Here is a 144,179-nt window from a genome sequence, read left to right as displayed (position 1 = left end):
AATCAAAATACATCGACCAATTTTTAACGACTTTTCCACTCGAAAAATGTCTTTGTTATTCCCCAATAGTATTCATATAATTATGAATACTGTATACTAAAGTATCATTTTGACTCTTTAAGTATATATTATTATATTACTTGCAAAATAAGTCAAATTTGTGTAAGTAAGAGTATTCCGACTCTGACTTAAAAAAACCTTTCCTTTTTTTCACACTAGCGGCCCGTCCCAGCTTCGCACGGATGGAAATTTATTTTTTTAACATATTTTGTTAATATTGATACATTCTTAAAATTATTGTCGAACATTTTTTTTCTATCATCAATAGTTTTCGCAACGCGTGCGATAAAAAGTATTTTATAGGCATTTTTTTACACCTTGGGTAACATTCTTATAGTTTTAATAGGGATTCTTATTTTTCTTGAAATTAAAATAAATTCAATTGTGATAATCTATCATTCAAATGGCGAAAGTATTTTTAAAATCGGTCTAGTACTTTTTGAGCCATTTCGTTTCAAATATACTTACATACAAATATTTCCTCCTTATAATATTAGTATAGATTGTTTGATTTTAATATAATACTACTCTCTGTAACTCTTCATAGTCCTTTGGTACTTAAGTGTTAAATAAGCATTCTAACGATTTTACAAGCATCAGAGCTCTGTGGCGTTCAGCGTACTTTCCTAAAAGGGTGTATCCGCACTGGTTTTCCGCCACGATTTTAACGCCAACATTTATTTGACTTTAAAAGGATTTCTAATGGAATGTGGAAAAGAAAAGACAATTCGCTAAATAATTCATGCAAGAATTTCGCTTAAAAGTAATACAACTCTCGGGTATCTAGAACATTTTTCGTACAGTGAAATGTTCATTTATAGAAAAAACTTTAGGGAAATATATTTTTTGTTTCTTTATTACTTTGTAATAAACCTACCAATACACACACCTACACTTTTTAAGAAAATAAGCGCAAGATATTTGAAATGAATCTTCGTAGTAATTTTGTAAAATGGAGAAAAATATAAATAATTGTATCGAATTAGTGATTGAGTTTTATTGATGGTATATGTTGTTAGCGTTTAAACTCAAGTCGAGGGTTCTGTTACCCAACATTGGGTGTGACGTCGCATATGTGTGTGTCGGAAGAGGCTCGATCAACAAGCCTTATCAGCGAGATGTGCCCGTTATCGCTCGCGAGCAAACAGTATCCCGACCCCACATCACATACCTCACCAAAATTAGCTCAATAAAATATTGAAATAGCTGGATGCTCTAAATCATTTAAATTTCCGTAGTTATATTCCGTACCTATATTTAACGAGATATTTTTTGTAGTTTTGTTAACTGAGTAGGAGTAGGTTTCATATTATATTTTTATTTATTACTTTAATTAAAAACTCGTTTTATTACTGTGCGAAAATGTTTACGTAGAAATCTTATTAGTTTTGTATTAACTCGATTAATGTAATATAGCTTATAAGTTTTGCACATTACCACACAAGACACCACAACTCTGGCATAATATGTTTTCCTTTCATTCGGGTATTACATTAAGACCTGCTGTTGTAATAGAAGCTATTTTCACTTTGTTACTTGCAATAAAGGTTTAATACAAAGAGTGTTCATTTTATAATACTTGTGTAAATTGCAAAGATGACATTAGTGGAATGACTCCGATAGTTGACCCTAGTTATCCTTATCTAGAATTAAAAAACAAAACTAGAGGCCGTAGTTGTCGCGTGCGGCGCCGGCGCCGACTGTGTTCCCTATTTGTAGTTCCGAGACGAGTCGCGCCTTCCGGTCAAATGTCGCGTGTTGACACGGCCGCGAGCAAACACGCCGTCTATACCGAGTTCAAAGAACTCACCTTCCTCAACTCTAACGCAAATCAACCTTTCAGTTAAACTCGAATTATGAAGAGCATGCAGTTGTCACGTGGGGAGGACCCACAGGCCGATAGCGGCGGTGAGGCGTTGCAGCTTGTTAAGAACGAGGAGCGGGTCGAAGGCACAGCCGGTGCTAATGAAGGGGAACCGATGCCCGAGGGGGAGCAGCAATCAGTAATCACATCGCGCCGAGCGTTGCGAACTATCACTGCAGCTGGTCACATCACCGAGACTCCCGAAGGCATAGATGATGTTAAAGACGAGCCACCTGAGCCTCAAATGGAACCCTACCGTACGGCCGCTGAATCCGAACGACCATACGATGAAGAACGGCTGCGCGCCGCTGAGCAAGACGCCGCACGCTACCTCGCTTTTAAGCAGGAGCCGTACCGTACGCAACAGCCACCTTCACCGTCTTCTCAGATGGATAAACGCGCCATCCCGTCTTACCGCGCACCTGCAGGGCGTCCGCAATACGGACGTAGTCTGGCGCTGCGCTATGGAGCACCGTACCACGTTATAGTATCGCAGGATGGCGAAGAAGCGCCGCCCGATGGGACCGAGACGTACGGAGGAGAGACTGATGCACGTCACTATGCTGTAGCCGCCTCTTTGCAAACTGATCATGGGCCTACTTTAGAAATGATCCAGACAACAGCTCTAAACAATCAGCAAGCAGTCGGCGTCGCTTACCAACAGGTTTGTAATAATTCTGTCTTTGACCTATTCATCGCAGTATAGCAGAGGCATAGTTATTTTTTATCACAAAAACAGTTAATTTTAAAAAGATCAGGGTAGCCAAAAAATGTGTTTTTAGATAAAATAAACATAGGTGCAGTATTAACACACAGTGACGTAGGCTAAATCGAAATACGCCAATAGATAAGCATCTGTGATTCATGGTGGAATTTTTCAGTTTTAAAAATAAATTTTCTGTTAGGTGAAGTACGAAGGGCGTGGATCGGGAATCGCGGGAGGGGCGGGGAGTTCCGGCGGGGCAGGGAGCGCAAGCGAAGCGGAAGCGCGGGCAAGCACGTATGCAAGCCTGCAACCTGTGACGTCAGTCCAAGGCGGATATACTTACGCACAAAGCCCACAGTATGCCACTGGAGGTTATGGTGCCTACCCGCCTGCCGCACCCACTAAAGAGCTGGTGACGCTGTATGGAGGTGGCGGCGGACGCGGAGAGGATAGCCCGCCGCAATTGCTATACCGCGCTGACCCCACTCTGGCGTCATCAGGATTAGGCACTCGGGTAGTATACGGCCAAGCACCATACGAGCCGTCTGCTAGCCCTGCTCCGCAGCAGGTCACGCTTTACTCGCACGGCAGCGCGGTGCAGTACAAGGTGGGCGGTGAATACCTCGCGCAGAGTGGAGTTGAATACGTGCCTGTCTCTGGATACGAAACTGGTTTGCTTGTTGAGAGCTACGCACCACCCTCGCAGCCATGGCCATCGCATAACTTGTTACCTATGGATGAGCAGTTTGACCCTGGTTAGTAGGAAACTATGTCAGAAAACAGGATATTTAGAACCCAGTTAACGCATAGTTTAATTTTAATATTATTTAATATAGGAATGGCTGGCATGGGTGAAGTCAAAGAGTGCGTAAACTGTGCGGCCGCAACTACCCCGCTTTGGCGCCGCGACGGCACCGGTCATTATCTGTGCAATGCCTGCGGTCTATACACGCGCATAAACGGGGTCAACCGACCTCCACTCAAAGGACAGAAGGCAAAGCCACAGCAAGCGCTGGTAAGTACTTCGATACTCTGGACAACCAGCGTATGCATATTACGAACGTTAATGCATGCATCGGTCAGGAACTTACGTTTTATTTTGTTTCAGCCGACAAACGGTAACCGACGTGTAGGTGTGACCTGTGCAAATTGTCGCACATCCAACACGACGCTTTGGAGGCGCAACAACAACGGTGAACCAGTCTGCAACGCCTGCGGCCTCTATTACAAGCTGCATAATGTAAGTCACGTTTGGCAGATAGCACGCGATTGCACCGATTACAAGTGATTAGAGCGGTAGCAAGCAGCAGGTATCTAATCGAGCGCCGCAGTTATCAGGGAACTCCTCGGCAAATATTGGGCCTGTATAAAAAAATCAAAACACAGGGTCTCATCTAATCTCTCGAGATAAACGCGGGGCTACCGACTGATAGAGAATTATCATTGCGACCACGAATATTCATAATGAGATAAATAATCTTTTATCAATTATCTCCGCGTGAGTAGATACGCTTGTTTAAAGGATGATAGGACTGCGTGGCGCTAGATTACGAGGAGTTTCCCCGTCGGCCGGTGTCTCTGCTAACCGGACGCCGGATCAGCTCGGTGACATCACCGTGTTGCTTAATACCCTTACAGCATCAGGCATTAGTTAATACCTTCGTAATGACATTCACATTCCGATACTTTCAGCAACAAAAAATTTAAATACCGAATATTAGACGCTTTCATATGTTTTTTTCTTTAGGTAAACCGACCATTGAGTATGAAAAAAGACGGAATCCAGACCAGGAAACGAAAACCAAAGAGTATGGGTGGTGGACATAGCGGACACGGCGGACACGGTGGCGTATCCCGCGGCGGCGGTTTAACAGGTATGTGTGGGGAGTTAGTGGGGGTATGAATGCTGCAGGCAAATACTGACAGTGGTGTGGTCCGCAGTGGAGGCACACTCGCACAAGGTGCTGCCTCCGCTGTACGCAGCTGTGGAGGGTGCCGCGCCAATGCTGCTACTACCTGCAACGCATCACGAAGGCGCGTGAGTACCAACTCCTACGCCTCTTCTCTCTCTCTCTTTTTTGTTCTTCTTTGCTCACACGCCTTCTAGGAATGCCGACGCGACCCTACGGAATACAATCAGACAGTCAACTAACGCAGTGTTGTAAATAAAATTGTGGCAACTTTATTTGAAATTATCGTTTCCAGGGTCCCGCTAGCATTCTACATATATCGTGTACAATGCATGAGCACTAGTGAAACTAATGGCTTACCTAATTGAAGCGTAGTATTTACACAGCACTATCTGGAGGTTGACGGGCTTAGCGCACTTAAGGCATACAGAGAGGCCTTATATGAGTGTGTCGTTTGATAAATAACATTTAACGTACTTACTTGTATTGCTATATAATATATTATATATCGTATATATATAACAGTAATTTATTTTTATATATGTATAGAGATTGTAATCTTGGGCAAACAATGTATAAAATAAATAGCAGTAAAACATATAGCTGCAATTGGATGCAAAGTCTATATTTGTGGAGATAAAAAAAAAACAGTGTTGCTACCTTTTTACGTGTGGGATAGAACCTACGACCTCAAGGATGAGAGTCGCACGCTGAAGCCACTAGCCAACACTGCTCTTGTGTTTGTGGAGATCAGGACTCAGAAATATAAATTCAAAGGCGTTGTTATGTACTATGAACTAATATCAGTCTATTGCTGCAGGTTATCAGCATTAGATCGAGGAAGTTCCACACCGACATCGCACTACAGGCCTCCCTAGTTCCAAGGTCACATAGCACATTGGTCAATTCCTCGCTTAACATTAATCAGTACAATGCAATGAAATTCTGCTCTCAATAGATGAGTATAATTATTACTCAGTAAGGTGGACACAATAGGAAAGATTAATTGATATTAACTAACGAATCAGGTTTTAATATGAAGTTATTTAGTCATTTATGTTATGATAAACTTTGGTTAGGAAGAGTAGCTATTCAAGCCATTGAGAAAAGATTATACAAACAGATGAAATAAGTTACTTCACTGAGTTAAAGTCACTCACTGTATTCGTAGCACTTTTTTATATATCCAACTATTAATCCCCAATGAGAGTAATTCCTTTAAATAAATTTTCTTCTCTCGGAAAAGGTTTGTTAGAGAAAATACCACTAAAATTGTATTTTCCGTAGAAATGAACAAATTATTATTAACATTTTTTTATTAGAGGCTCTCAGTTATGTATTTCGATTACTTAATAGTGGAATAGGTGTAACAGAGATGTAAATAAAATCTTTATAGTACCAAATGTGGACGAATAATGTATGTACTTAGATTATATTATCTTTTAAGCCAAAGATAAAGTCAAGCCAAAAAGCGCAATGCGAATGCGGTAATTAATAATTATTATTAAAGATCAGACGACATGGGGAATTTAAATCTTTATTATCTACGAGATATGAGCCCTTAGTTCACCTGTTCTATTTAAGAACAATTTAGTATGCAAATACGATAATTAGCCAAATAAAATGTACTTTATATTAATTGTATTGTAATTGCAACCTTAATGGTTGATGATATATTGTACATTTCTGTATCAGTCTTTCTTTGGCAGTCATGGTGACTCTCAAACTTCTTTTTTTTAAGCAGTAGGACAATTAAGCAACAATAATTACTCTTCTAAGGCTACTTAAGGTATAAAATACCAGTAGCCTTCCAAGTAGCTCCAATAGCGATCCCAAATTCAACAACGAGTTTGCGTACTACGTAATTCCAGCGCGATATCAACGAACGAATATTGAGACGAAATAGAAAAAAATAACTTGTCATTGAAATCGTTATTGAAGTTACAGACGTTCTAGCGTTTTAATGGCAATGGGTGTCGCCATCTAGCGGACTACCACGAATTTATAGTATATAACGTGCCAGTGAACAATTAATATATAAAATAGATAATATTGTACAGGCATTTATTTATGTTTAGTAATTTTAAGTAGACGTTTTTGTAACATATGTAGTTTTAAGTGTATGTTTTGTAATAAATCTCTTGCCATACTTTGTGTTTTATTTTAAAAAACCCCGAGGGTTTTTTTGCATGTGCTGCGTACATCTAAAACTTGGCTGATTTTTCATGACTTTGTATGTAACGAAAAAGTATAATTAACATTAATTAATTTTATTCTTTAAAATATTAATGTATATAAAAGCAAATATTTATATTCTTCAAGATGGTACAAGGCAATTCTTTGAAAGTCAGACACAAAAATCCTGTATCTAAGTTCATTTGCTTTAAATTACTAAGTTTTAAAATGCCCTATTATATTTAAAAAAGAGTTTATAAATTATACCTAACGCATAGCTTACACATAATCTCTTTAGGTGCTTCAGCGACATCTATGTTAATTTACTGGAACTAGAACGCCACATTCATTGGAACCTACTAGATGGCGCACAAGACTAGCTGAATTTTAAACAAGCAATGCTGTGATATATGAACAAAATAAAATTTAATAAATTGGTCTATACCTATATGTGTAACTATTTTACACGTATGTATTAAAAATACTATTAATTATTAATTTTTCTCTTGTATTTCATAGTTCTTTTCTCTCTTTAATAGATGGCGCTAAAAGTTTGTAAGAAATTTATAAGAAGATTTTTATGCCACTACAATTAAATATTGGATGATGTTAATGATTATGATTTTGATTTTATTCCACACATTATTCATGGAGGCTTAAATTATTTTTCACTTTAATATGAAACATCATATCATAGGATATAAAGATTTTTTTTAAGTACAGGTCTATTATAGAGCAGTTATTATATACCAAGATCTTTGGAATTACAAATTCTAACACTTGTTCCAATAAATGATATTAAAACAAATAATAGAAGAGGAACTTGTTATAATTATTTATTTTACACTTCTTTGCAATATACAGTACAATTTAACAATAAGGAGGTCAAGGTCTTAATTTATTTCTTAACTAATTTGACTTAGGGCCCTTCAAGAAAAGCGTACTAATTTTTAAAAGGCCGGCAACGCACTCGCGATTTTCTGGCATTGTGAGGACACACGAGCGGCCGTATCCTTTCAGCTTTAAATTACGTCTAGTTTAGGCGGCCGTCAACTTACTGGATAATTGGGTACCTACCTTATTATTGTCAGTACAAAAAAAAATCATAATTATTTCAATTCGGAAAAGAAATTCTGTCTTGTTTCTTACATTTTAATATACGATATTACCCTTATTATAATAATAATGCCTCTACTTATGACAAGTTTAACATTGAGAAAGAAACTTTTAGAAAATCCCTTTATAGAATAACTTGGATAGCCTATGCCCAACATAGGTCTCCCACAGCTCTCTCTGTTGAGTTATATTATTGGTAACAATAAAATCGGTCAAGCTGATGTCATCTCACCAAGCTTTGGGCGAGAAGACAGGGACTTCTGGTCCTATTTCTTGGACACCGTACGTTATAAGTTTGCCCATTTATCAAATTTGCATCTCAACATGACCTGCCCATCTCCATTTCAAGTGGTCTAATCGAGTTAGTATATCCGTAACATTTATTTTCATTATATATCCGAGTTGATTTTGTGCCTCAACCTTATTTGTTATTTTATTTGTAGCTTTAATCAGGTTTAATTCGAGATTACTGCCGTGGCCGTAAAAAAGAAAAATTTATAGTCTGTTAAATTTCGCTATGACGTTAAACTAATATTATACTGGTTCGCTGTTATTTTTTAAAACTTGCGTTAATTATGAATTAATTTCAATTGTAGTTTCGTTGAGTGAATTTTTTGTACAACAAATATTTTACGCAAACATTATTTAAGTAAATTATCCATTAATTTATTTAAGTATACCACGTCATACATATACATATATATGTTACAAACCGTTATATAAAAAATGTATGACAATTTAGGGAAACATATTACATGTTACAAAAACAGAATAAAAAATTAAAATTTTATTCAATCAATCTTACTCAGTCGCTATAAGCGTCGATTAAATAGAGTTACAATTGTTACAATTTCCTTGTAAGAAGAATACTAACTAGAACAATAAATACGGTACGTATCTTCGTACATCTACTTCGTCCACGTTAGAAAAAAACAAATTAATATATGATTTTGTATTCACAAATTGTTCATCTCAGTATTCCTGTGAAAATAATGATATTAAGGCAATTCCGATATTCCTTCTTAGTCACATAGGTATAAACTTTCCTTTACAATGCATGTATTAAATTTTTTTTATAATAAAACTAAAAACACAATAACAGGATGGTTAGGTAAAATAGCACTAGTCCCCACACAAGAATTATCTGTGTTGTAGGTATGCAGCCAGTCTCTTCATTTTGGCTAATAATTTTGCTTGACAGTTATTTCTACATAACACAATTTATAAACTACTTGTGTTGTATAGGTTGACAAGATGTTGTTTAAGTTGAATTTAATTTTTAGTGAATGTATGTAATGTGAGTTCTGAAATTGTAGTGAAAATTTTGTTTTTTAAGAAAGTGAAGATGGAAGAGTCTAGAGGAGAAGACAAGGAGAGAAGGCTTCGGGCAAAGAAGTTGCGTTTTCGGGTCGCTTTTATATAAGTTTGCGTTGGGTTTAATGTGGTTTGGTCGGTGTTTGTTTCCAAAAAAGTCTGCATATTGCTATAAAGTATTATTGTCTAACAGTTAAAACTGTTGTTTCATTGTACATGTATTGTATTGTATAATAGAAAAAAAAAATCATCTTCTCATTAGTTAATTATAAATTATGTTCATTTAGTTTCAAATTATTTACATTGTATACTTAAAGTTATATATTAAATAGGTTATACCTATGTTTCATTTTCTGAGGTTGTTACTCATCGTATTTTCTTCATACTATTTATATTTAACATACATATTTTATGCCAAACTTTACGAATGTGAATAATTTATTCTGTGTTATTCTGCACAATATTTACTGTGTATTTAATCTGTAAATTTTAGACAATTTACTGAATAATTTTGTCAAATAGTATATGAATCATTAGTAAACGAATTAATAGGGATTAAAATCAATAACAATGTCCGACGGTGTCGGTATGTCGCGGTCATCGATTCAACATTTAGTCCAGCAGGGCTCGTAATAAATGTGCTCGCGATAAGCGCGGCTGCTTTGTACCTATTCTATTATTCGAGATAAAAAACGAATAAAGCGAACTAAACGCAGGAATGTCGTGGAGTTCGTTTTAGGCAGGCGCCGGCGCCGGGCGCATTAGCGCTGCGCCGCGACAACACTTGCGCATTAACGCGAGCGTTCGCATCGCCACGCCGAACCCGACTCTCAAACCGTAGAGGTAAGACTCACTTCCCAACAACCACCAATTTTATCCCGGACTGAAGCCCCAATGCGTTTCGACGTAACTGCGACTAGATGCGAACAGATATAATCGCTAATCGTATCACGATTGAATCGATTTTCCCGACCATCTGCCCGCTTTGGACGATGGCCCGCCCACTTATCGAGGGGACAATTTAGTCGATACGCGTGTACATATAATATATGACGTTTGCAGTTAACAAAGGGTCCGAGAAGTCCGCATTCCGTAGACTCCCTGCTACTTATGACATCTTTATCAGATGCACTAAGGATTATTATGAATGTCGTCGACTTATTTTCAATTTATTCAAAGTAAATGTAGAATATTATACTGAGATTAACACTATAGGATACTTAACTTATCAAAAACGTTTTAAAATGTATAAGGAGGATTTATTTAAAATATCGTTGCTATTCTTAAATGTGATAGGTTTTTTTGTGTAATTTAAAAAAATGTATACTAGCTTAAAGTTGGCCGCAAATAATCAGTCCATACTAAACTTATTAATATTGGACTGAATTTTGACCATTAAAAAACACTTACACAATTTTTGTAAGTCAGCTAAGTTTACATCTGTCTACCAATAATATAAATTAATTTTAAAAATTAAACTGAAGTACAGGCTCTTATATTTTATATTTCTTATATTATACAACAATAATTTCATTGGCTCCAGACTCAAACTTAATCCCAATTATTATTATTTTTTCTTCTTTCTTTATTACTTTATTATATGTTACTGAATTGAAACGAAGATGGGTTCATAATATTGTTTAATTAAGAACCTATTAAAGTTGATTAGTAAAGTTCAATAAATCAAAAATACGGCAAGCCACTAGTGTTTTTAGGAAGCAGTTTGAACCCAAAGATATAATACTATTAGAATTATTATATTATCGCATACGGTCAGTCTTTTTTAACATCACTATTTTATTGAATCTTAGCAAAATAATAATAATATACACGGAACTTCTAAAGGGCATAGAAAATTTTATAAAAAGAGAAAAGAAATGCATCTCTTATTTAACGCCAAATTACACCTTGAAATGATAATTAATAACCGGCAACGCACTCGCGAGCCCTCTGGCATTGAGGGTGTCCATGGGCGGCGGTATCACTTAACATCAGGTGAGCCTCCTGCCCGTTTGCCCCCTGTTCTATAAAAAAAAAAAAAAAAAAAAAATCATTTCTGAAAAATTATTCTTTGCTATTTGAAACTTGCAATGTTTTTTTTAATAAAAAAATTTTAATAATCAAATTTCAATGAAATATATGTGGATTCGGAGCAATTACTAAGAAATATTTAATTAAGATTTCAGTACTTTTATAATTATATTAAGCATTGTATCGATGTAAAGATTTTCCAATACAAACAAAGTACTTACTTACAGTCTCTACTTAGAGGAAAACACTGTTTTGTGTACTATTTCTTCACCTACCAATATTTAACACGTAAGACTAAGGTGATTTACATATTCAAATGGTTTTGACATTTTCAATCCTTAAAGTTACTTTTTAATCCTTTTTAATCGATATGCAAACACTGTCTTAAGCATTAGAATTAGCTAATGTAATAATTATATAACATAAAGTAAATTAAAAGGTAATACACTCAAATTTACCTCAAGAATTTCGTCTGTCCTCATAAAGTACAAATATATATATATATGTATATATATATTTTTTTTTATAGAAAAGGGGGATAACGGGCAGGAGGCTCACCTGATGTTAAGTGAAACCGCCGCCCATGGACACTCGACACTAGAGGGCTCGCTAGTGCGTTGCCGGCCTTTAGTTATAATTATTATTAGATTATCAAAAAATACATCAAAATAAAATATAGAGTAATGATCAGTCATTAAATGTAACCTACCTGTAAATACAGCTTAAGTTTCGATCTAAGCGAAATTAAAAAAATGTTTACAAGTGAACAACGTTCAAATACTATACACTTATCTTAATTCTGTCCTTAACAACATTCTAAATTGAAAGTGCAGTTTTATTTTGACGACAAGGTCTGATTTGAAATGAAATGGTTGTAACATCAGACAATAATAACATATTACCAGAGATATACAATATTATGGTTACTTTTTTGTTTATTTATTCACACTTGCGCACGGGTAAAGAGATTAAGAAGAGCAAGAGTTCAAAACCTAATTTTTAATTCAAAGTATAATACATAATATAAAAAGGATTGTTATTATTAATAAAGGCAACTAATAACTTATAAACTGGTTCGGCTCCATTTCGATTTTGTTTCCTTTGGAGTAGAGACCCTTGGGCTGTGGGTTTCAAGTGCACAGGGGCTTATGATTTAAGTTGGCGACTGGTAGCTAGTAACGGCGACTCCATAGTTGGTGCTTTCCCCGCTCAACGAATACGCGATACAGCGAGCAAATGCTGCAATCGTTAAAGGTACACATATGTGTACACGTACACAGGATACATAATTTTTTTTTAAATGTGTTTTGTTTTTTTTTTATTAATTATTATTATTTTTATGGTTACTATGTAGGTTAAGAAAATCGTAAATGCTGTATATTAGATTGTTATGATTACTAATATACATTTTACAAACATTTTCTTTTTACAAATAAGCAAATGTACCTAAAGACGAATTACAATAATTATTAATAATCATCACAGTGCCACCACGAGACAGACAGTGAGTGCTATATATGAGAGTCTTGAGAGATGATAGTGATAGTTAAAAAATATTAATGTGTTTATTGTATTTCAAAAAAAAAACGATACACTACAACCGGGCTTGAGATTTGTGCAACTATTGCGTGTTCATTTGTTTTTTCTATTAGGCAGATAGGTGATCATCCATCTGTGCCTGACATACTCAGTGTTATCGTACGAGTGTTATTTACGCTCATACACAGAAAGTCGATTGATGCATTGTCGGGGTTTGAACCACTTCATAGATGACAACACTGCTTACATACATCGCATATAGAATTGTTAGGATAGTGGTTTTCATAACTAAGATTCCTGGAAACAAACAATATTACCTTTAGCCGACGCAATAAATAATTTCTTTCTTTCTTCAGAAAAAACTGAAATAATATAATAAGATAATTTAAGAATTAATTAATTTGAAGTAATTTTAAACCAATTGGACTTTCAGGAAAAGCATATCAATTCTTAAAAGGGATTTCAATTGTATTCTACCCTTGAGCATGGGCGGTATATTGATACCATCCAATGAGCCGTCTCCGTGTGGGACACACGCGCTGTTCAATAAATTAAGTACATATAGGGAAGAAAAAACTGATTGAGAAAATCGGCATCTCTTAGACACGCGTCTTAACTTTTGCTCCGCAACAAGACTGACTTGTTTATGTGAAACACTTAATAAATATATACTCATTATATTTATACATGTATGTTGCATCCGAACGGAACAACAATAAAAATAATGGCTGAACAAAATTATTATTTACAAACATCTTATTTTTCGTTTTACATATAATTAAATTTAGTTTTCTTAAGTAAAGGTTTTGGAGTCTGATATATTTTGTTTTTATTATATGTCTTTCAAGAGTAACATTAATTGGTAATTTAAACAATTCCATTCCAATTCATAGATAATAAATGACCTTGTAAATTCTGTCTATACGTTAGGCCATTAGTAAAATTGTGCATTATATTGGTTAGATTGAGGGAAGCTTTCAGTAAAATTCTTAAGTATTTAACACTTGAGACGAGAAATTTTATGGAAATTTTATGATTTTTATGAACTTTGTACAAAAATTATACAAGTTATATATAATAATTTTAAAAGCTACCTCGGACAAAGAATTAGTCTAGCTATTCAAAGGGGGAACGCTGCCAGTATCTTCGAAACCTTGCCTAAAGGGACTCCTTTTAATAATATATTTTAGTTATTACATTTTAAGGTTACTTCTTGTATTAGAAGTACAGATTAACATTAACATTTTAAAAGACAACCATCTTATACCGTTATTTATATACATATGTAAATACAAAAACCAAAACACCTTACTGGGTGCTCGGAATAGATTACTTTGAGAATTGGAATACAGTTTCTCCAGCCTATTTCTGTATTGACCATTAGTAGATTAATGCTATTAATTGGCTAGATCATTACAGGACGTTATCGGAGAGCGATAAATCACTCAGTGGCACCCCGCACCGCGCACCCCTCACCCCGCCCTTCGTTTGGCCTTACTACGAACGAAATACAATTGTGCTTTTTGAACGTGCATTTTTTACTTACGTTGTTGTGTTCTATATAGAATAATATTTGTGACAGGCTTGAAGATGTTATGAAATTGTCTTGCGGTGTTGCAGGTGTATGGTCATTGCGCCAAAGACATCATCCATACTAAGACAACTGCAAGACGACCCACCTTCCGCTGGTATGTTGTTAAAGGATCCTTAGTTTTTACTGGACAGAGAAACACAGATGGTTGATCCCCTATTGATTATTAGAAAAAAACAAATGAAGGAACAGACACAGTAATTTGATGCTCAGTGGGGCTGATGTTTGAATTTGAAATTCGTTGGTATATTTCAAATTTAATCAAATCGTTTATTTGCTAGCATATTGGTTTACATACATAACAGAAATCCACCACCACATTTAATAGGCATGCAAATGTCATCTTATTATATAATACAAACAATAATGGGCAAGTTAAGTTAGGTATTAAAATTTGTGTCAAATACAATATAATCTAGATATTCGTTCACGCTAACACTTTGCCTTTAAAATTTAATTACCTTCACCTTTATATAAGTGCACGTCAGTGACCTATTACCTCTAGGAAGGTAATTAAACACATTTTTGAGTTATAAAAGTCTTTTAATAACCAAAAGAATGTTGCAAACTAATAAACTTAACATAAAAACACTCTCGTCTCATCCAACATGGCTGTGGGTACACCATGTTGGATCCCTCATACCACCATAAAGTACATGCTGCACTACGATGTATGCAAAAAATTGTAACGCCATGACTGTAAAAGTATTTAATCACCTTAAACTACTTTAAATTACTATGACATATAAATAAGCATGCAAATGCATGCCTATTTATATGTGGCGGATTGTGCGGATTTTTGTTATCTAATATATTAATGTATGATTTTTGTTATGTAATATGTTTCTGGTTAAACTCCTCCGAAACGGCTTGACCGATTCTCATGAAATTTTGTGTGCATATTGGGTAGGTCTGAGAATTGGACAACACCTATTTTTCATCCCCGTAAATGTTATGGGTAATCCACCCCTAATTTTATTTTTTCAATTTTAGATAGAATTTTTTTAAAATTTTTTTATGATACAGTATAAAAAAAAACATACAACCCCTAATTTTCACCCCTCTAAGATCAACCCCTATTTTTTTATTAGAAATTATATACTTGGCATAACGACGTTTGCCGGGTCAGCTAGTTTAGGTATGTATATAATTGTATTACTATCATAGCAAATAAACGATATACCAGAGTGCAAACTTAAATGTTTTCTTTTACTTAAATTTATTTGTTTATGACCATGTCACTTTTAATTATTATTTTAATGTAATCAAGTAAAAACACAGTTAAAAGTAATTAATATTACACAATTAATGTAATAAGTTCTCATTACAAGTAAAATCCTTTTAAAATAATATACTTACTGCAAGGTTAGTAAGAAATATTTTTATTTAATGTATTAAATAACAATATTTCTTATCTTATAGTCTTGTAAATAGATAAGAAATATCGCGAAATTAATGTATTAAGTGATAACATGATCCAATTAGGCTATGGGCACAATTCTTACCTCAACAGGCTTTTCTTTCTTTAAAAAAAGTACTATACTATATATGTATTATACATTACCGGAAAAACATCTAACTCGGTGACTTTGGTAATAGTTTAAATATCGTTATACTAAAAGCCGTTAGTACCACCATTTTTTTTTATAGAACAGGGGGCAAACGGGCAGGAGGCTCACCTGATGTTAAGTGATACCGCCGCCCATGGACACTCAATGGCAGAGGGCTCGCGAGTGCGTTGCCGGCCTTTTAAGAATTGGTACGCTCTTTTCTTGAAGGACCCTAAGTCGAATTGGTTCGGAAATACTTCAGTCGGCAGCTGGTTCCACAAAGTGGTGGTGCGCGGCATAAACTGCCTAGAAAAACGCGTAGTTGTGGAACGGTGGACGTCGAGGTGATACGGGTGGAATTTCGTATTCTGCCTCGACGTCCGATGATGAAACTCAGCTGCAGGTATTAATCCGAACAACTCCTCTGAATACTCTCCATGGTAAATGACGTAGAAGATGCAGAGAGACACCACATCTATAGCAACGCCAAAAGATCAAGCCGCTCGGAGAGAGTTTGGTCGTCAACCACCTTCTATAATTTTCCATTTTCCTTCGAAAAGGTCAAATGACATAATACCTAATTAATAAGTTAGTCACAAGCATTTGTTTTTGTTCGGCATTCTGTTTAACACGGTTGCATTTCGTCTGCCCAAGATACGCCGATAAACCCAGATGTCAAACATTTCCAGCCCAGAATTTTTAGCCCATGGACAATGTCAATGCTAGATTCCACATATAGTTTGTCCACATTAGTCCACACACCACACATTGCTAGAAATCGTTGACTGATTACAAAAAAAATTACTAAACAGCAAAAATTTGATTCCAAAACAAATTGAGTTACAGCTCTACTACATTATTTATTATGAACTTGAGATATTGGAATCTTACTTATCTTATCTTACAGAAGAGTCAAGGTATTAGCTGCCACGATGAGATCGCTGCTGGGGTCCATGGAAAACCTTAATGTCTATTTAGAAGTTTAGTAGAAGGTTTGTAGTATACAAAGCTAATATTTATACAGTAGAACTCCAATTATCCGAATTAATGGGGACCGGGACCCATTCGGATAATCAAATATTCGGATGATCGGATTTTTTTTTTAAATTGCCATTGGAGAGAATAAAAGCTACGTTTTGATATTGCACTATTTTTTTATTGAATTAAATGAAAGAAACATGAAATTTTCACATGTTTTAAATATAAATAAAATGTACTTATGTACAAGTTTAGAAATAAAAATCATTGTTTTTTTAAACATCTCCGTCAATGTAAGCTGTTTTGCGGTCTTTTTTGTGATTTCGGATAATCGGCGATTCGGATAGTCGGAGTGCGGATAATTGGAGTTCTACTGTATTTAAATGCGCGAACTATATTATATTATGTTATGATATAATATATCTATGTATAAATTTTATTACTCCTTCCATATTATAATGTAAATATCTTGATACGCCTAGAAGCCTACTTATCACGGCAGTTCGCTAATTCTTTCATAAATCAGACTAAGTAGGTAAAAATGGTAATTCATGTAATATAGTAACAAAACAATTTTTGTATTGTAATGAGGTGGGAGAGTCACGCGAGGCGGGGTGGATGCCATTTGCAAAGTAGGCCACCTGTTTCCTTAGCATTTATACTAACCTAAACGTATGAGTGAGTAAATAAAACCTTATTGGTACAAGTGTCAGTAATTCATAGAAGGTAGACTCGAGCAATAGCATTGACAATCAATTTTTGTATTCAATCAAAAATAATTCATTAATGTAGGTAATGTGCACTTATAAACGTCAAAAAAGAAATATACATCGAATGCTTCTAATTTTACATTTACTGCCTGTTCTCAAATCAAGGGCGAAGAACGCAAGAGAGGAACTGGCAATAAACTCTCCGCCACTCTTTAATCGCCTGTCTGTGTATTGTGGTATCTCAGCATCCTTCCAGATTAATAATGTTACGACCGATCGCTCTGTCTCTAACACCTTCAGTACACACTCCAGCTCGTCCTTTCTAGTGGGAGGCCTTTCAAAGCTTCGCCGACTGGTTCTCTATCTCCATTCCAGGACGTTTTGCCGAACCCATTGCCAAAAACTGCGTGCTTATTTTGTCTTTAGTTATCCCATCCTTCAATTAACGTTTAGTAACGTTCTCGCGAGCCCTCTGGCATTTAGAATGTTCTTGCGCGCCTCCTGCCCGATTGCCCCCTTTTGCACCAAAATTGTATCGCATGACTTCGAGGTGATTCTTTCACATCTTAGGGACGTAAGTTTTTAAATGTTGTGTTATTATTTATTTTTATAATTTAATATTACATTAATGTTAATTACAATCTATTTTAATGATTCAATCAAGTATACAGTATTTACAAGTACCTACCTACAAAGTAATAATAAAAATTATTAACGAGAAATTCAAAGCAAATTTAAAAAGTTTGGTACCTGTGGCATTGTACCTTTAACACTGCCAGGATTTCTTCGCTGTATTACGATAGTTATTCATTGAGCCAGGATTGCACCAGCTACCAGTTCTGGGGTCACCGATACTAACTACCAGACGCCAGACTTTAATATGTAATAAGCGCCTGTGCACTTGAACTCCACGGGAAAAATATATGGAAACCCTAGCTATATCCACCTTAAACTAATGAGTTGACTACAAGACAATGGACGTACATAAGCACTACTTAATCCCTTTAAATAAAATCAAAAGGAAACATTTGCTAATGTTCATGAAACAAAAGGAATTTTTGCAAAATTCGTCGAAACAGCAGTGTGGGAACGTAGGCGCTCTAGCAGGTTACGAGTTCTGATAAGCGACGATCCGTTATCGGTGAGACAGTTCGTCAGTTCCATTGTTCCGAAACGCCGACAAAGCGTTTTCATGTCTGCCTTTTGTTTACAAATAATACATATATTTTTGACTCCCGTAAGAGGATTATGTGAGTATGGTTATTGTCAGAAAGATTTCTATTCAATTACCTTTATGGTAATAAAATTTATGATACCTACATTTTTAATATGTGACCAAGTTTTGCACTGGTATAGAACTTAGTGCCATTAAGATAAGTCCATATTCTACTTTTCAGTATTAAAGCCATTTACAGATTACGGTGTTGTTCATAGTCATGAAACAATTAAGCGTGTGAAAACAACAAAAGTTAAATTTTGTTCCATATTCAAACATTATTCTTAATTATACATATTCAAAATATAGGGGTTGATCCCTTGGCGTTGCGAAGAGATGAGGGGTCTCTCTGTATATGTATCTACCGTATTTACCATGGATATTGTTCAGAGGAGTTGCTCGGACTTATTGACGTTAATGACCTGCAGCTTCATCACCGAACGTTAAGGCAGTTCACAAGAACGTTTCACAAGTATGCGTTTCTTAAGGCAGTTTGTCTTGTATCACCATTACTAGGAACCAGCTGCCTACTGATATATTTCCGAACCAGTTCGACGTATGGTCCTTTTTTTTATAGAACAGGGGGTAAACGGGCAGGAGGCTCACCTGATGTTCAAGTAAAGAGCGTACCATGTCTTAAAAGGCCGGTAACCAAGTGCGTTAACCAAGCTGTCCAAGTATCAAGTAATGAGTGTCCATGGGCGGCGATAGCACTTAACGTCAGGTGAGCCCATGAATATTACATAAAAAATATAAGTATGATTTGTCATACACACGCGTTTTATTACATTTGTAATACCATATTTCGATGATACCACATTTTTCATTTGTTAAAACAAAAGGACAACACAGATTTTGTTTCGTAAAGCACATTTATTTTTACACAATTTTATATTAATATGTATTTAGGTACGTTAAACGCAAATAATGAGGACAATAATTTTTCAAGGTTTTCAAAATTGAACACAACTTTCGACAGATTTTTAAGGCTTTAATGTATAAAAATCTGTTGCATATATTTTCTTCTTTATGTCACCGCTTTCGTCCCCATATGATATCATTTAAGAAAACGTAGTTTATCCAAAACTTTTAGCTTTTAAGGCTACAGATAATTATTTTTATCAGGGAACATGATGTCTGTTAGCAATGTTATGGGCGTCAAAGAAAAACATATTTAGTGCCAAATGCTTCTGACATTTAGGTACTGCCAGTCAAATCCAGGGCGTAGAATGGACGAGAACTGGCAATAAACTCCCTCATTTTAATCGCCAAGTTTTTTGTTGTACACAATGTTTGTAAGGAACTTTTACAGAGGCATTACACCATGTTCAACGTGACACCTTAACTAATAAATAGTTAATGCAATGTACAAAATGATCATCATTTAACTAAATTGCAGACATATTTCTATAGCATGCAGTAAAGGGTTATTTTAATACAAGAGGCAAGGGCGTCATCAAAAGTGTAGGGACAACTTCCTTGCTATGTACGAGTCATACTTTTCCCGATATCTGTATTGGCTTCACCTGAATGACATTCTTTAGGAAGTGCTTATATTCACCCATAGACACCTAGGTACGTCCATATACCGATGTTTTCTAAACTCAGCATTATAAGAAGCTACAAAAGTGGTGGTAGTCGTAGCTTAAAAATATGGGAAGAGAATTTCGATATTAATTTCTCATTTTACGAATATAATAAAAATGATGTTTTATATAGTTGGTATTTATTTTAAAATTAAACATTATTCTGAATTAAGCAAGATAACATCTCATTAAGTAGCGTATACTATGTAAGATAAGATTGAGATTGTCGAGTGGCTGATTGTAATATGATTATTACGGACTAACTGCGAACATCGTCTAATTAATAGGTATGGTTTTTGGCTTTTTAAAGTCATACAATATACCAAATATATAAAACCAATATATGGAAATTTTGCTATGCTTTGCTGTTCGCAATAATAACTTAAGTACTAAATAACTACATTTTTTTCATATCTTTATTACAATTTTTCTCTACATTAAATTCTTCCTGAGAATTCAAGGAATAAATTATGTAATAATTTAGTCTTCGAGTTGCACTTAGCAACATATTTTGCGTTTCAGTTTTATTTATTTAGAATAACACCAGTTCTGTCTTCGCTCAAATTACCTAATATTTCTATTATTTTCAAAATGTTACTGATGTTAATATTACCATGCATTAGGATGTTAAAACAATTTTAACTCAGCCCTGTAGTCAGTTTATTCGTAGCAAATATAGAAAAATATAAATCTTTCGTCTTATTAGTACATATTGAATTTTTTATGTGTTTAAATGGTTATCCACGCAAACGAATAAAGTTTGTTGAATAATGAGTTAATAAGACACATTTCTGCAGCTAGGGGAGGGTTTAGTTCCCGTCAAGAGGTCACAACTTTAGGTTTATTTATAATTTACGAGAAAATTTATAAATTTTGTATATATTAACCAACATTTATATAATATTTTGAAAATATAAATTAAAACTGACCTCCCCCTTCCGATTACATAGTATTTGAATGTCTTCATATTATCATTTTCTTGGAAACAAACACCGACCACACTAAATCAATCACATCCCAAATATACAAATAAACTATGAAAAAACGCTTTTTCTCCCTCAGTGACCCTTTCATATTTACCCACTATCTTACCTTTTCACAAACGATTCAAAACATAACACATTCACTAGCAATCTTTAACAACATCGTCTCAACCTTTAATATGCTGAAACGGAAAATATTCTGTGCAACAATAGTAAATTATAACATGTCAAATGGAAGGTACAAGCTGCCGACAAAGATAATTCTAGTCGGGGGGCTAGTGGACGTACTTTCTTTTTAACTAAATATCTTTTTTATATTCTGTCTAATGTATCTCTTTTCATTATACAAAATTGTCATTGATGTTCAGTCCTCGTTATTTATACATGTGTGCGATGCCTTTAAGGACGTGGGCCGGTCTTGTCCATTACTATTACTAGTATTTCGTTTATAATACACAATTACGCTTGTAGGCTGGCAAATGCCTGATGCATATTTCAGATGCCATGCCCTGCAATCTGAGTGGAGCTCACGAACTCCGTCAGCAGTCACCAATTCCGCGTATAATTACGATACTTAACCGTTTCCTGCAGTACCTAAGGAAAATCAGAACTAATATTTACGACAGATTCGGGAAGAGAGAAGATTTTTAAATGTTATTTGTTATTAGTATATGATATATAGAACGTAAATTGGCATTTCAACTATATGCTGTATGAAATTGAAGAAAACGAAAACTATCGTAATTAACGAAATTGTGGTTAATGTGTATACGTATATATGGTTTTATATACCTACAGCTATATGTTTTCCAAAATTTCATTTCTTTTATTTTTTTTGAGGATAGGATAGACTTTAGTATGTGGTACTCGTTTGGACACGATAACCATGTCTCAAATGACTCGAATGTAAGTTTTTCCTTCAACTTTTTGTAATAGGGACGCTTGGACCGTGAGATTCCAGTGCACCGCTTATTAAAGATTTAAGTTGGCGTCTGGTAGATACAACCGGTGACACCAGGGCTGACTATTATTTATTATTATATATATTTTTACTATTATTTTATTTTATAGAACAGGGGGCAAAACGGGCGGGAGGCTCACCTGACATTAGTAGATATTATTACTTTATTGGTAAAGAATATTGTAACTACTAAATTAAGAATGATTTTTCAATAAAATTAAAAAAAATTACTGAGCAAAATAAACTTTCCCACGCAAGTAGGTACGTAGAACACTTTTAATCCTAAGTACCCTTAAGCCAATTGCTAATTGCTTCCTGGAAATATTTCCGATTAGGTATTATATGTACATTGTCTTAGAAATTAATATAGGTAGCTAGTTATTTCGATAATTTAAATTTGTTTAACAGTCAAACCAACTTATTTACAGGGTCTTAATGAAAATAAAACATAAGAGAATCATGTGAAAGTGAGATACATGAGCAAGGTGGCTTAACAGAGGATGAGAACGAGATACGAAAGGTCATGTTAACGAAACGGTCAACAAATATGAGCGTTCTCTAAGGCAGTTCTTGCCGCACACCACATGAAACCAGTTGAGCACTGAAAAAATTAAACTTCCAAGAAAATTACCGTGTACCAATTTTTAAAAGGCCGATAAGGCACTCGCAACCCCTCTGGCATTGAGATTGTCTATGAGCCACTGTATCACTTCACATCTAGGGAGCCTCCTGACCGAATGCCACCTGTTCTATAAAATTAAATAAATCTAATAAATAAAATAAATACTAAACGATATAAATACAAAATTAATGAAATCTGTCAGTTTGATTAAGGAATTCAAATATGTATGGAAGTACCATAATTATTAATACGTACCATGTAGATATTTTTTTTGGGTAAAAGAGAAGATATATAAATCTCAAACTATGAAAAAAAAAGATGATTTTCAAAAATATTTTTTTATTAAGATTGGTAATAATTAAATATTTATATATAGGTATTAAATAATACAAACACTTTTCTTTTCCACATAGTATACCTATAAATTAAATAAATTCTTACGTTTTCAACGTGATCATGATTGACGTGCAAAGCTACTGAATTATTGGACATTAGTATACAAGGTGCAGCATAGGGGTATGGGGCCAAGTACGGCCGAGCACAATAATTAACGTCGCGATTGATTTAAGCCAAGTACCAATTAATTAGGGAAGGCCGCCATAAACAAAGCTCCATTAGGGCCGCGCGAGCCCCCTCGTAAATCTCCGCCCACCGCGCCCCGCCACCCGCGCACCCCTCACACGGAAAAGCCCGTTTTCCGCGACCCCGCCTTCGCCCAATGCGCGCGTTGGGCGGGGCTCCAGTATTCCGGCGCCGCTCGCCTTGTGCACACGTGTTTTGTCGCCCGTCTTTAGTGAACTGTTTAGTGGTGTGACTCTTGTTCAGTGAGTGATATCTGCGTTGTGCTGGTTGTTAAATGTAAGTTTTTTTTAGAATAACGAAATTATATATGACATAAAATTAATTATTATTAAGGCTATTATTTGGAGTGTAGTAAGCTGTTCATTAATAACTCTATCTGGGCTAAGTTTAATCTTCACAAGTGCATAATTTTGAGTAATGGAAAAACCTTGACGTTATTTCCGCTTTAAAATTAGTTACAACGGACGGCAGTTATACAAAAAAACATTGGTTTTCTGTGTTTTAGGTAAAACTCTTTAACGCCTAATGTCCACATACTACTATTTTATAATCACTAATGACAATAATCAAATTAGTGTAGGTTCTTTACCGTGTACCATAGGACTTCATTTATTTATTTATTCATAAGAAGATTCACAGCACAATACAAAAATAGATGAATATATACATAACAACATGGGCCAATTATAAATCTTCACAAATAGTTTAATTTAAATGAATATATATAACAAGAAGGTACCTAAACATTTCAAAAAATTTTAGTGTTAAACAAAACAATAACAATAAACAGAATTTAATTTGTTGACAATGAAAATGCTTGCTTGCTGAGTATTATAGTAGTATAGCTCCAACGCACGTTTATATTATGGGGGAGTTAAAAAAATATATACTTAGAGACTGTTCTTATATATAAGATAGAAATATTGATTCATTTTATGGAAATAAACAAATGAATGATATTGATACAGTTTATGCTCATTTAGTTTAAAAGAGTTAACCACAGATTAAATCTAAATTATTGCTGCTACAGATTTTAATAGATTTATTGTATAAAACTTTTTACTATGTGTAAGTTTTACTGTCACTAAAGGTATCAAAAACGTTAGTTAGCAAACGTCAGAGTTGCCTTTAAGATCGAGTTATTAAATGGCAGACACAATAAAATATCTACTAAAGATAATTGCGTGGCTGTTACCATTGTTTTAAGTGTCAAACAACAATCTTCACGTTAGGATTGAGGAAAGAGAACTGGAGTGGCAGCTATGGGAACAAATAAATACTCATTTGCTTGCGTCATTTGATTTATTCATAAAATACTTTATTTATTTTTTTCTAATTTGTATCAAGATATTGACGTAAGTGTTGTCAATATGATAAATGTATCCTATGCAGCGACCTCAAATTCCAATATCCCTTTCCGCAGACTACTAGAACTTATCTCAATTACATTTTGTAAGTCTTAATTTAAATAATTTAAAAATAAACTACTCGAGCACTAACAACAAGGCTAAATTGAAACTGTTGTCAAACTTTACACTGGCTAAGACGCTCATAAAGTGTACCTGGGTTAGATCTCCAGCAAAAACATACATGTGTTACAGGCAGAAGCCAAACTAAAACAGACGTGTAAATAGACCTTTGACTAGGTTAGGTTTGTTTACGACAACACGGTATAGTGGGCTCAGGAGGAAAGTCTAAGAGATAACCAGCCCTTTAGTCACCGCGATGGCCACTGCATACGCTTGTGGGACAATCAGTGCATTTAAAAAAGCTCTGTTTAAAAAAATCATCCATAAAAAAGTCTAAGACACTTTTCCAAGCCTACCTATATTATAATTAGAAATCGTCTTGCAAGTGGTAAGGTAATTCTGGTTATGAATAGTGTATATATATTTATATTAATATTTAAAATCACATGAGGAAATCGTTTCTCGCTTAATGTTATGGCTATTGTAATAAAAAAATAATAAGTGAATTCTCACATAAATTACTACTCAAATATATCTAATTATTTTAATATAGGTAATATCTGATGAAAACAAATGATGATATTTCGTTTATTGAATTTCACCATTAAAAATAATACTTGGGCACTCGTAGTTTTTTGATACTTACATTTTTTGTATCTAATTAATTTTTAGCAATGATACTAAGATGAAATCACCATATATAATTCTTAAGTAATATTTAAAAGTAATTAGTTAAATATGTTATGGCTTGATAGTGTAACTGGCATGGGCATCCTTTAATTATATTGCCAAGTTCTAGGCAGAAAAAACCATAACAGGTCAGAAAGTTAATAACATTTTTTTATTATTATTATACTTATTGTAATAACTTTCGCTGTAGTAGTAGTACAGTTAGTAAAACAGAAATTAAGTTTAATTACCTACTAGATATTCGGGAAACAAACATTGCTTGTGTTGCAATATGCAAGCAATGAAACTTAAAAAAGTATTTATTAATCTACTTGGACAAAGAACGTGGCCATGCCATATCTGTGTCTGAATTTCCTTTTTATCATAGATTATCCAAAGCGGTATCTAGGAGCGCTGACTTAATTCGAAAAATAATCTATTAGCTATTCTTATGAGTTCCACGCTTCGTGTGACGTAATATTAACACAAAAACTTGCAAATGTTTATAGAAGAAATCGTGAAGGTTAATGACAATAATTTTTTTCAAATCAACAAAAATATATACATTTTAATAGTATTTTAACATACAGTGATGTTATCTTATAAACTAAAAAACGTTGGCCAAACTATACCTAGGTATTTTGCCCAATAACCAGGTCTACGAGCTATTTATATTTTTTTATTTAAAGTCAAAAATCGTACCATGTAATCAAAGTAAATATTAAAATACAGTGAGGATGTTCGAGCCAGCCAAGCGAAGCAGACAAGCTCGGCTAATACTAATAATGTAATATAACATTTATACCATTCTGATAAGAGTCATATTTTAGTAACAACATATTGCCCCGCGCTCCCATTTGATCTCTGCCATAAGCGTAAAAGTTTTTTCTTGTTAATTTAATAAAATAGAAATGACATTTCGGATTAACTACCATCATATATTTACATACGATCTGCATATTGTTAGCGAGTTGCCCTCACTTGCGTAAATTGCCAACTATAAAGGCATAATTTTAATTATGTTGTAAGTAGTGGAAGTAGAAAGCAGGTGTGTAATTTTTGTTTTATTGTAAGTAAATAGATGCTTTACGAGCGTCTTATAGCGACTTGTAATGGCATTCTTAAAATATATTATTGGTATATTATGCGCATAATTTAATAATGTCGCAGGAAACTTAACGAAACCGTTCATTCAAGTGTGCTGTGAGGAATTGCAGTCTTATTGTCTGGAGCGCAAAGTCTGTATTCCCGTGACGCAGTGGCCCCCGCGCTCCGGACACATCATAACTGATTTTTAAATGTAGAAAAATATACTAATTAATAAAATTTATTGAAGAATTATACGCTCGCGTAATGGATTTATCTGATAGTACAACTTATAAATAATGGAGTGGCAGATTTTAATCTCGATCTGATATTGATTTAGAATGTGTAACGTGGATATATGTGTGCTGATGAGCTAGTGTGCGTGCGGCTAAACTCGCTTATCTATAAGAAAGCTAACTAGCTGAAACACAAAAGAGAGCTTTTGATGTTTAACAAATTATTAAAAAGATATTTCAAATGTTGCACAAAACCGCTTGTGAAAGATTCGATAGGTTATAGCCGGCCGACGGCGACGCGACTACATACGCCATACAAATCCTTATTCCTGGTTATGACGTCATTTTACTACCCTCAGACTACTAACGGAAGAGTGCATTGTGTAAAGACAGCAGGTAGCCACGGCGGTCGAAGGCGGCGCCAGTATACATAGTCTTTCCCTTACTCATCGCACCGCAAGACAAAAGGGTGCAGAAAGGACCAATATAAATCACCACATTGCCAATTGCCCTGTTGTTCAATTTGCACTTGACTGTGAATTATAGAGATATCGTTCTATTTTGATGTTCCTTCCTATCACCTAGACGACCGTTACGAAAAAACTGAGCAAGTTTTTTCCAGTTTTAGTTCCAATAATTGTATCTTGTCTCTCAACTCCTCAGTAATTTTTTTTCTGTAAGACATAGAGTACCAACCTTCTAGATGCAATTAATATAACAGAGTTTAGCGTATTATTTTATAATCTGTACTGTTTGTTATATGTGCATTGTCACCGGACTGAAATGTCATTTTAGATCCGTTTTTATATTTCCGTTTTTTAATATTTTTATAACGTCATATTTTAATTTGGGGATGACAAATTACGGGTTTATACGTGACTGTAGAACACATGTTTCATATGTTAATAAAAAACAATAAGTCAATATCGTGCGGTGTCATGTAAAGATGTAGGGATGCGCAGGAGCCGATCGCTTTACGAGGTCCATAAAGGTGTTGGACTTTGAGTTCTGAACACTTGACGATATAATTTCGTTAACGTATAGTTATTTCAACAATTTTCTATATTTCCAGCTAGGAAATTGTTGAAAAAATCAGAAGATTTAACATTTTCTTTATAAATATAACAAAAACAGTTAAAAATACATAAAAAACAACATAGTGTGGAGTGCGTTATGTTATCTTGGGTTACTAGAATAGCGGCCATCTTTGTTAGCAGTTATTACCATTGCAAAGTTTTTGGGCTCCACAACATACAGGATAATATATCTGTGCAGTACCCATTGCTTTAATTTAAGGCAAACGAGCCAACGCAACAGATTGACAGCTATTTTAGTGGATGCGACACCGGCCTTTATTGTAATTGTTTGTAGTCACAGTCTTATCATGAATTCATGTACACAGCACAGTTTGTTAGGTAGCGCAAATCTCAGAAAAGACCCGTTGAAATTAATTTATCAAGGCTTTATACATCGCTGATTAGCGATAACAGAAATATTTTGCCAACTAAGTTACAAACTTAAGAAACCTTCATAAAGAGTCTACGTTTAAAAATGTATATGATATAGTTAAAAAGATAGCTGTGAGTTGTGACCCTTTTAAGAGAGAATTAATGTCCCAAAAAAGCTTTCCGTTGGCAGGCGCTGGGGTGGCGCACCTTAATTAGCGATTAACGAGTTTTTGTGCAATTCGTCAGCTGTGGAATGTGGGATCACATCATAAATCAACACCGGTGTATCACGATATCAGATAAGTGGCGAGACGACCGGAACTCACTTCCTTTATTGATTCTATTCTATAGCCAACTTGTCCTTTCCCATATTTTACTCAATTTATAAAATAAATCTCAGTGCTGATTGTGACACTGATATTTCATCACAGAATGAATATGGAAAAGAAGAAAAAGTTCAATCTAACGTTCGGTAAGATAGCAACGACAATTTTAGACGTTAGACTATTTTCCTGAATTTTATAAATAGAAAACATTACCAGAAATATATATTAGAAAACAATGAATTGTATATTGAAATATGCGTATGTTACTTATTTAAAAGATTATTAAAAAATCTACTATTGCTACCTACTACTTACCTTTTAGATAAAAGCTTTAGATGTCTGTATCTGTTTCATGATCCGCCGTCTATATTTGACACTCCTTGAGTCAAAGCCAAGCCGGTTTCCTCATGATGACTTCCTTTAACTTTCCATCGAATGTTAATTGTGTGCCATAGAAGTCAATTGGTGCACAGCCGGGTATCAAACCTACAATCTCAGCGACGAGAGACTAAACCACTAAGCCAACAATGCCTACTTTATTAAAACTAAATTAAATATGGTCTGGATCCGCTCTTCAAAATTAAACTAGAATACCTCTACTTCTTAATGCCTGACATTGTTGACAGAAATGATACCTAAGGTAACTTGAGACATATTTTAGAATACAGCCTTATTTGTTGTTTAAATTAAAAAAAAACGCAACGTTAATCTCGGCATCACTATTAGTCGCCACTCGCTTGATGTTATCTTTTGTGTATTGTGTCCCATAGTTTTGCCTGGGACCAATTAATTACAAACTATTTAGCGACTGTGTCCGTGAAAAAATGTATGGGTTTAGTTCTAGGATTTACCTACTCATCTTGTTATATTAAGGGCCTGTTTCACAATGTCCGGATAAGTTCCAAATAAGCTATTTATTACTTATTGGTAGGATAAATAGTATTTTTGCGTTTCACGACTGTCAGATAGCGCAATACGCCATGAAATGCGAAGTATCTTATTTGGAACTTTTACCTTTCGAATAATTTATGTGTTGCATAGCTATTTGGCACTTTATCCATACATTGTGAAACAGGCCCTTTGTGTATGAAACAGTTTGGAACGAAATTTGACAATTGTAAATAAAGTTACAAATATGCAGGACTATTAAAACAGTTTTGTAACAGTTTAAAACCTATTCAAAACATAAAATTCAACAGCAGTGAAATCCTCCCCCCCCCCCCTAAACAATACACCTCCCCCCCACTGTGGGGCGCGGGCCCCACGTTGGTTAACACTGGTTTAAAGCGTTAGAGCAAGCTTTTCACATCAAAGTTCTTGTATAGTTCGTCTAATTGTCATGTCTAATGTCATTCTATCTAGTTTTGAATTAGGGTTTCGTATATTTAATTTTTTTTTCTAAACAATATTTGTGAATTCTGAGTATTATAAATGTAATGAATAAATTAAATTCCAATACAAATTCTAAATTTTACACACGTAAACTGAGACATAGTAAAAATGTGAGTAAATATATAAGCGGAAAATAATTAAAATTCCATTGAGATGTGATCTTCAGATAACTGATCTGATATCAGATTGAGATTAGCGCGACGATCAACGACGCGTGCGCAGCGCAATACCGCCTATGAGAAATTATATTTTAAATCGCTTTTTAATTTTAATTATTATAATTTAAGTTACAACATAGTAGTATGTACTTAGAACCTGTTTTGTATTGATCTTGATAATATTTGTATTAACAATAAAAAACAATATAATATAACAGGAGAGGTATACGGAATTAGAGATGAATTTTGAATCTATATTTTGTCTCTATATTTATCAAAAAGTGTCCTGTATGCGTCTATAGTAATCTATGGAATTATTTAAAATCATCTCTTTAGTGATACAGAATTCCTTATATTATATTGCATTTATTTGGATTAAATGTTTGAGGCTTTCATTTTCTAATCGTTCATACAACTAAAACATAGTCAAGAAACGGACGTGTGTATCAAATTATACAATTGTATTTAATTATTCATCGGACCAAACACCGTTCAAAGTGTTTAGTACTAAAAATCTTCTTATAAGTATCACATGACTAAGTGAGTCTATTAAATTGCTATCAATGAGAAGTCAGACAGTGGTAATATTTGTTCCTTGTGGTATTTTGGCTTGACCGAATGTTCCTATGCCAAACATCTCACCTTATGTATTTTAAATAATTTTATTCTTACAGTATTTACAATATTGTCAACCTAGAAAGTTATAATTAAAATTTTAACAAACGTAAAAAGTTTAGTTCCTGTGGCAGTTTACCTTTAATACTGGCAGCATTTCCTCGCTGTATTGCTCTATTGTTGAGCAAAGAAAGCACCAACTGGTACTAATACCTATGCACTTTAAACACACGGGCCAAGAGCCTCTACTCTAAGAGGACTTATATTTGAGCCGTTTATTATTTTCCGCCAGTTCTGCGGCCGCGCTAGTTCTTACCAAAGGGTAATGGATGCTACTTGATGTATACGTCCTTTGCGTTCCTTCCCCAAAGGGATCAAAGAGCATACATCTATGTATTCGCATACCTCCTATGCATTAGACCTCTTTTTAACCATATCTCGAACCTTTTAGCTAATCCTCTAAACACGCAAAAACTTTCGATAAATATCGCCTTAAGTTACAAATGCTACTACGATTATCTTACAAATCCTTTACAATGCAAAGATTCTATTGCTTTCTATCGACAATTTTTATTAAATTCCATTTCTTACTGTTCTTCTAAAACGTAATTATCTTATATCGTTCTATAATTAAATTATTGATAAAATTATTACCCAAGTCAAGTGTATATGTATCAATATTTGAGCCAAGTTTTCAGCTATTTCCAGCTTGTATAGCTCTTTTAAAAAGGGGTATTACTTCCAAAATATTAAGTCCAAATACAGGCTAAAGTGCAACGCTGTAACAAATTCGTCGAAAGAAAAGTATGTGAAATTTTACACCACAATTACTCACAAACCAAAATGTATTTATTTGTTTACCTGACATCGAGTGGAGTTAATAACACGAAAAAAAGTTGGCGCCTGCGCATTAGGGGCTGAGTTATTTATAGGGATTAGGGTTGGCTGTCTCGTTCGCTCCAGTTATGGAACGTATATTGCTCTCGCTCGCTCTAACAATTAGTCGGGACCCGTCAATAGCTCAATAAATGGAACAATGGATGAGGTTTGTGCAACGTGGCTCGTGCCGATCGCCCGTGACGTCACTATCGGCCCCCTGCCACTTATTGCGTAACCTATTGTTAGGAAGGTTTTGATATAGGTGGGATGAATTTGTCAGAAAGTATAATGATTAATGGTGCGTAGGCGTCGCGCGTTTGATGAAGGTATCTCTTATTTCATAGCTTTAATTAGCTGTTATGCAGGCTGTTATAATTCTATTAATTTTCTTTTTTTTGGGCTTGTGAATTGCACTGACGGCTAGGTGTTGAATTAATTATGTATTATGTTAGGTAGGTTATTTCATAAACATATTATGACAATGTCTTAGCTAAACAGTTTTCAGTCTTAAATCTTATATTTTTTTGTCTTTTTGCTGAGACATTATTAAACATAACGCATCTATTAAGCATCTAGCCTAAATTAAGCCTAATAAGTGATATATGTCTAACCTTTAATAAAAGGGATATTTAACATAAGAAAGTGCCAATAACACTACTTACTCTATTATGGGAAAGTCACAGTGTTTTGTTCTACTTTTTTCACTTACCACTGCTTAGCACTTAAGACTAGTGCACTGATTGATTAATTCAAATAGGTTTGAACTTTTCAATCTTCTCACGTGGTCAAGATACATTGCCATTCGCCCACAAACCAAGGTTCCACCATCATACCTATAAGTCCATCTATCTATATATTATATCTATATATAAAAATGAATTGCTGTTCGTTTGTCTTGCCAAAACTCGAAAACGGCTGGATCCGGCGGATCTTTTTATTTGTAGAGTCCAGAGAAGGTTGAAAAGAAAACATAAATAATAAGTAAAGAATATACTAAAGCAACGATTGAATTTTCCAATAAAATTCCTATTGGGTGTTCCTATGTCTTTTTAGAAATAAAGAAATGTCACTTAGTCATATACATAAATGTGTGTTTCATGGTTGATGTTTGAGGTTGTCTTTGGTATGTTTTAAACTTTTGTATTACGTTTGGACAAAAATATATGTACGTGAGACTAAGTTCACGAGTTCATCTAGTCTTTAACATAAATAATGTTAAAAATGCAAGGGACTCACGTTGTATCAAAGTTAATTTTGTATTTTTGTTGCTATGATCCAATCTGTAGCCCTTTAGTACCTACGTACCTACACTTTCCCATCATCAAACAACACAGCCGAATTAGATATTATTTAGTTAGTAGTAACAATTTTTCATTGATTTTTCCTTTCGTATATGATTGACATTTTCTGTATACATTATGTATTCCGTCTTTGAATAAATCTTTAGTATAATTATTTTTGGTTAAATATAATTAAGTTAGCTGTAGAAGTATGATATATACAAATAAAAGAGTTACACATGAAACTAAAACGATTATTATTCACCGAAAATTTCATATGCTACCTGTGATTTATCCAACTAATAATAATAACTAATAAACTACAATAAACTTTATAATAATTTTGTTTATATAAGTAGCGCAATTAGATATAAGTTTTTCCTGTGAAACAAATTTGAAATAAAATGTGATTTAGGGTTTTCACCAAAATATTCATTTAAAAAAATTAAAACAAATCGTTGCTCAATATTCCTAATTTTATTCTTCCTATTTACAATGACGTTGATCAAGTGTAAGACCTCGTCAGCCGCTAGTCACATTGACATTAAGTATTTGACAGTCCAAAGACGTTAATGTGAGGTAATGACGACAAGCGAGGTGTCGACAACACTACGTTCACACCTGCTCTGCAACGCGAAGCTAAAATACTAATTGAATGTAATAATAATATGTGCTGTTACCAGATACACCTGCGTATTATGAAATTAAGAAAATAACTCTCGTATAAATTGTACCATGGGCTAGTTAAATTAGGATAGAAGTATTACAAATATACTTCGAGTATAACATACGACGAAGAAATTCTACGCCAAATGGAAAAAAAAATTGTTATACTATTAATACCTGCAGCTGATTTTTAACATCGGAACACATCATCCAACATTATGTGGTAGCTTCCCATTGTATTTAAAAACCAATTCGACTAAATTTAAGGAAATTGCGTATCAATTCTTAAAAGGCCGGGAAAGCACTCACGATCTCTCTGGAATTGAGAGTGTCCATAGGAGTCGGTGACACTTAACATCAGATGAGACTTCAACCAGCAAATAATGATAAAATTTCTTGCCCGATTAAACCCGATGTTTAATCGGGTTTCTCTAAGAACATTTTTAAGGCACCTACCTTTTGTGGGAAACAAAGATTTCTAGTATGCTTACAGCTGGTACACACATATATATAGTAACGCAACGTATAAATTACAATTAATTAACTAATTACAATTTCAGATTTATTGATTAAAGCAATGTTTGATGTTACAAAAAGATAAATAAAAAACCTTTATATGCTGATGAAGAGATCTCGCATCATATAGTCCAAGAACGTGTCTTTGTAAACCTAGGTGTTAACCTGTTTAAAAATGTTTTTTTTTATATAGAACAAGGGGCAAGAGGGTCACCTCGCCCGTGGGCACTCTCATGCTCACGAGTGCGTAGCCGGCCTTTTAAAAATTGATACGCTCTTTTCTTAAAGGACCCCAAATATAATTGGTTGGGATATACTTCAGTGGTCAGATTTATTTGATACAAGCAGATACAATACAAGCCTACATACAAATTTATCCATATTGTACAAGGTTATATTATACTTAATTCTATGTATGTGGAGCGACACTTGTCAAGGTCTGTCATATGGGCTCCAGTTAAAGCCTCTAACTAGGGCAGTGAAAGTGATCTAATACATTTAGTGAGTTCAATTTGAACGTAAGCGTAATAAGTAAATATTAGTAACACATACCCTTGCTACAACCTCTTACGTTTCGGATTTCTGTCTTTGTTCCACGATTATTTCAAAAAGGCAAGTGTTCTGTGCATGACACAAACTGTCGACTTTTTGGGTCTAAGCATGCCGGTTTCCTCACGATGTTTTCTTTCAGTAAAGGACAGCACATATTATATGCGCACATCACGCACAATTCTTGGGACGAGAGTCGCACATTGAAACCATTCGGCAACTATCATCATCTAGCAACATTTAACGCATTTTGATTTAATGTGATAAGTCATCGTTCCCATTGATTAGGTCTTTTTCGATATTTGTTATGCCAACGTCCCCCGCATCAGTGAAAATTTTAAGAGTAAATTGGCTATAATAAAAAGCGCCAAACTGTGCTTGGAGTACCGAGCACTGTTTGCTTTCTACCCGACAGAATTGTTCTAATATGAGCTTCCTTTGGCGGAAAAGTTTGAGCTTCAGTCGGATCAGTTTTTGGTTTTTAAATCTAATTAGATTGAAATTATTTTAATTAACATACATCTTTACATAGTTTTGCACTTATAAGCATGAATATATTGCAATATTGTTCACTTGAGCAAGACTAAGCTGGCGCCACAAAACGAACAATTATGAAATTAAAAATACAGATAATTATTTATGTTATGTTTAACTCATTACACAAAAAATAAGTGTACAAACTATGCTATGGAAAAAACCGCACTTCTATTTCGTTGGATAAAATTGATTGTACAGTTCTACCACTTCATTTTTTCAGTTGTTTAAATAGCAAGGCTTAGATTGATGATGCGAGAATTATCACTAACTTCAATTATTGACAAGAACAATGTTTCTGTATACCATTTTGTAAACTTGGCTTAGCAACCATAGACTGTATAATCGTTCTAAATACCTGTTGATAAAACGATAGACTTTCCAAGTATACCATTTATGAAAACTGTCATTAACAAATATCATATAACACCGAAACAATTTTAGGTTTCATCTGCTCTATGGTTTTACAAACAAATTTCAAATTGTATTGAACATTCATGACCTATATAAAATAACGAATAAAAAAGTCGTCGGCATATCCGTTGAATTTGTATTTTAAAGGATGACACGTTATTCGTATTAGGTAAAGTGTTAATTGTCATTAAATGAGGCCGGATCGGCTGGCGCCAATTCGCCTCTCGTTACAAAATGACTTTATGGAGATTTTAACTGCCGAGTCCTTCACATTACCGAATAAAACCTTAGTACCATTAATTAAGAATTTTGTAGAAACGACCGGTATAAACGTCTGTATCTACATTTATCTTTGCACGGACGTTATATTGGTTTACTTGGCACAGATTATTATAATAAAGATGCTTCATAGTCAGAGATAGCATTCGATTAATTTAAAAAAATTTATTTAGCTACTTTGTTTGATATGAATTTTGATTCAAGAGTACTTTGGTACTTATGTAAATAATCTACTACCGTACACTAAATAATTCTAAAGTACATACTTTATAATAATGCTATAAGGATCTTATAATAGCAAAACTCAAACATTTTGAGGTTATATAATGTTCTTTTTCGTATAATATTTAAAACTTTAGGTAGGTATGTGTTATATACTACAAAACTAATTTATCATTTATATTCTTGTGAAACCAACTATTTTACAACTAACTAAGTCATCGAAGTACTTATTGATTAAGCTAATAACTATTAGTAACAGAGAGCTGGTTTAACAACAAAAATTATGTATTTCAGATATCTATTATACTAAATTATTTCGTGAACAGACCTGTATTTGCATATTGTTTTCTGAATCTGAAACTTAACTATGGAATAAGCTAAATGTTTTTCGTAAAATTTGCCCGACATTTTGTTTTCAGCGTTTCAATGTCAATTCATGAGAAGTCTATATTAACGTTCTACGTTCTTTTAAAAGTGAAGGCTTACTCTTTGTCGCATCATAATCCAATATAGGTGTCCGATTCAGTTAATGAGTGTGGTGTATGGAGCGGTGCCTATAATCCGCGGTGTCGCGGCGCCGGCGCGAGCTCAGAAGCGCCGCCTCGAAAGCCTTTCCGTGTTCCGGCGATCCAAAGCCCCCTCCCGCGCCGCACTGATCAATTCGAGCAGCGAGAGAGAGCACTTACCGGACACGATCGATATAACGAGTAATATGACGTGTCCTATACTCTATACTCTATACTCTATAGGTATTACATATACGATTGTTGTCCATGATTCTACAATCTTTGAATGTATTGATTAAAATATTTGCGAGCTGTGCCCGATGAGTTTGGATGCGATGATGTATGTTTGTTATTTATAGATATCGAGTATTTTGAATAGAGGTATTGGTCAAAGAAAGTTGTAATAATTCATTTGACTTTTTAATTTTCTTCCTGAAGCAGTGATAAGTTGAGGGCGAGACGCCAACGCAGTCACAGCACTCAGCCAGCGCATTATGTTATCGAAATAATGCTGCTCCAGGCATAAATTACCTGTGGTGGCGGCCGCTAATGTATTCCGATGTCCCCCCTCCCGCGGCCCCCTCTACTAATTGTGCCGCCGCCACTTGTCTCCGCTTACACCTTTGGGGAATTCTAGCTCGAGCGCCCAGCGGCACCTATGATGTCACAACGCTGAACGCCCGCACAATCCATACAATTCCAAATAGTTTATTATTCTAAATGCTTTGAATTAAATTTGCAGGTGGATTAAAAAAAAAAGATTTGCATTTCTTTGCTGTTCCTCAGTTATCCATGTTTTGGGATTAAACGGACTTATTTTAATTTCTGAAATACATGAGATTGTTTTTCTTGTATTTTATATTCAAGTATACTTTGACTTCACAAAGTTATGGTCTTAACTGAAAAAACTTGAATTAATGGTACGTAATCGGAAAGTCTCCTAACAGTCGTCTAGCAGTTACCTACTTTTAACATTAGTAGTAATTAGACTAGTAGAACTTTAGATAACCGAATCATGATAAATTCCATTGATGGTCAGAATCAATTAATTAAAAAAAACTTCTTTGAACGCCCCTTAGCCGCGCGTCGAAGTGGTATTTTTTCTCGCGACATACTTTGGGAATGCTCTTATGGCGGCGACACCGGACCTCTAATGTGTTAATCCATGGATCTTGTTTTTGTAAAATTAATAGCCAACAAACAAAGGGTTGCGTCTCGCTCACACTTACAAACCTACAGTTGTGTTGGACAGTGACAGGTAGCGCTTATGATATTGTCATGAAACCGAAGGGCTCGTGCTTGTCGGCCTGGAACTAACGAGCCGACGCTGCTTAGCTCTCTTGACTACAAACTCGATAATAATATACATAATAAATCGTTTATTTGCCAAGATAGTAGTACAATTAGATCGATCAACTACAAATCCGATTGTGCGGATGCCATATACTCCTATAAATAGGCATAATGTCATAACAATTTTTACAATGTCATATAAGTTATTTACAATTGTCAAACTTATGGTCTAAAATTAAAGATCTCATGTAACTGATGTTATCCTTTACTTCACACACAGCACGGAATTTTCTGCTGCTCATAGAACTCTATAACTTATTCTGGTAGCTCCGCAGGCATGAAAGCTTTTCACTTGTGAAAGCGCCTGGCGCAGAGGGTGATATGGTGCGGTCCCGGTGCGGCACAGAGCGCTCTAATTAATTACCTTCGACATCAAGCAAAAAAAAAACAGTGACCCTTGTCGCGTTAAGAGCCGCGGCGCCGGCGCAGCGAGCCACCGGCTGAGGGGGCAGGGGGGCACTAATGCCGGCGCCACGCGATAACGGCCGGCCGGCCCATGGGAAAGTGTCCCCGGCCTATATCCAACATTAATTACCCTCATAATCCGAGCCGGCTAATCTCTACAGCCGAAATTCGGCTGGAAAACGAATTTACATATGTCGGAGCTCGAACCTTCAGTTTCAGCTCTCGGTTATGTATAAAATGTATGGAGTCGATACATAAAACGTATAAGATTAAAGTCACTGCCTAATTGCGTATGTACCTAGATCAACGGCATATATAGGATTATGCGTAATGAATGGATAATATGGTACTTGCATGTAGAGAACGTTGTGGTGGTTCAATAAATATTTATGTTTGGCAAAAGTCTCTCGGTTTTCCAGATAATTCCATTTTCGAAAATTTTACAAACCCAGTAATTTTCATGCCAAGACACCAAATGCTTTCAGCCTGTCTTTTAAACAAAGATCAAACTCAAATTTCCTGTTTTGGTTCTTTCTTAAGTTTTAACTGACGTAGTCTACATCTATATCTATGTCTATGTTCTGAGTGCCAAATTAATAAAATTTCAGTTTCATTCACATACCCATTTCGACAAGCAACTTTAAATAAATACAAACAGCAAAACGCATATTTTTATAGATATTAATGGTGACACTTAAAAACTTTATAGGTTCATCTTAAAATTAATGTCTACCAATCGTTCCTTTACAATTCGGGAAATCAGTGCTTGTTTTGATGGCAAGTAAATCGCAGGCGATCCAATATATTTTTTGATTCAATTTCTGTGAGGCATATATAAAAATACTACATGGAATATATTTTCTAAACAAATTCGATATTATAATCAATCACAAAAGACTTTCGTGTTTCGTAACTCAATAAAGTTCGTTGAAGGTACAAGTTTTGTATGACACGTTTTAATGGTCTAAATAAAATTCTCAGTTAATGTAATGAACCTGATTCCATAACAATTTGCTAATTCACATCTAGGTAAAGATGTAAAGCTCATTTCGTATCATGTTGTTTTGTTATAACCATAACATCAGTTGATTATGACGAAGCGAAGACAATTACTTACAGGCATAATTGTCTTGATAATATGAGAGAATACTTGCTTCTTAGGTCAGGCCGTATCAAAAAGTGTTTTAAACATAAGAAACATATTAATTATTATGTTGATTTAAATTGTTAGTAATGTAATAGGAATATTGTGAAATTAGTTAAAGATGTAGAATGTCAAAAGTGATTATTATATAAAAACTAAATCTAAAGCAAACATTGAAACCAAATTAGCGATGGGCCGGTCATATACCACGATACCTGGACAAAAGATGGACATTTAAGTCATCACAATAGAAGAGACCATCCGGGAAAAGGTGGGCTGATGAGTTGATAGAGATAGCAGGAAAAGATTGGAATATCAAAGAAGTCACCTGAAAAGGGTTTAAGGAAGCCTCTACTGAAGAGATTCATATCCGCAGTCCACTATCATTTAGCTATTAGTAATACTGACAATATAAAAAAAATCAAGTATAAGAAAATAAAACAGGCTTTGTTATTATTATTATGATGAATTATTGTTATTATAGAAAGTAGTGTTAAAACAGTCGCGTAATATTTGGAACTTTAGAAGCTCCATATAAATAACATGATTGATGTAACTGATGGAAAAGTATTCGTTTGTATAGATCAGTTATAAGTGCAGAGAAAAAGTTTACGCGTGTTAAGCGTCGCGTATTGCTCTTTCTTTGTTATTAGGAAAATAAATTTGTAATGGCATTATCTATTAAGTTTGTTATGCAAGAGCTGGATATCCTGACAGAGCTATTTTATACTTAAAAGGGTTATGGGAACCTTCTCATCTTACACATTGTAATGCATCGTTCTAATAAACACATTTTATTTTATATCGCTTACAGTTTTACCATCAACCCATATATTGTTATAAATACCTCACTTTTAAACCGACATACAGATGATTATATAAATACATTTTGCATATATAAGGGATTGAGTGCGTTAATGCTTGTCGGAGGCCGGTTTGGACAAGTCCCGATAGCTTTTACAGTAATTATATAGAGAATATACAAGCCCTTCAATGTTCCTGAGCTGAATATTCATCGGCTGATGCGAAGCCGACATCTGTAATTAACAGTGTTCTAGCAACTTTGTCCAACTGGACTGGCAGCTTATACAGACTCCAATCGTTATTATAGATGGACGGCTTTGTGAATTATGATAAAAATATCGCCAGGATTATTTACTTTTCATTGTGACAAAAGAGGTTATAATAACATTTTATTTAATGTTCTATTAAATAAATGAATGGTAAAATAACTGTATTTTGGGTACATTGCATTTTTCTAACAAAAGTATCCAACTTCTTTGAAATGAAAAGAATACAACAATTATTTTCATTGTTTATTACCTATATACTAGATTATTATGTAGGTAACTAAGACCGGTCCCGAACAACGTCCTACGCTGTGAACATATTGTGTTGTTGTAATGTTAATACAATATCATCCAATGTAAATCTAATACATTTTCGAATTCACTTCATACTCAAAAAATTTCAACACCGTGTAAGCCGATTAGTATGTTAGGTGTAGAAGATATAAGCAATATACACTGTTACATATATAAAGCTTACACCGGAAATATCACAGTTTTAATTCTTATTAAACAATGTTTAATATCATATTTGCAATGATTAATTAACAAATCGTTTTTTATAAGGCAATTCCATATTTTTTATTATTAATGTGGGTAGTTTATTGTTACTAAAATACAGTAGTTAGTTATCGCTTCGATGTAAATACGTAGCCTTCTATTTAATTCACACATTTATTATAGCGAATTATCTAATTACATATCTACAAAACAACTTAAGTTTTTTATGTTTTAAGTAAAGCATTAATCGCTCACTTTGTATGAAAATTCTTGAATTGTAATAATTGTAAGAATATTTCTAAAGAATATATCTTATTTTGTGTAGATGGTATCTGTATCCGAGATGTAATTTGTTTGGTAGAGTTTAAACGAGAATTCGTAAGTTGCAGTTAGAAGTCTTTAAATTAATTTTCGCAAAATCACTAATCTCTCTTAGTTTTGTGAAATATAATAGAACAAACGGGCAGGAGGTTTACTTGATATAATACCACCGCCCATGGACACATTGCTAGAATTCTCGCAAAGGCTTTTAAGAATTGGCACGCATTTTTCTTGCATCACCCTAAGACGAATTTGTTTGGAAATACTTCAGTGGGCAGCTTGTAACACGTTTCCCAGGCAATTCTTAGGAGTGGTACTAACATCAAAAACAACATAACATTTAATAGTGCATCCTAGATCTATTACCCGCCAATGTAATGGATTATTTATGTAATTTGATTTTTTCTCTCTCAAACATTACACATGTTTTTGAGGACAATCAGATAATTATGAAAATATGTTAAAGAAAGCAAATATGTGAGTGAAAATAACATGACAACTTAATATCTACTCACGATATGACTCTTTGTATAAAAAGAATTGCTCGGGCCCGCCAAACTCTCTAAACATACTCGGCTATAGGTAGGTACACTGTAAATAGATATTACGTAGGAATAAAGAGAATAATAATAAATACAAAATAAAATTTCTGAAACGACTCGGGGAAAAATCTCCATGCAGTTGCTAAATTGTCCGAGGAGTCTTTTTTTTCACAGTTTTATTGTATTTAAACAAACATACGTCATTTTGCAGTAAACCTGATCATCAAGGCTTCGTATTTAATTTAACAACCAGCCGGATTGTAATTAATCGCCGATTTTACGATTCTGTGGAGACGTGGAGACTTTTATGAAGTAAGCCTTATTTTTCGAGTCAAAATCAGTGTATGTATAACCAGTTTTATGTACAAGCCGCAGAACTGATTTACAACTAATTCCCTCGGTATTATTTAGTGAAGGTGCTTTGTTCAATTATTTTTTATTGATTTCACATCTAGATTCACTTATTTGAGAGTATCATACAGATTAATTTAAAAGGTGTTTAATTGTCTGATAGTACATTTATGGAAAGTTGAAGTCTGAATCCCAACACTGTATTCAAGCCAGTTATTTATATGTCTCATTGATAAACTTTTATTCATTTTTAAATTTTTTTTATCGTGGCATTAAATTATACCCAGACTGCACTGAATAAAGGACTTTAGGTAAATATAACACCTATAACTTTTCTTTATAAATAAATATTGATCTCAAAATGTGTTGCTAAGCGCAAAATTGGACATTCGATTAAATTTATATTCCTTGAAATACGAGAAAGGGTTGTAAGAAGAGAATACTTGGAAAAATGTCACGGAAAACCCTATTTTTATTCTGGCGAATAGTTTATGGTATAGCCTAGCATAATGTTGGTATGTAGCTACTACGTAGGTTTAGTAAAATCTAGGCGAAACTACTCTCGCTAGGCTAGGTAATTGAAAAACTTGTATTTTTTTCAATTACCTTGCCTATAATATAATAATAACAAATTTGTATTAATTTTGAAATACGTAAGAAATATATACCTAAAGAAATTAATACATTAAATACATATTTCACTATTACCAACGGTATTGGGTTCATTTTAACCATTGTATACATACATTGTTATTCACTGTAATAAAATATTCCATTTCAACACGAATAAGAAACGCGAAGGCGCCATCGTTTCCTGTCTTCCGTTAAAAAAATTTAAGGTCAGTGAAACCAAAATTAAAAAATACTTTTTAGTAGCGAACTGATGTACAAATGTTATTTCTATATTTTATCTACGTACTACGTACAGAGATCTTTACTTAAATATACGCCTTAATAGATAATTTAACATAATCTATGAACAGCAGGAGGGATGTCACGCACAGTACACAATGTTTGCTGTGGCCAAACGACTATGGTATACCTATTCATAGACTAATACGCGCCCGACAAAATTATTTCAAATTGTAACGTCAACCTGTCAAATGTCACCTTTCACTCTCGAAAGGGTTTATAGCGATTATAAAGTTTCAAAATTGCCCATAATCCGATAAAAAAATGAGTTGCAAACGTCGTATTAATAGGTTCCGATTTTGGACATTCTGTCAGAAAACGAGGTTACTTTATCAATGATAAATGGTGATTTGCATAATTTATAATTGTAATTCGATTTAATTTGTTAAAGTGTATTGCCGGTTACATAATATTATTACGCGATGCAGGCATAGCTATTTACAAAATTGTCTTCTCAACGATCTTTAAAATCTGAATTACGACCTAAATTGTTCTAGCTGTATCTGTTTATAGCCTGGTTATCCGCGTGTTCGATTGACAATACCGGTCCCGCCATTGAGTAGCGAGGCGGGGACGGTGTTTTTTGGGGCGTGGCTGGAGGCTGTGGGGGCGTGACGTCATGATCTGACCGCAATCACTTTTTATTATAGGTTTTGTACAGCGCTACTTAAGTACTATACTCTGTAACTTCGCTGTCGATTACGCACAGATTATACAGCATACATTGTATGCCTTACAATTTTATTCAATCTGCATGAAGAAAATATAATTGAATTTCTTTACAACTTACTCCGGTCTGTACTATTTAGTTACTAATTATTAAGTCTGGTAACGAGTATAGGTGTGTTCAAGACTCAAGTACCTATTACGTTACGAAATTAGGGACAGGGGGAAAGTGTCTGAACTACGCGTATACATTGTTTTTTTGCCCTGTGGGGGAGAGATTCTTCACGAATTTTTTAAAACATCATTACTGGAACGACCACTTAAATTTAACAAAAATTGTGTAATACTTGAACCCTTAATTTTTTACTTTTTTTTATAAGTCTTAAGCTTGCAATCAGTCTGCTAGACTATGAGCAGATTTGTTGAGAGCTATTAGGCGTTCAGACCTAAATCTGCATCGAGACTGCTCCTATAGAAATTTTGGAACTGGAGAACCTATAAAAAATAAGTAGATTTTAAATACAACAATAGGCTACATTATACCTTATAGGTGTGGTTGTAACATAAAGTTTCGAGTAATTAATATACATTTCTGCTATTTATTTTGTTCTAAAACTTAACCATACTTAATAGAATTATAAAATTACTTACCATATCTCTTAAAACATATACAGTCTATGCGTTAAGTTAATGTCAAAGACATCCTACTTAATTGCTATGTTTTCGTAGTAAGTTACTTATTAATTTTGTAAGCAAAATAATTATTACAAATTTTACTTTGAAAAGATTTGCTCATTAACTTCACGAAGGCATTAATTTATCTTTTTTCAAAACTTACTAATAAATAATAACTAAGTAACTAATCTTTTACGTGCAAATGTAATATAAACATACATTATCAGCAGTTATATCTGTTTCATTTTTATCTGTTTCATTTCATTGTCTTTTGTATGGACGAGGACGCCTAATTGTTTTATTTCTCCGTCAATCTATGAGTCAAAAATTGATAAATAAAGCTATAAACCTAACCAGACAGTCAGTGACCGGTTAAACAATGCGATCCAATTTTTAACGAAGATTACTTTAATTACAATTTGATATGATACTAGACTTTCAGAAGTAACGCGGTTGCACAGAATAAACTTTATCGTTACTAATTGGGCAACATAATATTCTGATTCATTATCACTGTACATTGCTGGTTGGGTTAGCATCCGTCGGTGGAACGCTCTTTATTACACCGCAATGTATTTCAGTCCTAATTATTGCTTATAGTTTATAACACGCCTTCAAGTTGATTTATAACATGTTTACGACATAATTGTTTCTTTTATGAGTCAACGTTAAATGAGTAATTTACCGCTTCATATTTAACATACGTTTTGCGATTTTTAACTAATCATATATAATGAAATAATTATAATATAATTTGATACATTAGTACATAGTGGTTTACAATCGTGACGCCATATGGGTGCAATTAGTAGTAATTAGTACAGTGAATAACATTGAAATAAATTTAGGGTAAAAATACTTATATGCGCCATTAGTACTTGCTTCAAAGAAACAGATAGAAATAAGGTTACAGTATAAATACTTATCACATACATCACGAGCACACCCCACATACCCACCATCACGTACATACCCTCACTTTAACACAACAAATACAGCTAAATTACGCTTATTTAAATTAATTGAAGCACACTTAGTTAAATGTATTGTACACTTTTTGTTTGTATGTTCCCTTTTGTAAATCTTTTTGTAGTAAAAAGTATGATGTATTCCATCTTTGGATATATTTTTAGTGTAGTTGTTTGTAATTATATATAACTTATGTTAGCTATAACATTATAAAATAAATACTCATATTTGCTATTAATTCTTGCGACATAGATAACATAAGTAAGAAAATTATATAATAATTAATTATGGATTTTTTTTCACTTGGATACAGGCCATATCAAAACTGTTCTAAGCTGGGAACAATCAACTACATATCTTATTAATCATAGAACATTTTAGCGCCACCCTCAACGAATATAACGGTATTTTCAGACCGGGGGTTAGGACCCTCTCAAGCACTTGACTGCATATGTGTTACAGGTGCAACCTCTTGACTCTACATCTACTGTTTACAGATTTATAAGGAGTTTTAGAATATTTATTGAATTGCTTATAAATGTCTACAAAGATATATTTGTGTTCTATTTTAGCTCACCTTTAAAATTTGTCACTGATGAATTGCAAACAATGGTTGATTGATGGTTAAAACACAAGAAAAGGGAAAAACAAAGAAATATTCAATACAATTAACTAAGTATATCTAATTTGGCTGTAATGCGTAATGGTGTAAAATTGAGAGGTAAAATTAGACGCATTAAACATAATATTTCTTTGACGTTTATTGTGTTACCTATATGAATAAATGATTTTATGTTTGATACTACTAACAATTAGATAATATGATATATATATAATCTGTTGTTTTAAAGCGAAATTTTAGGTAACTTATTAGATTTTCTTTAATATAGCGTTTAACATACATAGTAGAATTTAATGCTTTCTAATTTATTTAGCTTTCTAGAAATACATTTAAAATGAAATATTACTTAATGAAGAACCTTGTGGGTAATTAGAATAAGGTTACAATTGTGATAAACTATGTAAAACAGTTGAACAATAATTTTCGTAAATTTTTCACGTGCGTTAACAATGTAAGCCGAAGCAATGTCAGATTGCAATCAACATATGAAAAAAATCATATTATGTATTCAACGTCGAGGTCTGGGAATAATTTTGAATTTATTGTCTAATATATGTCTACATGATTTCAACATACATGATATGTAAATTATGAGCAGAAAATTCATTTCATAATGTTTAATTAAAAAAGATAAAAAATATTTAAATATAACAAGATTTGAAATCTAAGTTAACCATAAGCCCGTGATTAAATCTAAGTACCTACATATAATTAAATAAACTGATTTTAAATGCTGATTACTTTCCGTTCCAACGTTACTCACCCTTTTGTGTAACACGTTGATTTCACTTGTGACATAATAATAAGAATAATAATAAATAAGTCTTTATTCATTTTAAGTTGGTACATCTTTCTTTTCATAGTGTAAGATTTGGGAACCCTTTTAAGTAAATATACCTGTGTTAGGGTTCCCAGCTCTTCCATAACAAAGTTAATTACTTAAAATAATTTAACCAATTCATTTCCTTTTTATTTTTACTTATTAAAAAAATATATACACAAAATAATATATACAGACATAGTATACTCTTTGTCTTCATCGTACGAGCATGTATTGAACATATTTTTTAAGTTTCATGGGATATATTATTTCCCTACTAGGGTTGTTATAGGAATCGCATGTTAGCGATAAGGCCTATATATAACTAGTGACCCGCCCCAGCTTCGCACGGGTGCAATGCTGATGAAAAGCAGGTTTTTATTATGTATTGTTATTTCCGTCGCTGGAAAGCTCCGATAATATACGCGACATATACCATATAGACATATACCATCACGAACTTTTCTGTAGACCTTTTCAATGTGTACAATACTTAGTACATTATTTTGATAAAACTCGTAGGGTTCAGCCTGCGTTTACAATGTAAGCGGAACAAATGTAATTATTTACGACATCACATTAGAAACCTCAAAAATAACAGTACTTCTCCACTATTTAATGGATGTTATTATACATATAAACCTTCCTCTTGAATCACTCTATCTATTATACCGCATCAAAATCCGTTGCGTAGTTTCAAAGATTTAAGCATACAAAGGGACATAGGGACAAAGAAAGCGACTTTGTTTTATACTATGTAGTGATATAGTCTAGTAACTTTGATTGTATTCTCTATGGAGTTTTTTTTTAATGGAGTAGTGACTCTTGGGTTGTGGGGTTCTAGTTCACAGGCGCGAAGTTTTAGGTGGAGCCTGTTACCGGTAACCAAAGAGCTGGTGCTCTCCGATACCATTAAAGGTACCCTGCCATGGATGGACATGGATCAAACTTTATATACCTATTTGTTTAAATTTTCCATTATTAGTATATTGTAAATGTGTGCTATGTATATTTTTAAAACACATATAATATGTAATAATAACAAGTAAAATGTACAAATAATTTTATATACAATTGAAACCGATTAACGTACACATACACACACAAAAACAAAAAAAAACTATTTACATAAAACACGGAAGAATCGCGTTAGTTATACATCGGCAGTGTATAAGCAGTAGAGGCCGCGTTGTCTGACCTAGGCCAACAGCGACTGCGCGGTCGGTTTTAGAAACACTTGAGATGTGCGCCGGCGCCGGCGGCACTTACGGGTGACGTGATCCCGTATCTGCCCGATATCACTCGATATTCCGATAATCAATCAGTGCGCAGACGCTGCATTAGCTCATAGACACATTTGTCTTTTATAGTAACACCCAATGTAGTTGTCAAATCTTTCGTTCGTTTAGACGCATTTTATAACCATCAAACATCTCTGACTTAGCGGTTAACAAAAATGGGAAATAATGTTCTGATTCCACCTGTGAAAAAATAATTTTCAACTACGCATCAATGAACATAAGACTTCACACAATTTAACTTTGTGTGAATACCAAAATCGATTTAAAAGAATGTTTAATATATAGCTTTTTATATAAAATATAATTGTATACAATGTAAGAAAACATAGAGTAGAGAGCTGTCTATGGCATAATAAAGCCTATAGAAGGCAATAATTTGTATATGATCGTAAACATGGCGTCGGGGCTAATGTATCGCATAAATCTGTGGAGGCCGGCGCACTCACGCCTCGCGTCCAGACACTTTTACCCGCGCAGAATATAAACCCAGCCTAGCCTTCTCCTTCATTTCTACTAATATGCATAAAGTCGTACATTACTGACCTCAAAAACCTATTGAAATTTGAATTATTTTGTGACGGTTTTTTTTTGTAAATTGTCTCTGCACAAACATCATTTAACATTACGATCTAGGCTAGCTTAAGCCATAAATAGGTAGGTAGTGTATTTTGTCACTGTTTAGCTCTTAATACTACCGTACACTATCATAAATTAAAATGGTTTTATCAATTTCAATCATGCACTAGGCCCGTAGAGTCAAGAAGTATTTATAGCCATTGTTTCAAGTATATGCGTGAAATATTTCCAGAATTCACAAACATGATTTATTTTATTTAAATAATTAAATGATATTTTAAACAAACAGGAACAATTATAATTATATGTACTTACTATTTATGGAGAAATATACATTTTACCATCATGCCTCAGTGGTTAATGCGTAGGGTGTACCTACTGATCGCAAAACAAGCTTTGTTTCGGCCAGTTAATCACAAGTGTCGACTAAGGGCCCGTCAAGAAATGAGGGTATCAATTTTTTAAAGGCCGGCAACGCACTCACTAGTCTGGCATACGAAGGTCGATAAGCCTATCATTTGCAGATTCTTTAACTTTTTAGAGACTGCCTCAATCAAACCCAATAAACTTCGCGCTGATTTCATAATTACGTGTAGAAACACAAATATCACCTGGATGTCATCCGCCTTAGTACTAAATCAGTGTGGGGTGTCATAGGGTCGCATAATGAGAGTGTTAGACGAGGTGTTAGCTACGCGGAATGCATGGAATGTGGGACGTAGGGGCTGATTTATAAGATCATTACCAGTATCAACAAACTTAAATAAATAAATATTTATTAATAAAAATCTTAACCAATTTGTAGATAAGTCACAGGCTTTCTTAAAAAAAAGAAAATATTTTTTTACGCAACACGGGCTGTCTCATCTGATGTTAATTGTTATGTAATACCACCGCCCATAGACTCTTATGCCAGAGGGCTCTAGGGCAGGGAGTCAGTGCGTTGCCGGTCGTTTAAAAAGTGATACGCTCTTTTCTTGAAGGTCCGTAAGTTGAATTGGTCTCTCATTGGTGAACCGTTGGTTCCATATAGTAGTGGTGCGTGTCTAACTGCCTAAAACTACGCTCAATTGTGGAACGACGGATTTCGAGGTGATATGGTTAGATTTTCGAATTTAGCCTCGACGTCCGATGATCAAACTCAGCTGCAGGTATTCTTATTAATTTTAGTGTAAACCGATTTCACTTCACACACTTTTTGGGAATGGCCAATAAGTGTTAGCCGTCAGCTGTGTATCGCATCGTTTTTTGCGTCATAAAATATGTCCTTTTAGCGACAACACTAATAGCGACTAATACATCTTCAACACATGCTACGCTTATGGGCGGAACAAAAAACTATCCCTAAAACGTAGTTTAAAAGTCGTAAAACGAAATAAAAACTTTCTGCTAATGCGTTATTGATAATATCAGCGCATAGCCTTGCTAGAATATGCAATGTGCATGTACTTTAGTAAAGTCTGTTAACGACTTCCACGAATTTAATGACATTGGCCATCTATGGGAAGTATCCTAATCTTATAATACGCATACTTGAGCCGATTAACGAAGAGAAAATGGTGAACATGGAATCATGAGCGTCTCTCTTATCCCAAAAGTGTCCCTAAAGCATAAGCCTTTTGTACTTAACCAAGTCCTTAAGATCATACAAATAATTTTCTCAAATTTTGGCTTCCAGAGAATTACACACCAAATTCGACATACACAATACATAAGTAAATGGAGTAGTCGTATTGCAACCGACGTGGGTTCTCACTGCCTACAAACTTCTGATGTGTTCTTCTATACATTGTTCGTTCTTGTTGCTAACATCATCACAAGCGTGTAAATCATTACTAAAGAAATATACGTAATACATTAAAAGTAAACGATAATAAACTATGCAATTTAGAAATTCAATAAATTATTGATGAGGGAAAAATGGCTGCAGCATCCGTCAGCTGTCATAAAATGGATCAGCCTCGCATGTCATCAAAGTGTTGTTTGAAATAAATGGAGTAGGAGCATTACAACCGACGTTGTTTCTCACTGCTCGAACGTAATAAGGCTGATGTGTTCTTCTATACATTGTTCGTTCTTGTGCTCTCGTATCTCTTCTTTCTTGAGGAAATTAACTTAATTTAAAAAAATTGTTTTTGATTTTGAGGCAGAATACGATCCACCCGTATCACCACAGACGTATTTCCGAACCAATTCCACTGAAATCCTTCGAGAGAGTACCAATTCTTCAAGTCCAACAATGTACTTGCAAGATCTCTGGGTGTCTATGAGCGTCCGTATCGCTTCACATCAGATGAGCCCTCAACCCGTAATCCCCTGTTACTTAAAAAAATATAAATGCAACAAATTCAACGATAATAAGTCTTTGACTTTGGTCTTTAACCTCGGGTAGACCGTTCGTTGACGTCACAAAGAAGTTTATTCGTAAAATCTGCTAATTAAAATAACGAATATAAAACGCGCTACCTTTTAATGATAACTTAATTTGACACTCCAATCCTAACGTATTTAAAAGTGTATATTTAGATAAAGTTCACAAATATGATAATTAGTACCTTTATGATACATGAGTAAGACAGATGTAGTGAGAAGGGCTTCATCACTCACTTGATATCAGGGAATTATGTACTTTATTTCTCAGGTAATTAGGCTTACATCTGCCTGGTAGCGAATGTGAACTTAATTTAAATATATACATTAGTCAACTCATTAAAAGTGCTTAAATCTAAAAGCTTCTTAAAGGCTTATCCCTGGTTTTAGTTCTTTATTATTAACAATAATTATTATATTTTGTATTTAGACTACGAGAATATTTACCAACGTTTTATTCATAACGCTGTTAAGTTTAAAACGGTGAACATCGTTTGTTATTTTTGGTATACTTACTGATAGTAAAAATACGGTCAAATGAGTCAACTAGAGATGTATATAAAAACAAGGAAGGGAGGTTGGCAGGACGACATAAAATTAGACGGGGTAGATTAGTATATAATAATAGCGCAATACCTACAGATCGAATTTGGACGCCATTGTCCAGAGACAAGATAATTCTAATTCATAAAAAAATTATGTATAAAATGAAAGCTTATTTTATTTATTTTACACAATCTTCTACCATATTAACTATTAAACTTAGGACTGAGATTCTTGATTACTACGATATATATTTAAAAGATACCCATTGGGCGTAAACTGTTAAGCAATTTTATATATTTTATTATGACTAAACCGTAAACTACATTATAATTACACAGGCTACGGGCATATAGATTATATACTCCTGTTACGTCTTATCAGTAAAGCAATGTAGTATATAAAGTTAATGAAGGCAAAGCGTACTTAATTCAATATAATTATTCGACCCAAAGAAATCATAATGTTCTCAGTATTTAAATGAGCCTCGATACACGCAAGGGCGTGTGAGCTTGCCACAATGCCTTATCCAACATATATAATATATTGAATATATATTATATATTACCTTGGATATTAGCAAGATATTTTGCGACCTATAACCATTAAGAAAAATAGATACACACCTTTCTCAGGATCCATATATACATGCTGTTATTGTAAACCGTTCAGTATCGCGTTCATACAGGGTTCATAATCGGCGCGAGAGATCATTTTATAATACGTAAGGAATTCACGAAACATTATCACATTTTAACGTTACACCACGTACTCATCTGTAATAATAAATAATTAATTATTAAGCCTCATTTATTCCTTCAAACATTCGACCGTATATAAGATATCCTCCAAATGTCTCTATCTCTCTCTATCTCTCTCTATCTTGATCATTTTCCTCTTAATTTTCCCCACCAACTTTAACTTCAATAACTACCGTGCATGCCCGCTTAAACCTATTTTTCTTTTCCATGTTGGATCTTTTCATCCTGCATATACATTTGTCATTGTTTATGACATCGTTGTAAACCGTCTAATAAGTAATAAAATATAAAGCCCGCGCAAAATATCGTATGAAATTTTTACTTCTGCGAGTTACTACGGGCGCTGTATAAACGTTAAAATATCATTAATATTTGCTATTAATTTATTTCGACAGTGAACAAATGATTAACAATCAACAGTGATATATGGCTACAAAGTACTCAATTTATTACTGATAAAATATAACGAAATTAAGATAAAATTACATAATAAGAAAATCAAGTTAACGTGTGAACTGGGTCCTTTATGAACAAATAACTTTAGGGATTGCGATTTTGATGACAATTTTTAGTTTACATTCCTTTATATAAAAAATATGGATTTCAATCTTCACTAATATTGCTTATGTACTTTTATTTAATGTTTACAGCTTTCATTTGGATTCAGTCAATATTCTGTCTGATCAGGGTATGCGGAATTTCTCACCTATATCTCATCACAATATTGTCTATCATTTACCGTTTAAGTATATCATATTTAAGCAGGAGTTAATTGGACTTTGTGATTTGTTTATTCCGATCTTAATTATGTTATCTAGTATAAACTGTTTTATCACAAAACGGGCGTGTGATTGTTAGCAACGATTATTTAAAATGGAACAAGTGTTTGTTAATTCAAACAGGAATTTGAATTCAATTGTTTTATCAAAATATGGCAACATGCAGCTAATCACGTTCCCTGGCTTACGGTTAGTGTTCTTAGTAAAATGCAACAATCAATTTGTTAATATTACCAGCGATTTCGTTATTTTGATATTGGGTAAGTGAGTCACTGTGGCAAGAGCGATTTCTGAACGTTTTTCATTTCTTATTACTTCACAATAAGGTCTATATTGCCGTGTCATTGTATATACGATTGGTGAGCGCAGGATATTCGTGCGCGTGTTCTATCACTCGCAAATGGCGCCCTTATCGATACGTTGTTTAATCCTACTCCAATAATTTGAACGCCACTCCATATCGTTGACTCAATATCACTCGTTATCAAAATTTGTCCATAATTATAACTAATTGATAGGTTGAAATGTTTTTTTATTAAATTATAATGTCTCATTTAAAATATTATTTTAATCAGTTTTTCTTTGGTTATATTTCCTATCATATTCGCATTGAATGTTAAAATGTTACTATTTATACATCAAAAACTATTTATTGATCTTGACCTCACGTCTTGCATATGTTTAATTAATCACGTTGATTAATGGATAAGTTGACAGGTGTTAAACCAATTAAGTTTCAATAAGTAATACACGCCGTAGTTTTTAGGTCTAATCCCAAGCAGCTCCCTCGCATTCTTACTTCTTTCCTTTCCCGTACGATAAAACGTTTATTGTTCATCAAAATCCAGTGGTACACAGCAGGATTTTCTCTTTCCTACCGTTCCTTCAGCTAAATTAACGTCTGGGCTAATAACACTCTTTTAATTAACTTATGAAATTAAAATCTTTACCTCACGTACATTTAACATTGAAATATATATATTTTAATGTTAAAGGTACAAAACAACTGAATGACTTATAGGTCTAGACATATATTATTAAATAAACATGTGCGACATACGATCATGAATGGCCGAAGTGATTCATTAAGTTAAAAATAAAGGACTAGCGTAAAACCTAAGGTTTATTCACTCATTTTCTGGTAAAAACCCATACTTGACTTGATTGACATGAAAATAACCTATAGAACTGGCATAGAAACGTCTGCTTCTTGCTTTGGAAGATAATAGGTACATAAATACAACCTACTAATTTAGTGTACATTTCCGATACATTATCGATAGGTCTTGAGAAAGTGAATGTGTTTTTGTTATAAACAAATATCGTATTATAGTCCTTCATCTGGAACAACGCGTCTGGTGTTTTGCAATCACATTCTTATACTTAATCATTCTCTTCCAGTCACTGATGCGACAGTGAGGCTGCCTGAAACAGAAGTCAAAAGACTGAGGATGTTTGGCGGCAGTGGTGGGGGCGGTGGAGGATCCTATGGTGGTGACTGCGCGGAGGGTTATGGACTGGGCTACAACGGACGTCTGCAACACTACGCTGCACACTTCGCGCCCCACCAGACCTGGCACCATCATGCGGCCCATCACGATACATACGGTACGATATTCGAGTAAAGAAGTTGGTTTAAAACTCTTAAATTGTTCTGCAAAATATAACACTTTTATACATTAACCAGTGATTATACTCAAAAGTCTAGTCTGTAGAGTTATTAATATATATTATTGTTAAAAGAGGTTTAGTGCTCTATTAGTTATATAAAATAATGTTCGACATTAGGATAAGACAACCAAGATAACCATTGCTGATTTAATGATAACCTTTCGACCTGAAATGTATTCAAGGCATCAATTTACAAAATAATATGACATAGAGAGAGCAGCCTTCCTAAATGCATATTGGACTGTATCCGATATTAATGTTATATTTAGTTGGTGACGTCAAATGGGTCCCGTTTGCGCAAATCTAACCGCATGTTGAATCAACTATGGTATCGGCACGGTCATTCCCAGAACGATAAAGTATTTTCCCTTCAGGATAAACACTTGTTATTGTACGATCTGTTATGATGAACAGCGAGGATAACTGATGGATGCCACAAGCTATTCGCTGTAGCGGGCGTAGGCCATCGATAATATTTTCCTCTTGTCGCTCATGCTAAACTATTGTAATCATATTAATAGTTTTCGCCTAATAGTTCAATGTGTGGATCTCAAGTCGGTTTTTTTATCATTGAACAAACTGTGATCAACATTACAACGCCTTTTAAACAACTTTCTTCCGCGCACAACGACTTTGTGGAACTGGCTCTAATTCTAAAGCTTCTTTTTTATCATTCTGCTTCGAACCGATACGGCTGAGCATTTAAGAAAAGAGAGTACAATTCCCTGAAAGACGAGATGGGACATTCACTAGTCCCCTGCGTTGCAGGTGTCCATGGGCGGCGTTTATCACTTTATTCAAAGTAACTGCTTGTTTGCCTGTCCTATAAAAAATACGTTAACACAACCCGCGATACTAGTGAAGTTCACGTCAAATTGTAGAATCTCGAGACAGGCGTGGCATAGACAAATGGGTCATTTGACGATAAAGGAAATCTATAAACCAGATGTAAAAATTTAAATAAATTTCTTGATTACGTTATTGATATTATAACACTATTTCTTTCACAGTAAAAATCAAATATAGATAGTACAAAATTAAACAAATTTGATTTGGTAATAATTAGACAATATTGCTTTGTTTTCGTATAAAATATGGGTACACGACCGTAGCGTTGTTGTTGATACAATGATATTAACGTCCATTTTGTTCATACGGCAACGCTTATTACTGACCCATATTAAAAGGTGAAAACTTACTAAAAGACTAACATTATAAGTCTATGACTTGACCCTTACTGAAGCTTAGTGTGTATGAATCAGTTTTGATAAGGCTAGCAGCCCGCGTCCCGGTCAGTTCGCGCTTTGACCTTTCGCAGTAGGGTCGCCTTGTGTCTAGTGCTGTGTTGCGATTCCTTATCTCTTGAACTAGATAGCAACGTCAATATGGAGTTACCTTTGGCGGGACGTTTGTTTCAGAATTTATTTCATCTCGCAGGTTTGTTCATCTAATTTGCAAGTAGTGTTCTATCAATTTGTATACCAACGAAATAGTGCTATTTAAGGATAATCAGTGAACTGTTAGTTTTTATCAGCAATTTATCATACTTAGATATTAGTAATATATTTTAAGGATTATCTTGGTTACTATCTAAAATGAAAGGAAAGTGTTTCTTCAGCTCAGCTCAGTTTTTTAGGCTTTGAGCATTTCTATAAAGTTTTAAATAAATGTTTAGGTGGAGGCAGTGTAAGTGGTGTTGGCAGCGTCGGCTCTGTGGGCGGTGTGGGAAGCGTGGGCGGTGGACTATATGGACAAAACATGGTGATGGGCGGCTGGTGTGCGCCCTACGACGCGCTTCAGAGACCACCGGCTTACGGTAACAATCTTCACTGATATAATATTAGGGTATAACATGAAACTTTTTCATGTACTAATATGATTATGAGGTCGCTTTATCTTTATTCGCTTTAGTAGCAATAACTTATCAATTATAAAAAATATGTTAAACGTGTATCGAATTTGACGATTTTTATTAAAACAGATGAGTGCTAATATGAACAAAATAAGCATTTAATTATGTTTTTATTTATATATTATATGATTAGAAGTAAATAAAACTATAAAATTGTGAATTCCACGTTTCGAATTAATATGTTATTTATTATCGTATGCACTCTACGTTATATTTTATCGAGACGAAACAAAATCCCATAAAATTTAATATGATACGTTTTATGATAGTGAGTGGTCGGGCGAGGTATCTCGTATGGAGATGAGATCTTGGAGACAATCGTAAAACACACTATCTCAGTTTTTCACTGTTTCTTAGGTATAGGAATAGTTATCGGAAAATACAAATATCTTATCGATTTTTAAAATCAATATTGAAGGAATCAAAACTCAAAGTAAAAGTTATTGTTGATATTGATTGGAGTTTATAAATAACCAGAAAGATGGGGCATTTTAATACGACATGTATTCTTCTCAATTTCTGATATAATAATAAACATTTATAGTAACTATTAATTATTAAGCCTAATTCATTCCTTAAAACAATATTTACAAAAGAGACACATAAGTACCTATTTTTATACGAAATACTTATTTGTTTCTCTCTTAAACTATTAGCCTCCTCCTTCTTCTACCACAAACTTCTTTTAGCTTGTCAGCCCTTCGTAAAAGAAGGCAACTTCTCTTTCTTTTTCCTGTTGGTCCTCTTTTCATTGTCTCTTGTCCTTTAGTTATTATAACTTTAATGAAACATATTTATTTCACAGCGAGTGCTTGTCTCAGAACAAAAAGAAATGTCAATAAAGTATTTTTGATTTAATTGAATTTGATGATAGATTGTATGGAACAACGTTATTATAAAATCTTGTCTTTCAATTTAGCAATAAATATATAGTTTACGTTTAAAACTTAATACACATGTCATGTATAAAATTATAGTCTAACACTTGTCGTGCGTTTATTGGTTGTGACTCAGATGATATTTGGGCTATGGTTCGATTCTCATTGTTTTATTGCTGACGTCAGGTTGATTAATTTACGACGAATAAAATGAGACTCTGTGGTTTCGAAGTGATGATACATCGCTTAATCCATAGATAATTGAAAAAATAAATTTAAATTAGGAATCTTTGCTTATGCTTATCACGTCAAGTATAAAGCGTTTTTGTTATAACCTAACTAGGTAAAGTGTATATTAGCTTTGGGGGGGTTCTCTCTTGTAATAATTATATAATTTTCGACTTTCCGGTACGTTACACCGCATGATGGTAACTTTTAGGTATAAAGTCACGATTTACTATTGGGTACAGGAAAACGTTACGGTACGTTACGGGTTTGGGGGGGGGTCGATGTCAAAAAATTGCGTAACGTAATAGTTGTATTCTATACTTGTAACGCTCCCACACATAGAACAACGGAAAATCGATCATTATATCATTAATATATAACAGAATTCTAGTGAATTAATACTGAGATAGTGTGCTGTATCTCACAGAGATAAGCCCGGACTACCTAAGTAGTTTAGTCGCATATTGTTATTGTTTCTACTTCTACGAATAGATAGGCAAACTTGTAAGTAACGGTGCTACGTCTGCGCAACCCGCCTCGCGCCGACATCGATACCTCTTTGTTCCGAGATATCGCCTCATTAATGCTCGTTAAGAAGCACTTGTTTTTATAAGCAATCATGGTTTTTGCGTGTCTAATGTGTAGTCTAGTGTGTAGGTGTTGTATACTGACTTCCTGACTAACTCTTTCATATATGTGTTACCAAAACGTTGAAGAATGTTTTATAAATAGCTATGCCATAGTTGGCCATAAGCTGTAGGTAGTAGGCAAGCGAAATGCTTAGGCAGTGTGTGCGACAGATGGTGCGGAGGCGTACGAAGAGGGCCGCGAGTGTGTCAACTGCGGCGCCAACAACACACCACTGTGGAGACGCGACGCGACCGGACATTACTTGTGCAACGCCTGCGGTCTCTACCACAAGATCAACGGCGTCAACCGGCCGCTGGTGAAGCCGAGCAAGCGGCTGGTGAGTGCCTATTATAATGCCCGCTCTCTGTGTAGGTGCGGACGCGGAGCTGCTCACACGCTTCTATAAGGACGGCTCCGTGCAGAGGTGGATGAGTGAGGGCATGGCGCGGGGCATGAAGAAGGTGAGTCGGTGGCGTGTAGACTAGTCGCCTCGCATGCCGCGACCACCCACTCCCCTGTTCCCTGCTGCCGGCCTACTAGTGTACACGCTGCCGCTCCCCTCCCGCCCCTTCCCGGCACTCTGCCCGTCCAGAGCTATGACGATAACACTCTGGGCTGCTCCAAACAATATCATAGTAAAGACGCTAGCTATAAAGCCGTATGAAAGTGTTATCGTCATGCCCTGGTTCCGCTAGTGGTGGTAGTCGTTGACAGTGAAGAAAATTATTTGTATTGCACTTGCAGAAGGAAACAATATAGTAAGCCTTCTTTCAATACCTAAACCTACCGATGATATAAATTTAAACATCAATTTACAAATAATTTTCTAATCGCCGTTGAAGTTAAATTAAGTTTAAGTAAGCTTTTAATTTCTTTATAGATATCCTTGCTAAAAAAAATTCTTGAGGAAACTGATTGAATATATATAATATTTAGGTAATATGATTTAAATTCACCAGTTTCCAATAGAAAATGTATATTATAATTGCATGAGTCCCAATCCTCACCAATCCTCTTCTCCTTGGTGATAGTTCCACCCTCGCACAATAATATATGAATAACTGTGCCATTTCATTGCGCATGCCACAATGTTAGCACGAGTAAATCATTTGATACGATAAGTAGAGATAATGTGTGCGTGTGTGTCAGTCATACAAAGGCCGAGAGGAGGAGCTGTGACGTCAGTTGGAGTCCCGCCCTCCTTTGGCATTGGACAATGCGGCGACTTTTAATAAATATCTTATAGGTACAATACCCCGCGGAGATGCCATTTACCCGAAGGGTTAACAAATAACCAGTAGGCACCCTAGTTTACCTTTAATTGACGGTAACTTACAAATAGTCCTGCCCGTTTGTTTGCCTCATATGGCAAAACTATAAAAAATTTCATTGTTTCCTTTTTACTTATTTCCGATAAATACTAAATATTCTTACTTGGTTTCACAAAAAATATTTTATTTTGAAAATAATTATGCTTAGTGCGGAACAAATAATTATATATAATTTATTCGTGCTTAGAATCTAAACTATTAGTATGGCTGCGTTGGAGTCATTACAAAATTAGGCTATCGATTTTCAAACAACTGTTGTGTTATCACAAGGCTAAACTTGTTATGAAAAGAATTGGTAATGGGCTTAATGCGAATTTTATCTTTTATTTACAACGTTGAAAATTGTATTTTCATACCAAAGTTTTCCGTTTTGATAATGGATTCGTTTTAATAATGTTAATAAAGTGTGTCAATATTAAATGCAAATGCAGAGTTAAATTATTTCATTAAAAAAAACGGAATAAATTTTTGGAAGCGACTCGTTTTTATTTATTGTAGATACTATAGTTGGACTGCTATTTACATTTTAATTATTAAATCTATTTAGTTAATAAATGTTCCTCAAGAATAATAAAACTTGTTTCATGACGTGATACATGGCAAAATTGATTTAGCGCAAGTCTCCATACTCCATAATTGTGGGTTGTGGGTATCTATTGTTCCGAGGTGGCGCATGTTTAAATTAAAAAAAAACAATCGTTGTACAGCTAATCTAACAACAGTCGTATAAGACCTTAAGTACGCTTGAATGTATGAGTATGTAAATAGATGTGTGTGTAGGCGCTGTCTGTGTTAGTTTTCAGAAATATGCAAATATACGTAAAAATAAAAACAAAATTTTACGTTATTATATTACTATACCAAAATACTTCAAGAAATTAAATAAAAATCCACACTAAAACATGATATTTTTAAATTCTATTATACTTCGTCCACATTTTAGCACCTGGCGCCATCTAGTTCCAAAGCATGCAATCATTGAAACTTGAATTACACACACTTTATCTCTATTTATTATATTATTAGATATTAATTCTGTCAACTGTATTAATCACAAGTTCTCATCCCCAGTCTGCTGCGCGTCGTCACGGGCAGTGCTGTACTAACTGCGGTTCTCGCAATACGACTTTGTGGAGGCGAAACAATGATGGTGAACCAGTCTGCAACGCTTGCGGCCTTTACTATAAGCTGCATGGAATCAATCGGTAAGCCTTCATAGTTGTTCATGATACGCTATACTATGGAAAACAAAAGTACACGTAAGAGTAGACATCGCATTTCATAATCATAAACGGCATTGCGTAAATAAAAAGTTCCAAATTTCACTACAATATGGTATTATTAATACTATGTTTAAAGTCAAATCGCAGTCATATTTAATAAATTTAATTTAAATTACAGACCGCTGGCAATGAGAAAAGACGGTATTCAGACGCGAAAGAGGAAGCCGAAAAAATCAGCGAGTGGAACGAAACCTGCTCACGAGGCACCCAAAAAGGACGGGCAGGGTTCACCAGGCATTGACGGTATTTATTTGTTTAGTTCCTTAAAATTATAATAAAAACACTGATTTAGAGACTTCAAAACCACGCACATTTTAAATGAGAGTAAGGAAGGAAGGAGGAAGTATATATTTAATAAGGCGTCTATATTTTATTATTTTTAGAATCCAATTAAGTTTATAGTGAATAAAATATACTTAAAAATAAATAATTATATATTATAAATGGCATTACAGACAGTAAATCAAGTATATCAGAAGTACCGCTGCCGCTGACGGCCTCACTGTCACCACATACGCATGGCCACGCTAGCAAGCAGGCAAACGGCGAGCAGAGCGGCCAAAGCGGGCAAGGTGTACAGGGAGTTCAGGGCGGGCAATACGGGCTGGCTAGCACAGCGTTCTTGTCTTCACCGTCCTTGTTCAATATCAAAAGCGAGCCGGCTGCGGCATATGACCCGCCAGGTTATCCGCCCAGCGGCAACCCACCACACCACTACCACTCCCACCACCATTATTTACACGCGCTGCAGGTAAATCACTTAACCTTTTGTTTATATTTCAAACTATATAAGTTTCTTGTTAAAATCTAATAGGTGCATTGATAAAACAATCTAAGTTTACCTACCAATAGAGAAAGCCTTGTTCAATTCTGCAGCTGTATTTTGTGCGAATGAATTTTTTATAATATTTATGTATTTAAGTGAACTAAATAGATTCTAAATTTGATTTTTAACTCTAACAGTACGGCTTGTCTAACGGTGAAGAGGAGGAAGGCAGCGGATTTCTTCACCAGCGCAATGTCACCGCACACGCCAAACTTATGGCCTCCACGTAGCCACGCGTACATAGACAACAGACGTCCATCAACACAGATAAAGATATCCTGTTGTGATGAACGGACGGAGAAATAGGACACACAATTATTATGTTTTATCTCCTATGTAGGTACATTGTTATATTTGAGAACGGAGTGGGCAACATTATTGTAAATAAATATCCGTTCTTAATGTACAAACTTATGCTGTAGCTTTTGTACTAAAATTATAGACTTAATATGTAAGTAGTTCATTTAAATAAAAAGGTCTTAAGTCTGAGGGTAAACACAAGGTCACAAAAGGTTCATTTTATCCTTTGAAAATTTTACAAATTTAGAAAGGCTTATCATTGATTTTAAATGATACACACAAGACACAGATTACTTAATTATCACCCTAATGCCGGAAAATAGGTTCGCCAGTATTTAGTATAAACACGCGCATACACGATATCTGGCCATATCTGGCATGTGCTGACAATTGACATTTCGAGCACCCTTACTCTAGATACAGATTAAATAGTTATGCAAGCTGTTGTGAATTCATAGACATCTGTATACGTAAGTAAGCAAGTGCTTGTTAATGTATGAAATAGCTAATCTCTAAAAGGAATTGTATGATATTATGTGACTATTTCGACTGAAAATTGTCGATTTTTTTATTTGTAAATTTAATAAGAATATTAAGTAGCATGCTGATATTATAAGTATTTCTTGTATGTATAATGACTATTGACTATGTTATTAAATACTTAAGAAACTAAAAAGGAGGTTTTCAGAATGTTTTTAAAGTTCCTTTAACTTTTTGTAACAATAAGTTTAAAACCTAAATAACGCCATCTATAAACTAAAAATACTAGAATAACGATATCGAGATAATTTAGACTGCAAACAACAGAGGGCGCCTATACAAATAAGAGTAAGGTTTTTTATTGTTACAAGATCACTAGTCTTAGATATTTGTATGTGAAATCGTTTAACTTACTAATGTTACAGTAAGTATGTATGAATTATTTATTTCATGTAACAACGTGATTGGACAATACAAGACGTCCTAAAAATCTTCCAATTCTTAGTGGCACAAGTTAAGATTAGTCATATTTATAGTTAAACAGTGGCATTTATAAGCTGTATATAGCAGACAAGATTGTTTTATTTCACTTATTTTAAGAATCGATATCTGTTGGTGACTGATAATATTCAAAAGATAAACCTTAAGTTCAGGGGGTCACCTTGCTATAAAAGCAAGACATAGCAATCATTGTAAAGTATACCTTAATAGAAATGAGAAAGGACACAATTTGAGTAACGACGCCATCTTGTTTCAAATATAATTATCAGTCACATTACAGGATGGCTACAGCGAAGCATGGCGGTGGAGATCTCTAATAAGTCAGTTGTACAATGTTTAAATAAAGTGTACAAAATTATATTAATTTGTTTTAATAATAATGCTATTTTATAATAATAATACAGCACCCAGTCTTGGTTTCGGATTACATCCGCTTAAAATAATTATGCATTTTTATTTCATAGACAAGTTGGTAGTAAGCATTCTTTGTGATATATTTTTTCCTTCACCGTACGAGCGTAGCGAGTGTGGACAGAAGACATAAAACTAAAAAAGTCTTGCAATCTATGGTGTAGTGGATTCAATATATTATGTCAGCTTCCCTAGCAGCTGCATGTAGTGCGTCATCATCAAGGCGGTAGTAACGCCAGGTCTCAGCAGCGGTCAGGTCCCTTGCGCCACGTGACTCGTAAAACGACCGAGCATCGTTCCATTCTAACACGTGGAACTCCAGACGGGAACAACCTGATGAAGACGCTACCTGAAATAATGTGACGTTCACGGTTGAGAAGCTGGTCGAGCTCCGTCATTTATTACCTCAAAATTTATTCAGCAATTTAAGCATGTATGTGAATAATCTTTTGAATTCGGCCGCAGATTCGAACATTTTTAAGACCTATAAGCCACTAAATTATTTATTAAGTATTCGATGTTCTAATAATTTTATCCAAGTTTAGCTTTCATTAGGACAACAAACAGAAACCTATTAGGCTTATAACTGTGCCATAGTATAATTTGTACCTACATTTGTGTACAAAAAAAATTAAGTTGTTTTTGTCTGATTTTTTTTCAAAGATTTTATGGTTGGTACTTACAACAATAAAAATTACAATTTGACCAGTCTTCGATTTACCGGTACCAACTATCGTAGTGTGTATGTGGGCGGTAGTTGACTTTGAGGCTTACAGCTAAGTAAAGATGCCTTAACAGTAGTTTATGTTCTGCATACACGTGGAAAACGAAATTTGTATAAAATATTCGAGTCGATAAAGCCCCAAGGACATTCAAAAAACAATGTATAGAAATGTTAGTACATGACCATACCTTAGCGACTGCGTTGAAGAGTTTCTTACCGACGCCCTGTTTCCTACATCGCTCTTTTATGAAGATGTCGCGCATCATCAATGCTCGACCCTGCCAAGTCGAGTACGACGAAAAGTACAGAGCGTATCCCACCAACTCCTTCTTAAGATCATTTATTTGTTCAGCAACAAGACAGCGGAATAAGGGTGGATCAGTTTCGAAACCGTCACGACGTAGATCTGGAAGTTGTAATATTTACGTAAAAATTGTCAAAAATTGTAAAAATCCGTGACCGCAAAAGCTACTGGGGCTCGGTATAATTTAAGCAAATGTGTCTTTTTCAAGGATATTAGGATTTAGGCACTCACTCGTTGTTTCGTATGTAAATATAATATCCAATAATGTAGAGGAATCGCAGGCGCAAGCTAATAATAAATTAGCAAAACAAAAAATAAGATACGAATATTTACCTATTCCCGATATATTTGGTCCTTTTTCCACTTTCTCGAATTCAGCTAGCTCCTAAAGGAACAAAGTGATAAAATAAATACTTTTAGCCTAGTTAAAATATAAACCATAAATCTGGATAATACTTGAATCATATCAGCCACAGAATCCATATCATCTTTCGTCGCATGTCGTATTATCGTACTGCCTTCCATAATAACTCGTACAAAAATACTTCACTTTTTCGCCACTAACAATAATTAGAACGTACTAGTATGGGCGCGCACACCGGGTTAATGGCATTTAACTTAATGAATATTATTGTCTCATCAGTAGGTACTCTACTGTTTTAGTTGACCGAACGAGTCATGTGATGACAATATCAGTATATTATCTTGTACTGTGACTTGTGAGTCTCCTTCATTTTTAAGGTCAGTTAAAAATGTAGGAGAAAAAAAAATTAATGTACTTGCATAGATATTAAAATAAAGTCAATTCATCTTTAAATAAAAAAATAAATATTATCTGTGTATTAATGTATTAACTTAAGTGATGTTCCATCTATTTCGCCTTCTGGGTACTTTCACAGGCGGCGACTAGCTATTTGGACTTAACTATTTGGCAATAGTTAAGGCTGGCGCTTGCTATATATATATAGCCAGCTTCAGCTTTTATGATTTTGTCAATGAAATAAAGATCACATACATTACAATTTATAATATTAATGACATACAATATACAATAAAAGTATGGCTGTTATTCAATATTTCTCATTTTCTCAGTGTTAATCATTTTTATGGAATGTAACCAGACTTGTATTGATATTCAGCCTCTAACGTTACTTACTTGTATGAACAAAATATGTATGATATTTATTAAATGGTGTTCATTTTAAATATTAAAAATTAAAAAAATCCTAGTATTTTTTAACATTGTTTTATTTTAAACAAACAAAACTTTATCACAGTAGGTTCAGCTTAGAAAAAAAATTAAATGCGGTTTGGTGATATCAGCCAGTAAGTCAGTTTGATCTTATGAGTCTGCTTCTTTAGCTGCCTGTTGCAAAGCATTCCCAGAAAGCCGGTAGTAACACCACTGTTCTGAACTGGTCAAATTAATAGCTCCTTTTCCTTCATAGAACGATCTAGCATCATTCCACTCCAGCACATGAAATTCCAGTCGTGAACATCCCGATGATGAAGCCTCCTAAAGACAGTTGTATTTTATACTATTTCCAACCAATATAAAATATTATTTTATAATATTAAAGTTTTGTAATATATTAATATTTTTTTTGGAATGTAATGACCATCTATGTATGGTAGAGGATAACATTATTATTTGTAACATTTCTGTATTGACTACTATATGTATTCTTTTAATTTTAGTAAGAAAAAGGGCACCTTAGCAACAGCATTGAAGAGTTTTTTGCCCACTCCACATCTTCTATCACTAGAGCGCACATATAAGTCTTCAAGCATCATAGCACGGCCTTGCCATGTTGAATATGTAGGGAAGTACAAGGCATATCCCACAATAGGATTCTTGGCACTTTCCTCTACCTCTGCTACTAGGCATTGAAAAGCTGGAGGCTTTGCTTCGAATCCATCACGCTGCAAATCTATTGTAATAAAAAGAACTTAGTCACTGTGTAAAAGAAATTTAAAATATTTTAGATACAATATTTTTTTAATTACCTTTAGCAGATATTTTGGGGCCATCTGGCATCTTCTCGAAATCAGCAAGTTCCTAAAAATAATTTTAAAAATTTTAATGATAGATTTATGCACTGCAACCTCAGGATAAATTAATGTGCACAAACTTGAATCATTTCAGCAACAGCATCCATGTCGTCACATTTCGCAGCACGAATTTTAATATCACTATATTTTTTATTTTCACCCATTTTGTCGCTTTTTGTAAATTCCTTAGGAACTTCGAGGTCTGTTTTTGTAGTTTGAATTTTTTATAGTCACATGTTACTGTTAGTGTAACTTGCACAGATTAAATAGATTTACATTTTACTGACACACTGCACAGCCGTTAGTGCAATACTCGTTGTATTAGCTTACAATATTTTTTATTGAAAGGGCAAACGGTCAGGAGGCTCATCTGATTTTAAATGATACCTTCGCCTATGAACAGTTGGACACTCCATACTTTGCCATACTCTTATTACTAAAATATGACGTCTGTTCTTAGTGCCTGATGCATACTGATCTCTCTCTCCTGGGTGATTAACGGGTTACACGTTTCAGCCAGCAATTCTGCTATTTTTAGAGAAGTTGTATTTATATTTACTCGTTCTCTAGCTTCATCTCGTGCGTCCTCATATCTCTTCACTATCTGCTAGTAGTCCCGAACAACTTCTGGTTTTCTGGCAACCCTACCACTGGCAAGTATTCTTCATTTCTTCTTCGCGGTATCGTTTTCGGCGCTTCCATGTGTAAGTTCCACCAGGGTATTCCTTTTCCAACATTTTACCGTCCCATCTCCTCCCAGAATTGCTCTGCTGCTCTATGCCATGTGTGATAATTTTTATAGTAATTAAGAATTAAAATTAACATTTATCCCTGAACCTTCTAACTTTGACCAATTTTGAGTATGTATGAAAAAGCACTTTTACGTAACACTATTTTTGTAAAAAAAAATTCAACCCTTGCCGGGGCTTCCATGCACCTTTGTATTTGTATAATTTATTATATTTTTTTTTGTATATAGTCAAAATCGACCCAAACGGCTTCGAGAAAAGGATAGTTCTGCCGTGCCGCTCTCATGCTTGACTTGCCTCCACTTGACTCCAGATAGAGCGGGGCGCGGGCATTTATAAAAATGTCCAACAAAAAATCTTTAATACCATGCGTGGATAGCGTAATCTGCAATAGGCGTATTGCAGTACCAACAATCAGACACTTAAATATAATAATTTTCTTCATTATTTTTTGAAATATTTTGATAACTGGTTTGTGTGTAATTCTCACTGTCATAAAAAAAAAATTCTTGGCTAATGGCACAACTATATAAGTTATTCAGGCTTAATATTATTAACAGCACAATTCATAGATAGGTTATATTATATATAAGTAAAATAAAAATATGGCGACAATAAAACACATCTTTTCAATAGAAATTTATTGCGAGTAAAGTAGGTATTTAATTCTTGAACTAGTATTATATTTTTACAAGTATTTGATAAGTTCTTAGTTCAATTAGAAAAAAAAGAAAATAACATAGTCTATCATCTGAATATAAAAATATTCTATAATAATGAATTAATCTACTTATATTTACAATTTTTAATATTAACTATTTAGTATAATGCAATAATTGTCTAAAACATAAATAAATCATTACCATCAGCCAGACGTCTGATGAACTTCTTTAATAAAATGTAAAAAGCAATAATTGTGATGAAAGTGTTATTTACATTACATACATATTCTGTGGCATCTATTAATTTGTCCTTATATACTATTTCAATAGTAAATAACTGATTATTTACAGAACACCTTAAGGGTGTTTGTTACATATACACGTTCAAATAACAGATAATGAACAATATTAAAAGAAAAGACTTTGACATTATAGTTTGACAAATTAAAACTAGAGATCGAAAATATAGACTTATCAGAAACTATAGAGTCAAACACATCGCAGACTGTCACTTTTAACAGCATAAGCGATTTAAATATACGACAAGCCTTTCATATCCTGTTTCTATATCCAAAATACGAGTCGTAACCACCACTGATTTCTATATCATCCGAAAACCATTATTTAATTCGCATAGAAATTCGTAATTTAAAATTGAAACCAATGGTAAGCAACCATATATTTAAACGGTCATTTTTAGGCAATAGGAAGACAAATATGACGAAATAGAACGAGGTATTGAAACGATTAGTGACGTCACAATTGGATTAGTGACGTCATTGCGCATAGTCTTGTCTCAAACCAAATTCCGCAGCGTACGCGTTTGTCCAGGCACTGATCGGGTCCGCTGAAGCTATAATTGTTAATTAATTTCAAATTAGTAATTGTATAGAGTGGAATGGTTTGAAGAGTTAAATAAAGAATATTGACTCAGTTCCCATCGGAACCAGAACTAGGAGGTAGTAAAAAGAAAGAAGATAAGACTACTTTCCAAGAAGACTGGTTGTACTTGTATAAATGAAATATTGTCTTACTGTTTTGCGTGAGTTTGTGCGCAGTGGCCGGCGAAGAACGCGCTTCAGGACTTTGCGACTCTTTTGTGTCCGAATCTGGAAATAAAAAAAAATACAAAACTGTGACAATAACACCACATGGCCGCAAATATCTGTATCCGTTCCGTGGTCATTCAGTTTTTCTCTAAGTCTAAGTGACGAAATTAAAAAAAAAAAAAAATTACATAATAAAAAATACAAGAAATTATCTAAGTATTACAACTACATACAACTCATACAACTCAGAGAAAATACAGTACTTGCGTAGAATTAGTGTTTATTATAGAAACAAATTATTGCGCATTGACAAACAAAAACACTCAAATAAAGACTAAACTCATAAGCACTCACTGTATGTATCATCCGTTAGTGGGGCCGCAGCCCGTCGCTGCGCCTGCGCCTTGAGCAACTTGCTCATTGTATTACGGGGAGTCGCTGGTGGGCGTTCCAACGATCGGCCGTGGGAGGTCGATACGTGGCGTTCCAGCAAATATCTCCTCTCGTACCGCTCTTGACAGTACGGACATCGGAACATCCGACGCCGTTCGTTCGCCGGCTGATGACTTGGATTAGCCGCGTGCGGATCGTGGGATTTTGCGTGCGCTAGTAAATTGTACCTATAAATTAAAGCAGGTTAAAATGGAGCATTGGAAAATCGCCTGTGAACATTCTATTCGTCAAATCCTGATCTACGGAGGAACTTTAATGTCACAGTATATGTCTTTATGGTCCATAGGAGTAGGGTATATAATACGAGTTGCGAGTGCCAAATAATCACACTTGGCGTGGTGTCGCAATTGCTAGCGATGCCGCGTACGCGTACACGTTTAGGGACGCACCATTTACGCACGCATTTGCGACTTATGCACCCTTAATACTATTGCATATCAGACTTATCTATTTAATAAATAATTTGTTACATAGGTGTTTTTAGGGCAGTATTGTTATATAAATGACTCGCACGCTCAATCCTGCTGACAGCTTTATATTTATTTATTAAAATTTACCATATCTAAATCTAAATCTACAGTATATGTTACAAATTCTTCTATCTATTTTATCTAAAATCGATGAGAATATAGGTAAACATATATGTTACAAATGAAAATGAATCTTACATATATGTTAAAAATACCATTTAAATGTTTACAAGTAAAATAAAAGTACTAAGTATATTCCTAGCAACGTATTATATAGATAACCACTTAATAATGATTTCTTTAAAACCGATCAGTTGATTACCGTATATATAAAATACATAACAAATTTCAATACAAATCAAGTCTCTGTTAAATAAACGTCTCACCGTTCCGAAAACCGCTTTCCGCAAAGTACGCACTCGTGTCGTTTCTCCCCGCTGTGAACGCGCTTGTGGCGTTTGAGGTGCGAACGCGTCATTAAGGCGAGGCCGCACACATCGCACGCGTGGGGTTTAACCCCCGAATGGGAGAGTTTGTGCATCTTGAAGGACGACGTGTGGATGAATGACTTGCCGCAGAGATCGCACTGCAATTTATAATCTTTGTGTAAATAACATAATTCCTTCGATCTAAATATATCCAGAAACGATGTCGTTTGATTGCTGTAACCGTAAGCTAAACTATAATAAATTTAACTTAAAACTATTTCCATAAAACAACTGTTGTAACTAGAGTTGCTGTTGATGTTGCAATCACAATCAAACGAAACGCGCTTTGAGTTTTGAATTGTTTCTATTGTAGCAATTATATTCATATGTTGAACAAAATTAAACAAAGTAATCTTTCACATTTTCAGTCAATTAAACCCCGCCATTTTGAATGCGCGCCAATTTCAAAATTTCTCTAGTCTGTGATATAAAAATCGTATGGGTATGGGTGGCGGCCGCACATGAAAAGTACTTATTTTCGTAATTTATTAATTTTTATATAATTATTAAAAAGCTACGGAATGGTTAAGGCTAATTTAATACTTTTTTTAATATTAACCTGATAGTTAAGTTTTCCGGTGTGAATATTATTGTGTCGCTGTAGCGCGCCTTTGGACGGGAACAACTTATTACATTCCTCACATTTCCAGTCACTTATACCTGAAAAAGAAAACAACATTGTCTATGGACCCGAATTTAATTAAAGAAACAAGTTTGTATATGGAGTAAGCAATGGTGGGTGAATTTATCCGTTAAATAAGTATTTGGCTAAATGTTTCGTGCCAAAGATTGTAGAATTTTGTAGATAAAACGGAAAATTTTAGCCTGGCAGTAAGTCAAATAACAGCAACTATTTGTATAATTCAGAAACGAAATTTAAAACTCAGTTTGTCTCAAAGACAAGTTTCTGACTCTCCATAAAGTTGTTAGGAAATCTAATAGAGAATACAGATATTAACTTATTTCCAACCAAATGAGAAATACAAATTAATAGTACAGTTCTAAATAAAGACGAGATAAGTACATTAAATTATTGTAATAATAAGATAATAGATTATTGGATACCTTTGTGTAGTGCTACGTGTATATCGCACGCCCTCTTATGCTTATAGTGGGCCCCACAGACTTCGCAAATAAAGGGCGGCTTTCCTTCTGCCTCGTGCCTTTTATTGTGCTGCTCTAGACGAACTACAACATACAATTAAGATATTACATATCCGTTTAAAGTCCCATATCCTCAAATAGAGCAAGGGCTACTATTAAACTCAAAATATTTATTGTTTCCTCAGTAATTACCAGTATTACGCTAAACTACTGATTAGACTAATACTTAAAAGGCCGGCTGACTAATTCTTAAAAGTGTTGTTGTTGAGATTAAGGATGTAGAATACCGATCTTATAATCTAGATTAAACAGCTCTCAAACCTATCTCTATGAATTTGACAAATTTCATAGCGAGAGATAAATATAATATATGAAAATATGTACCTAAAAGAAACAATATTATTATTGTGGTTTGTTAGAGTTGAAAAACAACAGAAATGATATTTAGAACTCAAAGTCTAATTACTTGGGCCCAGTCTCTGTCGAAAAGCTATGTAAAATAATTAAAAATAAGCTTACCAGGAGATGTGAACTTGGACGGACATTTATCGCAATAGAAGTGCTTCTTTGGTTTTGGTTTATTGCGCGCACCTTTCTTTCGACCTCTTCCCTTTGTGCGATCTGCATCATTTTTGTCTTCAACTTCCGGTTCAGGAATGTAGTCCTCATCGTCATTGTCTCCAAAGCCATCATCCTCAACTTTTAACATTTCTTCAAGCTCAATATCATGGCTTCTGAAATAAATTTAATAAAGGAATCTGTTAGGCTGGCATTAACTACCCACCAGTATCACCAGTATTTTTACTTCTACTAATTATAGTGCAGGTCAGCATCTATATAAGGTATTTCTAACAAATTATCCAATTTATAATTAAAGATCTCCTTTAATGAGATGTAAGTATGTATGTAGTGTAGACTTCACTTCCACATTTAGGGCCTGTTTCACAATGTCCGGATAAGTTCCGAATAAGCTATTTATTACTTATTGGTAGGATAAATAGTATTTTTGCGTTTCACGACTGTCAGATAGCGCCATACGTCATGAAATTCGAAGTATCTTATTTGGAATTTTTATCTTTCGAATAATTTATGTGTTGCATAGCTATTTGGCACTTTATCCATACATTGTGAAACAGGCACTTATACTCTTATTTGGTCCATTGTGTGTAAGGTCCTGTCTATCTCCTTCCAGAAGTATGTAAGGAATAGGTAAGTATAAAATTTCAGACACATTACTTAACATGAGCTTTGACTCTTGAATGTCCAAATTTGATCTTACACAGGATACATACTTAGCTTTTAGGTTGCCGTTCAGATGATATCAAACATAAGCAAGAGCCACAAAGTTATAATATATAAGAATATAGATCATCAACCATCTTTTAGCTATCAATTTAAATGAGTACTTGTAGGTTTTGGTTTAGCTGTATAGAAGTTACAATTTGAATTCCGATACTTAAGTAGTCAATCAAGTTCAATGTAAGATAGTATGTAGAAACCAACTTGTCATTGTTTTCTTTTTTTATGACTTCATCTTGTAGTGGACCCATATGTTTTAACAGCATGTGAGAAACCAGTCCGGCCTGACCTCCCTTATTGCCTTGTTCATCACACTCTTTACACTCCCAGCTGCAACAATATATAAATTAAATAAACTTAAGAAAACCTAACATAGTTTCATATTGACATGAAATCAATATAAATTTAGATTAGGAATATTTTATAACACAATTACATGTATAAAACATATACACATATATAAAACTACTTAATTGTATAAAATATAGCATACAAAAAGGTAAGGAAGGAAAGGCTAAGTCAAATTGATAAGACATTTGATTCTAAATATGTGTACAAAACTTGAGATATAGAGAGCAACTTTACAATTCTCTTAATAAATGCAATATTTCTTACCTGAATGCAAGAATGACTTTTTAATAATTAACATTATTGAAAATGAATTTTTTTAAATAATTATCAATGCAACAAAAAAAAAAACATTTTTATTCTAGTTAAACAAAACTCATTACCTTTCTTCAACTAATTTACGTCTTGTTTTAACAGTCTTCTTTTTATTAAGGTGGGTATCAGGGATTTTTCGTGTCCCAGATTTTGGTATTCTTTTCTTTTTTGTTAATGAAAGGGGTTCATCTTCTGAATCAGAAGAGTCTTGGTTTATTGCTTGTAGATTATTCTCACGCTTTACTAAGTCGACAGAAGACAGTTGAGCATCAAATAGTGGATTTTTACTAATAATACCTTCAAATGTAACTTTTAATTTTAGGTACTCAGCTTCTGTCTGCTCTAATAAATCTACAAGGTCAAAGCAATTCTTACATATTTGCTTAGAAGTATTTTCTGCTGTAATGTCTACTTGTGTGTACTTTGCGAGATACTCATGTAACGGAGTTCCAGCATGAGTCCGTGTATTAATATCAATAACTTCTCCACATCGCTCAACACACAGCATACATTCCACATCCTCTTTCTTAACAATTACTCCTTCTTCTTTAATGTTTATATTACCGCTACTCTTCTCTGCGCTCTTATTTTCTTCGATTGACTTAACAATATTAGCATCTTCAACGTCAGTCATCGTAACAGCGAAATGCTACGCTTAAATGTACTAATTCCTATTACACAGTGATTGTAATAACACTAAAAATAAAGTAGCAAATCATAACACCTAACATTTATCTTATTAATAATTATAAATAAAAACAAGTTAAAATCCAAATCACCCGAAATGCTTTCATTTTAATGACAATTGACAGTGTAATCAGACAGATCACAGAATTGACAAGAGTCAAATGACTTGCTGGCTATATAGTCTACGAGGCAACAGATGAAAAAATAAAGTGTTAATTATGGGAATAAGAAATCCTTTAAAAGCAATTTAATAGAAATTAAAACAAAATAAATGAATTAAATTATAATTTCCGTCATTTCCTTCATTAAAGATTTTAAACGAAATATAATATGTGTATGTCTAGAATTTTATGAAGTGAATAAAAATTGTATAACAAACTTCAAGTTATTTAAATATTTTTATTACAATACGTAATTACAGGCATACGTCATAGAGCCATCTAATCATGATCTTGCCTACATAATACATAAGGATTTTGGCGAGTTCTTGAAATTATAAAATTTTAATTTTATGTTCAGTTAACGAAATGTATTTTTGCTATATATTTGTAGAAATATCACAAATCAAATATAATACCCATCGTTTTTTCCTGAGGTCCACATCAAGATAAATAAGATAATTTACTGTTAAGCCATTATAGTCCGGGTATATAATTTGCGTAGGTATTTAGTATATTCCCTTGTAGTTATTTTATTTTCGAGTTAACTTACAGTTTTATACCTACTTATATCGTAGTCTTTCTCTGTAATGTACGTCTAGGCTGTTTTAATTTTTATTAGATTGTAAATATCATAAATATATTCAAAAAATGTTTATTTTTAATTTTAAGCATATTATAAAATAATATTTCATCTTTAATCACAGATCACGTACACGGTGGGTTCAGTCAGTCATATTTACTAATTTATAAAATAAGTAAGTATATTACTAAATTTATAAATACAAAAATATATATTTTACCTAACTTAACAGTAAGCATACAAATCTTTAATGATCTATATTAAATAATATATTATTAGTCAAAAATAAATAATAAATCTTAAAGTTCACGTATATACCAACCATTTCGTCTACAAGATAAAATAATTAGAATTCAACCAGCCAGGCCAAAAATTAATTGTCATTCCCATAGACCTTCATAATCCGGGACACATGTGATGGAATAAACTTTAGGGCTCCATGTCGCCTTCAACCCTTGTCCACAATCACCACGCGTGACGACGATCGTACAAGTGCAGTCTTTGACGATCGCTCCATGCGTAAAGTCCATTACGGTAGTTCCGTTGTGCGTCAAGCGTGTTCATAATTTTTCTTTATCTGACTTAAATTTTGGCGCCTTATTTGTGCTTGTGGCGATATATGGAAAATATTTTCGTGTAATAAGTCAAATAATATATACATTACAGGTTTTCGCAAAGTTGAAAGGTAAGTTGGATTTAGTATTTTTAATAAAAGTTACTTTTTTATTTAAATGTATTTTTCAGATAATCATTTTAATCCTGTCTGTGAACACGTAACATTTATCAACTATATTTAAAATTTACTTGATAGTAAAAATTTAACTCGATTGACAATGAAGTGAAGGAGGAGAGAGCTAGGGAGAAACCCATGCACTAATATTTATTTTTAATCACACCATAACACAAAAAATGTCAACTGTCATCTTATATACTCGAATTAAAAACCATCGACAAAGGTCTAAAAAGCGAGTAAAGGAAAGTCTCAATGATAGGTTGCAATTTGATACGTTTTGCATCACACTTGTTTTGCGGTGGTGCATTATGCCAGTACAATGCCCGACATTGTCTGTAATTAAGGTCATTGACCTCTTTAATCTTGATTCCTTGTTTCTACATAATATAGCCCGCCGTCACGTCATCCACAGGGTTGGAGAATTAATCATGTCTCTTATAGATTAACCATCCTGAGATATGTCTATGTATACCCAGTTTTCGTATGATTTTTGTTTTCCTATGGACGTTGATAATTGCACAGCAATGTTTATGTTTTACATCTTGAAACAGTGGAGTGTACAGTACGGCGCCGACCCTATTTAAAGTGAATTAATGATTTGCATGTTTCTTGGCGATTTTCCGTGCCACACATGTGCCATTTTTAATTTACTTAGAATATTTAATGTTTTATTCATTCGTTTTAATCGAGGCGGTTAATACTTTTAACCATATAAAACAAAGCGCCTAGTTTGTTGGTAATAAACTATAAAATAATAAATTCTATTCTCAAATATCATCTTATTTTAGCTGATTTATACAGGCTTGTTACACCCAAATATCAACGGCATATCAGACATCAAAGCAAAAGCAATAATCATCTTAATAAACACTTTGGTAGCCCCGTTGGATTTTTTAAAATTGAGCCCTAACCTGCTCAACAGATGAGGCAGAGAGAGCTGCCGTAGCGCGTCGTAGGCTCAGCCTGCGTGACGACACAACGGGGAGCTCTACATTCATAAATAGCGGTTCATAATGTCCTATACTTATATGTCAACAAGTATCGCACAATTTATCCAAGTTTAGACCATTCTTTTCGGCCAGGAACATAAAAGAAAAAAAGTTATCTAGAAAAAAGTTTATTTCGCTGGTTTCTTTAGAGTTAAGTGTTTCGGGAACGTATCTAGGACGTTAACTTGTGGTAGGTGATAGGGTGTAGTATCCGGTTTCCAGTTGAGTGCACCTGTACTGAGGGGTTCTCCAGTGACGCGGCCCCTTACGTTACGATCCACTGGCCTTCACGCTACAAGCATACTTGTAAAACATACTGACCATCGCTACGCGTCATGTGGGTGTCATATTTAAAAATTAAAAGAAGAAAATGTTAAAGCTATTTTTCTTAAAAGTATCTTATGGGCGCTTCAGGCGTTTAGTTTTTTTTCTAGTTTATATAAACGTTTTACATAAACTAGAAAAAAACTGCTGTGTAATTTTGACGTAAATGTATGACAAAAAGTTTTATTTATATGATAAGCTAGTGACCATTCGAACCAAAGAAATTGAAAAAATATTACCGTGACGCAAAGGGTTTGTATTCATTATTATATTAACAACTAGCTGACCTGGCAAACGTCGTCTTGCCAAACTACTACCTTTAACTCAGCGCCATCTGTTAGAATTGTATCAAATAATAAACAAATGTTAATGTTATCGTAATTTTAGTAAGGATGCCTATTTTTTTGAAAATGAAATATAGCCTATGTCACTCAGGAATGATGTAGCTTTCCAACAGTGAAAGAATTTTTCAAATCTGCCAAGTAGTTTCGGAGCCTATTCAATTCATACAAACAAACAAACAAAAAATCAAACCTTTCCTCTTTATAATATTAGTATAGACGAAGAACGAAAAGAACCGAAACTAAGAAATTACTTCCGCAATGATACATTGACATAGTAGAAGCAATATCGATAATTTCCATAGCATTACGTCTATTGTTTTCAAGAAATTAGCGCGGTACGGAAAGGTTAATCTTAATGCGATTGTCTTGAATTTCTAATAAGAAACTGAGTATAGAAACTCATATTACCATCTTTTTTCGTAAAAACTTCTTTGACAACTAATTATGTTTTTTAGTTTTAGTATGAGACCCGTTATTATCATAGGATTTTGAAGAAATCAAAATAGCGTAACAGTATTTGTTTTTTTTTTTCACATTCGCATAAATAAAAAGGGTTCTTTTCCCATAACATTAAAAAAACTATAATTGTTATAAAATATATAGGTATAACGATAGTTTCCTCTGGAGAGTTATTTAATACTTAGTTCATATTTAAAATGATAATAATTAATTAATTATCTATAGTATACCTAGTCCACTTATATGTAACAGACCCCGCTCTATAGTACAAGCCTGTGCGTGTTTGAATCTGGTTTTGGCGCGATTGTTGTGATTTTGATTTTTGACCAAAATATTTTCTGATGTGAAAATCTAAAGAACCTAATTATAATTATTAGTTTTTTAAGCTTTATAAATTATAATATAAAAATAGCAACGAACATTTAAATTAAGTAATACAAAAAATGTAAGTACATATATATAAATACCATTACCGTGTATATTATAGTATGGTAAGATTTTACAATGTAGATTTGATCAAAATATATATTAAATGCTTGTAACTAGTGTGAAATCCGAAATTGCTCTTAACCTGCCTTCTATTAATATTATGATGCTAGTTATTCCAAGTGTTAACCTATTAATAGTGATTGAATCCTTGGCCCAAGGGATTGTATAATCTTATCGATTACGAAATATTATACGAGCCGACACATGATACAGGTTGAGGCCTAGAGCTTTAACAAAGTGATGCTTCGATGATCAAGCAGCCAATTGGAACATACCTAGATTACGTATAGATTTTAATCGGTAAATCTTACAAAATATCAGTGAAGTTTGAATTTGCATAGTGTTTTCTAATTTGAGGCGTTATCCCATTAAGTACTTATAGTATCTTCGCATTAACACACATTTACTGAATACGCATAATAATAATACATTTTTAGACGTGTTTAATATCTCAATTTGTCACATTGATTTCAGTTCTGTGAATTACCAGTACCATAATACTTCTAATAATTTTTTTAAAGAGAAAATTAATTTATTTTTTGTGATTATCATTTATCGTTTGTGATTGTCATTTAACAGTTTAATGCATGGTCGAGTTTACAATAAATATTTTAAATTAAAAAATATATATCGTTTAGTTAATATTTTGTTTTTATAAATTGTTCAAGCTCACTAAATATATGCAAATCGCATCTTGAAAGAAAGTGAAACTAACGAATGAATCCGAAAAGATTTTGATATGTTTTCCGCTTTCTAACTCTTGTGGAGGGAGTTACATTAGTCCCATATTTATATAAAGTAATGAATTACTTTCAATTTCATAAAATTCAAGAAGAAAAACTTTATTTGTTTGTAAAGCAAATATAGGTAAATGACCGAATTTTTACAAATTCTTTCGCCACCAAAATGGTTTTATTTGGCCTAGATTTTTTATTATACAGTAATAATGTACTGAGCAGTGTTGGCCCTAGCGTGCGACTCTCATGTCCCTGAGGTCGTAGGTTCGAACCCCGGATGTGCAACAGTGGACTTTCTAGGTGCGCATTTAATTTTCGCTCGAACGTTGAAGAAGAACATAGTGAAGAAATGCAACCGCCATTTTTTTAAACATTGTAAATAATACAGAGGTTTTTTTTTAAAATATATCTCATTAACATGAGATTCAAACGTAACATCATACAATAGATAAATAATTATCGATTCTAATATTTCTGAACAAGTAAATAACAGAGCAAATTTTTTGATAAGGTCTCTCAGCTGAATTTCTAGCTACTTTTGTGTTCTGAATGCGTGAAATGAATCGTATTTGCTTTCTAGATCCCTTAATTGCTAGAAAATAGCCGTTTGATCTTAATCTTCATGTCAACAGACATTGCTTTATAATTTTTATTTTCGTCTTTTTTTTGCAATCTCACTTTCGAATACTAAATATAACTTTCCGATCATAGCCACTGAGGCCTTCGAGTCTGCATAATCTGCCCAGGAATCCTCTTTTAAGTTTGGAGGAAAAGGCTTTCTTTCCTCCACAAAATTATAGCGCATTTTATTTATATTATATTATTATATTTTATTTGCTTATTATTGACAGACACGATTTGATTGAGAAAACGTGTGTGTACTTATTGCTTACGCGTTAAAAGTTATACTTCTTTGGCGATACTTACTTTCGCCTGATTTTACGTTTGCAGAAAAAACAACACTAACAAAAGAAAAAACTAAAATGTTGACTATAGCTAACTTCAGGTTGTCGGCTTTTAAGACGGTGTACTCGCACATCGAAAAATTTACTCTCATCATTTTTCCCTAACGCACCAAAAGAAGTATAACTTCAAAAGCCTGCGTTTCGTCTTTTGTTTTACACTCATAACCGAGCCGTGTATAACGTCTGACATATTGAACTTAATTTAAGATTTTTTTCAGTGGCTAAACAGAAAAGCTGGGGCTGGCGACATGTCCGGTGGGTAGCGGCAGCATGAGCGCCCTGCTATATTTGGCGCTCCTCGTCGCAGCGCCGGCCGTACTCTCCCAAGGTACGTAAAAACATTGTCAAGACGCGAAAAAGAGAAGATATAACAACTAATTTACTTAATGAAACTCTTATACAAAGCTATTCGATAAATCCACGAGTATACAAAAACGCTCGTAAAATATATTAAACACCGTTTCGTGTTGCGATATGGTCACGCTAGTCCGTGTAGATTGAGTGAGGTTTATTTGTTCAGCTCTTCCGTCCTACAAGCTCAAACCAAACAATTCAACGTTACCAACAAAACGACGTTATATGCGCAAAACATGTATTTTCTGATTTTTATTAAAGCCGAAAATTGCGGTAACATTAAATACTTCTCTTCTTCTTAGCCGGTACACTCTTGACAGAGCGGTCGTAATCGCTATGTACCTAGTATTCTAATATTGCCGCAGATGCGATACGCTTCACGACATTAGATAAGGCGATCGTTGCCAGAGGTCATCTTGCTGATCTCATTGAGTGAACCTCCTACGGCAGACTTCATCTGGTCAGTCCAACGCGTAGGTTACCTTCCACGCGGTCTAATCACTTCCACCTTCCTTTGGAAGACATATTGTGGCGTTCTATGGACTGATCACCACGCAGATATAGATACGTGTCCGAAGAATGTAAGGATTGGAGAGAACAGACGCGCTTTAATACCACGCTACAATCTTATATTGTACAGATAAATTGTCCAAGCAAAACCTTATATAAATCTTTTTCAAGGTAATTTTTATCACCACTGAGAAAGTGACTTCCATCAAGATGTATGTCATTCTTTGTAAGTCAATTTAAAATAAATAATCTATATATATGCCCCTTAAAGTAAAATGGTTAGCTGATAGGCACTAGGGGCTAATACATATGACGCAGTAAAGTAGTTAAATCAGAGAGTTAATTAAATCTCTAGACAGTTAATCAAAGAATGATATTCAAACAAGTCCCTAGCATTTTGATTTAAATAAGGTAACGTCGAAATCGTTTAACTATCATATATGAACCTTTCAACGAACCACAGGGCAGGCAAATTACAGCGATTGCTTTTATTAGTCTTGTTACTTTACACTGGGCATTCCAAACGGAAATCGTATATCATATAATCTGATTACCACCCTAGACCTACTTTTACATGGCGGGAAAAGAGGTGGAGTTTGGGGTGGTTTGACGGCCCTTCACTTTTAACTAGGGTTAAAATATCCTTTTAAGTTATTAGTATTGATTGTCTGTGTTTACGAAAATCTTCAAAACCTAGCGTGTAAGACATATTTTTTTATCATTCAATTATTTAACACAAGTACTTTGTATCATCTGGAGCTTAAAAACCGTCCAACTCCTTATCCTCAATTGTAATGTCTAATGCAATAAGAATCAAATATATAAATGTCGTATTAGAATTTATCAACTACTTTAAATATTACGATATTTATATCTGGAACCAAAAGGTATTATAATATAATGATAACCTTGCAGTTTCAGTAATAGCTAATAAATGCAGTTATCGAAACTACATTTTAAATCAATAAACTGTATTTTATTTTGTGTAAGACATGTTACGATATATAATATGTTAGCAGTCACAACATGATTCATGGACCTAAATATTGTACATACAGTTCAAATTACTAAAACAATACCAGTGAAAGTTGACCTGTAACTTACACATAAAGCATGTGTTATTAAAAAAATGTGTTCGTTATAAATGGATATGCAACTTTTTTTCGTATGTTTTTTTTATTAAAACCTAACTTATTATTTACTCAACTTTTGTACAAATTAGTTAAATTAATTAAACGGCAAGTGTGGGTACCTTAGTGTGTAAAGGAATTACCTAATAGGCATAAGGTAGACACGCCTATATATCTGTTTATTTTTTTAAGATAAAGTCTTATGTGCAGTTTTGGCCTAGCGCCTTAAGTATTCGAATCTCGCCCCTGTATGGTGCACCAATAGATTTTGTTTTAGCTTTCATACGGTTTATTTATCACTAAATTTAACAAAAATTAATGTATCAGGCCGATTATTAACTTTCTTTATTAAAAATTTAATAGGATGTAGGTGAAGCCCAATATAGGATTGTAAGGCCACTGGATTATGTCAGGTGCCCGTACTTTGAACATACAATTACAGATACCGGCAAACATCTTGAACAAATGTCCTTGCAGAAGCGATTTTTAGGTATCACTTGGTCCCTCGCTGCGATACGATGCGCAAACTTTCCACCACTCCCTTGTTTAATGCTCAAGAAGTTTGCCGGTATCTGTACATCGCAAATGTAAGTCCTTACATGCATTGTTAAAAAAAACATTTAATAAGTACAATACGATTTCGATATATACCTAAGTGAAATCATTTAAGCGGGGTTGGGCTCGATTTAAAAACAATACATAATAGGAATTGCCTTGAATTAATTCGTAAATAATCCCTTGTATGTGAAACTTATCCAAAAGGGAAAACGTAATTGCTCTTATGTATAATGCGGACAGAAGTGATTCAATACCAATTCATTATTACACCAATATCCTTAGGACGTTACGATTGCTACTAGTAGTCATTCATTAAAATTGTTGCTTGGATTTTTTTATTTCTAAATTCGAAATGCTTAAACCGGATGTGTAGCAAGATTAAAAAAACCTTAAAACCTTCATGAGATATGGAGTTCTATCAACAAAAAGTTTTTATATCTAACAAGTAACAATTGACATATGGTTGATATATATGGGATAAAATTAATGTCGTATGAAACGAAGTTCGTGAATGGGAACATGTATGCATCTTTTTATGAGTACCTAAGCAATTTATAAATCGAACAGTTAAGAAAATCGTGATAGAGATCGATTTTTTAAATAACAGGCGGCAAACGGGGTCATCCGATGTTAAGTGATATCGATGGACTTACAAATTGCCAAAAGGTTAAACGGTACCTGATTTTTCGTAAAATACGACATATAATATAATTCTAGTAATCAAAATGGCGGGCGTGACTTTGTTTAGTAATAATTCCTCTCCACTGTTTAACTCAGCGACTTCGGATGTCCATTGTTTTGTGTGACGTCTATTAATATTGTAAGTGATTGGAATAAGTGGTTCGTCCTCCTCCTGAAGGTCGAAGTGTTTACTCATTAAAATAGAAAACAAAAACTAAGCATAGTGAGAGGTCACGCTCCGATTCCCTGGGAGAAATGGATGCCCTGTACAGAGAAAACTATGCACACGTTTAGTTCTCATGTAAGACGAAAATACGTCGAACGTTTTGAGAGTAAAACGCACAACTGAGGATATTATGGGTGCGTGGTTTAAGTATGCACTGTCATAGTCTAATTCCTATGACTATTTCAAAGTTTTTACTAAATTAAAGTACATAAATAAAAAGTAGTACGTGCCCCCATATATAAAATGCGATTTTCCTATAACACTCCATTCTTCAAAGTTGATATGTTTTTATCTTTATTATTGTTTTCTCCTTCGTGCATGTGTCGCAACCAACTAACTTAATTAGCTGTTTAATTAACAGCCTAGCCGTTTAACAAAACGGCGTCGTTTAACTAACAGCCTGCAAACCTGCCTGAAAGATGTTTAGCCAGTTGATTTAACAGCTAGGCAGATGACTTGGATCGATGACGTTTCATTACTTGCCTAGCTTGTTGACTGCTAATTTGAATTTAATTCCCGTTTTTGCCACTCAAACTTGAAACGACACTCTTTAAACTGTCAATATGGTGTCGGCAAACCACAACTTTGATGGTGTTTTCAAAGTTTCATGAAAAACAAAAAGTACAAGGAAGAGTGTAGTAACTATAATAATGAGAACAATTTAATTTTAAACTTATATTCTTATATGTCATATGTTTCATCTTTTTTATTTCTGCCGAATAATGACTATCGTACGGATGGCCTTAACATATCTTTAATAAATGGCGCGCCGTTTAGTTAAAAGACTAGGCTACTAAATAACGGCTAATCAGGCTAGTTGGCTGCGATATGTGTCAATCTTATGATAGACAATTATTATTATTTGTTATCCTTTCATTTTTAGCCGTACTTTTTAAATTAAAAAAAATCTTATCAGTATCAATTTAAGAACATTTCTGTAATTATAACTTTTATATATATTCTATATATATCTTGTATTTGTGATGTGTCTATCATGTTTCTTAAATAAAGAAAGTCGCTAACACGCATGATGAGACTCTTTAAATTGTGAAAAACTTCTTTAACTTAAGATTATCGCTCGATAAACATTTATTTACATGTTTGTAACAATACATAACAAGCATTTTAATCAATTATAAGTATGCACAACAAATACACTGATATAAAACAGATGAAAAATACATGTATACTTAATTTTAACGTTTATATGTATTTTTCGTTATATATTGACGGTCTTTAATCGAATATATTTCGAACTCAATAGTGTACGCATCATACATTTGGCTGGTTATAGAAAGTACCAAAACTAATTCGCTCAATTTTTTATTGCCCCATAAATTATTAACGTAAAATTAGAATTTAATAACGGGAACGGGATTCAGCATAATTGTACTTTATTCTAGTTTCGCTATGACCTAACGATGTCAGTGATCGATGACGCAACACCGCTCGTCTTCAGAGATCCGTTCCGCAAGTCCTCGTAACACTCTGTTTATTACCGTTGCTTTAAAATTGCTTCATCTGTTTAAAACTGTGCAAGAACTTATCCAGTACCCTCCTTATCATGTTCATCATTAGGGTTCAAAGCTGCTATTGGTTTTATTTAGAAAATTTTAAAATTTATATTTCTTATTACTATGTAGGGTAAGAATATTGTATAGACTAGAAAGAGTCAATGTTCGAGTATTTCAATAATTATATTGTACATAAGTGTGATTATCGTTTTAAGCAAACGATAATCACACTTATGTACAAATATACTTAAAATGTGTAGTAAAATTGTTACCCGAAGTATTAAATATGAAAATAAAAATACTTATATCTTGTAATTAGTAATCGCACTAGACTGCGTCTGTTACTAGATTGGTCACGCAAGTGTAGAACCATGAAATCCTGTTGGAACATTTCTGTTTGAACGACTCAGGCAAATTCGTTTACCATAGATGCAAATTACGCAATTGGAATACATATCTGAATTATGAATTTATTGCTCACTGACTCGTCTTCGTATCACCTTATATTTGTGTCAAAACTCAAAACAAAACAAAATATAACAGACCAAAGAGATTGGAACTCATACTACAGCTATGGAACACAAATTTCTGCATTTAAATATATGACAATTTTTTATTTAAAAAAATTAAAACCGAACTTAGCAACATCGGTCCAGCCTTTCTAAAGTTTCAGCGAATCATAGGAACAGCTATTCATTTATGTATAACAATGCGACTTAGGGTCCTTCAAGAAAACAGCGTACCAATTCTTAAAAGGCCAGCAACGCACTCGCGAGCACTCTCGAGGTAAGGCTCCTGCCTGTTTGCCCCCTGTTCTATAAAAAAATATGTAAAGTAATAATTATATTTCTTAAATTAGATAATTAATTATCTCTAAATTTTTTTTCTTAAAATAAATATTTTTGCAACACATTTTATGTGTACTATCTATGGAATGATTTTATTATTTTTTTCTCCAGCTCGTAAAAGTTTAAATAAATCAATTGAAAATTACGTAAAGTCAATTGAATATTTAATTAAATAGAACGCAATAGCAAAAATAACAACGCGATACAGTATATAGGCAAGATTGTTTCAATATAACAAAGGTAGTAAACATTGAGCCTTTAAGAAACAATAGTACGGTAGCAGGTAGCCGGTGAAAGGAAACGGAATCACGCGTCACAGACGACCCCAGCGACCAACGATTAGTGACCATTTACCTACAACCCTTAATAAGCAAGAAATCAAATATTATTTGTTTTACTTTTAAAAAATAACCAAGTTTTTGGTATTTTTATTAAATAAAATTAAAAAACATTTTTTCCACGAAATTTTTTTTATAGAACAGAAGGCTCACCTGATGTTAAGTGATACCGCCGCCCATTGACACTCTCGATGCCAGAGGGCTCGCGAGTGCGTTGCCGGACTTTTAAGAATTTGTACGCTCTTTTCTTGAAGGACCCTAAGTCGAATTGGTTCGGAAATACTTTAGTGGGCTTGGGTTAGCTACTTCCACAAATTTTTATTTAATTTGATCCTACTCAATTTTTTTTTGTTTCAAAAATTATCGAATCTGGTCTATAGTATAAGATGATGTTTAACATTTGGTTTGCGCTTCAAATAATTAACTAAAATATATATCTATATGTAAATTAACCTTAGCTTACATTAATCAAAACTTTTTTTACAAGTTATGTTTTAGCTTGTTGTCTTTTACTTGCGTGAGTATCACAGTGGTACTTCGAGTTTGGATTTAGCGAGCCTAATATAATTCCATGTTGCCACTTGGTTAGAAAGCGTTTTAATTCCTCTATATAGTACATATAACAGAAGGTTGATATAATGTAAAAGCTTTTAATATAAATTGAAATAACTTTTTGCAGTAATCAGCTATAGAAATGTGTTAGCACATTAACTTTCATTGAAATTGTTCTATACGTCGTAATCGGTTCTTATAAGAGTCGGAAGTGGAAATCAATCATAGATAAATAGACTTAGTGCCTTAAATACAAATAAAACGCTAATTATTACTTTACCTGAGGGAAAAGACAAATCTCATAAAATCAGTAAGGTTTATTTATAACGGTAAATATGGAGAAATATAAATTATATGTATATTGGTCTAAGTGCAATATTAGTTTTTGATTTGCATTTTATATTATTATCATAATTTTACTCGTGTATAATTTTTTATAAATGATATAACAGCAAAATTACATTTTAATAAAAACTCTTATTATATTTTATTATTGTTTTAAAGTTTGCTAAACTTGATACTTTATCAATTGAAAATCATCTGGCATTCTTTTGAACATTCGTAAATCCTATATATTTAATATCAGAAAATCCAGATTAAGCTAAATTATGTGCTTTACTATATAAACACTTAGAATAAATTTCAACAATCACGACCTTAAAGAATAATTATTTACCAACACGTAAAAAATATTTAAAATAACAATTAATTAAAATAGTTTTCCATTATGTTTTGAAATAAACCGGAAGCGTCGTGGGGGATTTATTGCGATACCGACTTCCTGTACACCGCGCTTGTCTTTGCGCACCTGCCATGAAAATGTTTGCAATCAATATACAATTAACTAAAATTTAAGTTATGACTACATCCAGCGGCGCTAAAACCCTTTATGGGTATGTATAGCTTTGGCTTTCTGTTTTATTGGTAACGTTTAATCTTCCGCATCTCTTTTGTATAACACACGTTAATTGTTTGGTATTGCTATGTAAAAAGATAAATGCATGAAAAACCCAAACGTAACGTCAGTGTTAAGAATCGCATGCGAAATCTCTACGCTAATGCTCTATAGTAATGCTCTATGGTAATGAGAACATTTCTTATAATAGCTGACAAGGATGGAAGAGATGTGCCTTCACTTGCCGCTATTGCGCTCTCTATTCGATCTAAGGGTGAGTGGATTTAGTATAAAATCAAAAAAGAATTCATAGATTCTATACAAAATGCACACCGTAATTGTAGACTTGTATTCTAGTAATAATTTACTATGGTAGTATTTTGGCTAACTTGTAAGGGAAGATTTACAGTCAAGATGAGCACTAAATACGACCTCTATATGACAAATACAATTTTATGCCTTGGCTTTAAATATTACCCTCAAAGAATGTGCAAACTAAGTTTTCAGACGACCATATGAATGGTCGTAGAATTGTGATGGAATACTTAGTTCGCGCTTCAACTTATGTTACTTTAGCTTTGCCTGAGCATGGTCACTCGCCACTTAAAATACTATAAAATAGTTTCGCCGTTATCTCACTTTAACCTGGTAAGTATTTATTTCACGCATTAATCTGTAATAAGTTCGTTGAACTATAAATGAGGAAATCTAGAGGTAGCGAATCAATATTTTACACCACTCATAAAGCAAATAATTATTAAATAGTTTTATGTAATAAACTATAGAGATCTAAAGATAATTGTCTAAATTATAGAGGTAATCTAAATGGTCAAGGGTCAGACATAGATCACGTGAAAGTGATGAAATGAAAGTGGTACGGTTTCGCATGACGCATCTCAAGACAATTATGTTTTGGTTATGATCGTTATTTAGATAGGAATATAATGATTTCTTCAACAAACTTATAGACTAACTGATCGAATTCAGTGAGGCTTAATGGTATTAAATTAAGAATAAAAAGTGAATATATTTTAAAAATTATTACGTTTTATACAATATTTTAATAACTCATTGTTCGATTATATTTACAAAAGAATGTGTATAGTACAGGATGGGAAGATGAAATGAAACTGGTTGCAGGCAAGGTTTGGTCAAGGATGGGGCGAATGAAAGAGAAGGGCGAGTAAGGGCAGAAGCCCTTACTCGCCCTTCTCTTCCATTCTTGCAAGGGTCTAATCTGCCTTAGTCGGGATCGGCTAAAGAAAAATAAACTTGTCCGAAATAAAGGCTGAATAAGTAATTACCATTGTTATATGCGTAATTAATAATGCCACTAACAAATTAATATACATTTTGAGAGAGGCAGAGAAGTATCATTAATGCCTCACGCCCAAAATCCAGTCATAACGGTGATAAATCTTAATCTTAATTTACGCGTCAAGTTGTCTATGTCGCTATGTCTCTATGGACTTCTAAAGTGCTTAACCGATTTCAATTAAATTCGCACACCCTGTGTAGTCCAACTTAAAAGATAGGATAGCTTATATATATAATTCCGCTGTACGTGTTTATGCCACTGAACTTCTCTTAAATGGCTAGACTGTGGCGGCTGGAGCCCTGGATGATTTAGATTCACAAATCAGCCCGGCAGATGGCGCTGCATTCGGTACTTTTGTTTAATCGCTTGAAATATCACGTAGGACAACGTCTGTCGGGTCCGGTAGTTTTACTATTACAATATCCTTTCATGTGCTAGTTTCATAAAGCAAGTAAGAATGTTATCCTAACTGCATTTTTATCAGTGCCACAAGTTTACCTTCATTTTACGTACCAATAAAACGGTTCTAAAGATATCGATAGCACGCAATGCCCATTTCTCACTCGGTCACAATTTGTCAATTAGACACACGTAGTATTTTGCACAATTATCATTTTTACGCTCTACATACATTCACGCACATTATGACTTTAATTTCATCAAGCTGTGACATGCTCTTTTTACTACCTAATTAACTTTTTATATTAAGATAAATAAAGGCACGGATTGTAGAAAGTTGCAATTGACATCTTTTTTAAGATGTTTTTTCCGTGGTTATGTGTGAACGGTATGTTGTTTCAAATATTTCTTAGTCTTCATTCTATAAGGAAGCCTTTTTTATTTCAATTTCCTTAAGTTCCACCTCAAATGTTGATAGTATTGTTTTTTATTAGCATAAATTTCTGGGTGTTAAATGTCAAATTATCACAGTATAGTATAAGTATCACAGCTATAAAAAAAGGATTCATCTTTTAGTCGATATCAACTCCGGGGAAATAAATACAGATAAAAACAGTTTTTACAGCTGTGATACTTTTTGACATTCAACACCCCTTTTCCTTCAGTCACCGTGACCACGCACGTTGTAAAGCACGTGAAACGTCGAAAAAAATAAAAATTATGTAAAATAATAATGATAAATATAAATTTATAATAATACATAGCTTCAATGATATCAAAATGGTAGTAGTGTTATTAGTGATTAGGTACTTATAAATAAATAGTTATGTCGAAGGCTTCAACCCTTTCCTAATGCCATCTTTGCCAAAAGCAGTCAAAAAGCTGCCCATAAGACAGTGAAGTATTGCTGGGCAACTGAAGTATCAAAAATAGGTTATTTTATAGAGCCCAGATCATATGTATTATATAGCTTCCTTTTTGAAAGGAAAGGTATGATTATAGAATGTTATTGTAACGACCTGAATACAGTTCAAACCCTAACCATTCATAGGAAATCGTTGACCTCCTTAGCGTTACGCTAACTACCGACTTTGTCCAGCCGACAGCCGTTGATCAATCAGCTAATTCATATCGTGACTTCACTGTATTGTTCTTTTATTTCAAAGGCGGCGCTAATTTTTATTGATTGCAATATTTTGACTTAAATATCTGGGTTATTATGGCAATGTGGTAATTCCATCTATATAATATAAAATTTGCAACTGATTGAAATTCACTAAATACTTTTTACATTGCTAAAGTACATATAAAACTGACGAATTGCGTTGTTCTGATTATTTTGAATTAACAATTGACGATCAAAGAACGTGACCGACATCTTGAATTTTTCAAAGCTATGAACTGATCACCGATGAAAATGTAATTCATTGAGACGTATTTTGCATCCTTTGATTTTTCAGCTATCCAGGACAGTCGATGTTACTTGATGAATGGCGGCGCCGTAGAGAGCTTCTTCATCGGTGAAGATACTCCTGTTGGTAGTATAATAGGTAACATAATAAACTTTTATTTATTTATTAATCTGACAAGAAAAAAATTGGGGCGTTTAAATAAACTTACATGGTGTTTAGTGATACCGCCATGGACACAGTGCCAGCGTTTACAATATCAGTACGATTTTCTTGTATGCAAATGCTGTTTCCAAATGTATTAGATATATACTGTGGGCAACGGGCAGTTTCGTCTGTATTAATTAATATATGCATTTTTACATCTTACTATAGCATAAATTATTTATATTAAAATATGGGTTATTTTGACAGGCACATTAAGCGTAAATGGAGACCCGGATGACGAGTCCGGAAATATATCCCTTAAGTTGCAAGAACGCGGGGCAGCAGTGGCCATCGCACCAGGGACTAAGAACATCACGCTCCTCAGAGTTCTGGATCGGGAGGAAAAGTTGGGTCCCTCCAGCGTGTACGTTAACGTGCGCTGTGACAGGCGGCACACAGCTGACCCTGTGAGTACACAGCAAGCACTTTTTTGCAATCTTTACATTTAATGGATTCTTTAGAAAAATTTAGTAACAAGAATCGTAACGTAAATCTCTAAGTTATCTACACTAATATTATAAAGAGGAAAACATTGTTTGTTTGATTGTAATGAATAGGCTCATAAACTACTGAACCGATTTTAAAAATTCTTTCACCATTCGAAAGCTACATTATCCACGAGTAATATAGGCTATATTTAATTTTGAACAAAAATAGGGTTCCGTAAGATTAGGATTTTTCGGACACAAGGTGTAAAAAATCAACCAAAAAAGTTACTTATTTTGCGTACTCTGCCTAAACTATTAAAGATAGAACCATGAAATGTTTTAAGTAATTGTAGATCTTATAAATATCTACAAAAAAGTACAAACTATACCTATCTATGTCGAGTGAGGCACAATAACCATAAATGATATACATGGCAAAACGAGGTTTGCCGGGTCAGCTGGTTCTATATAAATTTCGCCTAATGAAAAATATAAAAATAAATAAGTGGCTACAACCTTTATAGGTCTAGGCCTCAGATTTCTGTGTCTGTTTTATGATCGTTTGTCTACTGCCTGACTGTTCTCTCTGCCTGACACAAGTCACCTTTTTGGGTCTAAACCAAGCCGGTTTCCTCACGATGCTTTCATTCACCGTTCGACTTGTTAAATGCGCACATAGAAAGAAAGTACATTCGTGCACAGTTGTGGATCGAACCTATCAGGGATGAGAGTCGCACACTGCAGCCACACGGCCAACATATTTTCTAATTCGTTTTTTAAGTCACAAAAGCGCTGTCAAATGTGTCGAACGTCATAAAAATTGTTTTGACAGATCTTGTCAAAATTTGACGTTTATAAGTGCCTAACATTTTTGGAGGCGAAGATCTTTTCCCGTCGATTGCACAGTTCGCTATTTCGCAAAAGAAAGTATCTATATAAATGTAAAAACTACTGGAACTAGTGGCCCAGGTGAACCAATCACAATCCGAGCCACGTTATCCTTGGACTCATCAGACCAGAAACCCTTACGCTAGCGTCTTTACAGAGTTTCGTGATACCTGTATCAGTACGGGTATGGGATGTGAATGATAACGCCCCAGTTTGGTCAGGAGCTCCCTATCGTGCCCGTGTGTCTGAGCTCAGCGCTGTTGGTGCCCGAGTTGCGGCCGCTACTGCCACAGATCCGGATCAACCAGGACCACATGCAACCGTCCATTACTCTGTGCTGCCAGGACCACATTCTGTAATTCCGATTTCTTTACTAAAAATAATTTTACTTGAATTAAATCCTGACGCTTTAAACTCTTCACAGCACTTGGATAAGATAAAACTGTATTTTCTAATCCCATGTGTGTCTGTATTATATGCTTCCTCCTTCTATAAAAACCTTCTACCTTCGATTTCATTTTACACTACCGACATTATATTCACGGAATGTGGGTAGCTATCATAAGCACCACTGCACTTAATAAGATTCTGTATATTTGATTCTACTTTCCAGAATTCCAAAAAAATATCATTTTATATTTAAGTGGACTATAATGAATGATATAGAGAAATAGCCTTTTGCAAGCCACTTAGGGCCAGTGAGCCAGTAGTTTGGAAAGATCCTCCCATCACATTTTGGGATTGTCCCTTTCACTAGGCCCTTTCAAAACTTTACTCATTTTTTCCATCTACCATCTTGAAGCCACTTCCATTTTATGATAGACAATCCAAATAATATATAATATAAATATTTTAGGAGTACATAAAGTTCCTTCACGAATTGGATAGTACGCTGGTGATCGCCAAGCCATTGGACTACGAGCGTGTTCACAATCTGACGTTGAATTTGAGGGCCAGAGACGCGGGAACCCCACCCCGGTACAACGACACCACATTGTACGTGGAAGTGCTGGATGCGGATGACCAAAACCCCAAGTTTGAGCATGAGCACTATGTTGCTGTGATACCTGATGATGCTCAGGACGTAAGTATATATTTATGTAAGATAGAAACACTTCCTAGATAGGAACACCTTAGCGCAATCTAACAGTTGTTAGTTCTTTTGCGGAGTAATAACTATAACACCATGGGTTTTATATTTATTACTCCGGTCATTACACCATTCTTCGGTCTGTCTGTCAACATCGTAATCCCCATTTTTTACTAACTGATCTAAACGAAAGCACTGAATTTTCACTTTAGTTCTTTTTCATGTGCTATTTTCATTGTCATGTGCTCTTTTTTTTCAAGTGCCCTATTCTTTTTCACGTGCCCTTTTCCTTTTTACGTGCCTTTTTTCTTTTTCCAGTGTCTTTTTTTCATGTGTACTTTTATGTTTCAAGTGCCCTTTTCCTTTTCATATGTGCTTTTCTTTGTCATGTGCCCTTTTCCTTTTCATTTGTCCTCTTCTTTCTTATGTGCCCTTTTCTTTATCTCGACGTGATTGCGGTTTGAAAAGATCGCCCGAAAGCAATAAGACAGCCCGTTTCCCATCTTTTTATTTCTTTATATTATTTATGTAAGTATACGGTTTATTGCAAAAAAAAGTGTAAATAACATAACACACCTCGGGTTATAGGGGACCGAACTTGAGACAAATCCAGGGCCAATAAAAGCATGGGATCAGGATGAAGGCATCAATGCGCCTCTGGTATTTTCCGCTTCCGGACCTGGTGCTGAAAGGCTGCGTGTAAGCAGAGACACTGGTCGTCTCGCTGCCACTGCTCTGCTACTGGAAAACCTGCCCCTTACTGTTGTACTCAAGGTATGTCAAATAGTAAGGAAGTCTTGACAACGTCATTGCTACCTCGTTATCTCTAGAAATATGGCTACCCATCTTAAAAAGCTGAACTGAGTTTGATTAGGTTTTGCCAAATTTTTATACAAACATTCAAACCTATAAAATTTAGCACGCGTTTTTTATAATTAGATCCCTTATTATCAAAATCCAAGAATATTACACATACACATCAAACTGTAACCACACTTTTTTAAGTCGTTTAAATAAGCCGGTGATACACTCACGACACCTCTGACGTTGAGTCCTGAAACGGGCCTTTGGTCATAAGTTCAAATATATTTTACACAATATTTTTACCCTTTAAATTTTTTCGTATAATATATCACGTGATGTCTAGGTAACGTTAGGCATTCCCTTCTGCAGTGCAATATAGTGAAGGAAGATTATGTGAGTCTCGCTTTTGCGTACCCACTAACCCCTAGTCGTCACCAATAATACGGCCTAGGCACAGTTAGTAACAGCCTTATCCTCCACTCCCATTGTTAGTATTGTGATGATATTTGACGTCAAGTATCCCAGCAGTTCGTTTTTTAAAACGGAAGCTTTAATATTATTGGTATTGTGGGGTGATTGACTTGCCTACATCGAATTGAATTAATATATAAAGATTGAGAATTGTGCTGCAATTGCAGAATGTTTTAAGCGGATTATTGGCTCTGTAGTAGTATACGTTCCGTAAACTTTATTAAATAAAGATTATTGGATCAAACGGATTCCTATTAAAGTAACAAATATGTAAATATAGAAGGAACATTTATTTAATTATAAATTATCTCACAGCTACACATATCCTATATATATGTCGCAACCAACTAGTTTTATATGCCATTCAATTAACAGTCTAGAATTTTAACTAAACAGCACCGTTTAACTAACTAAAGATATTCAGCCGAAACTTTTGTTACATTTAATAAACTGGCTGTCTGGACCGACGATAATCTTTAAAAATTAAATTGTTTGAATTAGTCACAGTTAAATTCACATTATTATTGCATTCTGCCATTGTTCTTGTTACTTTTCATCAAACTTTTAAAAACACCATCAAAGTTGTAGTTTGCCGACGCTATATTGACAGTTTGACAGTTTCGTTTCGAGTTTAAGAGCGGCAGAAAGTGGAACTAAATTTAATTTGACAGGCTAGGCAAGTAAACAGAAACCTCATCGATCTAGCCTAGCTGTTTTGTTGATCAACTGGCTGAATATCTTTCAGGCCTTCAGTTAAACGGCTTATTATGTTGGCTGCGACATATATTATACAAGAAAACATTAAGACAACATACAAAGCCAAAACAAATTACATGGATAAAGAAAATGTATAAAAAGAAAACTTACGTACCATAATCTATACTATACTATATATATATAATATTATAAAGAGGAAAGGTTTGATTTTTTGTTTGTTTGTTTGTATGAATTGAATAGGCTCCGAAACTACTTGGCAGATTTGAAAAATTCTTTCACTGTTGGAAAGCTACATCATTCCTGAGTGACATAGGCTATATTTCATTTTCAAAAAAAATAGGCATCCTTACTAAAATTACGATAACATTAACCTTTGTTTATTATTTGATACAATTCTAACAGATGGCGCTGAGTTAAAGGTAGTTTAGTTTAGGTCCGTGTCGTGGTACCAACGTTTCACATAAGTTTTCCTACGGTTTCCCTTGATTAATTTACTACTATGTAATATAACAAAAACCTTAGCCACAGCAATGCTTGGCCGAGTCTGCTAGTTATTTATAAAAAACTGTAATTAAACCAAATGAAATTAATACTTAAAAGAAAAAACTTAATTGTTACTTCTGCTAAATAAAAACAAGTCTTAAATTACTTAAAAATAAAATACGTTTATTTTGGAACGATCACCTAGGTATCACTTATTCCACGTCAATCAATTCGAACTTGTAGGCATCCCTACTCATCGGCAAAGACGGAGGGTGTAGGCCGAGAGAAAAAGCCGGCGTAAAAAATAACCCTGCCAAAATGTTTTAGCAATTCATTCAAAACTAACCTGGCGCGTTATTTTAAATCAAGTTTGGTTCGTTGGTAAATAATTACGTAAAGAAACAAACATTACATTAATTAGAACTACTTTTGTAAGGCTTTACTATTATTTATATAATGTCTAAATCTCCGTGTTTCTTGTAAAGGACGAACAATTTATAATACATATATAAAACATAAGGATGTGGAAAAAAAATTGTCATATATATACGTAATATATAGAATGTATCTATCAACAATTTCCGACATCACTGTAATAGACATTTATTTATTTTTTACTTTTAAACATATTTAATTGCATAGTTTTATCATTTTATTCATCCCGAAACATTAATCCATATCCCGTGATTCTGTTAAGAAATACCAAACTTGAACATTGTAGGCGATGCAAGTGGACAATCCAGACAGATATGCGTTAGCCACTGTATCAGTGAGACGTAGAGTGGGGAGAGGGGCTTCTGCAGCCGTTGAACTGCCACCCGGATCCAGCGTTACACCTGGAGTCACAGCAACAGCTGAGCAAAAAGAGATAAAATTCACGCGAAAAGAGTACGTCGCACGACTGCCAGAGGACGCGGCCGTGGGAACATTGGTACTCACACTTAACACTTCCCCGCATACTGATGTGAGTATTACTCTCAATTTTTATATATACTACTTTTATTAACGCCTCCTAGGAGTAACGTAGCTGCACATGGGTGGAGTTTTACTTAGTACAATCTTACACTCATTTAGAAAGAAAAAAGAAACATCTGAGAGCTGTCTTTGAATATCTTTAAGGTTCAAGCACACATATCAACTCGGAAAGGAATCGTCACCTTGAGCCATTCAGTATTGTTTGTATGAAACTCCCTACTGCAACGCACACTAATCGGAATTGTAACATAATCGCACGCCTCGGAACAGGCTCCGAACCGCGATGCGGTGCGTGTTCAACTTGCAGTTCCCGCGCTTTCGTCTCTCCGTACCCAATTCACGTCTCCTCATCCGCCCTTGACCCTCTCCCCTCCCGCGACATTCCTGCCGAGCCGTAAGCGCCGTCAACGAGGTGATGTACAGGAGATGCGGTTGACGGCGAGGCGAACGGCGATACGGTGACAACCTCTTTACAAGTTGATATGTGTGCTTTGACCTTTAAGCACCGCTTGAACAAGAAGGGCTTATGAAACTATAGCGCGTTTCGAGGTAATATTGTTGGTTAAGCGGAATGTATCGCGTGTTTATGATTGGACTAGAGTCTAGTACGTAGTCTTTTCTCAACGATTTGTATTTCGCAACCGATAAGGTTAAGTAAAAGCATCTCGCGAATAATATGAATAATAATATGTACATAGCGCGCTATTTTCAACGAATCTTTTGTACCAATATGTAGTTTGTATTTGTTATCTTTAAACAGACTGCGACCATCTTTTAAAACAAATTCGATTCCCCGCTTGAGAAACGTAACGTCTTTGCCATTTTAAGCATTAAACGTGCGAATATTTGCGTAATCCAGCGAAAAGCGCTTCTACATTTAAAGCTTTAAACATGAAACTATTTGCAGCGTCCTCTCCAGTTCTACGTGTCAGAGCGCAGTTTCTTGGAGAAGTTCGCGATCAACTCTTTAGGCGAGGTGCTATTACGGAAGCCCTTGGACTACGAGACTGCTGCCACCTATTACTACCAAGTCATGGTGACAGATGGCGCTACTGTAAGTCACTTTATCGAAAACCTTCATTTTTTCAGTGATGTCTAAATATCCAAATTTTACTAGGCATTAGGCAAATGTTTTAGCTTAGTTCTGGACTTGTTTGTTTCGGTTATTTTTGTTAGGCTTATAGTCAAAGTTTTTGGTAAGTCGTCGATTTCGTGGACTTGAGATTAAGCTAAGCCAACACTCCGAGAGATTCGTAGTTTGCTCTATAAATACCAAATATGACTTAACTCGAAAGTTTAGTCTGAGCAAAGTGTAAGTGCGCTCTATAGATCTCGGCATTATTAGACCCAATACATAATAAGTCAAGTTAGTTTTTTGTTAGTCTAGTATCGAAAGCCAAAATCGTCACGTTTTGACGATCTTTGAGATTTTCAGAGTACAAAATTATACATTGTGTATATACCACTAATGGCCATAGGCCTCCTTTTCATTATGTAAATTGTATTATTCTGCAACGAAGTGTTAATAAATAAATAAATATTTAGTAAAATTCTGCCAACCTGCCAAGAAATTTTTCCATTTCTCACCAATAGATAGTGGTTCATGGAATTCCCTGAAATATTCCTGAAATGGTCCAAAAAAAGTCTCCACATAAATCTGGTTACTAATATAGACCAACACTTACAGAACGATACAGCATCATTAAACATAACCGTAGACAATGTGAATGAGTGGGAGCCGCGATTCCGGTATCCTCTCTACGAGTTCCGCGCTGATTTGGACTCGGGGCAAGATGGTGTGAATGGCCAAAGTGGGGCAAGTGCGGGGCTCATCAAAGTGGGGCAGTTAGACGTTTACGATGGTGATGCTCAAGATAGTGTTACACTGACGTTAAGAGGACTACATGCGCCGTAAGTATTTCTTGGTGAGATTGTATGTATAATACGCGTAATAGAACTAATTTGAGTGTGCGACCAACCAGGCTCCAGAAGATAAACCACTCCTTATATGGAAATTGTATTCGTTTTTACAACAAACTCCCAAGCGAAATTAGAGAACTGTCACTAAATAAATTCAAAGCCCTTGTTAAAAGTAAATTAATTAATAAAGCCTTTTATAAATGTGACGAATACCTAAATGATCCTAATCCTTGGGATTGATTTGCTCCAGTTCAAACAATTTGTATTAAAAACTTGGCGATTGAAAAGGGTGGCGGAAAGTTTCTTGCCAGTTCTTCTTACCCGCTCTACGCCCTTGACTTGCGAACTGGTTGTAAATGTTAATTTACGATTAATTTAATTTGTTTTCCTTGACGTTCATAAGTGTACATGTTTACCTAAATGAATAAAGATACTATGACTATGTGATAATAAATTTCAACAGCACGTGATTTGTAAAAGATTTTAAATAACTAATTTTGATTTATGTATTTATTACGAAAGCTTGCCAGTATTATATACCAGTACATAGCATTCATTCGTTACATAGAAATTAACAATTCGTTTATATTCTCGCTGTAGGCGAGTCGTTAATATAGAGGAAAAATAAAATCCTCTATTATTTAAAGCATCCCGACGACCCGGTACAATAGGTTTACGGATTATTTTTATTGTTCGTTCAGTGAACTGACAAAAGTTATATTATCTGTTAGTTAATTTTTTATTATGTACTTTTTTTTCATGCATCCTTGATTTGGACGGAATTGTGATTTTTGTAAATAAATGAATAAAATATTAGCCACTCCCATTTGTCATACGGGAGTCACGCTTAGGTCTCTAAATATCTCAGTGTAACTAAGATATGTTAAAATTTTTTATTTGAGATATGGATATATCATACCATGACATCATTAGGTTTTTCTACGTGAACGCGGCGGGTGAGTTGTTCCTGCGTGGTGAGGCGGTGACGTCACTCAACACTACGGTGCTGCATCTAGTGGCCACCGCACACGATTCCGGCGCACCGCCAAGACAGGTACGACGATAGATAGACGAGAGAGGCCGACAGCGTCCGAACCTTCTAGCGTATATTAAAAACAATTTTCAAGTAAATTAAATAAATAAATATCCTTTCCTTTCCGTTGGACTTTCTGGAAAAAAAATGAAAAAAAAAAAATTTAATTTATATAAATCCTTCCTGACTCATTTAATGTTTGCAGAGTTCGGTCCCAGTAGCAGTACATGTAAGTGGTGCTGGTCTGGGTGCGGAAGTGACGTCAGCGGGTGCTGGTGGTGTCTTGGCTACTTTTGTTGTGGCGTTGGTGCTTCTGGCTTTGGCTGTGTGTGCACTTCTAATATATATTTGTACAGTGTAAGTTTCTAATGGTAACGTTCTAAAGATTTCTAGTATTATTTTTTATATAAAAAAATCCTTTGAGGTAATTGAAATTCGTTTAAACTAACGAGCGGACGCGACAAACGTAAAAAAATCATCTTATTTTAAATCTAAACGCATCGAAAACTCAAAAAAAATACATAAAAATCAGCCCAGGCGTTAAAGAGTTTATTTACGCATAGAAAATTTATATATAAATATTTTTATGATAAATAGATAGGTAGCTGTAAAATTGAAATATTTTTTTCCCTAGACGTGTGTCATATTAAGTTGGCTATAAAAAAATTAACAGTACTATAATTGTTTAATTTACCATATTTCTAGCCGTCGCCGTAGCCCCAAAGGCGGTGGCGAAACGACAGACAAGCTAAGCAGCGGAGTAGTAGCGGCTACTAGCGGATCATTACAGAGCGTGTCTGCGGGAGCCACTACTATACTCGATTCCACCTCCAGCCTTGATATACGGCAAGAACAAAATAGTATGTTTAATCTTTTATGTGTGTATGGGGGACTGTTTTTTAATCAAAATAATTGATACAATTAAAAAAAACTGTTATACGTTGCCTTCATTTAAAAAAGGGTACCAATTCTTAAAAGGCCAGCAACGCACTGACGAGGCGTCTGGCATTGAACGTATTCAAGTAATGTGATGAACTATTAAATAGATGTTTCTTTAATGGACTATTTTTAACCATTTTTAATTATCCTTTGTCCAGACGTAAAAAACTCACAGCGCGGGCCAGGTAAAAGTAAGGTGGCGCCATCTCCACCCGAAGTGATAAGTGGAGCGGAGCGGACAGCGGGAGCGGGAGCTGCGCTCATGAGCGATCACATAGCGGGCGCGGCGGGACGATCGGGCGTCGCCTGGCCTAGTACGGTAATTCCTGCACGCGTTAAGAAGCTTAGCTGGGACGATAACCGTCACACGGTTAGTGTACCTATATTGCTTACACTAATTAGATAAACTTTGCTTTCATAAATGTTTTTATAAATAAATTTATAAAATAAAATATATGTATATATTTCGAACAACTAAAAAGATTTATTTTATGCATTTCCAGTACTTTAGTATTTATTAAAAGTAAACCAAAATACATTTTAAAATAAATAATAGAAGGGTAAATAAATCGAATACAAAAACATAAAATTATAAGTCACCCTGAAATAAAGATTATATATATTAATATACTTTTATAAGTATAATGTAGTAGTAGTTCTTTTCTTCATACTCTATGTTTGACATGAAAATTTCTAACCAATTTTACAGACCATTTACTATTATGTAGTATTGTTTAGCATTATCAGTATAAACTTATAATTTTATCAATGTTTAATTTTTAAATTATTCTTAGGAGGCAAACGAACGTGACTCCGTAGCGGAAGCAACAAATCCAACTCTGGCTGAACATATGAATCTCACTGTGTACTTCTGAAAAGTGTATATATGAACTTTGTTTTAATATATTTATAAAATTTATACGATAGGTCAAGTATGTGATGACTATTTTACTGGAATTGGTGAAGTGTTAATAAAATACGTACGACTGTATCAAAAATAAGTTATTTAAAAAGTAAGTTCCGCGACCAACAATTAAACATTCAATTGTTTCATTACTTAACCAAATAAGTCTATGGTCAATTGTGTTTAATAATTTAATTAATTTTTTCACTGGCTATAAAATTTGCTATTTTCCAAGTTGAAATAAACTATGACCTTTGAAATTCTTAGAACGTCAATCAAACATTTTTCTGTTTGACGCTTGACATATTTGATAGCGCTCAAGACGAGACTGCAACTTGATTTAAATAAACATTGACCTTTTGCAAACTGTCAATGTCAAGCTGTTCGGTATACGCTATACATAAACGAGGAAACTCATACTGACTGATGTGACGTCACTTATCGTTGAATATGGCGTATTTTATGTACCTATACGTCACAATTTATAATCTGTATTCCATTTACTAATTTAGAACGGGTAATGTTGTTACAAATATACTTTATGATAATTAATGCCTAAAATTGTTCATTTATATATAATTTATTGTATATTACATATCGTCTATTAAGTAGGTTAAGGAAAAATGTGATTTTTAAAATAAATTGTTATGTTTGTTGTACGCATTTTATTTTACATCCTATCCTGTAATAGTTATTTTCAGGAACAGTTCTTCAGTGTAAATACGGATGGAATGTTTTTTTTTATTTTATTTCGCAGCTAAAGGCCTTGGCCTTCGGCCAAATAAAGACCCAATAGGCTTGGCGGCCCTACGAGACATCCAGTCTCATTTACTATGATATCTTCAAAATTTAAGTAGCGGATCCGACAGACGTTGTTCTTTACACCTCTTACGTATAAAAAAAATATCTAGTAATGTAAATCATTCGCGACTCAACTTGAACACAAAAAAAATCACCAAAATCTGTACATATATTTAGTTTAATTACGGACACGTGCACAGATTTATAAATATAACAGCTGTTCATTTGCTATATAGTAGTATAAATAAATAACCTAGATATCGACTACAGCGCTATGTAAAGCTGATTTGTTAATTAAACCATCCAGGGCGCTACCCAAACGGATACAAAAATAATTTCAAATTGGACCAGCCGGTTACGTGACTTCATTAACATACACACGAACATTAGAATGATATATATAAAGAGATTTTATTTATTAATCAGAGTACAAATCAGGTACTAAATTAATTGCCTATTTCTATTTTACGACTGATTTATGAAAGCATATGGCAGAGTCAGACCATTTTAATAAAGTAATTATATTAAGTAGTGCTTGTACAATTTAGGTAATAAGACTTTGTTTAACTCTTTCTTTTAATTTAGTTTAAATGAATAAATTTTTATATACTTATCATAATCCTACAGCTAACAGAAGATATATTTAATAACAAACAATTACACTTAATATATAACCAGAGATGGAACACATAATAATAACATAATAACAATTTACAAAATGGAACAAATAATAAAAATTATTCAAAAACTAACATACCTAATTTAGCTGTGTGGTGTGTTGGTGTAAAAGTAAGGGTAAGTACGTGAAGGTGTGTATGTGGGGTATGCTCATGATGCATTTTTTGATTGATACATCATCATATATTCGGAAAAATTTATTTGCAGCCACGGACATTTTAGTTACGAGATAAAGTAATAAAGAATGCCTCAATTTACATAACATGGCGGTGTTGTGGGGATGGTTAAGTAAGTGTGGGGCTTAGAACAGAACAGTCGCGAGTTCTTACTACAAGAGTTGATACTGCTTCTTACTGTGTGATATAATATACGTGATAAGTTTGATTTTTAAGAAAGGTAAGTGACTTATAAAGATTTAATTATATCTGCCATTAGTGAACAAAATATCTTATAATTTATGAATATGTCTATACATAATTAGCTATTACAATCTTTTATTACTTGGGATTAATTAGATAACAATTTAGTAAGTTCTTTAAACATTAAATTAAAGGATGTTTACTTACTAGAGGTTTTACCTACCTGGTGGCTAAAATCGCAGTCTTCAATCTGTGAATTACGAATATTTGGGGAATTAATATTTGTTTGAGTAATGTAAGATTTAAAAATAATGTAAAAAGTTTTACTGACGTTGTTGAGATAGCTTACGATTTTACAAAATATTTTAGGATGGCTACAAAGTTTGAATTACCTGGCGCAATAATAAGCAATACATGTACTTAGAATATGTTTTTTATAAACGTTATGAAAATTTAAATTTCTTATATAATAAAATAATTACCAAAATAAAGGTATACAGTAGTTACAATATTTTTAACCTACATAGTAATAATCAAAAATTGCTAAATAGAAAATTAAAATATATTAAATTTGGATTTAGGGTATCCGAAGTCATATTTCTTATTTCATATTTAGTTTGGAATACAAAAAAATTTCCTCATAAAAAAATGCGTAATTCTTACGGATTTTGGGAAACAATCAACCTATTTTATAACTCGATTAGCAAAAGAAAACAGCGAGGTTTATGAATCAACTTTCATATGAAGCCGGTAGCGCAAGGCGAGCCGCGAGGCGGATCTCGTGAAATCCGGCACTTTCTCTGGTTATGCAACCTCCGGGCCCTGACCTCACCTGACCTTAGACGTGATTCACATTCTGACATAAACATTACTTAATTCTTGTCACCGATACCACTACTATTGCTACATAGTATTAGAAGACCATTTTACACGCATAATATATATTAAATGTACATGCAATAAAATAAATATATATTAAAGAATAGCTTTTATAGATTTCTTCTTTTTGTAAATGTTATATATTCCAACTTTGGCTATATCTTTAGAATAATTGTATTCTGTTATGCATTATTTACGCTGTACGAAATAAATGTATAAAGATTATTCCCGCTATATGTAGGTTTATTAACGGAACTGATCTAACAATTAAGACACAACAAGAAATTTATAAAAATATATAGAATTATAATAATTAATACACAATCAATAGGTACTTCTGTTCAACACTTATTCGTTAACACGCAACAGATACCTACTCCTTCATATGCGGTAAACAAGCGAAAAAATGTTGATTAAATATTTTTTTGGTATTAATAACGGATAAATAATGACAGTAGAGGTGTAGTAAACTGAAAATATAACAGTTATCTTCATAGATTTTTCATAATCACTAAATTGAAATTTAATTAAAAATTAGTAGAAATTATGTTAGTACATAATTTAACCGAGGCATTTCTACCCGTCTATCAGCCATTAATAAATAAGCCAGTTTATTTCCAAATGTAGAGTTTAGATTTGTTATATAAGTTTTATTTTCATAATTAAAAGTCTCCTCCAGCAAATCCCAAATATGGCTTTCTTCCTCAACTCGCTTCTTGCTAACGCTTCTTTTCCGTCTATCCACCTTTTTGAGGGCCCCCTTCTCATTCTTCCTCTTGGTAATCATTTTCTTTGGGTTATTTGAACATTACGTAATTTTTGATAAATTTACAGTGTATTTCATCGTAATTAACTTGCGTTTTGTCCTATAAGTGTGTATTTCCTATATGCACGTTGTCTACGAGCATAAGACATTCTAACACGTTTCGTAGTATAAGAAAGTCGCGTAGTTATTTTTTATTAACATCTTTATGATGGTTATAATAAACGTAGCGTATATCATGTGTGCATGTTTAAAATGACAAAAACGGAAGAGAAAGTGTTCACGCCTATACCAAATGATTTGTAAATTCAGTGTAATAAACTCATAAACACATTTGTCGTAAGCAATATTATGTACTTTGTTGCAATAATGTGGTATTAAAGACGTGTGTTGAATCGCTAATTTGTGCCCGCATTACATTTTTAGAGTTTATGTAGGTCATTGTATTATGTAATGAGAACACTATTTACAGTAAGTAGTTTTCAGAATCATATGTGTTAATTTTATTGTTTCTAAGGACATCCATAATTACTTTAAGATAACTAGGTATGTAGTCAGCTCTCAGTGTCAGTCCTAAAAAGTGTCTTGGCTTTAGAAATTAGGCTCTTCTAGCGCTCCGTGTGATATGCCACCTTTCGCCAAATGCTGGCTTACCCTCCTCCACTCAGTCGATCCAGAGATACCTAGCCTGATTCTTCGATCACCACTATTTTTTACCCTCTTATTTTGGAACAAAGAAACTTACACTTAATACTTGTTAATGTTTCCTGTTAACGATTACTAATGTAATAATAAAATATCGGAAATGTCTACATATTGTTATTTTTATTCTTTCAGAGATGTGGTCAGTGAGCGCCTTATTATGTCTGGTAATTGCTGGCTGTGTGAATTCAGAGAACAGCACCCTCATAGATGAAGATGTATGCGAGGTCGAAGGTCCCTTTAGCCTGCTGCTGGAGGAATGGGCCACTTCGGAGCCGGCAACCCAGAGACAAGGTAGCCTTTAAAAAATTAAATAATATAATATTATCTGAAAATTTCCACCACATGCATTCTCTATCTTGCTTAGAAGACATATTTCAAATAAAACACCATTATAGGTCGTGTGATGGCTTTGCCGCCGACAAAAGGCTACTACGTCACAGAAAGAATTGATGTACCCCTAGTGCCCCCTCCACTACCACCTGGCCCACAAACACACCACAGTTCTGGAAGACCAATACCCCTTCAACCTAATTTACCGTACAACAGTGCACCCCCACAGGTGTACAAAGGACCCCACGGTTACAAAGAGTGGGACACTTCGCCGCCGGCTAATGGAAAAATTGTCAATAAGCCGCCTTATAAAGACAAATTTAGACCGAGCTATGTAAGTATTTATATTTTATTTATGCAACGCCTGTTTCCCCGATGAGGTAGGCAGAGACCATGGATCTCCACTTGCTACGCTTCTGACATACCTCTCCCGCTTCATCCACTTTTTTTGACAATCATCATGCATGCTCGTTGATTATGAGTACTTTTAACTTGCCCCTCCTCTAGTACCTCCCTAATCCCTCCTCTTTTAACTCGATCTCACCATCCACAGTCGCATCCTCATGGCCAAACCACCTTAGCATTGCCTTTCGTATCCTTGTCACCACGTCTTATTTTAATGTTTGCTCACGTATCTCACTCTTAGTATTTTAATATTGAAAAATATTTAATAAGTTTGGCCTACCGCATCATTGTATAGTGACATTTTTCAGTACTTTAGACTGCATTTGGAATCTTATAGTGTTTCATATCTGACATTGAGAAAATACGTTTCTACGTTTATTTGACTGATTTAGTTGTGCTCTTAATATTTTTCTTTTAAATAAATGTGTGTTGATATGAGTGGATGTGTTATTAGCAAAATATAGAGCAAATTAATATAGAACTTCTTATGAGTCAAACTATAAATTACCATGTATATAAACTCAATCATTTGAATTATTATATATTCTGTTCAATACTAAAATTTTCGTGTACAACATACAATCATGATTTTTTTGACCAGGCACCACCGTCTCCTCCAAGACCGCAACAGCCCAATTCTATAGACCGAGTAGACGACCCACCACGCAAGCAAGTCACAGAAACAGATTTGTTCTTGCTAAGCGCCATTGAAAAGCTAGTGTACCGTGCAGACCTTATGGAGAAACGCTTGAGGAAACTTGAAGAAACTTTGCACTATATTGTCGCTGGAAATGACCCTAAGCCAGGTAAATGTTTAGTGCGTAGGTATTAGGTAAAAACCATTCAGAAATGTTGGTGCTGACTCAGGTATGCTAAATCTATAAGAAACTCTGTTCTATATATAAACAAAATAAAGAATAGTTTTGTTTCGCGTTCCACAACATTTAGAATCTTCGCTCATGCACCATTTTCGATTTGCCTGTTCTCCGCTCCGCTCCCTCAGATAGAATGCGTTATTCCTAAAACACTCCTTACTTCGAAGTTGATATGATTTGTGCTCCCCTACTACTCTGATAAATAATTGCTGTTTTAACATTTTCGTGTACACTGTTGTTATCTGTTTATTTAAACTCATGTTACTCATACTTTTAATTAAACAATATTTTATTTGTAATATGTATGTCATGTGTTCTTATTGATAAATTAATTAATGAAAATTATACTCATTAATTGCCTAATATTACTTTGCATATTTTTCAGAACCCTGCGCCGGTAACTACAGTCGTGTAGGCGGAGTCTGTTATGAATGGTCATCTGAGCCTGCAGACTGGAAAGGCGCCAGCATCGCCTGTCGAAAACAAAAAGCGGCCTTGCTGGAACTGCAAAATGACGCTGATAAAAGGCAGCTTCTGTCCAAACTACTCAGCGATAAGCAATTCAAGGGTATAACCATAAATTGATCGTTAGGAAGATTGGCAGGCTTACCCTGTAACTGACGGTCTGAATTCGTTTTATAATACAATAGAAGTATTATTATTATACAGACCAATAAATATTTAAAGCTATTATTTTTTAGTCAACCAATACTTCTGGTAAATTTTAAACTAGAAATATGAATAGTTCATGCCGAATGATAAAAAAAAATATGTTAGATAAACAAAGCAAATTCATTTATCATATTTTTTACAGCGTATCTATAATAAATAATAAACCTTCTAAAAACAAAAAATAATAGTTTCTTCGTATAATTCAAGGCAAAGACTTCTGGACGGGTGGACTAAACCCAGGCTTACTTTGGATCTGGTCACACTCAGCTAAGCCAGTCGAAGCTTCCAATTCTACCAGTATCGTTGGCGAAGGCCGCTGTCTGGCGCTCGTGTATGACCCGGCGATTAACAACTACGTATATCGTGGTCAGGACTGCGCGCTCAAACATCGCTACATATGCCAAAAGGAAGAAGATAAAACCAAGCTGAGCAATGAAGTGCAACGAGTCGCGAGGGAACTTCACGTAAATAGAACAAGAAAGTCTAAACTGCTTTGGGATGAATCGATGTAAAGTTCTTTACTGTGACAATCAATTTCAAAAGAATTTACGTACAGCGAACTAAATCGATCGAATGTTTTACTTATTTTATATTGAAGAAAGATTATGTGAAACAATAATTAAAATTGTATTATGCGATATCTATTTCATGTTTAGGTATTTTCTAAATTCCATCGAAATGAAGTATGAAATTTACTGTATTTATTATATAATTGCTACTAATCTGGAAGTTATTCTGTCTCGACATACGAATTAAAATATGGACCTATATTCGTATGTCAAGACAAATTTGAAAAATGGTTTGATATCTCTTACCTGGATATAAGTATATTTTACCGATTTCAAGTTATTTATTAAGAAATTAGACATTTCTAATCAAGTCCAATCGGTGGTAACCTGTTTCACTAAATCTTAAATTAATTTTCGTTAAGAAGAATTGGTTAATTATCGGATTATATGTAAGACTGAAGTATTATTTATATTACTTTTTTATTTATTATAGAAAGTAATAAATGTGTTATTAAAACAGTTTTAATTCTTTTTACCTCATTTACTTGCTGTTTTCGTGCCTAATATTAATAAAAATAATGTAGTAAAACAAAATATATCTTGATCTGTTCAATATTCCTTAATCATATACGAAAAAAAACAAACCAGTTTTTTTATCTTAAAAATACCGATTTAAGATTAGACTAGTTCTGTCTCTCAAAGTAATGATTAATGATATGCTAATACTTATCATTCAGACAGTTTCGCTCATATTGTTAAAGGTATCGCAATAAAACTAAAAAAATATCTCATAATCACTTATATTTCTAAATATTTACAATAACTTAAGACTCACAACAAAATAAATAATGTTGTCGACAGTTCGGACGCGGTCAAAATCACGTCACATAACATTCCGAGTTCAGAGTGGCAAAGTTTAGGAAAAATACAAACTAATATTATGGCCCCACGGTTTAGATAAACGAAAATTGAAAAACTAACTAACGTTTAATTATGATTGGTCAACAGAATTTGTACAAAATACCCGACATTTGACCAATCAGAATCAGACGTAACGCACCACTAAAGTTACCCCGCGGTAGATCCAGACTGCGTTCTAGGAAATCGCCTTGTGGGAGTATTCTCGTAAAATTTATTTTTTTGACAATTCAAAAGTAGGAACAGGAGTTAAACTTAATTGAGTTTATTTTTAAACCCAATTGAAACAACGTACGAATACAAATGTAAAGGTACGCAAAAGTATTTTATGGACTTAACAAATTATACATTTCAAATTACAGCAAATAAAATTGAGAAATTTCCACGTTTTATAGGGGACGGAAACGCGTTATCAGGGGGGATTATTGTAAATCGTTGTCCAATCTCTCCCCCTCCGTTCTCGAAGGACCAAAACATTATTGTTTTAGTCCTTATTGTTTAATCAAAGTTAATATAATATGATCTCCAATAACGTTTACGTTCGTCTTTTGCATCGGTACTGAAAAAAAGGCTAAATAAAATAATGATTTTTATGACTTTTCTTGGCAATCAAAAACGACTAGGTGCTACAGCTCGCCGAACAAGAACGTGATACAAAAAACAATTATACAATTTGTATAAAACTGTCAAGATCTCGCGTCTTAAAAAGAATGCCCATAAGCTAGACTAAATTCTAAAATGCATATTTATTTAATGGGTCAGAAAACTTATGTGATTTTTCATACAAATAAATGGCTGTACACCTTAATTAATATTCACAAAATTACATAAACTGTTAATAGTTTTGATCATTTAAAATACATATTAAAACCAATGTTTTTGAAGCATATTTGTGTGGGGCCATTGTATTCTTTAATTTCCTTGCCTTGACCATAACTAACATAACTGGCCATATAAAAAATTGTTAGTATAAAATAGGGATAATGACAAGTTTTAATACTGTTTCCAATGTGAATAATGAATTTGATAACACAACAGTTAGTTGTCATTGGTCACCCCATAGAGTATAGACTACAGTAGAGTCTATAGTCACAGATAGCAGCTAAGGAAATTGACTTTTATTATAAACTATAATTGATTTATATAAAACATTTTTTATTATTATTGTAAATGTTTTAAACGTTATTTGTCAAAAACTTGTCATTATACCTATTTACAATTTAATTTCAACAAGGATCTAGCGAATCTTATTTAAGCTTAAATATGCTTGTACTTGGAAATATTGTTATTTTGGAACCTGGTTAAGCGTATGTGATGAATAAATAAATTTTACTATATGGGGGCGTGTAAAACTTTTCGATTTTTCGACTAGATTTTAGAAATAATAGTTTGAATAATAAATAAATACACTTTTAACTGATTAAACCACATTATAAGCACGGCAAAGAAATCACTTCCATAAAATATTAAATTTTTGTCGCGTTCAAATGCGGTTGGTGTATTTATATTATCATAATGTTATATAATATTATAGTGTACTCTATAAAATTAAAAAAAAAACAAGTCTCAACTGAATAAACTGAGAAAACAATCTATTATTTTATTAAATAACATCTAATAAAAATAAAGCCGTAAAGGGAGTTCAAAATGTCAACTGTCACAGGGACACTGTCGCGATCTTAGGTGACAGTTGACATATTTGCTGATAATGACAATGACATTCATTCAATTCTTGTATAAAACATGATTCGAAATATTTACAATATGGTTGACAGTAGTTTAGTCTTTTTTATTATTGGCAACCCTTTTCACAAATTCCATTTCTAGGATGCATACGTGCATTCTATAACAGAATTTATACTCATAACACACAAAATGTTATATATAATTCAAAGAAATACAAATTATAAATGAACTGTTAATAATGCAAAAAAATTGTTAAACTAATTATAAAAACAAATTTTACCTCACTTCAATAGCAACATGATTCACCTACTTTACATGTCCTCTGAGAAATGCGTGAATATCTCGAAAACTAATGAACCGATTATGATGAAATGTCAAAGTACAGGTTAGGAAAAGCTTTCATAGAAGTGGTTAAAATGGAGTATGAATCTCAGATGTATAATTATATCTCACGGAGTATGGCTTAGTTGAAGTGGAACTTGAACTGGAAGGGCGATCCATGTTGGAAGTGATTGAAGGGGTTGTTCCCGAAAGGTTGTCTGCCCCCTTCAGGGTCTAAGGGGTCCACCCCGCTGTCAAATTGTGCCCGCTTCTCGGGGTCTGTTAAGACCTGTAATTAGTTTTAACTTAATTATTTTTACTGTTTCGATATTAACTGCAGTAATGTATTTAAAAGAAAAACTAGTTAGTGGCACAAAAATATTCATTGAAATTTTGGAATTTCTTAATTTTTTTATCTGTTAACTCTGAAATGTTGTAAACTTTAAACTGTTACTGTTTTATGAAATTTAGATGCTTATTAAAAAATAAAAAAATGACATTTGACACATCCATAAACACAATAATTCAAATTTAAATTTTATATAAAAATAAAAACTCCAATTTTTTTCACGTTAACTATCTATATACATATATACTATATCTGTTTGTGTGTATATATTCATTTAAATTACACACACTCTACACTCTTTGTTATGGAAGAGCTGGGAACCCTGACACAGGTAATTTTCACTTAAGGGTTCCTAAATCCTTTATTTAAATTGAATTTAGTTCTCACCTCCTTAGCAGCAGCTATATCAATGAACTTCTTCTCTGCGACCTTCTTCTCGTCCCCTTGGAAGTTGTCTGGATGCCATTTCTGTGCCGCTTTACGATATGCCTTAGTGATCTCCTGTTTGGTCGCCGACCTTTATTCATAATAAAAAAACTAAATCAATATTATGGCTTTCTCATCCTGTGTAATTGTATTCACGCTTAGAGAAAAAGACTAAAAGATAATGGTGCAATAAACCTATTATTAGTTTATCTTATATCTTTAAACGAGCAATTCTTGTATATATATATAATTGGAATCTCGGGATCGGCTCCAACGATTTTTATGAAATTTAGTATACAGGGGGTTTCGGGAGCGATAAATCGATCTAGTTAGGAATAAATGATAGATGTAATAAAAACTAATTCAAGCTAATGAAGCATTTCCAGACTATCGAATATAAGTATGATTGTTTTTTAACATTTACTTATAAATAAAAATCGTATTATCTGCATTAATTTTTAAATACATATTTTCGTGATTTTTTTAAAGCGACATCTACAATCTGCGTATTAAAGCCACTGTAATGACGATTTCTTTAGGCTCACCTTCCGTGGTGATACCGCCACTCACACATTGCCAGAATAGCAAGTGCGTTACCGGCCTTTTAAGAATTGGTACGCTCTTTTCTTGATCTCTCTCGAGTCAAATCACTCAGTTGTGGGCGATAATAAACGAGCAGTTGAGTTGAACACGGGATACAACACTATCAAGGGATAGGCGGTTCCCGCTCAGAGACGAGAACTCCATGTGGGAGTGATATGTCACTATTATTATTTTATTATATTATATTGTATGCAATATATATTTTGCAAAGATATAGAACCTACCTTTTAACACTTAATATCTTGTAATAATCCCGTTGCTCGGATTGTTTTTGCAGTTTCTGCGCCCGACCCAATCCGTCTTTCGCGCGTTGCAGACCCTCGTTCATATCCAACGCTTCCTTGTACGATCGTATCGCTGCAAAAGATCAAAAATTAAATCGAGTTCAGATCCAAATTTTTTAATTATATATTAAATTAAATTAAATATTTTTGGGACACAAATATTTTAATATAATTATTTAAACAGTCAAGAATCTCTAAAAATTGCGTGATACTATTGTGTAATACTTGAACTCTCTTATGAAGAAAAATATGTTAAAGTTACCAAGCCGCAGAAATTAAAAAAAAATCCTTTGTAATTAAAAAGTGTGGCGGAAAGTTCTTCTCTCCCATTTTACGCCTTTGATTTGGGAACTGGTAGTAAATGTAAAATTAGAAGAATTTAATGTGTGTTTCTTTTTTTGACGTTCATAAGTGTACCTATATGAATAAATGATTTTTGACTTTAACTTTGATAACAGATTTAATTTGAATACTGACCATCATCAAACATATCAAGCCCGATCAAGGCATCTCCTTTGTCACACAACACACTCCCTTCCTTTTGGATTTCCAACGCACTGTTACATTCTTTCAACGCATCAGTCCACTGTTCGTCCTGAAATTATTGGTTAAGTCACACTTTTTGCACATTAAAACAATTATATAAAAAAATAAACATATACCTTAAAGGCAACTAGGAACTATTTATGTACAGTTTAAATTAAATATAAATTTAATCAATTCCTTCTATTAACAATTTCTACATACAAAGTTACAAAGAAAAGAAGTTAAGAAGTATGAAATATATTTGATTTAAAACAACTATAAATTAAAGAATGAATAATATGAAATTAACAAAAATTGTTAATAATGCCGAAAATGATTAAAAAATCACAAAATCTGGCTGTCCAAATATCAATTTTTTTTATAATGTTCAGAAATGTATATAAACGTCAAAATCTATCAAAAATGTCAAATATTGTTTATATCGAAAAATTTCACTAGTCATACCTTAACAAGACAGGAGCATAACCATTTCCTTCCTTCATAGACAACAAGCGTGACTTCCTTTTCAGCGGCCAACACACTCTTAGCCGAGTCTATACAATCGCTATACTGACGCGCCTCACTGCTTTCCTCGCACCTCAGTAGTAATTTGTCTATTTTCTTCAACTTTTTATACAATGGAAAACATTGTTTGTGTTCTGGATCAAGTTTTAAACATTCGCGCACTTCCTGAAAATAAAAATAAAATATTTTAACCAACTTAAAAAGGAGGTAATATTCCAACTTTAATATGCTTGAGTGTGATAACCCATGGCTCTAAGTATATGTGGATTATCATTAACTTTAGTTTTAAATCAGATATTCTTAAAATGAAGTTAAAAACCAACATGTCATAGATACAATAACGTCACTAGATGAGGCACAGAAGGATTATTAAAGTTTTTTTATTTGTATTTCTAACAAAAAGACTCTTCATTACAGATTAAAGGGGCAATATTACTGAAGGACTACTGAATATTACCTTTAGTGCGTCGCTAACATGCCCCAGTTGATAAAGTAGCGAGGCTAAGCGATGATAACCAGCAGTGGAATCTTGCTGAAGACGATTCACTGACCGGATGTCAGAAACCGCCGAGAACAGGTCATTCTATATGAGAAAGGCATTAATAAACAATTACATTCATAGAAAATAGTTATATATGGAACTAACTGGATAACTTAGAAAGGTTATTTATAGTTTTATACATTTTTTACTAAGTACGAAGCTGATGGGGTGGTTTAAGGTTTTTATTTCTTTCTTATATTATTATCTAACTTCAAAAATTTCAAGTCAAAAATTGATGTATATAATATTTTCCATATAGAATCTCACCATAGCAATATAGCACTCGGCCCGGAGCTGCCTGAGGGTTGCGGACCATGGAGACACTTCTAACAGTCTAGTGGCCAGTTCAGCTGCACTCCGGAAGTCACCACCCCGATAATAGGCCTCTGCCAATCGAAGCTCTTCGCTCAACTCATCAGTACGATGGAAGTATGTGAGTGCCTCTGAGTTATACGGGTCTTCATATGTCTGAAGATATTAATTTTTAAGAAATAAATATACAGTACTAACAAACCATCTCTTTACACATAATAATTATGTGTAAAGAGATGGTTTGTTAACAATTATTGTTACGTCTTAGTGAATAACTTGTAAATTTGTTCAACAATTTTAAGGAGACACATACATACTTCTTTCAAACCATGTATTAAATATAAGTTATATCATAATTATAATAAGGATGTTTTGAAGTTTATTCTTTGATTTTGCTATCAAGCAATCACTCTATAAAGTTTAAAAGATCAATGGAACAGAATTGCTTGCTGTAACGAAAAACTTCCAAATGATTTTTTGTAAGTATATTTATTATAAAAATGTGAATAAAAGTTTTGAAAAAAATGTAGTTATCACTTTAGCAGTAAAATTTCTAGTGATAAGCATATCATTATAAAACAATAACAACGGTTTGTCACACTTGGTAACATTAACATTGCCTTATCTTCATTCGATATAGTAATGTCACACACATTGTATTATTAAACTCTTATTACTGGTAATGTAACAGGAGTGTAAAATGAATTTTAAGAAATAAGCTTTAAATAATAAATAAACATTAATGCTAAATATTTATTTAGATTAACTTTCACTTGGTTATTTTAACTGTAAAATTGTATTTTAAATTTTTTTATCTTTAATTTAAATAAAAATATTTTTTTTTCGAATCAGCTTATAATATAATATCTGTATCTTAAATTAAAAGAAACCAGAATACACAAATTTTAGTTTTGTGGTATTTTAAACACCACATTTTCTTTTAAAATTATAGAGATAAGCTGAAAATAATGCAACCTATCATACTTAATACATACAGCTATTATATGTATATTACATATGTTTGGAATAATAAAATACATACCACTTGAAGGAAATCATCTTTGGCATGCATGTATTCGGCTAGTTTGAGGTACACTTGTGCCCTATGCACTCTGGCTGTTGTGAAATCAGGCTTTAGATCTAATACCTGAAAAGCATAAATTTTATAACTTGTATAATGGAATTGAGTTGGCTCATATGAATTTACTGCTTTGCTTATCTAATCAGCAGACAATGCTTGTTCCTAGGTTTGTAAGAACAAACGAAAACAATAAGTATGTCTCTGGTATCTACAGAGATTCAATTTATTCAGTAAACAAATAAATTTACATCTTTAAGCATACAGAAAGCATTTTCAACATAAATGCCAGACAAAAAAAGCTAGACTCAATTATTTTAAATATTTTTTTACCTTACTAAAGTCTTGTAATGCAAATTTCGCTTTGCCAAGCGCATAATAGACTGTGCCTCTTTTAAAATATGTGAGGTAATTGTGTGGGTCCCCCTCTGAAATAAAAGGGTATGGTTTTAAAAAAATAGTATAAGGATAAACAACATAATATCTTTATAATGTAAATACATAAATTTATAGTGTTAAAAATATTTCCTAATAATTTTTGATAAACATGTACAAAATAAATATAATGAGGCTGTTTAGTAAAAAATGACATATTAATGTTGATGATAACTTATTTAGTTTTACTATGCTGTATGAGTCAAATTAAAAGCTCATTTAAGGGGACAGTTTTATTTTTTGTAGTCACCCTAGAATTAATAGTGTCTTATAAGAATTATATCTTAACAGACTTTAATGTTTTATTAAATTTTAAAATAAAATTGCAAATGTTTATTATCTATTATTTGTTTTTAAATTGGTATTATATTCAGTAGTAGTCTACACATTTTTAGTATTAAATATATATTTGCAACAAATGTAATGGAATTACTATATTCCTGTCTTAATAAGAATACAACTATTTTATGAGTTATGTTGATTTAAAATAAAACCTGAATAGTGCATCCATCAAATATTGTAATTGAAATGTTGCATGAATGAAATTTTTTCTACATTTTCTAATGTTCCAGAAATGATCATTATAAAACAATTATATCAATCACAAACTTATACTTGTTGTTGGTAGTTGACAGTTAGTAGTTGGGACTGAGATATTCTTTGGGAGTTTACTGCCGACACACTGTTTGGATACAATTTGTAAAAATTGTTCTGCTTTGATGTAAGTCACTGTCTCAAGTAATTGAAGAATTATAAAAGAAACAATATTTAAAATTGATGCCGACAAATTATAAGGTATGTAAGATGTCTTGTGAGTAGTGGTATACTTACCAACAGCTGCATGATAATGTGTTAACGCGTCTGAAAGTTGACCACGACTTAAGAAATCTCGTCCTAGTTCCAAATGTTTGTTTACTTCAGCCTGTGTCGTGCACTCTGAAACTAAGACAGAATATCCGTATAATATAACATTATAACACCAATACTAATTTAAAAACAAACCAAATTCTATTTTTACATACATTCTAATACTAAGTCTAACAATAATAAAACTAGACATGGCGTGACTTTGTTCCAGTTGATATTCACAAGGCTGTCCATTATTTTCTGTATATGTATTTAGTAATCACAAATAATTAAAGCAATTCTGAATTTATAACACTAAAACTATTTATGACATAGCTTTTAACTTTAGTTCATCTTTCCTTCGTATTTTTTCGTGGTCTAATTTGATTGGACCAAATCACCACATTTATGAACTGAACAAAACTTCAAAGTTCTGTAAAAATTATCAATGTCAAACTAAAAACTGTCAATGACGCACATTACGTTAGACAAACGTAAAACTTAATGCTTTTATTACATTTTCATCTTTTTTTATTTATAATTTCTGTTTTTTAAAATTGTGTAATTATCTTAAAATTATCATAGAAATTTAAACAAAAACATTCCATTGTACGCATGTTTACTAATTTTTTTTTCAATACCAGTATATTATATCCTTTAGTCGATAATGGAACGTATAAAATCAATGCTGCCATATAATTTTTATGATTATAGTACCTACATATTTCTAAAGAAGAAATTCTCATCAGTGATATTAAGACTTAGGCGCAAACTAAGATATATATAAACGAAAAATTCATAATTCAAAATTATTTATTCATATAAGTGACACAATTTACAGTTATAAAGGTTTCTACAAATTTTACATTTTCTCCCAGTTCTCAAATCAAGGGCGAAGAACGGATAAGAAGAACTGGCTATAAACTCTTCTTCATTCTTTTTAACAGCCAAGTTTTTTGTTTTACAAAATGTTTGGAAGAAGTTGCAACCATTACACCATGCTCAACAATATATCGCTTAATATTTACAAATCATCAAAGAAACAAAGATTTGTCCTCTATCAGCAGCATGGCCAAAATGAACACGCATTTACATTCTCGTGGAAACCACAGGCAAATACAAAGTCGAAAATCGAAATACCTCGCTGTATACACGAATTCAAGTCTAACTACGTTTTTTCTAATTGAATAAATCTTATATTATATGTTGTAATTATAAAAATACTGTAATAATAATTATAGATTGTTTTTAAGTAAAACATTTTTAAACCTACAAATATATTATTTCTTTTTTAGTTTAACATAAATTAGGCTCTTGACTATAACTTCCAAAATCCAAATTTTAGTAGAATTTGCTGATGGTAATAACAAGAATGGTTAAAAATGTATAAACATACTGTGATCTGGCAACACTGTCTTTCTTTTACGTCAAAAACAAGTGTTCGGTTAGTGTTATGATTTTTCCAATTTTTTAAAATAAAATGGTTATTTTACTATAAAATACTAAATAAAATAGAAATAAAAATAATGGATCAATATTCTTCCCTAACATACATAAGTTTTTAATTTACGGTGGTGAAGATAAAATGAGATTAAATTCAAGATGTCAACATAACCTCTTGGCAATAATGGTCTTATCGAAATGTTTGTCTTTAAGGAATGGCAGACGCGCCGACAACAGCGCCTAAGGCCAAAGCGCCTAAAACTAAAGCTCCTAAAGAGAAAGCTGCAAAGGATGCTCCAGCGGCGCCAGCGGAATCCCAGAAAGTCGTACGCAAGGTTTCCAAAGCTCGTCACGGTAGACTGTATGCGAAGGCCGTGTTCACAGGATACAAACGTGGTCTCCGAAACCAACATGAAAATACTGCACTTCTGAAGGTAAAACTATATTTTTTGTTTTATTTAAACTTAAGGTTAGGTTATAGTCAAATCCATAAAACGTAATATTTTATTTGTATTTTAAATACTCTTCTTATTGTTACACGTTTATATTACTTCTTACGTTCTTATGTCTTAAAGATATTTGTATTCTATAACATGACATATTTCAATCGTTAAACTACATTTTTAACTAAGTAAAAAAAAATCGTAAAAAAGATCTCGAGATATAAATCATAAGTTTTAGCTAGAACTTTATTGGATGTTTATTTTAAGTTTAAAACCTCTAAATGATGCCTTAGACATTTGAAACCTGAACTTAATGTGGACACATTATAACTGATGATTTGATTTAGATTAACAACAACATGTTTACATCAATGAGTGCTGTAAATATAACCCTCAAATTTCAGATTGAAGGTGCTCGATCAAAAGATGATGCATTATTCTATGCAGGCAAGAAATGTGTATATGTATACAGAGCCAAGAAGAGGACACCTATTGCTGGAGGACCCCGTGGAATTAAGACCAAGTTGAGGGCCATCTGGGGCAAGGTGACTCGTCCCCATGGCAACTCAGGCAGTGTCAGAGCTCGCTTCAAGTCTAACCTTCCTGCTCAGGCAATGGGACACAGAATACGAGTGGTAAGTTTAATTTTTGTTTCCTATGTGCTTATTTTATAGTATTTTTCAAATAATACATTGAGTAAAAGCATGTAACTTGCTCAATTTGATTCATGTAATAACCTTATTGAATCAGTTCAATATGAATTTTATAACTTAAGGATTACGAAAGTAATATGTGACCTGTGTCAGTGTCCACATTACTTTTACTTGCTGTTTCATAAAGAAGCTCATACATGTTACATCTTATGTGAGGCCAATATTTGTCTATATGTCTGTTGCACTCAAGTTTTATTAATTTTTACTTATTTAAGTACAGTCAAAATTGTGTTTGGTCATAAAAACTGATAGTCATAATGGCCAATGACATTGTTATTATTGATTTTTGTCTATATAAGCAGTGTGTTGTTCCAAATTCCAAAAGTTAATGATAAATAATGTATAATTAATAATTTTTTTTTAAATAACATACTCAAATGCCTCATTTTTGTTTCAGATGTTGTATCCATCAAGGATTTAAACAGCCTTTAATTTAAGAATTAAAAATAAAACCCAAAAAAATATTTTATGACTATTATTTCCAATCTATTTTGAAAAAAAAACATATTAAAGACAAGATAAAAAAAATTCCATACTAAACTTATTAATATTATGTTAATTTCTATTATATTGTATGTGCGAAGGCTGTACAGTCTAGCCTCAGTCAAACAAAGTTTTTAACAAATATACACCACTTGTTATTATTTGTTTTGCCAATTTTAAGCAGTATATTATAGTACAATGAAACACATAATTATACAAAAATCTAGGTACAGAATTTTTATATGTCCCCACAACTCATACCTCTTATTTAATACTCATTTTTGAAATGGTATGTTACACTCATCTGCTTTGTTGTTGCTATACTTTATACATTGACAGGAGACTATATTCTTAGTTGTGTATTGTTGATATTTTTAATGAGAGGTTTCTTCTAATTAATAGTAAGGTAGTAGTCCTTTAGTTAATTTGATAATTATCTTATTAGTTTTTAACTAAATTTTTTTATACTAAATATTTTAGTTTATTTTATTTAAAACTAAACAAAATCTTATAACACGGACTACTCATGTGTTCGTAAAAACCGATAGTCATAACAGCCGATGGCGTTATAAACAGACGAATACATAAAATTCAGCCGATACCTTTTGGCTTTGGTCAATATAACCAGATTGTTCTAAATAATGTAAACGGATTTGACTAATTTGAAAGTATAAAGCGCAAATACATGGAGTAGTGTTCTCAACTCTCGGCAGGAACTCCTCAGTATCAGCTCCTTTACAATATTCAACGAAGAGCGGTTCGAATTGTCAACGAATAATCTCTGTCCCAGCGGCTTGTTCCTTTGGCGTTGCGTACACATGTGGGGTCTCTGCATCGTTCGAAATGACCTGCAGCTGAGTTTCATTAACGGTTGACGAGGAATAATACGAAAGTAAATAGACAATGTTACACGATAAAGTAAAATAAACAACCATATCATTTCGACATCTCACCTGTCGTTTCACAAGAGAGCGTTTTTTAAGGCAGTTTTTGCAGCACACCGCCACCTTGCAACGAGGAACCCACTGAACTATTTCAGATTTCTGATAATACCATACCAATTCTTAATATTATTATTCTTAGGCCAGCTACGCTCTCGCGAGCCGTCTGGCATTGAGTGTCCATGGGCGGTGGTATCACTTAACATCAGATGGACGTCCTGCCCGTTTGCCCCAAAAAACTCTTTTTTTTTAGTCTATTAGGAGTTTTGAAAGTGGAAATTAAAATATTCCTTCATCAATGTCGAAATTTAAGGTCTACTTAGTAGTATGTAAAGTGAGTATGATTTGAAGAATATCGTCTTCTCGATCTAATTATAAATCAACTATAAAAGCATACAAAATAATACATTTTTATAGAACAATAAAGTCTAGTCAATCAAAATTACTACAATAAGAATATGGGCTTGAAACATTGACTTAATTCTTATATGTCGTGTTACCGGGGTAGTAGGCAATTGGGTCGCCACTACAACAGCCGTGACACGAATAGCTCAACTGTTATTGATCACTATAGCTTCTATTGGAGCTTTTGATAAGAAACCAAGACTTAAATTATTCTTACAAATACATACCTGGTACCTGAAATAATTTCCTAATACCCTGATACAAGAAAACCAAAATATAATATAATTTGACAAGCACGTAAACGACACACGAAAGGATTAAAAAAATCAAATTATAGAATCAAAGGGAAATCGGTTTTAAATTGTGTGGGGAGAAACTAAACAAGATATTATCTAGCTTTTAGACTGCTCAATCTTTCGGGTATCGGTGAGTTTTAGCCAAAACATGTTCTTAAAGGTGGGACAAATGGCATCCCATCTGAATGACACACGGTACCTAGACGAAATTTTTCTACGGTTTCGGTTACGATTTTTTTTTCTAAAATATATTAGTTAAAAGGTTGTGGCAACCAACCTGATAACCCTTAAATACCCTTAAATATCTTAAATGCAAATGATACATCAATTAATTTTCTACGATGACAACATTTAAAATGCGTGGTATCGTATTTTGGCAACTCATTTAACGAGATACTTTAAATGTTTGTGCGTTTACAATAGACGTTAACAATAAGTACACAAAGCAACTTAAAGTTTAATCTTCTTAATAGTCGTGGAGAAGTTTAAGCTTTGTAAACAAGCTCACCTTCATTCAATGTTACTTAGGCTTGTTTAATTTATCTTTTATTCTATTGCTGTGGTGTTCTTCGTAAAGATTACTTCATTGCCTTACGCAATACGTAAACTGTTACATTCGTTGCCTTTATTTCTTTTGCAGGTTTTAATAGTTTGATCTTTTGATAGACATAATCGGGGCGGCATATTGAACTAAAGATGACCACCATCAATACATACTCGACCGTGACTTGAGTAGCTGTTGTAGCAGGCAAGACTGCTCTCTGCTGTTACCGCATCCCGCATAAGGCGATTGTTGGTGGCACCTTGGGGTTTTAGTGGGTATGCACAATGGCGAGTCCCACATAATCCTTCTGCACCAAGCAGTCGCGCCGCGGAAGGATATGCGCAAAGCATTTCCCCAAGTAAAAAAAAAAAAAAAAAAAAAAAAAAAGGCAAGACTGCTAGTTAAGCAGAACGCTCCCATTGTTGATAGAAAACTGACATGCATAACTGCACTGCGTCGCTCTGTTACACTACTTTCATATTTACATAATCGAAACACTGATTAATAGTGACAGGTTGCTATTTAGGTATTAGATACAATTTCATAAGGTGTAATCTATTCATAGTTAGCATGCATACAATTTACAATTTAGGACTCTTTTACAACTATGTGAGACAGTATTCCGAAAACGGAATCGGTTTTTTTAATTAGGTGGACGGAGATACTGTGATCAATTTCTATTCCAAGCTGGAATGGAACATACATTTTTAAATAAATAGATATCAATAGCAAAATTTATTATAAAATTTTTTGACAATTTACAATTAAGTTTAGTAACAGAAATTTCAGTTCCAGTTGGAAACTTCATCAAATAGTAACTAAGACGTTTACTTAATACTTGGGTGATTCAGATGTGCAAGTGTGCAGTAAACTCCAGGCAATTGAAAATTATTTAAAAATCTAAAGCAAAATAAAATCAAAACTTATTTAATCATATCGTTAACTATAGGTTTATGAACGTCTCTAATAAAAAATGTCGATTTTCATTAAAATTTACTGCCAGTTACCAAATTATAGAGCGAGCAAAAATAACTGCAGAAATACTACTATTTTTCGCCAAATTCCGGTGTACAAGGAATTGTCACCAGTACTTGACCTAAAACTAGAACTACAACCACTTGAAACAATAACGTGGCTTAGTATGAACTGAAATCAGGATTTTAAGTAATTTGTCAGAGGCCGTTTCTCCATAATGGGTGTATTGGGTGATGATGCTGTACTTATCGTCGAGTGAGGAGAAGACCTGTTTTAGCCTTCATTCTGTTAGATCATCCGTTAGTTTAATAATAATTTAAAGACATGAATATGCACATAAGGCTGTACCTATAAACAATCTGAGGCCAGGACAGGATAGGGTTGTAGCACCACTGATTTTATATTATGATTAAGGAGGAACTTATATGATTAAGATTATTTGTCTCAGTGTAATTATTATGTACCTTGAAAACCTTGTATTATCGTATTACACGGTTCGGATAACTTCAGCTGTTATTAACGTCGCGATTAATTGATTGTTATTAAGTTTTATTTCATGCCCAAGTGCACTTAATGTATGTACCTACTACATTTAGATATTAACTGCGGCATCGCTTGACGGGTTTTCATAAATTATTAATTAAACCTTCAGAAGTGAAATCTAGATTTTTAACTAGCACCTTGTTTGTACAGTACACGCTATGGTAAATAATGCCTATTAATTGATCATAAACGACATCATGCATTTACCCGGAAAACAAATGCAGAGCGGGTGTTCCATTGTTTAGCACTTCAACAATAAAGTAGAAAAAGCCCTCGAAAAGTTAACTACATGAAAAGTAATCGTCGTACGCCTGTACGTTTAAGCTTTTCGATAAACGATGTTTTCTGTAACATCATCAAAGTACACAGTCATACAATGTATGTAATATAGGTGTCAAAGCATTCAAATAAAATATTTATACTGAAACGACAATAGACCTAACGTGTCAAGTGTGACGAAGGTGTAATGTCAAGTTTTGTTAAGCTATTGTATGGATCTCCTTTTGTGTAAGTCTTGTTATCTTATATAACTAAAGGATCATATATTCTCTTCTTATAAATTTGAATTACATTTAGAAAATAATTTTTGTTGTGTTTTGTTTGTTCAAATCATTACAACGCTTCAACTAGGGGCTTTATATACTTGATGAAATAATAAAAAGGTTATACATTTTATGAAATAAAAACAAGGTGTTCGTGAAACTTTACGAACATAAAACCAAAGCAATAAATGCAAAGTCAATGACAATTGATGAGAGTGGTGACGTTGGGAAGGATGCTAAGATTAGCTCGTGCCCCAATTGCTTATATCCTTTTGCTGCTATTTCTGATGCGTAGGCGCAGCCGTGGAATTTTAAATTAGGAATGTGCTTATAAATTCTAAACGCATTATTTATTTGAAGCCTAGTAAAAAAAATAATTAATAATCTCGAAAATATACTCAAATTCACTCACGGGGCACAGCACCCAAATAGGGATTGGCCTTTGATACAAAAGAACGCCACCCTAACAACTGTGTACGGCGTTTTTTGTGTGAAATCTGCATGAAAAATAGTAACTATATTTTACGTGCTCTGAGAAACCAATATTGATAGAATATTCAATGCAAAAATTTGACTGAACTAAAAAAGTTATTACCCAAACCGCCTGAATATCCAGCTCATTCTACGTCGAATATTTTTTATTCGTGTTTATTTTATGAAAACCGATTTCCTGTTAGACATACCAACGCTGGCCAAAACCCCATTTACTAATTGATGTATTTTTCTGCACAATAAAAAATTAACCAAAATCTCTTAAGGATTTTCCAAAATGTTCCTATTGATCTTTCAAAATATATTCATCATAAAACAAAAGTTACTCCAAGATGATAGGATAATCGTGACAGATAATTGATAATTCTCTCTCTAAGAATAGTTCACGAGTACCGTTAAGTGCTCCAATTGCCTACAATATCCTTTTTGTGCTATTCTTATATCTGGCCCTGTACCTGAACCTTACTCATTAAAGCCAGTTAAAAATAAGTTAGAAGTTGTCAGTGAGACAATTGTCAGTTGTGACTATGACAAATCGAGGTCAATAATCATGTTCTCCAGGCGTACGCGGCTTATCTCTAAAGATATTATAAATACAATGGGACATATTATGTTTGATATGTCTACAGTAGTAACAGTCGCTAGTAAAATTTCTCTATTAGTTTCTTCATTCTCAAACCGTATTATACAAAATAATGTACCAATACTAGGTACATTTGTATATTCGAAACAAATCTACAATTAAAACAATAAATACATTTTTATATTCAATGTTTTTATATTGATTAAAATAATATTGTCAATTATATATATTTTTATTTGTTACATACCATTCACTTCGATTATCTACAAAATATCAATGTAGTATTTAGTCTGAACCAGAAACGTTGGGACCATTGACGCACTGTGTTTTCTTTTGCGATACTGCCGCCATATACATCATTAATCCTTAGATCCGTTTTTGCAGCAACTGGTGCCACGTTCTCGTCTGCCATTTCATAAATAGAGTGACCCAAAGAAAAGAAAAATGGCAAAATAAAATGAATCATGGTTTTCGAAAAACAAATGCACTCGTAAATAGCAGCGATATTTGAATTTGGAATTTCCAAGCAGAGGATATTTTTTAGGCCAAAGCCAGTACGATAAAACGCCATTTTCCTAATCAATTACCTAATATAATTCAAACTTTCGATTTTGATTCCCGCCATCGTATAGGTCGCACGTGGAATCGTAAACTTACTGTTTCGGATTCTCGCACCCTCAAAAAGTTCCTATATTACAGAATAACTTGATAAAGATTACATAATAAATGCGGATATGTTATACGTTAGGTAATAGAAACGTTGAAACCGGTATCCATTTCCTACAAGAGTAAAGGTCATTTATTGGTTAATAAACACGATGACTTGATATTCCAACATTTGCCTATAAACACAATAAGCTATAAGGAAGACCATGTTCCTTCAATCGGTTACCTGAGGCTACAAACATGCGCTGTAGAAGACTTTGCATTTAAGTAATATCGTTTTAATTGAACAAACAGTAGTTTCCGAGATTTTAATGAGGACTGAGGGACACATTTTGCGTTTGTTTTTTTTTTGTATAGAGAAGTTGTTCGGAGTTGTGTGCGACAAGACTTGGATAAAAGAAATGTCAATGTTACCAACGTGGGCTTATGTTAATTACGCACATTGGAAGACAATTCAAAGTTCGCATATAACAAAAATTTTAAATTTTAGCGTACATGTGCACACATATTAAGAAGTAATTTTTTATTTATTATTTACCTTTTCAAACTCGGATTGTTATCCTTAGACATAATTAAGATTACACAGTAAGAGTTTTGAAACTATCTTTTGTAATTCGTGTCCCCGTAATAAAAATCTAAATTTTGCGATTATTTAATGAATTGATTTAACATGACTCTTGCATTTATTAAAAATGTATATTGGGTGATATCACACATAGCAACATTAGTACCAGCTTTTAAATTTCGCGTATAGGATGCACGTGTTGGCTAATGAGTGGACTATGCCCTGTAAATCATAAACCATCCAGCAAGACCATAAAACAGTTCGGCAGTAACATCTAAAACATTCCAGCACTTTACGAGAGCTGTAATCATCTTTACAGCTGTCATGTGGCGTCAATCAGTTTCAGGATATGTACGCACTGTAAATTTATTCATGAATACCTTGGTTATTAGATTAAAATAACAAGTTGAAATTTATTGATCCAGTTTTTGATAGACTTAAAAGTTGTGCGTTCAAATTCCGGTTGAGCATTTATTTTTAGATTCTGTTAAATGTCAAAACCGAAATCTAAAGCCTTTCTTTTATTTAGTGTCCATAATGACTTTAATTTGATTGTATAGATACATATATTCCTTTGAAAGGCGATCGTCATGGCTATTTTAATATTAGATGCTCCGCTTCTGAACCATGCCTTGATGCTTTTAACCAACTCTTCTTTTACCACTTTTCCTAGAATAAGTTGGAAGAGCTCGTATTTATGGTGATACGTGTCCCCAATATTCATGTTTTTTTTACAGAACTGGGGGCAAACGGCCAGGAGGCTCACCTGATGTTAAGATACCGCCGCCCATGGACACTCTCGATGCCAGAGGGCTCGCGAGTGCGTTGCCGGCCTTTTAAGAATATGTACGCTCTTTTCTTGAAGGACCCTAAGTCGAATTGGTTCGGAAATACTTCAGTGGGCAGTTGGTTCCACAAAGAGGTGCGTGGCAAAAACTGTCTTTAATAATATTATGTTTCCTTCAGTCTTGATTTAAACACATTTGAGATAAACATATGCTTTGAGATGTATAGAAAGATGTGAGGAATGTAAAGCCTGATAAAGTATTGTACTGCAATCATACAAAGTAACACACCTCACACCTGTGACCTAAGAATCTTACCTTAACCTTACTCGAATGCATATGCAAAATAGTTAATTATGAACATAGAATAATGAATGATAATTAAATTGTAAATTCCATATCCAATATTAATTACGTAATAAGGTATAGGTTCTAATTAATTAAATACGATTATTTAATTAAAATACTAGCGTGCATGTTTAATTTCAATTTTGACACACTTATGTAAAATCGTAATCAAATATGGTCGCAAAAATGTAACTAATTTCGAAGCGAGTCTTTACAACGCCTTGCCTCCTGAGTTACGGGAAATAGTAGCAGTGGACCCGTTTTGAATACCCCTACGCGATGGTTTTGGTAGATGGACTAATGCAATAACAGCGTACGACGCGACGGTGGCGTTCTATTTTACATAAAAAGTTATATTGTTTTTTTTCTCTGGAAGTGACATGTTAAGTTAATTATGTAATCCCTCTTATGGACGTAGGATTGCAGGTAGATTCTGCATACTTTGGTTACAGGAAGGCGTTTGGGATAGACGCCGACGAGAATGGGATTTGTGCTTAAAGGGCAACAACGTTTACTAATATTAAAGCCTTCTCAAGCTTTTTGGGTCTCAGCCCCAGATTCCAAAGGGTTTTTTCTTATTGACTTATACACTTGGCACACATCGTCGATCTATATGTATTGACCGTTTTCTTTATGATAATTTCCTTTACTGAACAAGCAAGAGCAAGTCTTTTATAATATTTTGTCTGGTCTTTTAAATTATTTTTTTAATTGTTTTTATTTTTACACCCCGTAGTGCGAGTACAGCCTCGGGTAAACTATTGAATGTCAAGGAAGGTTAACATTGCGGTGCACTCTTGCGGTGGGAGAGGAAATCGAATACATTTCCTATTATGCATACATTTTGCCGTTATTAATGCTAATCACACATTTAACTTCACGATATTAAATCTAGTTTAATTCAACTAAAATACCTGTTTGTCCCGGTCCCGGCTTTGCACTGTTGGATATTTATTGTTAATATTTTAGAAATATGTTTATAATAACTAGTGTTGCCAGACGTCACGTATTTTCCGAGAGCTTTTTTAATACCTTTTTAGTATACCTAGTTCAAATCTCCTCCACGATCCTAATAAGTGGACATATGTGAGAAATAAATGTACCTATAATTTAATAAAAAAGCGAGTTGCGACCGTTTCTAATTATGGTTATAAGTGTATTGATTTTTATAAATATGTATTAATATAAATATTTTTGTAAATGACGAATTTTTGCTTCTCGGAAGAATAGTATCCTAAAAATGTCTCTATATAATTTTGTTTTCCCGGGTAAACACCTAAATTCCCGTTTTTTGCGTATTTAAGCATTCGCCAATTATAGCCTGAATGAAAATCTGGCAAACCTAATAATAACATCAAATAATACATAAATTCATTAACATCATCAAAATAATGGCTGAAAGTCTTCCACCTTGTTTGACCCGTTACACTTTAAAAAAATATACTACATAATCATAGATAGTGTTTGTTGCAAACATACAAATATACAAACACACAGTATAATATGTCGTTGACAGCGTTACTATCAACTGCCATTGTCATTAAATAAAATGACTTTAAAATTATCAACATCAGAGTTAAACCGGTTCAAAACTGTTAATACATGTTTATATGATTTGCCAACATCACTATTTCTATAAATTAACGACATTTCATCAACAATAACTAAGGAATTACTATTAGTAACGACTAGTGAATAATCGTAAATATATGGCGTTAGTAACATTTGCAAATCATATTAAGCACAAATATTAACGGTTATGGCATGATTTGACTTTGACGTTAATTTATAATCTCTGTGACAGTGACAATTTTATTGCAGCTGACAATGATAACATGGCTCTGATATGCCTAGATTAGTATAGAGTATACATTAATTAAGCGATTTATTTAGAAACTGTAAAAGCTAGAATAAAACAATTTCTAATTATATTAAATTCGTTATTTTCTATAAGTTTGAAAAAGCTGTATAACGAAATACGGAAAATACCTCTGTGAACTTTAAATATATTAAGATTAATTCATAAGATAGGGCATGGGCACTCTGATTGTTTTGTTAGTTAATCAATTATGATTTCAAGGCAAATGGATCATCCTTCTGTGCCTCATTAAACCGAAACCAGTATTTTTTGTGTCATTTAAATATTACCAGAACTTGGATCCGGCGAAACTATTTTATTATTAAGCGTTGTAGCTATTATTTATATTGAATAAATAAATAATGAAATGAAGAAGGCCTTTTAATGTACAGTTACCTTGGTTTGAAAAAGAGTTTCAACAGTAGGTTTCACCGGATTGTAATAGCATATTACTTACTAATTTCCATTTATAAGTGATACAGCCGGCCATGGACAGCATCAATACCGGAGGGCTCGTGAGTACATTGCCGGCCTTTTAGGAATTGGTACGCTCTTTACCTAAGTCGAACTGTTTCGGAAAAATTTCGTGGGCAGCTGGGTCCGGTTGATTTATAAAATCATACGTGACGAATAATGTTATATTTTTTAGCACTAATTAATAATATTTCTTTTATATTATCATCTTTTAATTATTTCACCATGCTCCGATAATTCCACATGTAGACCCCACGAACACTTCTTGACACCATGGGCCTAGAGAAAAAGGACGAAACCATTTCAATAAGTGAATTAGTGTTACTGCACGTTAGTCTTAAGTGCTAAACAGTGGTAAGTAGATATAATAGTATACAAAAATAGAGTTTCTTTCTATTAATAGATACTGAAAGATCAGTTTAGAGTTAGGTTAGACTCATATTACCCTATATACAAGAACATATTATATATAATAGGTAATAAATGTTACCCTTATTATATATAAGAACTACATAGGTATACGCTAGATCGTTATGTTGTATAATGTTTCGTTGTTTTATAAAAATAAAATGCGTGCATAGAAATTACACATGTCAGAATTGAAACTTCTTTGTAAATTAATTATTACCAAGGTAAACGCCCAAAACGATGATAATGTACCAGTATATTATGATCACTCCAGGTATTTGCATATCTTTATTCACACTATTTACACAATGTATTTGTGCTTATGATAAATAAATAAAAAATCTGCGTTTACTGCACAAGACGTTATGCGACAGAATTTCCATGTAAAGTTCTAATATGTAACTACTAAACGAATACATCAACCAACTTCGTGATTTTCTCGGTCTCTCTTTCTCACTTCAATCTGTCTCAATCGCCCTCTCCCTTTCCTTCAACAAAAACGCTGCACAACTTCGTGATGTTCTGATAATTTTACCCTCATGCTCCTAAAGAAGTTTCACTTCAAAAAAGAAAAACACTACGATAATTCGTTGGACACCTGAACTCATCGCGACTCTTTGGGTTTACACACTAGTTTAAGAGAGACAATTCATAGTAAGATAATCATAAGTTTTTTTGTGTTTTGCCCCAAGAAAAACTTTTACGTCTAATTTATCTTTCTAATATCTAATGGATTTAATTATATCCTTCGAGGGCCCAAAGTCCTCGCAAGGAACTGTAACAAAGTTCTAAGTTGCCCCTGACCTGAAAGCTCCCCTAATTACCAAACCTTCACCTAATTTATTAAAGGCTTTACTAAGCTTAGTTCAATACAATATTGCCTTCACTGTACATTAAGATTAAATCTAAACTGAAGTAATTTAAAAGTCCATATACCTTACAGTTTTTGTAGTAGAAAAATTATCTATAATGTTATCATTAGTGTGAGTGTGTTTATATACATATTTCAAAAGCAAAAGCAGCTAAAAATGCAGTTTTGAATAGGAAAGTTTACACATCTGTTGGAAAGAATTTGTATATTTTTTCTTGTTTAATTTATTTTATTTTTTAATTCTTACGCTTCTTCGCCGGCAACGCACTCGCGAGCCCTCTGGCATTGAGAGTGTCCATGGGCGGCGGTATCACGTAACATCAGGTGAGCCTCCTGCCTATTTGCCCCCTGTGCTATAAAAAAATTTTTTATAGCACAGGGGGCATTATTTAGCTTTTATATCCATAAACGAATACTAAAACGATACATCACTTTTTATTTTTATAAATATAGAACGTTTAAAACTTAATATAATAATAATAATAATAATAATAGCCTTTATTCAGATACTTACATATTTTATATACATTTAAACAAATTTTCATATTAATCTAAATCTGGTGCATCTGTGTGCCCTTTTTTGGCAAAGGCCTCCTCCAAATCCCGCCATTCCTCTCTACACTGTGCCACTCTCTGCCATGTACCACCTGCCGTTTCTTTAATGTGGTCAATCCACCTTCTCAGTTGTCTCCCTCTTTTGCGCTTGCTGTACCTTGGGCACCAGTTAAGCAGTTTTTTGCTCCACTTTTCTGTACCTCTTGCGATGTGTCCCACCCATTTCCACAACAATGAGATTTTTACGTGTATAATTTAATATAGCTCTTCTAAGATCTGCGTAGAAGGAATCCACATCGGCGTTACTGGCTTGTTCCGTAGGGCAGTAAATCTGTACTATAGACCATTTTGCGTTCGATTGTGGCATTGTAATGTTCAGAATAGCAATTCGTTCAGATATTCCCAAGAACTCCTCGATATTCTTTCGAAGTTCTTTTTTTTTATAAGAAATCCGACTCCATATTTGCCTGATGTTTCGCCTTTAAAATAAAATACAAAATTACCATGGTCTTCTATTTCTTCTCCTAGCCTCCGAACTTCGCTAAGGCCTATAATGGACCAGTGAATTTTTTCAATTGCTAATATTAGCTCAGTAAGGCTTTCTTCCTTTCTTAGAGTGAGAGTATTAATTGTTGCAATATACAGGTGCTGATTGTCTTTTTGGCGATTGACTATTTTGAGAGAATTATTTTTTATTTTGGGATTTGAAGGGTAATAGTCTTTTTCCCCCACGGTGACCAGCCGGCTTGGGAGAGGTGGAGGGGGCGCTTGTAATTGTTATTGACATGCTGTATATTCTTCTAGAGCGGGACGTTTTGAGTTTGTTTTTTTTGTCAAGTAGTTGTCTATGTGTTTGTTTTTATATAATTTTTTCGCTGCTTTTCTTGTTGTATCGGATTCGCAGTTGTCTTCTTTGGACTCTGGTGACGTTGACTGGTTTCTCTTCTTTTTTCCTGGTCTTGACCTTTCAGAGTCAGTGTTTGGATTTTTTAAATAAATAATTTTATCGTATTTTAGAATCGCTAGTCTGCCTTTTTCTCGTTCTGTGTTGACTATTATTTGCAACTCCTTGCGTTTGTTAATAATTTCTGGAGGAAAATCTTCTTTAATGTAATAGGGTGATGACTCAAAATTTTTCCTTTGTTTAAGGATTTTTATTTTCAATCCCATCGTTGCTAGTGTGAAGATTATGGGTCTCGTCTTCTCCCCCTTTTTTCCTAATCTTCTCACGTATTCGATGCTGTTTTTGTCGCATTTAATGTTCAAGCATTTATCGATTATTCCTACAACGGATTTTTCTAGGTCCCAGTAGCTGTTTTCTTTTTCCTCGACGCCAAAAATAAGTAGATTTTTACGTCGAGAGTTCCGCTCTAGTTGGTATATTTTATTTTTTTGAATTTCAAGGTTTTCTTCTATGATTTTGTTCCGGTTTTCCAGCTCTCTAAACTTTTCATTTAAGCTTCGATTAATTGTGTCTTTAATACCTTCCATCATATCCTGCATGTCGAGTTTTTGTTGGTAAATTGCTTCTTGCATTGTTTGTAATATATTCTTTATTTCTTCCATTCTATCTGTCCTTTTACTCGGGATCGAAAGAAAAAAAAAAATAAAAATAAAAAATGTTCCTGAAGTGTCGGGATTTGATCTTTGTTCCGTTAATTGAGTGCCGTCTTCGTACGGAAGCGGCCAACTAGTAGTACGAGGGTATGTTTGAATTTCCTCTATATATTTAGTTTTGCGAGTGATTTTTGACGTAAAGACTGGTAAATATAAAAACGCTACAGCCACATATGCACTTTCACTGCAAAATATATTAAGTTATTGTTCCACAATTAAATGTTTCACTTTTGTCTCTCTTCTACACTTCCGACTTCACAGGTTATAGGAAAGTTAAAATTAACAGGTTGGTCCGTGGCCGAGTCACTCACTCAGTACGTTGCAGAATGTTGTTTTTCAAGTAATTGTTCGAAGTTTATGCATTAAACATTTGTAGGCCGTTAGTTTGTATCGATTTACGATTTTTAAACATAAATGTGCACTGTATTATTCACTGATTATATTTATAATAATATCTGTTAGACGGAGCTTATGTTGTCGGTTGCTACACGCACTACCCTCCTTACACCTACTTTTAGTGAAAAAAAAACTTAATATAAACAGAGATAAATGCTTGAATGAAACTAACCTCAGACGTCCAACAAAAGACCCTTTAAGTTTGCATAATATCCACACTCCACAGATCCCTCATTGAATTCAACACAATAGACGACATTTTAAAGCATTCTCAACTATAGAATCGCGCTGATGCAAAAGTGAATCAAAAAGTATAAAAACATAGATTTAATTACGAAGCTTTGAGCCACCCCTTTTGTGCGTTGGAAGCTTCACGTTTAGTTGACTAGCAGACGCCGAGGCAACCGCCCGCCCATGCTATCCGCCCAAACAAAACTTAAGGTAAGGAATTTAAAAATTTACGCATAATGATTTTAAATTAAATGAAGACGTTTTAACTACGGATATGTTATAGAACTTTTCGTAGTAATATGCACCTTTTCGGTCTTCAGATTGTTTACAAAAAAAATATTTGCAATTTTGTATTGTTGATCAAGGTATCGCCCTGGCAACAATTTTTTTGTCTACATTTTTCTTACAAGTATACAATTTAGCAAATCAATTATACTTTTTATTTTAAGCTTTGTTCTATCTTAGATTCTCTTGAAATAGCAAAGTACAGAATAATGAGATGTATTTTGCTTATTGCCATACATTATAGGATAAAAAAATTAACAAAGAAACGTTTTGCTAAATTCTTTGTAAAAAGTTGACGGATTACGTTACTGTATTATTATAAAATCATTATGTTTTTAATGCTTACTGGCTAGGGTTTGTGTAGCTTATTATTCATAAAATATATTTTTTTACATAATATTCGCATTATGTAAGTAAAATATATTTTTAAAATATTGTTATTTATATGGTTATTAGCAGTTACATAAAACCAACTTGTGGTTCATTAACTTCAGTGTATATAAACTTTGTCGTAGGAAAAACATAATTGTGGTTGCGTGTTGACTTAGTTTTTCATAAACTATTTTACATTAAAAGTAATAAAAAAAGATATAAACAAAAACTTCAAGTCGTTAAATGATTATTATGTAATTATATAACAATAATAAACACTTTGCTTTAATAAAAAAATACAAATATATTTTCGCGTACATTTAGTGCCTTAAGTCGAATTTACAATTCAAGATCTTTTCAACGAAATCAAAACTAAGAAGTTTTCATTAAATTAAATGATAAATGCTAGTGCATTATTAAACTAAATGCATAAAATATTATACTCGTATGTGTTTTATTAAGGATTAATAAAGAGCAGATACCGATTGTTACAACTTTATAATTCTTTAATAATAATAATATATTCTTTACATTCCGAATCTCTGTCTTCTGTGATCTTTAATATATTTTTACTACATTATATCTTTTGGCAATGGCCTCATTTGAACCTTTCCACTGTTCTTTATCCTTTCCAGTTGCAGCCTACAATTATATTTGAGTTCGTCCTTCCATCTTTTACGTGGTCGGCCTCTTCTTAGTTGTCGACTCCAGGGTACAATTCCGGCAATATTTAACTCCATTTTTCATGGGGGCTCCCTAGCATATGATCTGTCCATCTCTATATCAGTGATCTAACTTAGTGAGAAGGTCTTTCACACCTGTTCAAGCTTTTTTGTAATTATTATAAAATAAGTTTTCCTTTGAGTAAGAGATACTAAATAGGCATTATCCAGTTTATTGCATTTTCCCCTGATAGATAAGTCTTTATTAAAAGATAAAAATATACCAGCAGGATTTAAGTGGCCACGTGGTTTGTCATGTGCTCACCACGATCATATTGTACATAGAAGAAAACGTGTCCGGTAGTGACAAAACATAACGATTATATCTCGTCACGGCGGCTGCGCAGAACAATGGGATGCGCTTGCGCACCGACCTTGTCAGGGCAAGGTCAAGTCAGAGGACATGCATATGATTTGCAGTATTTCTACCGAACTTTGTTCAACCATGAAGTCTTGTCTTCTAACGCGTACAAGGGATAGGTACTGCGTTAATTATTTTTTTACCTAACAATGTTATATTACGGACGTTTTCAAGACAAAACCTTTTACATTTTTACTAAAAAGCCTTCGTTGGTTGTCTTGAGCTCGGGTTAGTTGTTATTACTCGGAGGAGTTGACTTGGATTTCACTTAAATAGGAAAATCAATTTTACAGCCGCGTGTATAGAAATGTTGGAAAACCCCAAGGAAAAATTGTTATGTTGTATGTGAACATCGGTTTTTTTAAGTTTAAATTTGAATACGACTGTGTAATTAAGTTTGTGTGAATGAATTGATTAGAGTATATATCTTTTTCCGTGCACTACAATTGCGTAATTTAAAGCGGGAATAAGTCGACTTTATCGGTGCATAAAACTTGCGTTTTTTTTCTCTAAAAGGCAAATTTGGCGATATTCCTATAAAAAATATATTTTTTAACAAATGGTGTCTTTGGCGTGGATGAAGCGAGAGAGGTAAGATATGTTAGGATGGTAGCGAGTGGAGATCTGTGTCTCTGTCTACCCCTTCGGGACCAAGGCGTGAAGTTTTTATGAAGAAGATTGTGAAGATTTAAAGTTGCTAGTCTTTTATTTAGCATTAAACATATATATATATATATATATATATATATAAGTGTTTGTTTTAGAAACAAGCAGACGCAAGACGTGACGCCATTCAACGACCTAAAAATTTACCGTAAATTATAACCGATTGTTTTATTTTATAAATGTTCTTCAAATATGTCAAAATTTCGCAATTATTCATAAATTTTGCGTATAAAGTATTATTTGAAATCATGCCGGTATTATCTATTCACATTATTTCAAAAGTGTAATCGTTCTGTAATATAAAACGTATGCACTAACGAATAACCGATGCGCGTTTCGTGTTTCTAACAGCTTAGCCCGGCATTAATCGTTTCTGCAAATGCACAATGCAGTTTAGTGAAATATCCAAAGCGATTAAGTATCGCAATGTGGAAATCGAATATAAAAGTAAATAAAATAATGTAACATAGAACCATTGCCATACTAGAATAATTGTTAGAATTTATTTATTAAATCTTTAATGGAGTTGCATATTTCTTATATGTAACTCGGGACAAACGGGCATTTGATATTAAGTGATACCGCCGCTCATAGACACTCAAATTGCCAGGCGCAAGTGCGTTGCCGGTGAGAAGTAGTAAGGAAAAATTAAAATGTTCCCCAGAAGACATATGAAAGCTATTGAATCTGTGGATTTTAACTTCATATCAACTTATACTTATAAGCACTATATTTTTTATTTTTTCTGGTGACAGCAACTTAACGCTGTTTGTGTATTTCTGTATTTCTTTCTATAAATAAAATAAACATTTATTTACTTTCTATTAATAAAGCTTATAATAAAACCTACTACGCAATTTCTTGTGTTTCTCTGTTAATGACATCACAACGGTATTTGCCCAAATGAATATTAATGAAGCAAACAATTCAGCTAAATTCAGATTATCCTTGATATTTTGAGACGTGTATTAATTTTAAGAACGGAGAGATACGGCCAAGATGCTTACCTGATCTTAATAATGCCCATGGACACCCTAGGACAGTAGACCCTAGAAACCTCACAAAGGCGATGATGAGTTTAATTATCGATACGCGTTTGAATTGATCCCTAAGTCCAATTTGTTCGAAATAAAACATTAAGAAACAAAACGTTTATAAAGAAAGCTATGTATTATTTTAGATGATAAAATTTCAATATCCTTCCTTCACCCTTGTTCTGTGTTCATTTTTGAATATCGCTTCGAGTTCGTGAACTTTAATGACGACATTATTGCTTTGAGTCGTAGAATTAAATATTCAATAATACCTATAATAGCTTTTTATACTTTACTATAAAAAGTAATGTTAGTTTTGCCTCGCTGATAAAGTGGTCACTCTGTTCGTATACGATGAGTACAAAGTTTGTCTATCAAAATAATGTTGTGATTCAGTCGTTCACGTCAATCATAATAATACTGTAGTAAACTGTTTTTAGAAATGGTCGGAATAGTAAATAATTTAATTATACATTACTAGAACCAATATATCGCTGTCTGTATTTCAATGGTGACTAATTCCCACAATATATCGGAATTTAAGAAAACCGTTGCGTCTACAAAGAAAACAAAAGAAATTCGTAATCGTTTTGTGCTGTCAAATTCGTGACATCAGAAATTCTGTTGAGTGTTTACACTGAAACAACAACAAAAACGCTGGGTGCTATTCATTCCGAGTATTCGCAGTAAAAGACGGTGACTGAACTCTGAAACGAGGTCCAGAGACAATGTTATTAAGGAACATTTGATCTAGCTGACAATTGCTTTTTTTTATTATTATAAGTTTTGTAAATTTTCGGGTTGTTAGGTTCCAATCGCTTCAAAATAGCCCACATTTGAAATCAGTAATCTTATTGGTCTTTCCATGATGTGGTAAAGCACTTGAAATTTTGTGAGGCAATAATTATTAGCTTTATTTAAATCTTTACAGAAACACGGACAGTCTCGAATAGATGTCAAAATGCAATATCTATTCTTAAGATATCCAATTGTTATATGTTATGAATAACTTTTAGGCTTTTAGAGGAAATAGCAAAAAAGTTAGTCAACATCACAGGAGACCGAGGAGCCGGTAGCTATCTCGGACAAAGAATTTGTCTAGCTAGACAAATTCTTTTTCCGAGATAGAATAGCTATTCTAAGAGGGAACGCTGCCACTACCTTTTGAACCTTGCCTAAAGAAGGCAAATGTTAATAATATATTTTAGGAATTATTTTTTTAAGGTTTCATTATTGTTTATTGTTATAATTTATGGTAGCTGTATGATTACTTTATATACGTTAATTATTTAGGAATTATATGTTTACATGTAACGAATATATTTATTTATTAAAGCTCTTCTCACAGGTCGTGTATTACGAGCTAAAACATACAAACAGTCTTCACCCTCTGATACGTAAACACAGCTGCAAAATAGAATCTAGATAATAGCTAGTTCCAATAATAAGATCTATATAATATATATTGTTTGAACATAAACATTTTGATATATGACATCATATCACTTAGCAGTTTTAAGATTCTACAATACATGTTAATAAGTATTTGTATTATGTTTATACGGAATAATAGGGTCAAAGTCCTGTGGCGTTGTTTGTTTAAAAAGTATTGCGTTTTAAAGTGTAAATAACACAATAGTGTGCTAAAAATCACAATTTAGTCAGTCACAAAAACTCTTCATACTTTTTGTCGAATTTTGTCAACGCCGAAGGTCTAAAGAATAGTTCCATTTTTAAATATTCAAAGAGCTGTCAACTAAACCACCTCGGGATTATTTTCAGAAACCCACACAGTAACAGACCTCGAAGTTTTATTCACTTACTCACGAATTTCCGACATTTCATCCTATAGAAGTATTTTTGTCTATGTCTGCAGCTGACAGTGAGTTTTCAGTACAAAAGCTTTAAAAAACCTTTAAAATATTTTTTTTATAATTAACTATAGAAATAAATAATAGTTATCGGGCGACTATAATAGTGGTAACTCTGTTTGTATACCCACTAGTTCTAAGTATGGAAAATTGGTAGTCAGTCACAAAACTTTTTGTCGAATTGTGTCAACGCTGAAGTTCTCAAGGACTGGAACCATTCTTATATATTCAGGGCTGTCTACTTTTATAATTATTTTTTTTAGAAACCCACTCAGTACGAGAAGTTCAAGTTTTATTCATTTACTCACGGATTTCCGACATTTCATCCAGTAAAAGTGGTTTTGTTTGTCTGAAGCTGGCAGTGAGTTTTTTTGCATAAAAAATATTTTTTATATGCTCAAAAATGGGTTTTAATACAGTGAATTACGGTCGATTTCGTCTTTTGACGGATGAAGGTTGTTAGGAAAAAGTCTAGCCTGTGTTGCTGTGCTGTAAACAAACGATGTTTTTAAACTTATATTTCTGTAAGTTGTCTCAATATATGTTTTTATTCATGAATCACATTAATTGCAAGCAATCATAAATAGCAATGTGTATAATTTAATAGTTATATATTAATGAATGAAAATGTTTAGTTTAGCATGTTTAGTTTTACGCGTGTAAAAATGGTGAGAGTAAATTCTTACGATACGCGCGCACACCGTCACAAAACCCGACACCCTGAAGTTAGGTGTAGTCAATATTTTATTTTACTAGATTATGCGTTATACTAACTTTCAATGTATTAAATACCTTTTTTCTATTGTTAGTGTCGGTTTTTCTACAAACGTAGAATACAATTTTTTAAAGATTTTTAAACTATAACTTCTATTCTTTGGCGTCAAGATAAAAACACGTATACATATATATACACACGTTTTTTTTATTTACTTATTCTTACAGCGTAATACCATACCATACATAGTACCATGATATTTTTATTTATATTAATGTAACCATAGTCTTGTTCCGGTGCGCGACAAATGCATATAAAAAGAGTTTTTCATCTTATTTTTCATGTCGCTATCAATAGACAATTAATTAATAAATATTACTTAATAATCAATTAATGAATAATTACTGACCGGGTAGCTAATTCATTAGCCGCGGTAACAAATACCTCAACGATTTCTCGTCAGAGTAATTAATTACAGGATAAAAGTTTAAAAATAATTACGATTCCATTATTAGACCTCATTAATTCATGTGGTATGATTTATCATTTAAGTATCAAACTGGATGCAATCAAAACGAGAGTCTTCAGGGAATTCACAATGGACCTATCCTAGCTTCACCATTGATCCATCAATGTGCAATCATTGCATTAAATTATGATGTCATGGTGTAATCCGATGGATTATGGTATTATGACGAGGCTAACCTTCACGTTTATGGTTCGGTAACATGAAAAGAGCATTCAGTTTAACTGATATATATACCTGTTTGTAATGTATTTTAAATGTAAAATGCACAGGTCTGAATAAAACCTAAACCTTTAAATGATCAGGCAAGATATCTTATATACGTATATTAACGATTTGACAATAAAGATTATAATCTGCTTTATTGTCCCAAAATAAATTAGACAATGCTTATTGTAACTATAATTATAACAATTATAGATTTAAATTTAGCGTAACCATAAACGGGAAGTTTTAAAATATTGTTTGTCATTTCCCTACATGTTTTCGAATCGACGACCGTTCGTCTCGAGACCTTGGAAAATAATTTAAAAACTTTTTTTCCTGATTCTCAGCTAGAATACAACGTAAATACTAAGTTAAAAACACTAATGGAATATAGTCCTCTTCTAAACCTTTTGTTTTAGCTTTAATATAAAATAAAAATCGTCGACTAAGACGAATACGATATTATTAATTGTTTTTAAATTGATCTAAACTGAAAACTCGATTTTAGCAATACCTAATTCCTATTCTATACAATTATAAATAGAATGACATAGACATAATAATAATCTAATATATTTGATAAAAAACATAAAAGTTATAAAAATCGTCGCTCAAGAACCATGCAAAAATTCAGATTCAAAATAAAACACGAGATTGATATTCCATATTATATTATCGTTGAATTATAGTGAGGATGTAATCAAAGAACTGGTAAAGAACGATTAATAACCTGTAAACGCTCATTAAATACATATATTTAGAAATTAGATTTCTTGTAGGTAGTTACCGAATAGTCTAATATCCATAGGTACTTTTCATTTTTAACACAACATTAATTAACCATTTAAAAATTAACCATAGTCAAGATTAAGCTAAAATTATATTTTAAAACTATACCTTACTTTTTTCAATTATGATTCCACATCACTCCCATCTCCTTCCTTGTCTCTGGTTTGAAAACACGCCACCATTGTTTACCTTTTCGATGTAAATCAATTCAAAAAGAATGGACTGTAATAAACACATTAAAATTATTCATTAGGTTGTGATTGATGTAAGAGAGAATACATTTTTATTACAAAGTAACCACGACGCGAACTTCGTTTAGACCAAATAGGATTTTATAGCTAAACATATATATGATTGTTTTTCTATGTTTCCCCATAGACATTGTTCGATTTACCGGAATAAAAACCTGATTGCTTAATAAATCTTAATTAATTATTTTTTCATATTTTTATCCACAAAAACATTTTCGGCGTAGCGCTTAGCAATATTTTTTTAAGTTATGGTTTTATTTTCATTTATATAGATATATATGTATATGAACAATATTTCATAAAAATGGCCTAATAAAATTTTGTCCGTTTTTTGCAAAAGAGTTTCTATATAGACATGTATATTTATAGATTTGTCGTCAGACGCGTCACGTGAAGACAGGCACGACGCACGATCGAATCGGGTTCGATTGTTTGCGGTAAACCGCTCGCATACAAATGAATATTATGTTTGGGCACGGAAATTTCTCGATATTTACGTAATTCTATTATTGATGCGTTGGTGTTGTTTTGATTTGGTTTGCGATATGACGCCAATCTGTTTGTCGGTAAATCAAAACTATTTGCAATGCAAACTGGTTTTCTATATAAACCTCAATCTGCGAATCACAAAATGTTTTTAGTTTTTTGATTATGCACTGAATTGCTTAAGAAAATAAGTGAGTTTATTTAATATGATTAATTATAGGTCAACCACAGTTTAATCTGATTATAGACGATATTTTGTCGTTAAGATGGTAACAGTTGGTAAAATTTTGTAATATTGGGAACGAAACCAAACATATTATTCTTTAGTATACATAGGTATATTATTAGTGGAACTTGTTAAAAGTTGAAAATACATCAGTATTGTCGTGAAGTAGAGGTATTTATTAGTAAAACTTTAGCAAAGTAGGTGCTTAATCCATCTTAACACATCGGTATCACTTAAAAACAGATAAGTTCCTTAAAGCTTAACAAATAAATAAATTCTTTTTTTAAATTCAAAGTTATTTCATACATTAACTATATTCGAGCTTTGAAAATTGCAATAATTGTGAATGTATATGTTTGCAATTAGCGCTAGTCTAGTTATCCTTATAAGGTCTAATGCGACAAATAAAACATTAATGGCTTGTATGTCGGTCATGGGCACACCATTGTCAATACATTGCTCAGTGCAATACAATTAATGCGAGAGACGCGTTGCGTTCATTTCAAATGTAATTAAGTCTGTAAGTAATCTCTTCGCAGCAGTTAATGGAACTCAGTATATGCTATGTTGATATATCGATCATTATTTGATAGGTGGACAAGTTCTCTGTCAAAGGGTCGTTGAATTTTGACAGTTGACACCCGAAAACCAAAATGGAGGCTTGCTTTTGTGACATTAGAATTTAGCTATTTATTATTGTGTCAGATTCTGTAACTATAATAA

The 144,179-nt window shown here is 33.6% G+C and overlaps 9 protein-coding genes across 15 annotated transcripts in view; 5 read left to right on the top strand and 4 right to left on the bottom strand.

The window, feature by feature from the left end:
* The window catches only part of LOC110993989 (transcription factor GATA-4), a 9,891-nt gene extending 3,202 nt beyond the window's left edge, over nucleotides 1-6,689 (top strand). The window contains exons 2-8 of one of the 2 annotated variants that reach the window (XM_022260444.2): nucleotides 1,904-2,588; nucleotides 2,830-3,385; nucleotides 3,467-3,645; nucleotides 3,739-3,870; nucleotides 4,378-4,504; nucleotides 4,572-4,668; nucleotides 5,361-6,689. In XM_022260444.2, coding sequence (XP_022116136.1) covers nucleotides 1,917-2,588; nucleotides 2,830-3,385; nucleotides 3,467-3,645; nucleotides 3,739-3,870; nucleotides 4,378-4,504; nucleotides 4,572-4,668; nucleotides 5,361-5,418 — 1,821 coding nt within the window. In that variant the 5' untranslated portion in view covers nucleotides 1,904-1,916 and the 3' untranslated portion in view covers nucleotides 5,419-6,689. The remainder of the gene's footprint in view (nucleotides 1-1,903; nucleotides 2,589-2,829; nucleotides 3,386-3,466; nucleotides 3,646-3,738; nucleotides 3,871-4,377; nucleotides 4,505-4,571; nucleotides 4,669-5,360) is intronic. The other variant, XM_022260445.2, reaches the window with a different exon arrangement.
* Nucleotides 6,690-23,663: 16,974 nt separating this feature from the next.
* Nucleotides 23,664-63,816, top strand: LOC110994021 (GATA-binding factor A). 3 transcript variants are annotated; one of them, XM_045629799.1, is made up of 8 exons: nucleotides 23,664-23,770; nucleotides 54,818-55,024; nucleotides 56,763-56,903; nucleotides 59,108-59,196; nucleotides 61,138-61,271; nucleotides 61,468-61,592; nucleotides 61,805-62,100; nucleotides 62,313-63,816. In XM_045629799.1, the coding sequence occupies exons 2-8, from the start codon at nucleotides 54,868-54,870 to the stop codon at nucleotides 62,403-62,405; spliced, it is 1,035 nt and encodes a 344-aa protein (XP_045485755.1). In that variant the 5' UTR covers nucleotides 23,664-23,770; nucleotides 54,818-54,867; the 3' UTR covers nucleotides 62,406-63,816. The 3 variants fall into 3 exon arrangements, with proteins under 3 accessions (XP_045485755.1, XP_045485754.1, XP_045485756.1); XM_045629798.1 differs by lacking the exon at nucleotides 59,108-59,196 and adding an exon at nucleotides 58,906-59,072; XM_045629800.1 differs by lacking the exons at nucleotides 23,664-23,770; nucleotides 54,818-55,024; nucleotides 59,108-59,196 and adding exons at nucleotides 56,249-56,524; nucleotides 58,906-59,072.
* A 1-nt stretch (nucleotide 63,817) lies between these two features.
* On the bottom strand, nucleotides 63,818-65,597 carry LOC110994020 (thialysine N-epsilon-acetyltransferase). Its single transcript, XM_022260487.2, has 4 exons — nucleotides 65,352-65,597; nucleotides 65,229-65,280; nucleotides 64,780-64,997; nucleotides 63,818-64,216 (listed from the first exon to the last, which is right to left on the bottom strand). The coding sequence occupies exons 1-4, from the start codon at nucleotides 65,418-65,420 to the stop codon at nucleotides 64,037-64,039; spliced, it is 519 nt and encodes a 172-aa protein (XP_022116179.2). The 5' UTR covers nucleotides 65,421-65,597; the 3' UTR covers nucleotides 63,818-64,036.
* A 528-nt stretch (nucleotides 65,598-66,125) lies between these two features.
* Nucleotides 66,126-67,195, bottom strand: LOC110993999 (thialysine N-epsilon-acetyltransferase). Its single transcript, XM_022260464.2, has 4 exons — nucleotides 67,028-67,195; nucleotides 66,903-66,954; nucleotides 66,609-66,826; nucleotides 66,126-66,411 (listed from the first exon to the last, which is right to left on the bottom strand). The coding sequence occupies exons 1-4, from the start codon at nucleotides 67,109-67,111 to the stop codon at nucleotides 66,238-66,240; spliced, it is 528 nt and encodes a 175-aa protein (XP_022116156.2). The 5' UTR covers nucleotides 67,112-67,195; the 3' UTR covers nucleotides 66,126-66,237.
* A 1,165-nt stretch (nucleotides 67,196-68,360) lies between these two features.
* On the bottom strand, nucleotides 68,361-74,683 carry LOC110994022 (zinc finger protein 225). Of its 2 annotated transcripts, none has more exons than XM_045629833.1 (9): nucleotides 73,953-74,683; nucleotides 73,426-73,551; nucleotides 72,442-72,656; nucleotides 71,884-72,006; nucleotides 71,378-71,478; nucleotides 70,717-70,916; nucleotides 69,762-70,027; nucleotides 69,393-69,467; nucleotides 68,361-69,205 (listed from the first exon to the last, which is right to left on the bottom strand). In XM_045629833.1, the coding sequence occupies exons 1-9, from the start codon at nucleotides 74,516-74,518 to the stop codon at nucleotides 69,135-69,137; spliced, it is 1,743 nt and encodes a 580-aa protein (XP_045485789.1). In that variant the 5' UTR covers nucleotides 74,519-74,683; the 3' UTR covers nucleotides 68,361-69,134. The 2 variants fall into 2 exon arrangements, with proteins under 2 accessions (XP_045485789.1, XP_022116182.2); XM_022260490.2 differs by having other exon boundaries at nucleotides 68,365-69,211.
* A 1,113-nt stretch (nucleotides 74,684-75,796) lies between these two features.
* On the top strand, nucleotides 75,797-102,598 carry LOC110994032 (protocadherin-16). 3 transcript variants are annotated; one of them, XM_045629901.1, is made up of 16 exons: nucleotides 75,797-75,997; nucleotides 80,571-80,680; nucleotides 88,170-88,232; nucleotides 91,136-91,225; nucleotides 91,499-91,698; nucleotides 92,765-92,962; nucleotides 93,464-93,691; nucleotides 94,286-94,471; nucleotides 96,894-97,136; nucleotides 98,055-98,201; nucleotides 98,835-99,058; nucleotides 100,001-100,121; nucleotides 100,306-100,457; nucleotides 100,806-100,960; nucleotides 101,198-101,358; nucleotides 101,834-102,598. In XM_045629901.1, exons 2-16 carry the CDS (start codon nucleotides 80,623-80,625, stop codon nucleotides 101,912-101,914), a joined length of 2,307 nt encoding a protein of 768 aa, XP_045485857.1. In that variant the 5' UTR covers nucleotides 75,797-75,997; nucleotides 80,571-80,622; the 3' UTR covers nucleotides 101,915-102,598. The 3 variants fall into 3 exon arrangements, with proteins under 3 accessions (XP_045485857.1, XP_022116195.2, XP_022116196.2); XM_022260503.2 differs by having other exon boundaries at nucleotides 101,198-101,409; XM_022260504.2 differs by lacking the exon at nucleotides 88,170-88,232 and having other exon boundaries at nucleotides 101,198-101,409.
* Nucleotides 102,599-103,699: 1,101 nt separating this feature from the next.
* Nucleotides 103,700-109,431, top strand: LOC110994031. The gene is made up of 6 exons (XM_022260502.2): nucleotides 103,700-103,818; nucleotides 106,261-106,419; nucleotides 106,524-106,792; nucleotides 107,465-107,669; nucleotides 108,124-108,306; nucleotides 108,618-109,431. Exons 2-6 carry the CDS (start codon nucleotides 106,263-106,265, stop codon nucleotides 108,920-108,922), a joined length of 1,119 nt encoding a protein of 372 aa, XP_022116194.2. The 5' UTR covers nucleotides 103,700-103,818; nucleotides 106,261-106,262; the 3' UTR covers nucleotides 108,923-109,431.
* A 272-nt stretch (nucleotides 109,432-109,703) lies between these two features.
* On the bottom strand, nucleotides 109,704-118,164 carry LOC110993990 (dnaJ homolog subfamily C member 3). Its single transcript, XM_022260446.2, has 11 exons — nucleotides 117,945-118,164; nucleotides 117,754-117,864; nucleotides 116,821-116,915; nucleotides 116,452-116,556; nucleotides 115,365-115,565; nucleotides 115,014-115,139; nucleotides 114,497-114,721; nucleotides 113,984-114,101; nucleotides 113,447-113,579; nucleotides 112,581-112,710; nucleotides 109,704-112,133 (listed from the first exon to the last, which is right to left on the bottom strand). The coding sequence occupies exons 1-11, from the start codon at nucleotides 118,021-118,023 to the stop codon at nucleotides 111,987-111,989; spliced, it is 1,470 nt and encodes a 489-aa protein (XP_022116138.1). The 5' UTR covers nucleotides 118,024-118,164; the 3' UTR covers nucleotides 109,704-111,986.
* Nucleotides 118,165-119,081: 917 nt separating this feature from the next.
* On the top strand, nucleotides 119,082-120,831 carry LOC110994023 (60S ribosomal protein L35a). Its single transcript, XM_022260491.2, has 4 exons — nucleotides 119,082-119,212; nucleotides 119,425-119,645; nucleotides 120,059-120,289; nucleotides 120,765-120,831. The coding sequence occupies exons 2-4, from the start codon at nucleotides 119,427-119,429 to the stop codon at nucleotides 120,786-120,788; spliced, it is 474 nt and encodes a 157-aa protein (XP_022116183.1). The 5' UTR covers nucleotides 119,082-119,212; nucleotides 119,425-119,426; the 3' UTR covers nucleotides 120,789-120,831.
* Nucleotides 120,832-144,179: the final 23,348 nt, after the last annotated feature.

The sequence above is a fragment of the Pieris rapae genome, chromosome 10 (genome assembly GCF_905147795.1).
Source record: "Pieris rapae chromosome 10, ilPieRapa1.1, whole genome shotgun sequence".
In the NCBI taxonomy this organism is placed as follows: Eukaryota; Metazoa; Arthropoda; class Insecta; order Lepidoptera; family Pieridae; genus Pieris; species Pieris rapae.
The sequence above is the reverse complement of the archived record's forward strand: the minus strand, read 5'-3'. Positions and strand labels throughout refer to the sequence as shown.

Coding starts and splice junctions, on each gene's coding strand:
- LOC110994032 (XM_022260503.2), top strand. CDS start 80,623: ATGAGCGCCCTGCTATATTTGGCGCTCCTCGTCGCAGCGCCGGCCGTA. Junction 88,233..91,135: donor GCTCTCTATTCGATCTAAGG/GTGAGTGGATTT, acceptor TTGATTTTTCAG/CTATCCAGGACAGTCGATGT. Junction 92,963..93,463: donor TGCTGCCAGGACCACATTCT/GTAATTCCGATT, acceptor TAAATATTTTAG/GAGTACATAAAGTTCCTTCA.
- LOC110994021 (XM_045629798.1), top strand. CDS start 54,868: ATGTTTGGCGGCAGTGGTGGGGGCGGTGGAGGATCCTATGGTGGTGAC. Junction 56,904..58,905: donor TCAGAGACCACCGGCTTACG/GTAACAATCTTC, acceptor TGTGTGCGACAG/ATGGTGCGGAGGCGTACGAA. Junction 62,101..62,312: donor ATTATTTACACGCGCTGCAG/GTAAATCACTTA, acceptor TAACTCTAACAG/TACGGCTTGTCTAACGGTGA.
- LOC110994031 (XM_022260502.2), top strand. CDS start 106,263: ATGTGGTCAGTGAGCGCCTTATTATGTCTGGTAATTGCTGGCTGTGTG. Junction 106,420..106,523: donor GCCGGCAACCCAGAGACAAG/GTAGCCTTTAAA, acceptor ACACCATTATAG/GTCGTGTGATGGCTTTGCCG. Junction 107,670..108,123: donor TGGAAATGACCCTAAGCCAG/GTAAATGTTTAG, acceptor CATATTTTTCAG/AACCCTGCGCCGGTAACTAC.
- LOC110993999 (XM_022260464.2), bottom strand. CDS start 67,111: ATGGGTGAAAATAAAAAATATAGTGATATTAAAATTCGTGCTGCGAAA. Junction 66,955..67,027: donor CTGTTGCTGAAATGATTCAA/GTTTGTGCACAT, acceptor AATTATTTTTAG/GAACTTGCTGATTTCGAGAA. Junction 66,827..66,902: donor CCCCAAAATATCTGCTAAAG/GTAATTAAAAAA, acceptor TTATTACAATAG/ATTTGCAGCGTGATGGATTC.
- LOC110994023 (XM_022260491.2), top strand. CDS start 119,427: ATGGCAGACGCGCCGACAACAGCGCCTAAGGCCAAAGCGCCTAAAACT. Junction 119,646..120,058: donor AAAATACTGCACTTCTGAAG/GTAAAACTATAT, acceptor CTCAAATTTCAG/ATTGAAGGTGCTCGATCAAA. Junction 120,290..120,764: donor TGGGACACAGAATACGAGTG/GTAAGTTTAATT, acceptor TTTTTGTTTCAG/ATGTTGTATCCATCAAGGAT.
- LOC110994022 (XM_022260490.2), bottom strand. CDS start 74,518: ATGACTGACGTTGAAGATGCTAATATTGTTAAGTCAATCGAAGAAAAT. Junction 72,007..72,441: donor GTCCAAGTTCACATCTCCTG/GTAAGCTTATTT, acceptor TGTATGTTGTAG/TTCGTCTAGAGCAGCACAAT. Junction 69,468..69,761: donor ACTAACGGATGATACATACA/GTGAGTGCTTAT, acceptor TTTTATTTCCAG/ATTCGGACACAAAAGAGTCG.
- LOC110994020 (XM_022260487.2), bottom strand. CDS start 65,420: ATGGAAGGCAGTACGATAATACGACATGCGACGAAAGATGATATGGAT. Junction 65,281..65,351: donor CTGTGGCTGATATGATTCAA/GTATTATCCAGA, acceptor TTGTTCCTTTAG/GAGCTAGCTGAATTCGAGAA. Junction 64,998..65,228: donor ACCAAATATATCGGGAATAG/GTAAATATTCGT, acceptor TACAACTTCCAG/ATCTACGTCGTGACGGTTTC.
- LOC110993990 (XM_022260446.2), bottom strand. CDS start 118,023: ATGGACAGCCTTGTGAATATCAACTGGAACAAAGTCACGCCATGTCTA. Junction 116,916..117,753: donor ACATTATCATGCAGCTGTTG/GTAAGTATACCA, acceptor CTTTTATTTCAG/AGGGGGACCCACACAATTAC. Junction 114,102..114,496: donor TATGCTCCTGTCTTGTTAAG/GTATGACTAGTG, acceptor CAATAATTTCAG/GACGAACAGTGGACTGATGC.